Source organism: Colletes latitarsis, chromosome 12 (genome assembly GCF_051014445.1).
Source record: "Colletes latitarsis isolate SP2378_abdomen chromosome 12, iyColLati1, whole genome shotgun sequence".
In the NCBI taxonomy this organism is placed as follows: domain Eukaryota; kingdom Metazoa; phylum Arthropoda; class Insecta; order Hymenoptera; family Colletidae; genus Colletes; species Colletes latitarsis.
The window spans coordinates 21,340,887-21,443,293 of NC_135145.1; the positions used below are offsets into that span (position 1 = coordinate 21,340,887).

The following is a 102,407-nucleotide window of genomic DNA, read 5'->3' on the forward strand; positions in this document are numbered from 1 at the left end:
ACTCGAAAGCAAATACGCCAATTTATAGTCCCTGCAATAAAGGCTACCTTTGAAAAATACTTAAACCGGTTCTCCCTTGTAAACTCTTCCCTCCATATTCGTTGCTAACAACTGAATCCTCTGTACTTCGAAACTCCACGAGTTTAAGAATTTCTAGCCAAAATATCTATCCAAGATTGTGTGATTAGAATTGGTACAAAGTCTCGCGAGATCCTTTGTTAACGTCTAAATTCTCTGTACTTCGAAACTCCTCGGGTTTAACAATTTCTAGCCAAAATATCTATCACAAGACTGCGTGATTAGAATTGGTACAAAGTCTCGCGAGATCCTTTGTTAACGTCTAAATTCTCTGTACTTCGAAACTCCTCCAGTTTAAGTATTTCTAGCCAAAATATCTATCACAAGATTGTGATTAGAATTGGTACAAAGTCTCGCGAGATCCTTTGTTAATATCTAAATTCTCTGTACTTCGAAACTCCTCGAGTTTAACAATTTCTAGCCAAAATATCTATCCAAGATTGTGATTAGAATTGGTGCAAAATCTCGCGAGATCCTTCGTTAACGTCTAAATTCTCTGTACTTCGAAACTCCACGAGTTTAACAATTTCTAGCCAAAATATCTATCACAAGACTGTGATTAGAATTGGTACAAAGTCTCGCGAGATCCTTTGTTAATATCTAAATTCTCTGTACTTCGAAACTCCACGAGTTTAAGTATTTCTAGCCAAAATATCTATCACAAGACTGTGTGATTAGAATTGGTACAAAGTCTCGCGAGATCCTTCGTTAATATCTAAATTCTCTGTACCTCGAAACTCCTCGAGTTTAAGAATTTCTAGCCAAAATATCTATCACAAGATTGTGTGATTAGAATTGGTACAAAGTCTCGCGAGATCCTTCGTTAACATCGAAATTTTCTGTAGTTAAAAATTCCTCGAGTTTAACAATTTTTAGCCAAAATATCTATTCAAGATTGTGATTAGAATTGAGGCAAAATCTCGCGAGATCCTTCGTTAACGTCTAAATTCTCTGTACTTCGAAACTCCTCGAGTTTAACAATTTTTAGCCAAAATATCTATCACAAGACTGTGTGATTAGAATTGGTACAAAGTCTCGCGAGATCCTTTGTTAACGTCTAAATTCTCTGTACTTCGAAACTCCTCGAGTTTAAGAATTTCTAGCCAAAATATCTATCACAAGACTGTGTGATTAGAATTGGTGCAAAATCTCGCAAGATCCTTTGTTAATATCTAAATTCTCTGTACTTCGAAACTCCTCCAGTTTAACAATTTCTAGCCAAAATATCTATCACAAGACTGCGTGATTAGAATTGGTGCAAAGTCTCGCGAGATCCTTTGTTAATATTTAAATTCTCTGTACTTCGAAACTCCTCCAGTTTAACAATTTCTAGCCAAAATATCTATCACAAGACTGTGTGATTAGAATTGGTACAAAGTCTCGCGAGATCCTTTGTTAATATCTAAATTCTCTGTACTTCGAAACTCCTCGAGTTTAACAATTTTTAGCCAAAATATCTATCCAAGATTGTGATTAGAATTGGTACAAAGTCTCGCGAGATCCTTTGTTAATATCTAAATTCTCTGTACTTCGAAACTCCTCGAGTTTAAGTATTTCTAGCCAAAATATCTATCACAAGACTGTGTGATTAGAATTGGTACAAAGTCTCTAGAGATCCTTTGTTAACGTCTAAATTCTCTGTACTTCGAAACTCCACGAGTTTAACAATTTCTAGCCAAAATATCTATCAGAAGATTGTGATTAGAATTGGTACAAAGTCTCGCGAGATTCTTTGTTAATATCTAAATTCTCTGTACTTCGAAACTCCACGAGTTTAACAATTTCTAGCCAAAATATCTATCCAAGATTGTGATTAGAATTGGTACAAAGTCTCGCGAGATTCTTTGTTAATATCTAAATTCTCTGTACTTCGAAACTCCTCCAGTTTAACAATTTCTAGCCAAAATATCTATCACAAGACTGTGTGATTAGAATTGGTACAAAGTCTCGCGAGATCCTTCGTTAACATCGAAATTTTCTGTAGTTAAAAATTCCTCGAGTTTAACAATTTTTAGCCAAAATATCTATTCAAGATTGTGATTAGAATTGGAACAAAGTCTCGCGAGATCCTTTGTTAAAATCTAAATTCTCTGTACTTCGAAACTCCTCGAGTTTAACAATTTCTAGCCAAAATATCTATCCAAGATTGTGTGATTAGAATTGGTACAAAGTCTCGCGAGATCCTTTGTTAATATCTAAATTCTCTGTACTTCGAAACTCCTCGAGTTTAACAATTTCTAGCCAAAATATCTATCACAAGATTGTGTGATTAGAATTGGTACAAAGTCTCGCGAGATCCTTTGTTAACGTCTAAATTCTCTGTACTTCGAAACTCCTCGAGTCTAAGAATTTCTAGCCAAAATATCTATCACAAGACTGTGTGATTAGAATTGGTACAAAGTCTCGCGAGATCCTTCGTTAACATCGAAATTTTCTATACTTAAAAATTCCTCGTTTACTAATTTTTACTGTGAAAATATAATTGGTACGAAAGTCTCGGTGAAAGGCCGGTCGTTTTTCCGATTTCCTAATCCGTGTATTCGAAAACGAGCTTTATATAATAATGGACGCGCCCCGGGTTAGAGATCCTCAAAGGGTCCGCGCTGTTGAAAGGCGACGCTTAAGGGGGCCCCCCCGGTCAACAAGAAGCTTTAACCCTTATTTGAGATACGTTTATTCCGGCACGGTCGAACAATATTTCAGCCGCGTATTTGGAAGCAACTAGGTGTGCACGGTGGCACGTTAATCCGAGCGAGATTTCGTGGAATCGTTTGGCTTTGCCAATTAGGGATTCCTTCGACGGGTTCGGGAAAAGAAGACGACACCGATGGACGAACGATCCGCGGGGGTCGGAGCGGGGGGGGGCATTCGTGGAAACGAGGACGGAGAGACAACGAAACGAGGAAAGAAAGACGGCGCAGCTCTTCTTGCTGACTACGCGCGGCGGAGAACCCAGTTTAACGCGGGCTTTAACCAATTCAATTCATAGGCTCGGGTTAAGCCAGGATTTGTGGCTTAGCACTGATGGTGTTTGCTACCACCACGAGAGATTTAACTGTTTCTGCGGCAGACCGTCCTCGGACCGCCGGCCAGGTAGAGGTATGTGTGTTATACGTACGCGAACCATCGGTTTTCCACCGCGAATGCAACAAACTGCAACCTGTTTCCTTTGGTTAATCGTCGCTCGAGAGGACCGAGATTATTTTCAGCCGTCGATGTCGAGTCACCTCGGTTACGGACGGGGAAAAATTTCGAATCCAAGTTATTCCTGGGAGGAATTTTTCACGAGAGAGAGAAGGGGGGCAATAAATTGTAGCGAAACTTTTTCTCTCAATTAGAACACGACACCCGGGGATGCGGAGTTTGGGTCCCCCTGGGAGGCGTTTTAGGGGCGTGGTGCCGTACCCATTAACCCGAAAACAGCGTTTGAAAGGTTCGATCGCGGAGACGACCGGGAATACGGCACAATAAGTGCCTGTATTCTGCATAATGATAATTATAATTTTGGCTAATATATAACGAGGGGCGTTTACGATACCGCCTATTTCTCAGCCCTTTCGAACGACCTTCCCTAATCAGAACTAGACGTTTCGGGTTCTATTAGAATTCATTACCGAGGAACCGCCACCGCGAATGGCTCGTTAATTTTTTTTTGGATTATTATAAAAAAAAAAAGTCCATTTCGTTTCAATTTAAATTTACTAGCAACGAGCATTATTCATTTCGATTATATCTGTTTCGATTTCAACGCAACAATACGTTTTTTAAATTCTTTCAACCCCTGAGCACGCCATCTTGAATTTTCGATGACCATGTTAAAAATCTTTCTCGAATAATTTGTTAATAAATGTTGTTTCGTTTCTATTTTAATTTATAAGCAACAAGTATTGCAATTTTAATGCAATGATTCAGTTTGTAAATATTTATTATACCCTTTGAGTACGCCATCTTGAATTTTGGATAAACATGTTAAAAATCTTTCTCGAATAATTTGTTAATAAATGTTGTTTCGTTTCTATTTTAATTTATAAGCAACGAGAATTGCAATTCTAATGCAACGATTCAGTTTGTAAATATTTTTGATACCCTTTGAGTACGCCATCTTGAATTTTCGATAAACATGTTAAAAATCTTTCTCGAATAATTTGTTAATAAATATTGTTTCGTTTCTATTTTAATTTATAAGCAACGAGAATTGCAATTTTAATGCAACGATTCATTTTGTAAATATTTTTGATACCCTTTGAATACGCCATCTTGAATTTTCGATAAACATGTTAAAAATCTTTCTCGAATAATTTGCAAATAAATATTGTTTCGTTTCTATTTTAATTTATGAGCAACAAGTATTGCAATTTTAATGCAATAATTTATTTTGTAAATATTTTTGATACCCTTTGAGTACGTTATCTTGAATTTTCAATAACCATGTTAAAAATCGTCAATATTCGCGAATAATTATAAAAAAAACTATTGTTTCGTTTCTATTTCAATTTATAATGAACAAGTATTGCAATTTTACTGTAATAATCCATTTTGTAAATATTTTTGATACCCTTTGAGTACGTTATCTTGAATTTTCAATAACCATGTTAAAAATCGTCAATATTCGCGAATAATTATAAAAAAAACTATTGTTTCGTTTCTATTTCAATTTATAATGAACAAGTATTGCAATTTTACTGTAATAATCCATTTTGTAAATATTTTTGATACCCTTTGAGTACGTTATCTTGTATTTTCGAAAATCACGTTAAAAATCGTCAATATTCCCGAATAATTATAAAAAAAACTATTGTTTCGTTTCTATTTCAATTTATAATCAACAAATATTGCAATTTTACTGTAATAATGCATTTTGTAAATATTTTTAATATCCCCTGAGTACGCCATCTTGTGTTTTCTACAACCACGTTAAAAATCGTCAATATTCTCGAATAATTATAAAAGAAACTATTGTTTCGTTTCTAATTCAATTTATAATCAACAAGTATTGCAATTTTACTGCAATAATTCATTTTCTAAATATTTTTAATATCCCCTGAGTACGCCATCTTGTGTTTTCTACAACCACGTTAAAAATCGTCAATATTCTCGAATAATTATAAAAAAAAACTATTGTTTCGTTTCTATATCAATTTATAATGAACAAGTACTGCAATTTTACTGTAATAATTCATTTTGTAAATATTTTTGATACTTCTTGAGTACGCCATCTTGAATTTTCGATAACCACATTAAAAATCGTCAATATTCTCGAATAATTATAAAACAAATATTATTTCGTTTCTATATCAATTTATAATCAACAAGTATTGCAATTTTACTGCAACAACCCATTTTGTAAATATTTTTAATATCCCCTGAGTACGCCATCTTGTGTTTTCCACAACCACGTTAAAAATCGTCAATATTCTCAAATAATAATAAAAAAAACTATTGTTTCAGTTCCGTTTCTACAAGCAACAAGTACTACAATTTTAGTGCAATAATCCATTTTCTAAATACTTTCAAAGCTTACAATGAGTACTCCCTCTCGTATTTTCTATAACCATATTAAAAATCGTAAATCTTTTCCGAACAATTACAAAAAAATATCATTCACAAAATATTAACTACCTATTTCTTCTTCGTAAATAACAAGTGTCTCAATTTTAACTGAACAATCAATTTTCTAAACATTTCCCGTCCCTCCAGAGTCGGCCATCTTGAGTTTCGTACAACCGCGATTCTACGAATGGCGCCATTTTTTCCAGGCGACTCATTTAGTTCTAGATGACGTGAAAATTGACGGAGAAACCATACGCGCGAACACAAAGACGTTTTCGCCGATTATATAATATTTCCGTTGGCATTAAAGCGACTGCAATTAAAGTTTCGCAAAAGATTTCGCGTATCGTCCGCCTTTCACTTGGTTTTTGCGTGACCCGCCGAGCACCGTGAATGATCTATTCTCTTCTTTCACGGTGCACGGGGACCATTAATAAAGGTTGTTGCCGGCACAAAACCGGCGCGTTCGTGTTCGCGTTCGATGCATTGACTTGAAAACAGCCCTGAGACCCGACCGTGTGTATTCCGTTTCGTGCTTTCCGCGGAGGAAAGCAATTTTTTACCAGTAGCATTAAGTACCTGACCTTTGAGCTGCTTCGGGTTTCCCAAAGCCGGTCGATCCCTTTCTTCGTCCACCTAAATACTCCTAATTTCGCGCAAAAACTCTACTTTTTTATTACAGAATGCAAGATTATTTATAAATTTGAATATGTATTCGTAGCAGTCGTGAAAAAACTAAAAATATTTATCACAGTCGAATGAAAGTAATAGTAAATGTGGAATTAAAGTGTAATAAATTTATAAATTTGAATCTTCTAGCATTCATAATGAACACAGCGAACGTGAAATTAAAGTGCACGATAATTTCGAAAAATAAAATAAAATATACGATAATTAATTGATGATTTCGTATTCCAACGAAAAGATGAAAAATATTTGTCGAATAATACCAAACGTGAAGTTGAAATCGTCGAAGGAAGAAAGGCGGTATCGGGTTTTCGTAAGCGTGTATTTTTGGCGCGCGTTTGAAAAATGTCTGTTGGCGTCGGTGAAAAATATTCCCCGAGTCGGTTAGACTTCATCGACGAGGCACACGCGTTGAGAAAGATAGCCTGGACGAAGAAGCCCGGCGCAAAGGAAAGACGTAGCGTATCGGTGTGCCGTGGCCAGGTACATATGTGCCTCGACACGGCACATATGTATCCGCACATAGCAGCCCAGTTGGGCCTCTAATGATGATCTACGGTTAGCTACCGCGCACAGCTTCTATAAACCTCCTAATTTCTCCTCTATAAATTCGTCGAGGAAGGCCGGGACGGGCCCCCCTCCCCCTCCCCCTCCCCCCCTTCCACCCGTGGCTTTCTCGTGGTTTTTACTCTTCCGCAGGGCTCCCGCGAGCGACGCGACCGATCGCTCCCCATCTCTCTTTCCCGCAAGCCCGTCGTAAATACGCAACTGTATTTAACCCGTGCGTGTGTTGTCGGTTTGGCCCTGTCCGCCAGACGTCTATGCCCCGGCTTCGTACACGAGCGCGGATCATTTATTATTTACCGCCGCTTATGTGCTCGCCTCCGCGAAGACACTGACGCAAACCAGCCGAGGGTAAAAAAAGAAACACAACGAAATAGAACTCCGGGCTCCGCCGCATTACCGGACGACAAAAGCGCCCTCTCTCTTTTCCTCACCCCCCCTAGTCCACGCGAAACATTTTCCTATTACTATTTCATCTACCAAAACAGCTTCAAACTCCATCCTGTGCGAAATTATTAATAAATTCCACGATACGAATCTCTCTAAAATTCTAAATCTAACATATATAGACACTTTGTCAAAATTATTAATAAATTGCACGATACAAATCTCTCTAAAATTCTAAATCTAACATATTTAGACACTGTCAAAATTATTAATAAATTGCACGATACAAATCTCTAAAATTCTAAATCTAACATATAGAGACATTTTCTCAAAATTATTAATAAATTGCACGATACAAATCTCTCTAAAATTCTAAATCTAACATATATAGACTATTATCAAAATTATTAATAAATTGCACGATACAAATCTCTAAAATTCTAAATCTAACATATAGAGACATTTTCTCAAAATTATTAATAAATTGCACACTACAAATCTGTCTAAAATTCTAAATCCAAGTAACGATCCAATCCAATCCAACGATCGAATCCAATTCCACGATACGAATCTCTCTAAAATTCTAAATCTAACATATATAGACTATTATCAAAATTATTAATAAATTGCACGATACAAATCTCTCTAAAATTCTAAATCTAACATATATAGACTATTATCAAAATTATTAATAAATTGCACGATACAAATCTCTCTAAAATTCTAAATCTAACATATATAGACATTTTCTCAAAATTATTAATAAATTGCACGATACAAATCTCTCTAAAATTCTAAATCTAACATATTTAGACACTGTCAAAATTATTAATAAATTGCACGATACAAATCTCTAAAATTCTAAATCTAACATATAGAGACATTTTCTCAAAATTATTAATAAATTGCACACTACAAATCTGTCTAAAATTCTAAATCCAAGTAACGATCCAATCCAATCCAACGATCGAATCCAATTCCACGATACGAATCTCTCCAAAATTCTAAATCTAACATATATAGACTATTATCAAAATTATTAATAAATTGCACGATACAAATCTCTCTAAAATTCTAAACCTAACATATAGAGACATTTTCTCAAAATTATTAATAAATTGCACACTACAAATCTGTCTAAAATTCTAAATCCAAGTAACGATCCAATCCAATCCAACGATCGAATCCAATTCCACGATACGAATCTCTCTAAAATTCTAAATCTAACATATATAGACTATTATCAAAATTATTAATAAATTACACGATACAAATCTCTAAAATTCTAAATCTAACATACAGAGACATTTTCTCAAAATTATTAATAAATTGCACACTACAAATCTCTCTAAAATTCTAAATCTAACATATAGAAACATTTTCTCAAAATTATTAATAAATTGCACACTACGAATCTGTCTAAAATTCTAAATCCAAGTAACGATCCAATCCAATCCAACGATCGAATCCAATTCCACGATACGAATCTCTCTAAAATTCTAAATCTAACATATATAGACTATTATCAAAATTATTAATAAATTGCACGATACAAATCTCTCTAAAATTCTAAATCTAACATATATAGACACTTTGTCAAAATTATTAATAAATTACACGATACAAATCTCTAAAATTCTAAATCTAACATATAGAGACATTTTCTCAAAATTATTAATAAATTGCACACTACAAATCTGTCTAAAATTCTAAACCCAAGTAACTGATTCCAAACTTCTAAATCAAAATATAATTACAAATAAGTGAATCTACCAATTAATTTATTTTGGCTTTGTGATTAGATTCCAAGTAGTCCCGGGTCCCCCCGTTTCGATGCCACGCGTTCCCCAGTGGCCGTACGCGCGCGGATCGATATTTCTGGAATTCGGAATCGGACCGCGAGACACCGAAGACGTCGACGAGATCCGCTCGTGTAAACCGGTTGCGTCGAACCGCCATTGGAATTCGAGTGAAAGTAATGAAGTCGAGACGAGAGGCGTACGACACGAGGACGATCGCGAACCGTGTCCAGGGAAAGAATTACTTTCGATGCGACTATAAAACTCGATTGGACGTTAATGAATATCTCAATTCGCCCGCGGACTCCTCCGCGCTAATGGCCGACATTATCGACCGTCGATTCCGATTTCCGTCGTTCCCGTGAATCATAACCTTCGTAACGGAAACGGAATCGGGAGGAGGGTTTCGGCTGAACGGGAAGAAAAGTTGCCCCGAGGATCGACCGGGTTTTGTTTACCGTTTTCGAGGCGGTCGAATAAAAGGACTTTGAACTCCGCCGAGCGGTTAACCAGCTCGTTATTTCTGTGTACGGAGATGCGCGGGGCAGTTCCGAAAACATCGCTACGGGCTTGCAGTAGTAAAACCCACGAAATTAGTTCCCTTACCGTACTCATCGCGGCTGTAAAACCTCTGGAAACGAGGTAGAGTCGATTGCGGGGAATACTTCAGGCACCGTAATATAACTCGTTTATTACGCCCGTGAGGTCATTTTTCAAAACAGAGTCGAAGCTCTCCGTGTACGCGCAGAAAAGCAACGAGAAAAAAAAAATGATGGAACCGCATAGAAAAAGTCTACGAATACAACTCTAACCTGCAGACCTATTTATATCGGAACTGACTCGGTTTCACGACGTGACAACCGTCATCGGGGGACTAAAATTTCGATACGGACCGTCGACAAAGTGCAGTCCCTTATGGTCCAGGAGGGATCGAAGGGCGAATAGGGAAGCTGGAGGAGGGAAAACATCAGGGCGGAGCCTGAACACAGGAGGAGGAATAAAACGCGCAAACTCGATACACGCCTCTTGCTCTCTCTCTCTCTCTCTCGCCGCTTCTCTTTTTCGAGCAAACCACCCCATCCGGTTTTCCTCTTTTCACCTTTATATAGATTTTTTACCTAGTCGACCCTTCTTCTTCCTCTCGTTCGCCGAGGCTTGCGCAAACTTGTCTATGCAGCCTATCTTTCTCTCGCGAGTCGTGGCTCGTCGTTGAATTTTTTCCCCTTTTCGCGATACGCGCCATGGTACTCGAAGAGGTCAATTTCGAGTCGCGAGAACGATCAACGTTGGACATCGATACGAGTTTAACGCGCGTAGGATACTAGTTTCGAGACACCATAAACACGTTTAAATATATCAAATACGAAATCAAAGACTGTATTCGATCTACGACTGTCTTCTTCGGGTATAAATATAATTAAATGGAAAACTGTATATAATTCCACGAAAACAAACCTAAATAATAACAGGATTATTAATAGACCACTATTAACGCACACGAAATCAGTATCATATCGATAGAAACACGCTGAAGTGAACTTGGTTCTACACTAGTGAGGTTATGTTATCGTAATCTGCAAATTCTACCTGCGTCGATCTATTCACATATAATATTCCTCCTACAAGTCGTATCTCTCGTAAAATTCAATTGATTTTATTTAACTGTACTTTTATAGAATGTATATTCATACCTCAAGAAGACTGTTTCGAGATCGACTTTTCCGAGAAAAATGCTTATAAAATCACACGAAATCTTCATACACCGAACGTATATTTCATTAAAACGATTTTACATTGCACAAGTATCGCGAGAACTTTCTATATTTTGAATTAAACGATATTCGAACGAACGTTCGAAATTTCGTGTGTTTATCCACGCGACGTTTCAAGTGCAGCAACCTGGTGGCTAATTCTGTAATTAGATGCGTGGTGACATCCTGCGGATGCTGCCGTCATTATCCTTTGGGACACAATCACGCCCCGTTTACGTTCCCGCATCGTGGCGTTAGTATTTTATTTTTTTAACGATCGTTTGTGCATAGATCGCCACGACTGTCGATTGTTTGTGTGATTCTTTGTGTGGTTATTGTCTTACCTTGCACGCTGGAGCAGCAGTATAGGGGTTGTTACGGATCCACAGCCAGGAATCGATGTAGTAAGATACGTTAACCTCTAATCCACAGTGAGGTTAACGCGCGGAATCTGCAGCTAATCCAATTGCACTTCACTCGTCACACAATCGCGAAAATACAGTGGAAAACGCACGGGTTCCGACTGTTTTACGAAACGGGCACACTTTTACTCGCGCGTCGCGATATTCCGAAATATAAAAATCGCGTCGTTTCTCCAGTCCGGGTCTTTATTGACGCAGATTATATCCATGGTTAATCTACGCCAATTTACGAGGGTGTTGTTACGGATCCACAGGCCAGGAATCGATGTAGTAAGATACGTTAACCTCTAATCCACAGTGAGGTTAACGCGCGGAATCTGCAGCTAATCCAATTGCACTTCACTCGTCACACAATCGCGAAAATACAGTGGAAAATGCACGGATTCCGACTGTTTTACGAAACGGGCACACTTTTACTTGCGCGTCGCGATATCCCGAAATATAAAAATCGCGTCGTCTCTCCAGTCCGGGTCTTTATTGACGCAGATTATATCCATGGTTAATCTACGCCAATTTACGAAATTAATCATATCGTGCAATTAATTTATTTAGAAATTCGTGCTGTATGCAAACGATTAAACATTTACGAGAAAAGTGAAATGTGTACAACGGCAATCGATTTCAAATACACGGTCCGATTCGATTTATAGGAAATGGTACGTCGATGAATTACTTTACTTAAAACGCGAAGATATTAATGCAATTATAAAAATACCGCGGTTATTTTATTCTTTACGATTGAAACTTTCGTTAAATACCCAATAAAAATACAATCGGAAATAATTTGCCCGATAATTACAACCTCTACACTCAGTTTCATCTCGTAATACCTTATTAACCGTTTATTACAGATTACGAAATTATCCTATTGTGTTATATAATTGATTGTGCGTTGAAAAATTAACGGTGGAAAATTTACGAGAACGCTGAAAGATATATTACGGCAATCAATTTCGAATATGCACCTGCTCGGACGCGTCCATATTAATTTATTGGAAATAGACTCGTCCATTTTACTTCGAATAATTTCTTTTCTCTAACGCGAATATATATTAATATAATTAAAAAAATATTCTACTCACTGTATCCTATAGTGTTCACAGATTCATTATACACATATTTCAGGATCAGTATCCGAACGATCGCGACGAAAAAGAAGGATTCCCGTGATTGAAAATTCATACCGGGATCGCGGACATGACGGTCGATTCGATTAATAGAAAATGGACTCGCCCACTTTATACGTTGACTTATCTCGTTACTTTAACGCGAATATATTGACACGATCGTAAAAATATTGCACACGCCGTATTCTATACTGTTCAGATTGCCTTTCTACAACTATTTATCGATCGATTCTGAAATAAATCTGATGGAAAATAAAAGAAATGCACGATTGAAATTCGCAACCCTGACGCGAACAATGGAATGGACGAAACTGAGTGACCGTTGCTACCAACCTTAACGGATCGACACGAACGCCAAAGGATTGCATCGGCCAATCAGATTAATCAGATTAACCACGAAATTAATTTTTTCGAAATTAATGATAAATAACGCTCTCCATTTCCAATAAATGAGATCGGAACCGATTTATGGTTAAATTAAAAGATTTCTAACGATAATCAATCTGAAATACGAAATACGTAATCGCTCGGAACGGTCCATTCGAATTACAAGTGGACTCGTCCACTCTACATTGACTGATCTCTAACGCGAATATATTAATATAAATAAAAAAATATTCTACTCACTGTATCCTATGGTGTTCACAGACCCTCTATACACACATTTTAGGACCAGTATCTAACCGATTGCGATGAGAAAGAAAGATATTCGCGATTGAAAATTCATACCGCGATCGCGGACATGCACGGTCGATTCGATTAATAGAAAATGGACTCGCCCACTTGGTACGTTGACTTATTTCATTACTTTAACGCGAATATATTAACGCGATCGTAAAAATATTGCGCGCACCGTATTCTATAGGGTTCAGATTGCCGTTACACAGTTATTTATGGATCGATTCTGAAATAAATCTGATGGAAAAGGAAAGAATTGCACGATTGAAATATGCACCCCCGTCACGGACAATGGGAACGACGAAACTGAGTGACCGTTACTGCCAACCTTTCTACATTGTTACGTGTGGCAACCGAGCACATCGATGAAAAACAGATAAAACGGATAATTCTGTCGAAATTAAGAGGCCAGAATAGAAGATAAAATTCTGCATTCGAAAAAAATAAAATCGGTACCGATTTATGATCAAATTAAAAGATGTATAATGTAATATAATTAATTCGAAATATGTAATTGCTTGGACGAGTCCATTCCTCGTAATTGGAATGGACTGGTCCACTCTACTTTGACTAATCCCATTTCTTTAACGCGAATATATTAATATGATTATAAAAATATCGTACTCACTGTATCCAATAGCGTTCACATAGCCTTTATACACGTATTTATGGATCAGTGTCGAAACAATTACGGTTATGTAGAAAAGATTCTGACGATTGAAAATTCATATCGACAGTGAACTCGTTCGCGGTGACATATTTCGTTTGTTTAACGCGAATATATTAACGCAAGTGAAAAAATATTGCTCCCACTAGATTCTATTGTGTCCAAATTTTCTTTGTAGAACAATTTATGGCTTGGATGTGAAATAAATTTGGTGATACAGAAAAAAATTGCACGATTGAAAATTTCCTACTCTAACGGACAATGGGATCGACGAAACTCTGTGACGTCACGTATGCCAGATCGCATCGATGAAAAATATATTCAGATCAATTACGAAAATTAATTCTTTCGAAGGTAAGAGGTTATAATTATAAATGAAATTCTGCGTTCGAAATAACTAAGATCGGTATTGTTTGTTTATTAAATTAAAAGACTAGTGATAAATAATTCGAAATATATAATTACGTGGACGAGTCCATTTCTCATAGTCGGAATGGACTCGTCCACTCTAAATTCAATAATTTAATTTATTAAATGCAAATATATTAATATATTTGTAAAAATAATCATTCTGTCGTTTAAAATATTAGAAAAAAGGAATCTTGAAATGATTTATACGAGATTTAATAAATATTTGTTCTCATTTCATAAAAATCGATTACATGTATGTTTATATTAATTAACAAAATTATTTATTTACTTATGTCTGTGTTTAAAAATTCGTTGTGGGTGCAAACGGTATAAAATTTACGTATGGGAAAATATATAACAGTCAGAAGAGTAAATGGAATAAAATTTTATACTACATTATTATTTCTTTTTTTTTTTTTAGGAAAACTGTGGCAGCTGTTTTACAACCCAACCCTAAACGGTGAAAAATTCGCTAATTATTCTTTTTATTCGGCAATTTCTCGGTAATTATTTGATTGGCGAGGAACAATAATAGTTATTCAAGATCTTTAACGTTTGATTAGTTTGCCACGCGAACGAAACGTAATTTGTTGGCATTGTCCATTGACATTGGTCAGATGGAAAATTTTTCAACCCCTCACAGGGAGAATAAGCGAATTTCCTTGCAATTCTATTCATTTGCAATAGCGTAATAAATTATGCATGCGTTAACAATGACAAATCTTGGCCCTGAAAAGGGAACAAATTCAAAGAAGGTCCGAAACGCGTGTCAGAGATGCTGATAGATCAATGATCCTCAGGTATACAAGGTATTAACCGTGCGAATTCTTAGAGACTGGTCACCGACACCCTGTTATGTTTACCGTGGTTAGTTAATACCCAGAAGGGCGTTAACAGACAATGCTCGGTTGAATAGACCGCCGTTTAAGGGTTTTCCCAAAGCGAGGTACTTCTTGTCCGTCGTCCATGACCCCTCACAAATCGCAGCGCTGACATGCTAAGTTGAAAAGAACAATAGCCCCTGGAATGAAAGGGTCTAAGTAAAGTGTTATTAATTCCTTCATTAGGCCAACGCATGTCCTCGGGCACAGGTAGAAAATAATGTCTTCTGACACTTGCATCGACGTGCACGGACGTTTTATTGCTAGAGACACCTTACCAGCTGTTTTAGAATCCGCGACAAACCATTGTTTTAACGATCTCCCCAAGAGGGGCCACCATAAAAATACTTAAACGCTTGTGGACGTTCTGCACGTAGGCACGGAACGTTTATTTCTTTTTTTAAGTATCTAGACAAGATATGCAACCTTTTTCTTAGCTTATTTATCTGGCGTACTGTTTTTATATGGTCGTGGATGATTAAAGAGATCTAGTTAGAGATATTAATATTGTTGGGAGGTTTTTGGGTGTTATAAAGCAACGTCTTACATTTATATATTTTTTTAAATATGTAGGAAGGATTAAGCATCCTTTTTCTGATTGTAACTTGGCTTATTTATCTTCTGTACTGTTTTTATATGGTCGTAGATGTTAATATTGTTGGGAGGTATTGTAAAGCAACATCTTACATTTATATATTGTTTTAAATATCTAGGAAGGATTAAGCACCCTTTTTCTGAATGTAACTTGGCTTATTTATCTTCTGTACTGTTTTTATATGGTCGTGGATGATTAAAGAGATCTAGTTAGAGATGTTAATATTCTTGGGAGGTTTTTAGGTATTATAAAACAACATCTTACATTTATATATTTTTTTAAATATCTAAGAAGGATTATACACCCTTTTTCTGAATGTATCTTGGCTTATTTATCTCATGCACTGATTTTATATGGTCGTGGATGATTAAAGAGATCTAGTTAGAGATATTAATATTGTTGGGAGGTTTTTAAGTATTGTAACGCAATATCTTGTATTTCCAGCCAATTTATATATATTTTTAAATATGTAGGAAGGATTATACACCCTTTTTCTGAATGCATCTTAACTTATTTATCTCATGCACTGTTTTTATATGGTCGTGGATGATTAAAGAGATCTAGTTAGAGATGTTAATATTCTTGGGAGGTTTTTAGGTATTATAAAGCAACATCTTACATTTATATATATTTTTAAATATCTAGGAAGGATTAAGCACCCTTTTTCTGAATGTAACTTGGCTTATTTATCTTCTGTACTGTTTTTATATGGTCGTGGATGATTAAAGAGATCTAGTTAGAGATGTTAATATTCTTGGGAGGTTTTTAGGTATTATAAAGCAACATCTTACATTTATATATATTTTTAAATATCTAGGAAGGATTAAGCACCCTTTTTCTGAATGTATCTTGGCTTATTTATCTCATGTACTGTTTTTATATGATTGTGGATGATTGAAGAGATCTAGTTAGAGATGTTAATATTCTTGGGAGGTTTTTAGGTATTATAAAGCAACATCTTACATTTATATATATTTTTAAATATCTAGGAAGGATTAAGCATCCTTTTTTTGAATGTATCTTGGCTTATTTATCTCATGTACTGTTTTTATATGGCCGTGGATGATTAAAGAGATCTAGTTAGAGATGTTAATATTCTTGGGAGGTTTTTAGGTATTGTAAAGCAACATCTTGTATTTCTACCCCATTTATATATATTTTTAAATATGTAGAAAGGATTGTGCACCCTTTTTCTAGCGTATTGTTTTCATATGATTGTAGGTGATTGGAGAGATGTAGTTGGGCAATATTGCAGGCGGTTTTTGGGTATTGTTTCCACGAGTCCAGTCGATTGCTTAATGCGCCGTGGGTTATCAGCGGAATTATCCCGAGATGTCGTCTAGATTGCGGAGGTATTTGCGCAGAAGTACATGTGGTACGCGGATCGGGACATGTGCGATGCCCGTGCAACTCGTTGCACGAGAGTTCACTATCTCTCACTCAATTTGAGCCTCATCCGCCGTAAGCGGATCGACCAGGCTGGCCTTTTAACGTCGGATAGTCTCGCCTCTCCTGGCTCTAGAGCATAGACGCCTATAACAAACATTATCCGCCATAATGCCCCCGTGTAAACATACCTACCAACGTGCATCGTCCTCCTCTCCTATCGTCGTTCCGTCTTTTTCCTGTCGCCCTCTGTCCGTGGCCCGTCGACCGGATAAAAACTTGCAAGTTTATTTAGCCGTTTAACGTCTAGCTAAGTTAAGTTTTTCGGAGTCCTCCTTTTTAGCGTCCCCCCCACACGCTCTCTTCCGGCTCAGCACGCGCCAACGTTCTATTATTCTTCTCTCGAGGGTTTGCCGACCAATTTTATTCAATTACACGAATCGTCGAATTGGAAAAGTAAAATCATTGGATGGGACATCGATATTGGACGCTAGATGTTTCCAGGTTTGGAAACCTTGCATGAGTTTAATAAAAATCGATATTGACGGCTAGATATTCGTCGATATCTTCGTTCCAAGGCTCTACCAGGTCCCGAAAAGGGTCTCTATGGGTGGCCATTCGTACGAATATCCCCACTTCTGGCGGGCCCCTGAAATCCCCACCCCCGTTTTTGGGAAGGGACCGAGGTAGGGCCTGGAAAACTATTTAGGGATGTCGCGGTGGGGGTAGATCACAGTTTGAGCGAAACCCTCCACGAGGCACGAAGTGTCCGTGGTTGGAACAAACGGGACTCTCTAACGTGCATTAGAAGCGAAACCGCGCGACGGGACAGTGTTTAGAGTTAGGATATCCTCCGGTGCGACTCGTTCCCTCATGTCAAAGACTGTGATACTTTGGATTATGTGCTGTGATCTGTGATCATCGAACAGTTGTATTCCTTTTGGATATACGCGAGTGAATGTCTCAATATTTTGGATACTCCGAGACATCGCAGAAACTGGTGAGTTGTACTCGATGTCGAGGAAGTTTCGTAGTCGACGAGAATTGCGAGGGTTCGTGGAAATTGGAAATTCTGGTCGAAAAGGGGCAACCACGCGCTTCCGTTTCTCGGGGAAATAGTCGTTCGCAACAATAAGGGCTTCTTTCAATGTAACAGAGTTTCCCTGGGTCCGAAAAGAATGCTAATTTCTTCATTGTGCCCGAGCACGATCGCGAAAAGCGTTACCGTTCGGGTCTCACGTTTCAGAAAGTAGCGAAAAATGTATTCGACCTGGAAAAGATTTTATTGTTGAAAATCGCTATTTTAACGCACTGCCGACGGGGAACTAAAATTCTTATTTCAAGTGTATGCTTTTCTAACAATTTAACGCAAGAAAAAAGTTTCAATATTGTCCACATATAATTCTGGAAAATTTCAATAAAATATGTTAATTACAAAACTACTTATCACACTTTTAGTATACACGCGAGGAAAAATTTTAATGGGAGATTCTGGAGACCAAAATAAGACGAAAATGAGGAGCACCAATTTGTTGATTGAGGCCTCGTTAAAAAGTTATTAACGTTTAAAGTTCCGCCTGTGGAACGGCAATCTACGTGCACGGTGGTTCTCACTGACTTATCGACAGCGTTATAGTTTTCTATGTGAGAACCACTATCAGCAGCTGTTTTATGGGTTGCAGTCTCACAGGCGAATAACTTTCCAACGAAGCCTCCAGAATCTCCCCCATTTTAATGTAATTTTGTCTTCTTCGAATTGATCTCCCTCTCAAAGTTGTTCGATGTGTCTGTAATTGAGCATGGAATGTAATGTTGCAGGTGGAGGAGTACGAAGGTTACGTTTGCACGCGAAACGGCAACGTGTCGATACCGGAAGTGCCGGGGTCGAGAGTGTCAGAGGGCAGCGCGAAGCTATCGTTGCAATCGAGCGAAAACAATCATCGGGAAGAGAACAGCTGGTGGGCGGCGGAGGAGGGCGGAGGTCAGGAGATAAGAGAGCGTGATAAGGGCGCAGCGGTGGCGGGTGAGCTGGCTTGCCTCGCGGGTTACATGGCGGGGTACTTGAAGGCGGCGGGCGCCACTTGCGCCCCGACCGGAAGTCCTCAGTACCACCCCCACAGTCATCCGGCGATGGGGGTTGGTACTCATCCGCACCCACACTCTCATCCACACCCGGGTGCACCTCATCCTGGACTGCCTTCGCCGTTCGCCCTCGCCACCCACGGTCATCCGCATCCTCACCCCCTGGAGCATGGACTCGCGGCCTTCCCCCAAGGTTTGTCTTCATCGTTTTCACTACGCTGCGGATGTTTATGCATTTACGGGACATTTTCACCCTTAAAAAGGTACAGAATTCAATCAATCTGCAAAAATATAAGAAATACTTAGAGCAAGATACAAATTATTACTCTATAAAGCTAGCTTTTTATTAATTCTGTTAGTAAATGTATGAATTTGCAGAAAGATCCGCAGTATATTTATCTGTTGTTTCAGTTGCGTAGCTAGGGAACACCATAAGACATATTATTGGTTTACTGCAATTAAGAAACTGTTTTATTCGGTTTTATTCAAAGTGACATTAGGGAGAAATGGTTACATCGTGAACAGAGTGATTTGAGAAATTGTAGTCGATCTTTTTGCTTCAAAAGTATATAGGTATCATAATTTTGTTGCTTTCCTTCTATATTTTTGTTTATTGGAAGCTAGAATAGAGATACATGTTTCCATCTTGAATACATTGATTCAAAAAATTATAATTAATCTTCTTACTTCAAAAGGAAACATGGTATCACAATTCTGTCACTTTCCTCATACATCACCCTATCTATTTATTAAACATGCTTGATATAGAGTTGTATTGAAAGCCACAATAGAGATAAATGTTTCTCTCTTCAACATAGTGACCCAAGAAATTGTATTTAATCTTCTCACTTCAAAAGTAAACATGGTATCACAATTCTGTCACTTTCTTGATAGATCACTCTATCTTTTTGTTAAAAATGCTTGATGTGGAGTTTTATTAGAAGCTACAATAGAGATACATGTTCCATCTTGAACATAGTGAGTCAAGAAATTCTAGAAATTGTACTTAATCTTTTCACTTCAGAAGTAAACATTGTATCCTAATTTTGTTATTTTCTTTATACATCATCCTGTCTATTTATTAAATATGCTTGATATAGAGTTTTATTGAAAGCTACAATAGAGATAAATGTTCCATCTTGAACATAGTGAGTCTAGAATTTGTAGAAATTGTACTTAATCTTTTCACTTAAAAAGTAAACATTGTATCCTAATTTTGTTATGATCTTCATACATCACTCTATCTATTTATTAAAAATGCTTGATATGGAGTTGTATTGAAAGCCACAATAGAGATAAATGTTTCTCTCTTGAACATAGTGACCCAAGAAATTGTATTTAATCTTCTCACTTCAAAAGTAAACATGGTATCACAATTCTGTCACTTTCTTGATAGATCACTCTATCTATTTATTAAAAATGCTTGATATAGAGTTTTATTGGAAGCTACAATAGAGATACATGTTCCATCTTGAACATAGTGAGTCAAGAAATTGTAGAAACTGTTGTTAATCTTTTCTCTTCAAAAGTAAACATGATATCCTAATTTCATCGGTTTCTTTTTATTAAAAAATGCTTGATACATATTATGGAGGAACTCTAGCTACGCAAATGACCATATACCACAAATTCCTTCAAACAACAAACTATTTTACTACCCAAACGTTTGGAAATCGCGCTCTTGCAACTTCTGGGGTTGCACAGGGTAACATGTCCAACGAATATTGACATTCTCACCTTAAAAGTGTGGGGGTGGAATCGTGAGGTGGCGGTAGTAGCTGTACACTTGAGAATCTTTCACAAAAAGTCGCAAATACTTTTCTCTATACTTTGTACTATCACAGTTCGTGTAATAATTCCTGTTATTTCTCTGACAATCAAAGCAGTCAGATTGCGATTACTCTTGTCATTCGATGAAAAGAAAAAAAATCTACCAGACTAGAATTTGATTATCTCTGACGCGCGTTACACGGAGTTTTAAAAACGAATTTAAATGATCCGTTATAAACTGGCTTTTTATTTATGCTCCCGTGAAAAATATAAAAAGAATCGTTCGATCAATTACGGGAACGAGAGCTTAACGGGATTAAAATGACGTTCGATTGATTTATTTAGTAGTCGCGAACATATCGTGCAGTTTACTCCTGCGTTTAAGCTTCCGATCTCATCGTTCCCGGAGAGGGGGATGATGCATGTTTCTTGCGTTTCGCGTATCGCCGTCGCGCGTTATCTCGTAATAAAAGTATTCCCTCTGTCCGCCATACTGGCCATTATTGATTGTCATGCAAATCGATGCATCGACTGAAGCCGTACGCGGGCGAAGTAAACTCCCGGGGCTTCTTAACTATAGTCAGCTTGTATCATTTTGTGGCAGGCGCTTGAATGCATTTCTCTTCGACGTTCCCTTTAAAAGCGTCGGCAGAATTTTTCCGTCGAAAATTCCGCATGAATTTCGACCGATCCGCACCAAATACGTTCTTCGTAAACTCCGACCGTCCAGACACATGTCGGAACATGTGACATTGAGGCCTCGGATTCCTATAGAATCGAAATTTATTTGCGCTTCTTTTATTACTATGCGTCACGATCGTTTTCGTTTCAATCTAATTTATTGAATATTACATCGATAACAAGTAGAAGCAGTCCATCGTTTTAACATCTTTATCAATACATGGTCGGATTACTCAGCGACTTTGTACAGAAATCTAGATAAGACAGTGACACGTTCTAAAAACAGGTTCGCTGCAAACATAATTAGCACCCACCGTGGAGGGGATGAAATTCTCGTAAATTCTCGAGACTCAGCGCAAATTGCTGATATTTGAGTTCTGTAAACGCGATGTTAAGTTGTATGGGATCTGGAGATTCATCGAAATTAATTGACAATAGCTCGGGGGAAGTTGGCGTTTTTTTTCCCTCGAGTCGGAACGACGGCAGAGGCGACCTAGGTTCGCTCGTTAAAACCGGAAGCACCCTGTATACGCGTACGTAGCCGGGTCTCTGTCGTCTTTTTCGCGGCGGTTTGAAAGGGGCCCGGAGAGGCGGCACAGAAAGAGGGAGAGAAAGAGCAGAGGGAGTCGGAATCGCGGCAAGAGGGTAGGAGGAGGGGGCTGGAATGCCCCAGCGAAGAAGAGCAGAGAGAACCATGAGAGTAAGCCGCTTATCAGGGTGGCAGCAGGCACTATAGGTCCAACCAACGCAGATAGGTGGGTTTCCATGGAAACACGGATCTGTCCGTTAGGTCCCTACGTACCCACGTCCAGCCGCCTATCCGTTGTAGGCGTATCCGCTACACGAAAAGCCGTGGAACGAGAGAGAAACGAATCGAGAGTATCTTTCGCCTCGACGTGCGCGTTCGAAACGGAAGAGATCGCTCCAGGATCGCGAGGACGAAGGCACGCCGGTTTTATTGTTCGTTTATCAAGCAAACGTCACTCGCGACCGAGTTTGGATTATTTCGTCGTCCACCGCGGGATACGGGGCCTCGTAGATTGTACTTCTCCACCCGGTAGATCAAGTTTTTAATAGATAATGCAGGAACAACAAAATTAAAATGGACGTTGTTGGGTGAGAAATTTCATTCAATAATCGTTATGAAAAAATTGGTCCTGGTTTGGGGGGTCAATTGCAATCATTTTTGGTGAATAGACGTACCTTCGAATTTTTACTCAGTTTCGAGAAAAAAATTCGAATAGGTGAGCAAATTTCTCGACGAAATTAAAAAATTTCAAATCATCCTAGAAAAATTATTTTTAGTTAAGGGAGTCAATTACAATCATTTTTGATCATTAGACATACCCCTGAATTTTTACTCAGTTTCGAGAAAAAAAATCGAATGGGTGAGCAAATTTCTCGACGAAATTAAAAAATTTCAAATCATCCTAGAAAAATTATTTTTAGTTAAGGGAGTTAATTACAATCATTTTTGATCATTAGACATACCCCTGAATTTTTACTCAGTTTCGAGAAAAAAATTCGGGAAGGTGGATAAATTTCTCGACGAAATTAAAAAATTTCAAATCATCCTAGAAAAATTACTTTTAGTTAAGGGAGTTAATTGCAATCATTTTTGGTGAATAGACGTACCCCTGAATTTTTACTCAGTTTCGAGAAAAAAATTCGAGAAGGTGGATAAATTTTTCGGCGAAAATAAAAAATTTCAAATCGTTCTAAAAAAATTATTTCTAGGTTCTGGGGTCAATTGCAATCATTTTTGGTGAATAGACATACCCCTGAATTTTTACTCAGTTTCGAGAAAAAAATTCGAGAAGGTGGATAAATTTTTCGGCGAAATTAAAAAATTTCAAATCGTTCTAAAAAAATTATTTTTTGCTGAGGGAGTTAATTACGATCATTTTTCATGTATATCACAATAGACGTACCCTCGAAATCCTGCGCATTTTCGAGAAAAAAATTCTTTAGGGAAAACATTATGTTTGGCTAGAAATGTTTGCATGTGTATTTTAAAAATATCATAACTTCTTAACGGATTGGGGGATTTTAATGTTTAAAAAAGCAAACGACGCGTATTTTGGTGGAGAATATTTAGAAATTCTAACAATATTGAAAAAGTTGTTCTATGACCCCATAAAGTGAGAAAAACCCCGTAAAAATGGTCCAATTTTCAAACAGCCATAACTCCTACAATAGTGAATATATTTCAATGAAATTTTGAGGAGAAGTAGAGCTCATAGGTACTTACAGAAAAGTATTAAACAACATTTTCGTAGAACATCAAACAAATTTATTAAAAATGAAAAACGAATTTTAAAGGAAAATCGACAGGGGGTAGGTGCCTAAACTTTTCGACAAAATTAAAAAATTTCAAATCTTTGTAAAAAAATTATTTTTGGTTGCGGGGGTCGATTACAATCATTTTTGGTTAATAGACATATCCTCGAAATCCTAACCATTTTCGAGAAAAAAATTCTTTACCGAACAATATCATTGCAGGTCGGAAATGTTACTCCAAAATTTCATGTGTATCTTTAAAACGTTATAACTTCTTAACGGATTGAAGGATTTTAATGTTTAAAAAAGTAAACTACGCGTATTTTGTTGGAGAATATGTAGAAATCGCAAAAATATTCGAAAAGTGGTTCCTTTACCCCGTAAAGTAAGAAAAACCCTATAAAAGTGGTCAATTTTTCAAACGGCCATAACTCCTACGATAGTAAACATATTTCAATGAAACTTTTTTCTGAACTAGAGCTCATGGGTACCTACAAAAAAGTATTAAACAATATTTCCGTAGAACGTCAAACAAATTTATTAAAAATGAAAAACGAATTTTAAAGAAAAATCCACAGGGGGTAGGTGGGAAATTTCTCGACGAAATTAAAAAATTTCAAATCATTCTAGAAAAATTATTTTTAGCTAAGAGAGTTAATTACAGTCATTTTTTATCCTTAGACATACCCCTGAATTTTTACTCAGTTTCGAGAAAAAAAATCGAATAGGTGAGCAAATTTCTCGACGAAATTAAAAAATTTCAAATCATCCTAGAAAAATTATTTTTAGTTAAGGGAGTCAATTACAATCATTTTTGATCATTAGACATACCCCTGAATTTTTACTCAGTTTCGAGAAAAAAAATCGAACAGTTGACCAAATTTCTCGACGAAATTAAAAAATTTCAAATCATCCTAAAAAAATTATTTTAGGCTGCAGGGGTCGATTACAATTACTTTTCGTGAAGACACATACCCCCGAAATCCTACGCGATTTTGAGAAAAAAAATTCTTTACCCGAATTTTAACACTTATGTTTAAAAAATTCATAACTCCCGAACAAATTGGAGGATTTCAATATTTCTAAACTCAAACAACGCGTATTTTAGTGCAGAATATTTAGAAACTTCAAGAATTTTCCAAACTTTATTCCTCATAGGAAAATGTTAATAAAAATATCGTTAATATATTAATCACATAATGTCTCTTCAGTAATCATTAAAAATATCGACGACCTTCAGCAGTGCCATCAATCTGAAATATCAAAATGCCCTGGAACTTTAAATTCAACGCAAAGTTTCGTCCCATATTAATATTTAGAAGTCGCGTGCGAGGAAAGAGGCAGTTCGTGTCGTTCCGGGGGTGGCTTCGTATGTCACTATTTATTTTATTATGCAATCGTACGCGCGGGGTGTTTGGGGGGGATGTGGTGGCACCCGGGGCGGAACGGAGGGTGCGAAAAAGCCCGGAGGGGCGTCGAAACGTTGTCGTTAACGCGTCGGAGCCGAGGTTTCTGCCGACACCGGGGTACGTGGGAATCTCGTCACATGCCTCGCCCTTTTCTCATTCGACGACTGCTATTTGTTGTCCCAGAGAAATTGCCCGTCCACTTAACTTCCTCCAACCCCCGATCGCGTAAACAGACATCCACGCCTCTGATTTTCATATCGAATCGAGCCATAATCGCCCCAGAGCAACCCCGAAAAACACCCTTTCTCGATCCTTCCTGTCAATTTTTCTCGAATCACCGATCTTCTCGAGTCGTGAAAATTCCACTGGGGTAACAACGCGTTCATTGGAGCTGGGGATTCCTCGTTATAAATTCTCGATGTGAAGTTATCGAATCGAGCCATGATCGCCCTGTGAAACACCCTTTCTCGATTCCTCCTGTCAATTTTTCTCGAATCACCGATCTTCTCAGTGAAAATTCCACTGGGGTAACAACGCGTTCATTGGGGCTGGGGGTTCCTCGTTATAAATTCTCGATGTGAAGTTATCGAATCGAGCCATGATCGCCCCGTGAAACACCCTTTCTCGATTCTTCTTGTAAATTTTTCTCGAATCACCGGTCTTCTCGAGTTTCTTTCCGAATTGTGGGCCCGTGAATGTTTCACGAGGGTAATAATGCGTTTGTCGGAGGATTGTCGGGTTCGATAGAATTCCAATCGCTCAATTAGGCGTCAGGTTAAGGGCGGCACGTGGCCGAGCACGTGTGCTCGTCGTCGTTAACCAAGTGGCCACAAAACGTCCGGGCTAAACAAGCACGAAACCGCCCGGGGAAAAGTCTTGGAATCGCGGGACGAGCGCGTGTCGCGAGCAAATTGAGTGGGCGGACGGTTCCCGAAACGAGGGTCTCCGAATACAGGTCCGATCCTAATTGCAGGATAAACACTCGAGCTGAGTGAAATATCGCGTACGACGACATCGATACTTCCGCTTTCCTTCCAACTCGACGTAAACACAGCGCTACGTATACGAGCATGGGGGTTTTCGAAACAATACATTGCATTTCTTTCGATATTTATTTATCTATTTACTTGTTTGTGCACCCTTTGACGTGATACAGTCGCATAATATGTGTAAAAGTCTCGTGAAAAACAGAGAAGCACTAAAGAAACGCTGGTTAAACTAATATAATTATTGTATTATTTGGTTGGAATGTCTCGTGATAATTATATGAGTGTTTCGAAATATTTATTGAAAGGAGAGTACATTTTATTTTGTTGGTTAATCGTAGTACACGTCTCTTGAACGACTCGTTATCTGTAGAAATGTTTTTGTCATAAGTACGGTCACTTTTGGTGACCCCTGTGCAATTTTTTCAATGGGACACTTTTCTTTATACAGATTTTCAATTGCTCTTACTTCACTGTCGTTTAATTTTCTATATTATTGTCAATAATTTCGCGAGATTTTTAAATTAAAATTCTCACAATGTTAAATATAGAGAAACGAAAGGTGTGCTATCATTTTGACTAGGTCAGCACTAATGTCTGCGTTTCAGATAATTTTTGAGATTGTTATTGTTTAACTACATTGGCGAAAACTATTAAAATTACTCAGTGTGGTATCTTTTTGGCGTCGTGGTGTATTTATTTTGCTTGAACACTCAATTTTTGAGTCAAAGAGTGTATTTGATTCGCTTGTACTCTCAATTTTGACGCAAGAGTGTTTTTAATTTGCTCCAAACCCCTAATTTTAACTCTCGAGTGTATTTAACTAACGCGAAACTCTCATTTTTTACTATTAAGTGTATTTATTTTGCTTGAACCTTCAAGTTTTGACTCAAAAAGTGTATTTAATTGGCTTGAATCTCCAATTTTGGACTCAAAGAGTGTATTTAATTGGCTCGAATCTCTAATTTTGACTTTCGAGTGCATTTAATTAGCTCATACCCTTAATTACGACTCTCGAATGTACTTAATTAACTCAAACCCCCCATTTTTGACTCTCGAGTGTATTTAATTTGTTCCAAAACCCTAATTTTAACTCTCAAGTGTATTTAACTATCGCGAAACCCTCATTTTTTACTATTAAGTGCATTTATTTTGCTTGAATTTCCAATTTTTAACTCAAAAAGAGTATTTAATTTGCTCGAACACTCAATTTTTGACTCTCGAGTGCATTTAATTAGTTCAAACCCCCAATTTTGACTCTCGAGTGTATTTAATTTACTCGAATCCCCAATTTTTGACTCTCGAGTGTATTTAATTAGCTCGAACCCCCAATTTTTGACTTAAAGAATGTGTTTAATTAGCTCGAACCCCCAATTTTTGACTCTCGAGTACATTTAATTAGTTCAAACCCCTAATTTTGACTCTCGAGTGTATTTAATTTACTCGAACCCCCCATTTTTGACTCTCGAGTGTATTTAATTAGCCCAAACCCCCAATTTTTGACTCTCGAGTGCATTTAATTAGTTCAAACTCCTAATTTTGACTCTCGAGTGTATTTAATTTACTCGAACCCCCCATTTTTGACTCTCGAGTGTATTTAATTAGCCCAAACCCCCAATTTTTGACTCTTGAGTGTTTTTATTTTGCTTGAACCTCAAATTTTTGACTCTTGAGTGTATTTATTTTGCTTGAACCTCAAATTTTTGACTCTTGAGTGTATTTATTTTGCTTGAACCTCAAATTTTTGACTCAAAAAGTGTATTTAATTAGCTCAAATCCTTAATTTTGACTCACGAGTGTATTTAACCAACGCGAACCCCCAATTTGTGACTCTTAAGTGTATTTATTTTGCTTGAACCTCCAATTTTTGACTAAAAAAGTGTAATCAATTAGCTCGAACCCCCAATTTTGACTCTCAAGCGTATCTAATTCGTCCCAACCCCCAATTTTTCACTGTGAAACCCCGGTTTCCGCCTTTTAAAATCGTCAGGCAGCTCGCGCGACGTGGGTGGAGCACTCGAGACACTGTCGATGAGGAAACGACGGAAAAAGGCATCGGTTGGAAGACGGTAACACGAAGCTTATCCGATTATTTGCTTGTCCCGGATGTGTGTTGGTATTTCGTTACTTACTTACGGTCTCGTCTCTGCTAGATTATACTCGAAGGACGCGTATTCTTTCCGAAAACCGCGTTCACCGGCGTTCTCAAGTTCAGATCGTTTCCTCGAACGCTAGGAACCGGCGAAAGGTAAACCCTTATCTGCTTTGTGCAGCGATTTTCGGGTCACCCTGTAAACGCAAAGTCGGCCAAATGTTTTCGTAGCTGATGGCCTTTTAGAATTCCCACTCGAGGACTCTGTGGGCACGTGCTATCATCCCACGGTCCCCTTGAATAATCCCTCCAACCCCCCCCCCCCCCCTCTCTCCTCTATTCGCGTTTTAGCTTTTAATTAATTTTCGATTCCCTTCGCGTATTCACTTTCCGTCGATCTTCGCGCCCGTAGCTCGCCTTTCTCGCTTCTCCTTGGAATTCCTACCGTCGTTTCCACTCGTTTCGTATTCTATGAATACAGAAGTAACCGCGTAGCCGCGGAACGAGTTTCCCGCATCGGCAGCTTCCCGATTCCCCTTCGATCTACGCGATATTCGCGCGCCGCCGGTAATTTATGGTTCAATCTCCGCGACTTTAACCGTTTTGATGAATGGCGCGCGACCGGTAACCGGTTAATTTATCGTATAATTACGCCCCGCGATTTTGTGTACGTTTCTTTCGAACGGCGTGTAATTGATATTAATTTTCATTTTCTAATTCGCCGGGCGTTAGAAGTATCGCGCGTGTTGTATCTCGTTATTTATTATCCGGTCTGATCGTGCTATATTTCATCGCGGGGCACAGTTTTAGATCGTATCGCGGATAAGCAGGCGCCATCTCGTGTAATTCATTCCCTGCGATCGTGGAAACTCTACGCCTAACGCTGTAAGGAGGGGGGCAAAAGACGATCAATTAAATTCACGCCGTCGCGATCAATTATTCTTTCATTAGGTTGTACGACGTCTCGTTGGAAGCTAAATGGGGTTTAATGAACGGTGTGTTTTATTTCTAACGAGTAAAAGGAATTAAGTATACACGAAGAGCGTTAGATTGCATCAGAGATTGATATATAATCGATGGATGATTCAGTAAGTGGAAGTCGATACTCTGTTTTATCGATAGAGCGATATTTACGATTATAGTTTGCTCTATCACTCCCGACAATTAATATAAATTATAATACGTCATAAACTTCTATACTATACTGTGCAATAATCATCAAGCTCTTTTCCTCCATTTTTAAAAAATCCCAATTCCTATATTATTAATATTGAGATTTTTTAATTATATATATTTCATTCCCAACAAGTAACACGAATTATTTACCTACGAATCGTGTTAGATTGCAATACAGGGTGTTCGGCCACCACTGGGAAAAATTTTAATGGCGGATTCTAGAGGCCAAAATAAGACGAAAATTTAAGAAAAAAGTTAGTAACAATTTAATTCAAAAATTTCAAATCGTTCTGGAAAAATTATTTTCGTTTGCGGGGGTCAATTACAATCATTTTTGGTGAATACACATACCTTCGAAATCCTATCCACTTTCGAGAAAAAAATTCGAGTAGATACTGAAGTTTTTAGACGAAATTAAAAAATTTCAAATCACACTAAAAAAATTATATTTAGTTACAGGGGTTAATTACAATCATTTTTGGTCATTACACATACTCCCAAAATCCTACGCATTTACGAAAAAAAAATTCGAGTAGGAGGCAAATTCTACAAAATTAAAAAATTTCAAATCGATCTAAAAAAATTATTTTTAGTTACAGAGGTCAATTAGAATCATTTTTGGTTATTAGACATACCGTCGATATCCTACCTAATTTCGAGAAAAAAATTCGAGAAGGTGTGAAATTTTTCGACAAAATTCAAAAATTTCAAATCGTTCTGGAAAAATTATTTTCGTTTGCAGGGGTCAATTATAATCATTTTTGGTCATTACACATACCTTCGAAATCCTCTCCACTTTCGAGAAAAAAATTCGAGTAGATACTGAAATTTTTAGACGAAATTAAAAAATTTCAAATCATACTAAAAAAATTATATTTAGTTACAGGGGTTAATTACAATCATTTTTGGTCATTACACATACTCCCAAAATCCTACGCATTTTCGAGAAAAAAATTCGAGTAGGGGGCAAATTCTACAAAATTAAAAGATTTCAAATCGATCTAAAAAAATTATTTTTAGTTACAGAGGTCAATTAGAATCATTTTTGCTTATTAGACATACCGTCGAAATCCTACCTACTTTCGAGAAAAAAATTCGAGAAGGTGTGAAATTTTTCGACAAAATTCAAAAATTTCAAATCGTTCTGGAAAAATTATTTTCGTTTGCAGGGGTCAATTACAATCATTTTTGGTCATTACACATACCTTCGAAATCCTATCCACTTTCGAGAAAAAAATTCGAGTAGATACTGAAATTTTTAGACGAAATTAAAAAACTTTAAATCATACTAAAAAAATTATATTTAGTTACAGGGGTTAATTACAATCATTTTTGGTCATTACACATACTCCCAAAATCCTACGCATTTTCGAGAAAAAAATTCGAGTATGGGGCAAATTCTACAAAATTCAAAAATTTCAAATCGATCTAAAAAAATTATTTTTAGTTACAGAGGTCAATTAGAATCATTTTTGGTCATTAGACATACCATCGAAATCCTACCTACTTTCGAGAAAAAAATTCGAGAAGGTGTGAAATTTTTCGACAAAATTCAAAAATTTCAAATCGTTCTGGAAAAATTATTTTTAGCTAAGAGGGTTAATTACAATCATTTTTGGTGAATAGACATACCCTCGAAATCCTACCCATTTTCGAGAAAAAAATTCAAATAGATGGACAAATTGCCGTTCTACAGCCGCAACTTCGAACGTTAATAACTTTTCAACGAAGCCTCCATCAACAAATTGGTATTCTTCATTTTCGTCTTATTTTGGCCTCTAGAATCCCCCATTAAAATTTTTCCCAGGTATGGCCGAACACCCTGTATAGTGATATATAATCTGTTTTATCGACAGAGCGAGAATTCGCGATTATAACTCCCGACAGAGAGAAATTACTGTGAAATTACGTTAGCAGTCCATTGACTTCCACGGATCCCGGTTCCGCTTGGCGGCCCAGAGGGAAGGAAGAATCCAATAAACAGAAAACGAATTTGCTATTAGGGTCGCGACTGATCCCGTTGCGGGCCAACGAGCCAAGAGCAACCCTTATATCAACCCCCGGGTTTCGTTTCGCGCTGACGATAATAAATCGAATCATACTTCAGTACGCAGCGGGTGTTTGCCGTCCCATTAGGGTCGCTTTCCACGCATCCGAATCGATCTGGCGAGACACGCTCGCGTTCGATCTCCGCGAGGAACCGTTCTTGGATCTTTTTTGGGGCAGCCGAGGATTTCTGAGCCACCGAATCTCCTCCTGGCAGAATTCAAGCAAACGAAGGGCTTTTCCTCGCGCCCACTCATCGCCTGGCGGAAGCAGGCGGAAGACCATAATCGGAATTCCATTGTCTCGTTGGTGGATAAGGGCCTGGCTCTCACAGGGGCCGATGTATAGCCAGGCAAAGGCAGTCGTTAACGGTAGCGCCAACGCCCACTCGACAATCAAGCATCCTCTGGATCCGTTCCTCTCTCTTCCCCAGCCTCCTCGCTCCCCTCTGTACCCCGGTCCCCGTTGGATCCGCCATGGAACAGAGAAGATACGGATCATAGATTCAACGATCGCGGGCGTGTCGTGCCCATCGTTGCGACGGTAGCCAACCCGGCATGGAATTTTACATTGTGGCCCGCGCAATCTGTCTCGAAGATCTACCTGGGGCACCACGTTGATAGCCCACTCGACCAGTTCGTTAGCCGACGATCGCGCGTATGCATCATCGTCGTCATCCTTTGCTTCCTCGAGTTGTTATTGCTCTTAAGGCAACGGTAGATACCACCGATACCGACCCCCTCTCCTTCTTGTCGTTTGTTTTCTCCTCGCATTATACACAGGACATTGAGTTCAATAGTACGATAATAAACACCAGCCACGGGGGTCGAAACAAATTATAAATAGGAGCAAATGTGAAGGGGCAATAGGTACAAGTTGTAGTACATATCTAGCATCAAAGAAGCCTAAAAGGTTTTGTCAAAATGGGCCTTCGTTTTCAAGATATTTTGATTTAATATTTTGTACGCACTGTCATTCACAAGACAATCAATTAACGTAAACAGTGCAATAATAAAGAAACAGCAAAATGTTCTCTCGCCCGTACAGCGCGAGTGTTATCTCGATAATTATTATTTCCAACCTCGACGGTCCGGGATTTAAAAGCCAGGAGGCCGGGAATATATGCGACAATGTCTTCTCCGGTTGCTTTCTCTTCCCGCCATAAACCACTCCTCCGACTTACGCTCCCGGGTTGGGAAGCTGCCGCTTTTAATTCCGCTCTTTTCTTCGTCTTCCTCGCCCTTTCTCGTGCTTTCTCTTTTTGCATCGACTCGCCGCGGCGGAACAAGCGCGAACAAAGGCTCTCCGCGGGTTCACCCGTGAACGAAGAAATCTCCCTGGAGTTCGAGACCACCGGCGAGGTCGCGAAAAAACGATATCTAGCTCGAACTCTGAGGACGAGTGGAGGGGGGTGGGCAGACACACAAAGAAGTTTTCATCTTTACTTATCGCATTACGATTCCTAGAAGCAAGAGGAGGGAGGGGGGTCTTTAAAATGCTCGGTTCGGTCGAACGCGACGCTCTCGGTGGACTGGTATCCACCATTCCTTTCTCGACTTTACGATCCAGCTTCCAACCGGGAGACACTGGCGAGGCGAAGTTTTCCAGGCTCTTCTTTTTATTGGTCCGTTGTACGTTGGCGTGTCGGATACCGTCGTTTCCAGAGGCAGCTGGGAACGAACCGCGACTTTGGTCCTCTCGGATGGTCGTGTATTCCGGGGTGTACCCCTCCCCTCCCGCGCTGCGTCCCCCCGTGCCGCCGTTCTGGCTTGTCCCCCGGCCTCCGGCGCGCCCCGCCGCCCCTCTGACCCCCTCATAAGCGGATTACGTGGGTCCCGAAACGAGCCAAGCGAGGCTCGATGGCACGAGGAAGGCAGAGGAGGGTGGGTCGCGGCGGGGGGGAGCTGTTCAAAATTACGCTATCGCGACCTCGCAACGCTTACACCCCTCCGCGCCACCCCCTTTTCGCTCCTACGGTCTGCGGTGGTGACGCCTCACCCTTCTCGACCTCCTCGACTGCTCTCTCGTCTTCTACGAACCGCGTTCTCGATGCTCCTTTGCCCGGCTTTCGCGACTCGTCGACGATGTCAAATATTCCGGGGCCCTCGTGTTGTTGTTTGTTCCGAACGACAGACTTCGTGAACGGTCCTTTAATTCACCGTCTCCGTTCTCTTTCGTTTCAGGAATGAATCAGCGCAAACAACGCAGAGAGAGGACAACCTTCACCAGGGCGCAATTGGACGTGCTGGAGGGACTTTTCACGAAGACGAGGTACCCTGACATCTTCATGAGAGAGGAGGTGGCGCTTAAGATCAACCTGCCCGAGTCCAGAGTTCAGGTAATTCGAGTTAGACTTGTAGGTGTAGTATCTGTTTAGATAAATGGGAAGAGTTCAGTGGCCCCTCCAAACAGAGCCAAACAAACGCAAACAATTTCGACAGAGTCCAGTATATCGTCGAAACTGCAGTTTTAAGATACGAAAGATTGAGTTGATCTCATAGTAGACTTGTCTGAGACCTATGCTCAAACAGTGTCAAACCTACCATCGTACGGTGTTTGAGACGACTTCACCTACAATTTCTATACACTTTCGTATGTGTATTGTCAAGATTGATGGTTTGAGGCACAAAAGATTAAGTCAATTTCATGATTATGTAACGTAGAGACCTATAGAACCTCAAACAGAGTCAAACCAATCGTTGTACGTTGTTTGAGACGACTTCACCTACAATTTCTACACACTTTCGTATGTGTATTGTCAAGATTGATGGTTTGAGGCACAAAAGATTAAGTCAATTTCATGGTTATGTAACGTAGAGACCTGTAGAACCTCAAACAGAGTCAAACCAATCGTTGTACGTTGTTGGAGGCGATTTCACTTACAATTTCTACACACTTCCGTACACATATCGTTGAATTTCAAGTTTTCAGGCACAAAAGATTACAGTAATGCAACGTTAGAGAAAATGCCCCTTCAAACAAGGTCAAACCAACTACCATTCGTTGCATTTACGATTCCACCCACAATTTCGACAGACTCCCATATACATATCCAGCTTTCAAGATACTAATGCAACGTTGGAGACCAATGCCCCTTCAAACAGAGTCAAACCAACCACCATTCGTTGCATTTGCGACTTCACCCACAATTTCAACAGACTCCCATATACATATCGAGCTTTCAAGATACTAATGCAATGTTAGAGACCAATGCCCCTTCAAACAGAGTCAAACCAATCGTTGTACGTTGTTGGAGGCGATTTCACTTACAATTTCTACACACTTCTGCATACATATCGTCGAATTTCAAGTTTTCAGGCACAAAAGATTACAGTAATGCAACGTTAGAGAAAATGCCCCTTCAAACAAGGTCAAACCAACTACCATTCGTTACATTTGCGACTTCACCCACAATTTCGACAGACTCCCATACACATATCGACCTTTAAGATACTAATGCAATGTTAGAGACCAATGCCCCTTCAAACAGAGTCAAACCAACCACCATTCGTTGCATTTGCGACTTCACCCACAATTTCAACAGACTCCCATACACATATCGACCTTTAAGATACTAATGCAACGTTGGAGACCAATGCCCCTTCAAACAGAGTCAAACCAATCGTTGTACGTTGTTTGAGGCGATTTCACTTACAATTTCTACACACTTCTGCATACATATCGTCGAATTTCAAGTTTTCAGGCACAAAAGATTACAGTAATGCAACGTTGGAGACCAATGCCCCTTCAAACAAGGTCAAACCAACTACCATTCGTTACATTTGCGACTTCACCCACCATTTCGACAGACTCCCATACACATATCGACTTTTAAGATACTAATGCAATGTTAGAGACCAATGCCCCTTCAAACAGAGTCAAACCAACCACCATTCGTTGCATTTGCGACTTCACCCACAATTTCAACAGACTCCCATACACATATCGACCTTTAAGATACTAATGCAACGTTGGAGACCAATGCCCCTTCAAACAGAGTCAAACCAACTATCATACGTTGCATTTGCGACTTTACCCACAATTTCGACAGACTCCCATATACATATCGAGCTTTTAAGATACTAATGCAACGTTGGAGACCAATGCCCCTTCAAACAGAGTCAAACCAACCACCATTCGTTGCATTTGCGACTTCACCCACAATTTCAACAGACTCCCATACACATATCGAGCTTTTATGCAACGTTAGAGACCAATGCCCCCTCAAACAGAGTCAAACCAGTTATCCAACCGGTGTTTTCGTCAACTTCGCCTAAAATTCCGGAACACACTCCCGTACACGTACGTACGAAATCAATTGCACGTAGCTGGGGGGAGTGAGGGGGGTGGCTTTGTTCGTCGCGAACAGTAACAAGTCACCGAGAACGAGATTGTTCCGGACGTTAACGATAGAGAGAGAAAAAGGGAAGGAGAGTGGTTCGTGCTCCGGCAAGCGCAGACGAGATTTAAGGTATTTACACAACTCGGTGTCGCGTCCCGCGTCCCTTCGGTATCGCCATTGTCCCCGGTCGTGGCTGTACATTGATAGATGCGCCGACGAGCTCGTTGACGCTTTTATTGCGGTCCTCGTGACATCTTTATTTCGTCGCGGGGCGTCTGGAAGTCACGATCCACGGTGCTCCCGTGGATTCCCATCACGATCGCGCCATTAGGCGCGTTTTTAGCGGGGTGTCGCGACCCTCGATTTTTCGGGGATCCCGGTAGCCGATTCGGGGTCACCGAGCCCGGACCTAACTCGGTACGACGCCGCCATCGCGAGATATAGGACACAAAGCGAGGAAATTCCGCCCAAGCGGAGTTTCCACGCAAAGTTAAGCCCCCCCCTCACGGTGAATGGAGGCGCAACTGCAAAAGGGTGTAACACACGTGTGCTCGATGTACATTGTAGAGGCGTACCCACGTGAACGAATAATATCCAAGGGGGCGAAGGGGAAGGGGGGGGGGGGGACGGATCTAAAAGTTTCCCTGGTAGAGGGGCGCGTAGGTAGAGGAACACAGAAGCGCGATGTATGGAGCACAACATATAGTTGATTTGTTCCTGGATTATAGCCCTTCGTTTCATCTCGCTCGCGAGACTCTCTGCGAGAGAACGACACAGCTGCGCGCTGTGTTTGCCACGTTTGAATGCGCCCGGGTCGTCCAGGAACGCGTCGAAAGTTTATCCACGCTTTAACGATCGAAATTATGTGTCTTACGACGTTCTCGAAGACTCTTTGTTCCTTCGTATCGATGTTAAAGGAAATTCCACCCTTTCTCGGATCGAATTGGCAGCGCAAATAGGAAAGTGTGTTTGTCGTAAGCGTCAACGCAGCTGCTGCGGCCGGTGACGGGTTGCACGGCAACCAGATGGTGATGCAATTTACACCTAGCCATCGATACACGCTGGTGGAGGCAGCCTGTGGTCGCGGGGCCCGGAGGGCTCGTTGGTTTTTGGGGTAGCTGCGAACTGTGTCCCGCGAGGGGGTGTCGTTGTGCAAACACGGAGCGGTAATGGGCGTTTTCCTCCCTCTGGATCGTTTCTCTTGCGGTTGATACGCAATATCCGCGTTTCACGTCGGATCTTCGCACCCCATTCTCGCCGTGTTTGCGAGCACATCGCGTCCAGGGATAAGGAACCCGGGGGCCAAACGTCCCTTTGAATTTCTAATTTCTTTCGACACCTCGTTAGCTTTAACTTTTCAACGGTTCCCCCCTCCCCCTCTCCTCTCCCCTCGTCTGGGATCATTGTGCTTGTGTTCGAAAGGGTTTTCCTTCGTTCTGAACTCGACCAGCTAACGCGGAATCCGTACTGGAAATCCCGTGTCCGCTTGGACGGTTCGCGCTCCTCGCAACAACTGTTACAATGCCGCCGATAATAACAACAATGACGACGGGTCCCGGTTTTCGAAGGCATAGATTCATAGGATCGCACCCCTGGCCGCATTGTGCGCACGGATTACAGGGGGTGCGTGAGGGGGAGTCGAAAGGGGGCTTCGCGAGCTTTTGCGGCCTATCGAGGGATGCTTTCTTTTTTCTTCGTTCGTCCCCTTTTTCGATTCCACTTACGCGTTTACGTCGCACGAACACAGACACGTACCCGCGGAATCATTCGATCTCCACTAGCAGGGTGAAAACAACCCCTAGGATGCGCTTTGATCCGCGCATGCGTGGCTGAAACCACCGTAGACGCGAGTCCCGAGGGATATTCTGCCGTCGGTTGCTTGTTATTGTTGCGATTTAATGAAATGTTACGGCCGTCCGCCCGCGATTACTTTCCTATTGCGCCGATTAACTCCCCATTGGTACGGTTCCGTCGCGAGGGACGGGACACCTTTTCTTCTCGAGGCTCCCTCGGGCCATGGTTTCGTAGGAACCCGTAGAGATATTCCCTCTTCAGCTCCTCGTTCTTCGTGAAACGCAATTTGATAGCTATTATTAACGCTGGAACTATTTAACAAAGTTAGAACTTAAAGTTTCCTTTTTCATTTCTTTCGTACGGGATTGAAAATATTATCAATATATTGAGGAGACTCTGACGAGTAAAACGAATACAAACACGGCACCATTCGGACGATTTTTATTACGCATGATTCAGAATTTTTTAAAAACAGTATGCCAAAATTAAAAGTAGTCCGAATGGTGTCGTGTTTGTACTCATTTTAATCGGGAGAATCTCACTAACAATTACCCATGATTCACAATTCTTCAAAAACAGTTCAACTATATCAAAATTAAAAATACTCGGAACCATACCGTGTTGGTACTCATTTTACTCGGGACGATCTCGCCACTACACTGACGCTACTCTCGTCCCATTTCAATCTACCCAGAGTCCCCCACCAAAAAGGTCGCCCTTCACGTTCCGTTCTTGTCTGCGTAGGTGTGGTTCAAGAACCGTCGCGCGAAATGCAGGCAGCAGCTCCAGCAGCAACAGCAACAGCAGCAACAGCAGCAGCAAACCTCCCCGTCGAAGGGGTCGCCTAGATCAAATCAAACTCAGAGCAACAGCAACAACGGTAACAAGATGTCGACGAGCTCGACGGCGACGCCCAGCAGACGCTCGTCTCCAGTTTCCCCGCCGCGTGGCAAGGAGGCACCAGGCCCCAACTCACCGCTGCTCTCGACGACGTCTACTTACCCTCGTCTCGGTGTGACGCCGACCGGAGGAAGCGGCGCGAACAGCGCTCTCACGACCCCGTCGCCCCCGTTGACCCCCGGTTCCAGCCAGCTACCACCGTCGTCTTATCCACCTCCCATGAACCAGATTCATCACGGCGAGTATGGTTTCACTTGGAGTTCAGCGTCGCCCGGCTCGGTGAACCCGAGCCAATGTTACGCCGGGCAGACCTACAACGCTTACCAGAACCCGTACACCAGCGGCGATTACTATCAGACCCAGATCTCCCACATGCACCACAGCCCCCAAGGAAACTACCATCATCCCCAGTACCATCACAACATGACTCTCACGTCGTCCATGTCCCACTTGACCAGCCACCACTTGAACCCAACTGGCACGAACGACATGGCCGCCTCGCCAGCCGACTCAGACGGCTACATCCTGCCCGACCAGAAGTACCAGACGATGGTATAGCGGTCCGGTAGGTCCTCCGGGATATACCATCGCGGGCAGGAAGCTTCCTCTGCAGCTGGCTCCTCCGCCGCCTATCACTGGCGCCTCAACTCCGCGGCGAGCTGTCTCGAGATCAACGGGAACATCGATTCGGACGACAACTGAGAGGGTCTTGGAACTCACGCGTCCTCCATTTTGGTCCGCCTTCGCGTTGGTCGCGAGCGCGAGGGGAAGGACGAGGAGAATCAACGATACGTGGAAATGTTCGCGGTTCTGGTGGTCAATGCAAATGTCGATAAAGATCGAACTGGATTCTTTTATCATCGTTTGCAGCGTGTCCGCCGGAAGTCGAGTCGAGAACGCGCGCGAATAATGGCGAACGCGAGGATCGAACGGTTTGCCTATCATTCGCGTCGCGTTTGTGACTTTCGCGCGTGTGGAATCGGAAATGTTCGAGTCATTCACTGAGAAATGATTTGGCTCGTATATTTCTAGTGTCGTTGACGATCAGGGAGGGAGATCGCGTGGTTGTCGGGATGAGTTCGTCGCCCACTGTCGCTTTAACGAAAGACAATCGACGGAGCAAGATCGAGGCTCGAGTATCGCGAGTATCGTTCCTTTCCTCCATTCTCGCGTGTTTTTACGTTTACGAATCCGACGATCGACATTTATATTTTGCGAGTAACCGACGAGCAAAGACGATTTGTACATTTCTCCGACGCGTCACGAGAAAATATCCCCGCGGTCGATTAATTTTTATCCGGTATATAGTCGACGAGTACTCATCATCACTGCCGTTATTATTCTTAGTATTATCGTTCTGATCTTTATTATTACGATTAATAATTGTATCGATAATCATCCATATCAAGCACGGCCAGTAGCCGGAAGTTTGTGTAAATAGAAACCCCCCCCCCCCAAAAAAAAAGAAGAAAAAAGAAAAAAACAAGGAGAGTGCGCCCGGTGTGTGTGTGCGTTCGAAAACGATCCATGGATCGTTTGGATTGGGATCGCGTGGAGAGAGATCGCGCGGAACTGTCGCTGATTATAGTCTCACCGGAGCGTGGACGAGCTTTTTACTCGCGGAACCGGAATCCAAGCACTTTTGAGAAAAAGGAAAACGAAAAAAAAAAAAAGAAAAAAGAAGTTTCTTCGTCGCGCTGTTTCCGAGCAAATCATGAGAAAAAAAAACACGCAAAAAAATAAATAAAAGTCGCATACTTAACCGTGAGTGTATATTTCGTGTATACAACCCTAATGTATATTATCGTGGCTTAGAGGATTTAAAGATATCATTAATATTAATAGCAAGATGATAATGTAAACCGTAATGATTATTGTGCGCACATAGACACGTAAGTTACTTTGTAATAATACCACGCGAATGTACATAACTCTATCTAAATTGTAAGGTTAACATGATTGTTCTATCATGTGAGAAGAGAATCTTCCTACGTCAAAATAAAACATCGCATATTATTAATAAATATCGTTTGATTTATTTACCGCGTCGCTGGCCAATTAATTCGTTGATTTTCTAATTAACGTAAAATCCGAGCGCGTCTTGCGCTATAGATCACGACTCGTCCTTCTATTAATCACATTGACGCTGGCAAGATCTCGCCGCCGCGGGCTGTAATTTTGCTAATGCACCTGAAATTAATTAACATTAAAACGGTACCCGCGTCGCATTACTCGAGCGAGCCGTATCGATCGCGAACCATTAAAGGCCGTATTAATTACAGACTCGCGGTCACCATAATCGTGAATGCAATTTGCGTGCGCGCGAGAATCCCCTCCCCCCCAATGTTATCCTGTTTTCCGCGAAATTGAAAAAATCGCCACCGAAACGAATCGAATATTCGCGCCTCCTGGGGAGAGCTTGAAAATTAAAACATATTTTAAAATTGAATTTCATATAACGTTATCACACAAATATTTACTCTTTTCGGTATGATAATTTTTAAAATGATCGAAAACTGTTTCTCTTCTGATATTGATTTACGTGCAGTGAATTATTACCAACGTATTGGCGAGATCCTCCCGTTTAAAACGAGTCCAAACACGACACCATTCGGACAATTTTTAATTATACAAAATCCAGAATTTTTCAAAAATATTTCGAGCAAGTCGAAATTAAAAATAGTCTGAATGGTGCCGTGTTTGTACTCATTTTAATCGGGAGAATCTCACCAATATATTGATAGTACTCTCACCACATTTACTCTAACCAGTAACGTTCAGTAGAAATTTAAATTTTACATATAAAATTGTAAAGCATTTTGACAGGTGAGGTAATTCCAGCGTTTGGTACATAAAGTATCCCCAATCTTTTTGTTTTTACGGTATTGTTCACTAATTTTCTCCCGCAATTTTTGTTTATAAACATGGAATTAATATTGCAAATGGGTTAAAAGAACTTATTTCGGTTTCGAAGTAATTAAAAAGCAGCTGAATGTCTTCGAAAACGGAAAAACGAAGTTTCTCTGTATCTCATGGTCTGTGATCTCATCCCGTTGAAAGAGGGACGTAATCTGTACCGTAATTACTACGTTTACGGGGAGGCTCGGTGCAGTTTGTTATCGCGATTCCCTTTGACGCGTGGGGGGTAGATGCATATCAGAATCGAGATATGGCGGAGACGGTCCATTAAAGGATCACAGGTGCGCGAGGTACGCTTATGCGTGGAGCACGAGAGCATATAGGTCGATAATAGAGAGGGGTGGAGTGTCTCTAAATGGCCTAAACTTCGAGGACAAAGAACCCTCGAGCTACCGAAGCCAGCACCGGGCCTGCAGCTAGCTAATTGGAGAGATCGGGTACCTGTCTACCTTTTGACGGCGTAATCCGGCATCCTTTCTAACTCATCAAATTAACGGGCTATAACAAATCGGGCACCTAAGTACTCTTACCCCTCCGGAGCCCTTTGATGACCCTTTCGCATAATCACAACGCAAATCCTTCGCGACGTTCTTTTTAAAAGAGGATCTCCATAGGGGAATGTTACTTTCCAGATTAAAATTTAAAGTTTTCTTTTCTGTGGTTTTCGTAGGGAATTAAAAGTATTATTAATGTATTGGGGAGATTCTTCCGGTTAAAACGAGTACAAACACGGCACCATTCGGACGATTTTTAATTACGCATGATTCAGAACTTTTACAAAATAGTATGTCAAAATTAAAAATAGTCCGAATGGTGTCGTGTTTGTACTCATTTTAATGGGGAGAATCTTACGAATACATCGACGCTACTCTCACGAGGATACAAGTCTCCTCTTAGCTAGTAAATAAACAAAGGTGAGGAAGACTATTATCTATACAAGATGCCTATTGGCAAGATTCTCTCGATAAAAATGAGTCTAAACACGACACCATTCGGACAGCTTATAATTACACATGATTCAAAATTTTTTAAGAACAGTTCTAGTATGTCGAAATTAAAAGTAGTCGTAATGGTGCCGTGTTTGTACTCATTTTACTCGGGAGAATCTCGCCAATGCATCGACGATACTCTCACGAGGATACAAGTAAAAAAATTTCAAATTCCATTATTGACATTGCCGCGAACGTATCTTGTTAGATTATAGGTTCGTTTTTCCCCGGTTTAACGAAGACGTGTTTCTGTCTACTTTGGGGATGAGAAATTGCTGGTGCAAATAACGAATTATGGATGCTTTGGAGGCGTCCTGGGGACATTTTGGACGCGTCTGCGAGTGTCGACCGTTCACTTTCAGCGCGTCGAAGACAATGGCCTTGAACTTGGCCGAGTGCTGCGGCGAAGAGTTAAAATCGGCTTGCGTTTAGCCGGATCCCATTATAACAACTCGGAGCCGGCCGTAAGCTTCATGGCTTGGTTCCCGCTCACTGTGTCACCGGGCTAAGCCCCGACTTACCTACCTATCCTTGCGAACCGCTCTCTTACCCCTTTTCCTACAGCCTCCTCTGTCTGTCTATGCCCGGTTTAATGCTCGCATTATGTCCCCGTTTGCCACACCTACCCGAAACTCGACGATCGAGACTCTACGCGGAAGCCCGCCGGGGCCATCGTTCGTCGAACCTCCCTTCGATCGCGGCCACTGCCTTGAAACAGATTTACACGGAACGATTATCGACCAAAGCATTGTTTTTAACCGATGGATTTATGGCGACCCTCGTCACCTCGGATCAAAGACGCGTGCGATGCTTTTGTCCGCGTTCAACAATGAGCCCCAGCCATCGTGATAATCTATCTTTTCAAACTTTGACGAAAACAAGGAAAAAGCTCAGCTCTCAACCCTTTAGCGGGACGCCTTTCGAGGGATGAAATTTGTTAACACTCGAGTGGGCTCTCTGGAAGCATTTAAAAAAGCAATTGACATGTATCGAACGATTGTTAGTTTAACCTTGAGGAGGCTTCTTGGGGAGTTAGGGGTTAAATAATGGAGTTACGCTATAAATTGGGGGAAAATTTGTGTCCTGTTTGAGGGTTTAAATTGTAAATAATCTGTCAACGATTGCACCACGTTGAAAGCACCGGTTCTCGTCCGATCACCGAAGTTAAGCAACGTTGGGCGCGGTTGGTACCAAAATGGCCGCCATTGGGTGCACTGCGTATTGTTGGCACTATTATTGCTCTGTAGAAAAAACCACCACAGTGTAGTGAGCAACATTTGGTGAAAATAAACGGAAATAATTCAAAAAAAACAAGCCTTTTCTCATTTATAGTGTAACACCATTGGGGGTAACTGTATTTAAGAGTTTGGAACAAATGCTTTCCCGATAGCGAAGGAATAAATATTTTCCAAGCGTTCTAATCACGTTCATAGTAATTTCAAACATTCTTGACCAATCAGGGAAGCTTTGTTTCACAGACAACGTCAAAATTGACGAGAAAATGGAGATTGCAGTCGACGTTTGACCCATATCGTGGGTTTCCCCTGGATTGAAGGGGTGGCAGGTGAAAACGCGTGTCGCTGGGGGAATTATAATTTTTCTCCGCTATCGAGGCGCGCGAGTAAATCATGCATTACGAATGCAACGCCCCCGCCAGAGGGGGGTAAAGTTTCGCGCCGAATTTCCGGCGACTCCATTTACAGCCAGCCATATTTCACCCGTGGACAGCGTCGCCGACAAGCGGTGAGAGTAAACCGTATAAATAATGCACCGGCGGGGATCGGTTTAATAATTTCGCGCGAATTTATTCATTAATTCGAGGACGTCGCGCGAAATCTCCGACGGCGGATTATTCCGCGGAAAACAGTCGCGATTACCCATGACTTTTCGTTCCTTCGCGGGGATCCATCGATCGTTTGCTCTGTGGAAGAATTAAATTCGTTTAAACTAACGACTTCGAGGATCCAATAATATGGATGAAATTTTGGGGAAATGTTCCTAGAAAAGAATTCTTTTCTCGAAAATACGTAGGATTTCAGGGGTGTGTCTATTCACCAAAAGTGATTGTAATTAACCCCCTTAGCTAAAAATAATTTTTTTGGAATGATTGGAAATTTTTTAATTTTGTCGAAAAATTTGTCCGCATTGCTGAATTTTTTTCTCGAAAGTGCGTAGGATTTCGGAAGTATGTGTAATGACCAAAAATGATTGTAATTGACCCCCTTAGCTAAAAATAATTTTTTCAGAATGATTTGAAATTTTTTAATTTTGTCGAAAAATTGGTCCGCATTGCTGAATTTTTTTCTCGAAAGTGGGTAGGATTTTGGGGGTATGTCTATTCACCAAAAATGATTGTGATTAACCCCTTTAGCTAAAAATAATTTTTTTGGAATGATTGGAAATTTTTTAATTTTGTCGAAAAATTGGTCCGCATTGCTGAATTTTTTTCTCGAAAGTGGGTAGGATTTTGGGGGTATGTCTATTCACCAAAAATGATTGTGATTAACCTCCTTAGCTAAAAATAATTTTTTCAGAATGATTTGAAATTTTTTAATTTTGTCGAAAAATTTGTCCATCTATTCGAATTTTTTTCTTGAAACTGAGTAGGAATTCGGAGGTACGTCTATTCACCACTAGTGATTGTAATTAACTCCTCTAGCTGAAAATAATTTTTTTAGAATGATTTGAAATTTTTCAGTTTTGTCGAGAAATTTCTCCACCTACCCCTTTTCGATTTTTCTTGAAATTTCGTTTTCCATTTTTAATAAATTTGTTCGACGCTCTACAGAAAAGTTGTCTAATACTTTTTTGTAGGTACTCATCAGCTCTACTTCAGAAAGAAGTTTCATTGAAATATATTCACTATTGTAGGAGTTATGGCTGTTTGAAAATTGGACCATTTTTATGGGGTTTTTCTCATTTTGCGAGATCGGGGACCAACTTTTCGACTATTTTTGCGATTTGTACATATTCTCCACCAAAATACGCATTGTTTGCTTTTTTAAACATTAAAATCGTCCAATCCGTTCAGAAGTTATGAAATTTTAAAGATTCGCATCGAACATTCCTTGCTATAAATTACATTTTCGTTTGGGAATTTTTTTCTCGAAAGTGCGTAGGATTTTGGAGGTATATGTAATGACCAAAAATGATTGTAATTGACCCCCACAGCTAACAATATTTTTTTCAGAACGATTTGAAATATTTTAATTTCGTCGAAAAATTTCACACCTTCTAGAATTTTTTTCTCGAGAGTGAGTAGGATTTCGGGGGTATGTGTAATGACCAAAAATGATTGTAATTGACCCCCACAGCTAACAATATTTTTTTCAGAACGATTTGAAATATTTTAATTTCGTCGAAAAATTTCACACCTTCTAGAATTTTTTTCTCGAGAGTGAGTAGGATTTCGGGGGTATATGTAATGACCAAAAATGATTGTAATTGACCATTGCAATCAAAAATAATTTTTCCATAATAATTTAAAATTGTTTAATTTCATCGAAATAATTCCGCACCTACATGAATTTTTTTCTCAAAAATGAGTAGAAATTCGAGGGTATCTATACTCTCCAAAAACGATTGTAATCGTCCATTGCAATAAAAAATAATTTTTGCAGAACGATTCGAAACTTTTTAATTCTCTTTCTAAACGGTTGCCTCTAAACACAATAATCTCCATCTTCAAATATCTCTCACACTTCTCCTAGGTGCATTCTCTACTGTCTCAAGAATAAAACTTCCCCATACCCATCCATTCATAAATTATACCTTAAAAATCCAAGTAAAAATCTCCGCGAACTATCGTACTTTATTAAACTTGTACAATCATTCCCCCCTGTACACCCTCGTATTACAACAGTTCGCAACTCCCAATTACCAGCCCAAGTGCACGCGCCGACACAGAACCCCGTCCGTGGAAATCCCTCCAGCCGATTTTGTTTCATCGTCCCTTCGATCGTCCGCAAACAGACGCGAGAGGACCGCGTGGCGCTCGTTAGTATCGATCACGGGCATCGATCATCGCGCGAACGACCAGCCCGCGAGACTTCGAAGCCAGATTCCATTCCCTTCGATCCGGTTTAACCCGTAGCGGCGACTTCGTAGACGTCGTCGTCCCCCGGCGAAGGGTTGCCGGTCGAAGGGCGAACGAGGGCCGGTAATATTCCCGGTTTGCGGAGAGAAACTGAGAGAGCGACGGATCGGGAACGAGGAGGAGGGTGGCGGTGGCCGCGAGGGGCAGCAATCGGGTGGTGGATGCTGCAAGGGGCCAGGGGAGGGCCAGGGGAGGCGGTGGGGTGGACGGGGGTTGTAAGCGGCTTACGCCCGCCGAGCGGAGAGCGACTCCTCGCTAATTATTTATAGGACCCTCTCTCGACTCTCCTCGTGCACGGGAGATCCTTTGCCGAGAGGAGTTCTCTTCCATCTTCCTCCATCTTTGATCTTTCCCTCTCCGTTACTTCCTTCTTTTTTTCCTCTTCTCTCCGCGCCACCCCCGGGGGCTCTCTCTGTGCTACGAGTTATACGGGGGTTCCTTAAAACGGGAAAGTATCTCTCGCGAAACATCGATGAACGTAACGATTTCCATTTAGCGGCGATGGCGGCGTTTCCATGACGCGCGCCGTGGCTGGCGACGCGAGCGGCCATTTTTGCCCCGCGAGTCGCGAAGAGGAAACGCGATTAACGCGTCCATCGTTCGGTCGTCCGGTCGAGGGCCCCGCGGAATTCACGACGCGTAGATCCCTCCGTGGGGGTGAAAGAGCCACCGACCTCCCCCCCCCCCCCCCCCACAGCCCGGAAACCGACGGTCCATTTTTTAGGATTACCTGCGGACGCTTCTCGGCGCTGGAGGGTGGATAGGTGTGTTGGTTACTCGTGAGCAGGCCGAATGTTTGGACAGAGGGGGCTTAACAATGCACTCGCGCCCCTTGACTTCCTGTTGCGAGCCTCCGGGATCCCTACGCCTGGACGTCGATCGTAATTGGGTCGAGCAAAAAACTTTCGACGCTCGACTTTATGCGCCGATTCGACTTCCCGAGGAGGCTCGATCGACCGTGTAGCGTTCGAATCGTGGCGGAATCTTTAAAAGAACTCCTGGCTTGGCGGATTCGACGATGGACGCGACTTGTAACTTGGAAGCTTTGGTGGTGGGCAATGAAATTCGGGGGAGGAACCGTTTCAAGGTGGTTGGAGACTGGAAGTAGAGATGAATTATTGTATATGTATTTGTATCAAGGAAATTAAGACTTCCTTATATTGAATTTGATACGTTTTTATGAAGAAACTGTGTAGCTTCTTGCTTTGATGTTTATTTTTATAATTTGTCACTCTTTCAATGATATTTACTAATTTTTATGACGAGAAATAGTCTAAATTAGTGATGGATAGAAATTGAGTCTTCTACTGTATATTGAATTTGACATTTTTTTATGAAGAAACTGTGTAGCTTCTTGCTTTGACGTTTTTAAAATAATTTGTTACTATTTCAATGATATTTACTAATTTTTACGACGAGAAATAGTCAAAATTAGTGATGGATAGAAATTGAGTCTTCTACTGTATATTGAATTTGATATTTTATTGTGGAGAAATTGTGCAACTTCTTGTTTTGATGTTTTTTTTATAATTTCTTGTAATTTATCACTTTTTTAATGATATTTACTAATTTTTAGAACGAGAAATAAACACAATTAATGGTGGATAGAAATTGAGTCTTTTAGTGTATGTTGAATTTGATACTTTTTTATGAAGAAACTGTATAGCTTCTTGTTTCGATGTTTTTTTATAATTTTTTATAATTTATCACTTTTTTAATGATATTTACTAATTTTTAGAACGAGAAATAGTGAAAATTAGTGATGGTTAGAAATTGAGTCTTTTAGTGTATATTGAATTTCATATTTTTTTATAGAAAAACTGTGTAACTGCTTGTTTCGATGTTTCTTTTATAATTTGTCACTCTTTCAATGATATTTACAAATTTTTACGACGAGAAATAGTGAAAATTAATTGTGATTAGGAATTGAGTCTTCTACTGTACATTGAATTTGATATTTTTTTATAAATAAACTGTGCAGCTTCTTGTTTCGATGTATTTTTTTAATTTTCTGTAATTTGTCACTCTTTCAATGATATTTACTAATTTTTACGATGAGAAATAGTGAAAATTAGTGGTAGATAAAAATTAAATCTTCTACTGTATATTAAGTCTTCTATTGAATTTGATATTTTTTTATGAAAAAACTGTGCAACTTCTTGTTTTGATGTTTTTTTATAATTTTTTGTAATTTATCACTTTTTTAATGATATTTACTAATTTTTAGAACGAGAAATAGTGAAAATTAATGGTGATTAGGAATTGAGTCTTCTACTGTATATTGAATTTGATATTTTTTTATGAAAAAACTGTGTAGCTACTTTCTTCGATGTTTTTTTTATAATTTGTCACTCTTTCAATGATATTTACTAATTTTTACGACAAAAAATAGTCAAAATTAGTGATAGTTAGAAATTGAGTCTTCTACTGTATATTAAATTTCATATTTTTTTATTAAGAAACTATGTAGCTTCCTGTTTCTATATTTTTTTATAATTCTGTCACTCTTTCAATGATATTAACAAATTTTTAGAACGAAAAATAGTGAAAATTAATGCTGAACAGGCATTATTATATTGGGGGGTTGAGACGACCCTCTGAGAAGCTCCCATTTCATTAATTCCATTAATAAAAATATTAATTTACGTAAAGATTCACACTCTAGTAATAATATAATGCAAAGTTCACTTTTTTTCTGAGTATCAATATATGATAAGACACAAAAATATTTGTGAAGCTATTTAGTCCACAATTGAACGCATTTATGTACACACTTAGAATAACAACTAGATCTTTATGTAAATTAATACTCTTATTATTAAAATTAATGACAACTTGATAATAATAACGCAATTAATAAAATAAGTAGCTTTATAATAACACAAATAAGTACACAATTATAATAATAACTAGATCTTCGTGCAAATTAACACTCTTATCAATAGAATTAATGGAATCTTTATAATAATAACACAATTAATAAAATAAGTACCTTTGCAATAATAACACAAATAAACACAACTATATAATAACTAGATCTCCATGCAAATTAATACTTTTATCAATACAATTAATGTCAGTTTCGTAGAGGGGTTGTTTCACCCCCCCAAAATACAATAATTCGTATGTACCTTAGTTTAAGTATTTTTCTGCTTTCTTCCCACTATAAAACGCAACTTTTCTTTCGTTTTCTTTAGAATCTTGTTATAAATTAAATATTCAAAAATTCAGTCACATAAATTTTTTACAAATTTTATTAGAAATGAGTCAATTTGAGTGCTTTGGTTGTTCCAGTCTTATTAGATCAAGACGTTACTAATTTTAAAAGTGCAAGTGTTCGATCTTGCAGAACTAAATTAACAATTTTCCAGTGTCTCCGTATTATTACACAGGTATTCGAGGAATTAGCGTTTTAACGAACCGTGTTTGCACAAACGCGCTATAATGGAACGCCGTTAAACGAGGTAACGTTAACCCAGAGGGGGGGTTTTCGATGTAATTAGTCGCATCAATTTGTGAGAATATTAGAGACACGGGAACGAAATAATGTCGAATAACGTATTAATGGCGATTAATGCCTCCCATTCTTTGCGAAGATCTACGATCGTCCAACCTGGGTGTGTACCAAACAGTCAGAAATATTCGTACAAATACGTGGCTCGGTTTTCCGCTCACAGTGGTTATTTTTGTACGGATAATCCGCAGCTGCTTCGTGGTAAACGCTCGAAATCGCCATCTTGGGGCCCAAATGGCCCTCAGGTACTTCTTCATCGACGACCCTTGGTAAAATACGTATCACTGTCGACAAATGAGCAATAAAATATTTTTCAAATAAGTGACTCTGATTTCGATAATTCGACAAATTAAAAAATATAATTCACCGTCGAAAATTATGAATAATAAAATATTTTTAAAATGCATGCTTCTGATTTCGATGATTCGATAAATTAAAAAATATAATTCACTGTTGAAGATTCTAGAGGCCACAATAAGACGAAAATCAAGAATACCAATTTGTCGATGGAGGCTTCGCTAAATAGTTATTAACAATTAAATTCAAAAATTTCAAATCGTTTTGGAAAAATTATATTTAATTACAGGGGTCAATTACAAGCATTTTTGGTCATCAGACATACTTTCGAAATCCTATCCACTTTCGTAAAAAAAATTCAAGAAGGTGTGAAATTTTTCGACGAAAAAAAAAATTTTCAAATCAGCCTAAAAAAATTATATTTAATTACAGGGGTCAATTACAAGCATTTTTGGTCATTACATATACACCCGAAATCCTACCCACTTTCTAGAAAAAAATTCGAAAAGATGGACAAATTGCCGTTCTACAGCCACAACTTCGAACGTTAATAACTTTTTAACGAAGCCTCCATCGACAAATAGCTATTCTTGATTTTCGTCTTATTTTGGCCTCTAGAATCCCCCAAGGGTGGCCGAACACCCTGATTAATTAAAAATTTCTTTTTTTTCAACTGAATATATTAACATATCAAAATTCGAAATATTCTTTACAGTAGCCTGATATACTAGAACATTCTACTTTACGGAGCTCCAAATATTACTGTGATACGATTGAAAATATTTTTAAATCGCGTGCTTCTGATTTCGACGACTCGACAAATGAAATTAACGAAACTTCGTAATATTCTTAACAGCATCTCGATATAGTGGACCGTATGCATTCTACGTAGAATTATCCACGGCGTGGAGATTTGAATATTAATGGAACATTCCTTCATCGCGAATATTCGATCCCAGCTGCAGGTGAACCGTCGATCGTGGGTCTCCCGTTGGGGCGACGAGCGTGTCGCGTCTGGCGTCAGCATCGTCGCTAATTAAGAATGCCAGCTGTATCGATTCCAAAGCATGACGCACGCCGCGAGTCTTTCGTCGCTTGGAAAAAGATCAAAGCGAAGAAAGTCGACGTTTCGATGCGCAACGACCGTCGGGGCCACCGTCAATTGAATTTGCAGCGCGGCGCGATCTCGATTCGTTGGCTGATTCGATTCCATCGAGTTTAAAACGGCCGCTTATAGAGCATTAAGCAATCCTCAAAGTGGGAACGGGGGAATCTAGTTACGGGAGCGCGAGCTGGCCTCTTTGATCCCGCCGATCCCTCCCCGCCCGCGTCCATTCTTCCTCCCCCGCGTTCCTCTCGTTAGAGATATTGCCAATCGGGGAAGAATTCCCTTCCGGACCCTCTGCCTGGCCCCGAGATTGCGTGAACGTCTCATTCGAACGTCTTATTCCCTCTCTATGTCCCTTATTTCGCGTGCAATTATCTGCATTCTCCATTTTTTTGAGAATTGATACGTTAAGGGTGGATAAAAGAGCTTTTTGAGGCGGTGAAATTTACTTGTGAGGGGCGTTTACTGAATTTTTCTTGAAGAAAACTGTCTCCGTTGTTGTGTTGAGGTATTTTTTTACTCAAAATGACGAAATTAGTAGGCAGACCTAACCTAGACCTCTCTATGCTTCGATTTTTGCGTGTAATTATGTGTATTTTCTAATTTTTTGAGAATTGATACGTTAAGGGTGGATAAAAGAGCTTTTTGAGGCGGTGAAATTTACTTGTGAGAGGCGTTTAGTGACTTTTTCTTGAAGAAAATTGTCTCCGTTGTTGTGTTGAGGTATTTTTTTACTCAAAATGGCGAAATTAGTAGGCAGACCTAACCTAGACCTCTCTATGCTTCGATTTTTGCGTGTAATTATGTGTATTTTCTAATTTTTAGAGAATTGATACGTCAAGGGTGGTTGAAAGAGCTTTTTGAGGCGGTGAAATTTACTTGTGAAGGGTGTTTATTGAATTTTTCTTGAAGAAAATTATCTCCTTTGTGTGTTGGGATATTTTTTAACTCAAAATTTCGAAATTAGTAGGCAGACCTAACCCTGACCTCTCCATGTCCCTTATTTCGCGTGTAATTATGGTAATTTTCTAATTTTTAGAGAATTAAAACGTTAAGGGTAGTTAAAAGAGTCTTTTGAGGCTGTAAAATTTACTTGTGAGAGGCGTTTAGTGACTTTTTCTTGAAGAAAATTGTCTCCGTTGTTGTGTTGGGGTATTTTTTAACTCAAAATGGCGAAATTAGTAGGCAGACCTAACCTAGACCTTTCTATGCTTCGATTTTTGCATGTAATTATGTGTATTTTCTAATTTTTTGAGAATTGATACGTTAAGGGTGGTTGAAAGAGCTTTTTGAGGCGGTGAAATTTACTTGTGAGGGGTGTTTACTGAATTTTTCTTGAAGAAAATTGCCCCTTTTGTATCTTGGGGTATTTTTTAACTCAAAATGGCGAAATTAGTAGGCAGACCTAACCTAGACCTCTCTATGTCCCTTATTTCGCGTGTAATTATGGTAATTTTCTAATTTTTAGAGAATTAAAACGTTAAGGGTAGTTAAAAGAATCTTTTGAAACTGTAAAATTCTCTTATGAGAGGCGTTTACTGAATTTTTCTTGAAAAAATTGCCCCCTTTTGTTTAGGTTCGTCTGTTGGGATATTTTTCAACTAAAAATCTAAAAATTAGTAAGCTTGATAATTAAAATGAACGTTCGTTTCTACTTTCGTATATTAAAACAATATTCCATGTATTTTCGGTGTTCTTTTCCGAGTATAATAAGTATTTCCAATAATTTTGCATATTAGATGCATTCTGTAGCCTTTCAAAAGTTAAAATGTCCCCAACGAATGTATAAACAAGTCTAATAATAAGACACGTGAACATATTACCTGCAACTCTACATAATTTGTTTTTAAGACCTCACGTGGCCATCTTGGATCACAACATGGTTGACGTCACCTGACAATTTATCAGCATCCATCTTGGACCACAATATCCCCTTTCAATTTCAACACAGGGGAAAAAAAATAAACATAAATCACTTAAAAATACTTCAATAAATATCAGAAACTTTCCACAGCTCCATTTCCTATAGTTTCCCCGTTATAATAACATAGAAGACCTAAAAAGAAATAGTTTAGATTATACAAAAACTAAATCAATCTTCTCGTTCACGGAGCAAAAAATTCGATTACCAAAATTCGCTATTATTAGAGCGAAGTTCGACGGTGGAAGTTTTCCTCCCCCCCTGCAGCTTCTGGAAAGTTTAAATTCCGCTTAATTACATGCCTGAGGACGATCGCGGAAACCCTTTTAGCGCGGAATCGGAAGTTAAGAAATCCACTCTGCCAGGCAAACGAGCTTACCATCCCCTGACCATTGTCAAAATTTCGATGTCCTCGCTGGTCGAGTTGATTTTTTTCGAATTAAGTGGAGGTTTTGGACGCCTCGAAATCGAGGCAGTGCACCCCCGTCGTGGCGAGCCGGGGTTTGACGTGTGCGCGATTCGCAGGAAAGGGAGACGTCAGGGATGGGTTGGTCGGTCGGTGGTACAACGGATCGGCTTAACATCGGAGGCGCCGATGTTGACTAACTGGGCTAACAACGTCGCGGCGCTTGCCGCCGGTACGTTTGCCAGTCGGCACGTGGCGGGCCTCTCCGTGGCTGCCTAGTCGATTAGCCGAGCTTACGTTTATTCCCGCCTCGTTTGTTGCTCCTTTCGGACGTATCCTTCCTATTTGCTTTAAATTAACTTCACTCGGGACTTTTCGGGCTCGTGGACCAACTGGAGCTAAGAGAGTCAAAGAAACTGCAGCTCAGGATTTTGTAGAGTCTATGGGAGGGGGAAAGAGATAGCGATAGTGGACATAGACACACGTGTGTGTATAAGTCAAAGCAGGAATTGTTACGTTGTGGTTGTTTAAGTATCGAATCTATGTGTCTTTATTTTATTTGAAAATAAGAGATTGCTTAGGTGACACTCATTTTTGTTTCGAAAGAAGTAAATAAGATGAGGATCCAGCTTTGAAGGTATTAAATATTCTCACAATGTTTGAGGACTTCGATAAAGTAGAAAATCGTGTGAGTAGATAAATAAGTTTTGTTGGAGAGAGAATAGTTCGAGGCTATTGAATTTTCTGTTTTATAAAAGATAAACAACCCGCTATGCCATCTTTGAAGCACCTGATGACCCATGAGATGCTCCACCATGTTTGAGGGAAAATTGAGTGGGTAAATAAATAAATAAATAAAATTGACGAAGAAGGAATATTTCAAGGCTATTGAATTTTCTGTTTCAAAAAAAATAAACAACCCCCTATAACACCTCATGATCCATAAGATACTACACCATAAGGACAATTGACATCAATGAGATACTCCACCATGTTTGAGGGAAAATTGAGTGGGTAAATAAATAAATAAATAAAATTGACGAAGAAAGAATATCTCAAGGCTATTGAATTTTCTGTTTTACAAAAAATAAATAACCCTCTATGCCACCTTTGAAGCACCTCATGAACCATAAGATACTCCACCATAAGGACAATTGACATCATTGAAATACTCCACCATTAAGGAAAAATTGAGTAAGTAAATAAATAAATAAAATTGACAAATAGAGGATATCCCAAAACACTTAAGTTCTCAGTTCCACAAAAAATAAATAACCCTCTATGCCACCTTTGAAGCACCTCATAATCCATAAGATGCTCCACCATTAAGGAAAAATTGAGTAAATAAATAAATAAATAAAATTGACAAGTAGAGGATGTCCCAAAACACTCAAATTCTCAGTTCCACAAAAAATAAACATCCCTCTATGCCTCCTTTGGAGCACCTCATAATCCATAAGATACTCCACCATAAGGACAATTGATATCATTGAAATACTCCATCATTAAGGAAAAATTGAGTAAATAATTAAATAAATAAAATTGAAAAGTAGAGGATATCCCAAAAACACTTAAATTATCAATTCCACAGAAAATAAACAACCCTCTATGCCACCTTTGAAGCACCTCATAATCCATAAGATACACCACCATAAGGACAATTGACATCAATGAAATACTCAACCATTACGGAGAAATTGAGTAAATAAATAAATAAATAAAATTGACAAGTAGAGGATATCCCAAAACACTTAAATTATCAGTTCCACAAAAAATAAACAACCCTCTATGCCATCTTTGGAGCACCTCATAATCCATAAGATACTCCACCATAAGGACAATTGATATCATTGAAATACTCCATCATTAAGGAAAAATTGAGTAAATAATTAAATAAATAAAATTGAAAAGTAGAGGATATCCCAAAAACACTTAAATTATCAATTCCACAGAAAATAAACAACCCTCTATGCCACCTTTGAAGCACCTCATAATCCATAAGATACACCACCATAAGGACAATTGACATCAATGAAATACTCCACCATTACGGAGAAATTGAGTAAATAAATAAATAAATAAAATTGACAAGTAGAGGATATCCCAAAACACTTAAATTATCAGTTCCACAAAAAATAAACAACCCTCTATGCCATCTTTGAAGCATCTCATAATCCATAAGATACTCCACCATTAAGGAAAAATTGCGTAAATAAATAAATAAATAAAATTGAAAAGTAGAGGATATCCCAAAAACACTTAAATTATCATATCCACAAAAAATAAACAACCCTCTATGCCACCTTTGGAGCACCTCATGATCCCTAAGATACTCCACCATAAGGACGATTGACATCAATGAAATACTCCACCATTAAGGAAAAATTGAGTAAATAAATAAAATTGACAAATAGAGGATACCCTAAAAACACTTAAATTATCATATCCACAAAAAATAAACAACCCTCTATGCCATCTTGGAGGCACCTGATAACCCAGGAGATGCTCCCGCAATGTTTGAGGGCAGATCGAGCGAGTAAATAAATAAATAAAATTGACGTAGAGGGAATATCTGAAGTCGGTCGTGCGGGGCGTCGCGACGCGTGCATACGGGCGCACGCACTCGGCTTACGCGAGCACGCGGAACCTTACGCACAAAGTGAATCTCGGATTACCGGTCTCTGGGGCTCGTGGAAACCCTACACCGGCAGTCGGTGGTAAAAACAGAGAAGTACCGACGTGCCCGGGGAGAGTAGCCAGAAACTGGAGGGACGAGGAGAGAGTGCAACGAGGGAGAGAAGATCGCGGAGCTTGATGGAAGTCTGGCGTCCGCGATTCGTGTTTCGGTCGACGCGCGTCTCGTGGCTCCGCTGTATTAATGGGCCCGTAATAGCCTATTTGCGAACGCTAATAGCCGAAGCCCGCTCCCTTCCAAGCGAGCTTTTCCCGCGGGAAATCTGGACGCCACCCTTCCTCGTCGTTCTACGTCCAACATTTTTCTTGGGGGGCCTCTTTAAACAGAACACGCTGGTTCGAAACTCTATTTTCAGTCGCTGGGAGAACTAATTTCATTTCGACAGGTGTCAGATTCTGGTCATCGATGTGTATTTCAAAGCATCATGTTATTGTACATCAAATATTTTTTAATAAACTTGCAACTGAAGGAGTCTGAGGGAGACAGGTGTCTGGTAGCATCAAACACTATTATTTTTGATATAGATTACCAGAAATAGACCTTGGAGTCTCAAAGAAGCTCCAGAATAATTTTAAAAGCCCCCAATGATGGAATGTTTCAAAGCATCAAACACTGTTATTGTACATCAAATACTTTTCAATACACTTGCAACTGAGTCTGAGGGAGACAGGTGTTTGGTAGCATCAAACACTATTATTTTTTATATAGATTACCAGAAATAGACCTTGGAGTCTCAAAGAAGCTCCAGAATAATTTTAAAAGCCCCCAATGATGGAATGTTTCAAAGCATCAAACACTGTTATTGTACATCAAATACTTTTCAATACACTTGCAACTGAGTCTGAGGGAGACAGGTGTTTGGTAGCATCAAACACTATTATTTTTTATATAGATTACGAGAAATAGACCTTGGAGTCTCAAAGAAGCTCCAGAATAATTTTAAAAGCCCCCAATGATGGAATGTTTCAAAGCATCAAACACTGTTATTGTACATCAAATACTTTTCAATACACTTGCAACTGAGTCTGAGGGGGGCAGGTGTTTGGTAGCATCAAACACTATTATTTTTGATATCGATTACCAGAAATAGACCTTGGAGTTTACATTTATTTTCTCAGAGAAGCTGCAGAATAATTTTAAAAGCCCCCAATGATGGAATGTTTCAAAGCATCAAACACTGTTATTGTACATCAAATACTTTTCAATACACTTGCAACTGAGTCTGAGGGAGACAGGTGTCTGGTAGCATCAAACACTATTATTTTTTATATAGATTACCAGAAATAGACCTTGGAGTCTCAAAGAAGCTCCAGAATAATTTTAAAAGCCCCCAATGATGGAATGTTTCAAAGCATCAAACACTGTTATTGTACATCAAATACTTTTCAATACACTTGCAGCTGAGTCTGAGGGAGACTGGTAGCATCAAACACTATTATTTTTGATATATATTACCAGAAATAGACCTTGGAGTCTCAAAGAAGCTCCAGAATAATTTTAAAAGCCCCCAATGATGGAATGTTTCAAAGCATCAAACACTGTTATTGTACATCAAATACTTTCCAATACACTTGCAACTGAGTCTGAGGGAGACAGGTGTTTGGTAGCATCAAACACTATTATTTTTTATATAGATTACCAGAAATAGACCTTGGAGTCTCAAAGAAGCTCCAGAATAATTTTAAAAGCCCCCAATGATGGAATGTTTCAAAGCATCAAACACTGTTATTGTACATCAAATACTTTTCAATACACTTGCAACTGAGTCTGAGGGAGACAGGTGTCTGGTAGCATCAAACACTATTATTTTTTATATAGATTACCAGAAATAGACCTTGGAGTCTCAAAGAAGCTCCAGAATAATTTTAAAGGCCTCCCAATGATGGAATGTTTCAAAGCATCAAACACTGTTATTGTACATCAAATACTTTTCAATACACTTGCAACTGAGTCTGAGGGAGACAGGTGTCTGGTAGCATCAAACACTATTATTTTTGATATAGATGTAAGGAAAGCATCCTTAGTTATATTGAATTTAGCGCGTAAATAGGTCAATAAGTTAGATAGTTAATTTAATGTATAGACAGGTGGCGTTAGTACAACAAAGTAAGCCAAAGTGAAAAGACATAGCAACTACAAGAGAATCATAACGAATTACAAATAAGAAAATTAATCAAGAAACAACGGGGTGAATAAGAGCATTGAATGTTGTTTCTTTGTTATTACAGGTAGGATAAATAATTAGTCTAAGTTATAATATTAATATTTTGTTCAAAACAATAAAAGCTTTGTTATTACAGAGAAACAATTCTACTTATTATTCACCAATAACCTACACATTAAATAAAGCATTATATAGATTACCAGAAATAGACCTTGGAGTCTCAGAGAAGCTCCAGAATAATTTTAAAAGCCCCCAATGATGGAATGTTTCAAAGCATCAAACACTGTTATTGTACATCAAATACTTTTCAATACACTTGCAACTGAGTCTGAAGAAGACAGGTGTTTGGTAGCATCAAACACTATTATTTTTGATATCGATTACCAGAAATAGACCTTGGAGTTTACATTTATTTTCCCAGAGAAGCTGCAGAATAATTTTAAATGCCCCCAATGATGGAATGTTTCAAAGCATCAAACACTGTTATTGTACAGCAAATACTTTTCAATACACTGAGTCTGAGGGAGACAGGTGTCTGGTAGCATCAAACACTATTATTTTTTATATAGATTACCAGAAATAGACCTTGGAGTCTACATTTATTTTCCCAGAGAAGCTGCAGAATAATTTTAAAAGCCCCCAATGATGGAATGCCAAGGAGAAAACAGAGCCATTATTTTCCAGTGAAACTCGGTCGCTGACGATCACTCTTGGCGATTCGTTTCCCATTGTGCCGCCGCTTCCGGCAGGCAGAGGCGACGTACGTGCGCTCGGTTAAATTTTCCTCTCGAGAGGGTGATTGCCAGTTCGTGGGCGTCGTCTGAAAAGTCGCCGTCGCAGAATGGAGCAGGAAGAAAGGGGCCGTGCGAGTCGTGCGGCGCTTTGTTCGGGGGAAAATCTTTCGCGTCCGGCGGAATGCCCTTGGACAATGCAGAAGACGCGGGCGAGAAGTCGTGGAGGAGCAGGTAGCCCCGATGGACGGAGGAAGGAACGTGGGTGCGATCGCCTCTATGGGCCGAGACACCGACAGAAGCGATCAAAAACTCGTTAGTCCCGGTTCGGCGCGACGGATAATAAATGTGGGAACGCGGATTGCGTACCGGGGAACACCCACACGACCATTATTCCCCGAGTCCGGCGCTTCCTGGCTCCGGTGTTACGCGATTTACGGACCGGAACAAGATGAATCGAGAATAATCGGATCTTCTTCTCCTCCAGAAGGGTCAGTGAGGCGTCCTGGCTGCCTCGGACGCGCTTGGGGAGGGGGTCGCTCGAGCGCTTGCGAGAGAGTCGAGCGCGTGGCCCTCTGGCGGCCGTCGCCGGGAGGCTCCGCGTCGGAGGACAGTGACTGTCGGGAATCGATCTCTTATTGGTCGATCGGTATCTCGATTCCCGCGAGTATTACGCGGCAGAACGACCTGAATGGTCGCGGGATTGGTGGCCCCCCCGCAGCGAGATCAGCCATTGTTTGGATGGAATCGAATTATAAGCCGACGTACGATTTTTGCTCTCGCGTTTACGCGCTCTATCGCACGATCTGAGTAACTTTCACGGAGGATGATTTTCCCGAGGCACCTGCACCGGGGACAAAGCGTCGCTCGCTGTCGATGGTTCCCGCGGGGGCGATCGGGATGACCCAGCGAAAACCGCGGCGAAGAATGGGACGCAGAAATCCACTCGAAAAAGCGACTACGCGCGTCCACCTGAACGTGACTTTTCCCTCTACGGCGATTCTATCTGCGCTTGCGCGATCAATCATTATCAATGGCGTTTGCTCGCGGAGATTCGAAGATCCTCCGGGGCGCATAATGCGCGTAATAGAGTCCCCCGTGTCGGTGGAGTCGATCGAATTTACATTACCACCGGATGATTCGGTGAATCGAACCGGTAGCCAAAGCAGGATCATCGATAAAAGATCTCTCACACGCGGGATTAACGGGATCTAGCGGAGGAATCCAATTAATATCGAACAAGTGTCCCCCTGGAGAAACGTCCAATAACAAACGGAAGATAAACAACACTGGAAATATAAAAGTTTCCATTACGGAATTAAACATCTCGCAAATTTCGCTGCTGGGATCGAATAAACGTCACGAATAAATACGTATTGGGTTTACCGGTTATCTATTGGTCGAGTTTAATTTTACTGGCGCAATGGAGGAATTCCGACGATCAGTTTTTCGAGGGTTTCCTGTTGGATGTTTTGTTTTGGAATATTTTTTTGGAGAACGTTAATAAAGTATATGTACGAGCGACAGGTGTATAATGATTCAAGAAATATTCGTTTCTAGTTTGTTAGATTTTGTATCGATTTGGGGAATCGTGAGATAAGGGATGCAACCCCTCAGGAAACATTGTTTTATACAGGGTGGTCGGCCAACCCTGGGAAAAATTTTAATGGAGGATTCTAGAGGCCAAAATAAGACGAAAATCAAGAATATCAATTTATTGATGGAGGCTTCGTTAAAAAGTTATTAACGTTCGAAGTTGTGGCTGTAGAACGGCAATTTGTGCATCTTTTCGAATTTTTTTCTCGAAAGTGGGTAAGATTTCGGGGGTATGTGTAATGACCAAACATGATTGTAATTGACCCCCACAGCTAACAATATTTTTTTCAGAACAATTTGAAATTTTTTAATTTCCTCGAAAAATTTCACATATTCTGGAATTTTTTTTTCGAAAGTGGGTAGGATTTCGGGGGTATGTGTAATGACCAAAAATTATTGTAATTGACCCCCACATCTAACAGTATTTTTTTCAAAACGATTTGAAATTTTTTAATTTTGTCGAAAAATTTAGGCACCCCTTGTCGATTTTTTTTAAGAATTCGTTTTTGATTTTTAATAGTTTTGTTTGGAGATGTATGGAAATTTTGTTTAATACTTATTTGTAGGTATACATGAGCTCTACTTCCCCCCAAAATTTCATTGAAATATATTCACTATTGATGGAGTTATGGTCGTTTGAAAAATAGACCATTTGTAGGGGGTTTTTTTAATTTTGCGGTGTCAAGTATCAACTTTTCGGATATTTTTGCGATTCGTACATATTCTCCATCAAAATACGCGTAGTTTGCTTTTTTAAACATTAAAATCGTCCGATCCGTTCAGAAGTTATGACAAATTTAAAGATTTGCATCGAACATTTCTGGCTATAAATTACATTTTCGTTTAGGAATTTTTTTCTCGAAAGTGGATAGAATTTCGGGGGTATGTCTATTCACCAAAAATGATTGTAATTGACCCCCACAGCTAACAATATTTTTTTCAGAACGATTTGAAATTTTTTAATTTTGTCAAATTTCACACCTTCTCGATTTTTTTTCTCGAAAGTGGATAGAATTTCAAAGGTATGTGTAATGACCAAAAATGATTCTAATTGACTCCCACAGCTAACAATATTTTTTTCAGAACGATTTGAAATTTTTTAATTTCGTCAAATTTCACACCTTCTAGAATTTTTTTCTCGAAAGTGGGTAGAATTTCGGAGATATGCATAATGACCAAAAATGATTGTAATTGATCCCCACAGCTAACAATATTTTTTTCAGAACGATTTGAAATTTTTTAATTTCGTCGAATTTCATACCTTCTCGATTTTTTTTCTCGAAAGTGGGTAGAATTTCGGGGGTATGTGTAATGACCAAAAATGATTGTAATTGACCCCCACATCTAACAATATTTTTTTCAAAAAGATTTGAAATTTTTTAATTTTGTCGAATTTCACACCTTCTAGAATTTTTTTCTCGAAAATGGATAGAATTTCTGAGATATGCATAATGACCAAAAATGATTGTAATTGACCCCCACAGCTAACAATATTTTTTTCAGAACGATTTGAAATTTTTTAATTTCGTCGAATTTCACACCTTCTAGAATTTTTTTCTCGAAAGTGGATAGAATTTCTGAGGTATGCATAATGACCAAAAATGATTGTAATTGACCCTCGCAACCAAAAATAATTTTTCCAGAACGATTTGAAATTTTTGAATTTAATTGTTAATAACTTTTTAACGAAGCCTCCATCAACAAATCGGTACTCTTGCTTTTCATCTTATTTTGGCCTCCAGAATCTCCCATTAAAATGTTTCCCATGTGTGGTCGAACACCCTGTATAAGTATCTAATGACCACCTCAACTTTTAATTGTTACACCTATGTACACCACAAGTACATTAACAAATAAGCTTAATTCAAACAAAAAAACTTTCCAAACACCTCCCAAGGCTCTCTAACAAAATTTCTCTGATATTTACCCGTCCTGTGAATGAAATTACCTAAAAAAATTACACGAATTTGTCAGTTTTGGTTGGCCAGCGACCCCAGCCTGGCGTTCGAAGGCGATCGGTGGTCTCCGAGGGCGGGTTTGGGCAATAATACCCGGTAACCCCGAGACGTGTGTGACCTCGGGCGTAGTTGGCCGGCTCGCCGGGTAATTCATTGACTTAGTAACTCGGTGACTTTCACCGGTGATTTACACGAAAGCTTCATAAGCGGCTTGCCTCAGTTTCAAATTCCGTTTTCCCTCTCTCTCGTCGTCAATGAGCTCTGCCCTAGGAGGTCGCGTGAGGGAGGGAACCGGCGAGAAGAAAGCGAAAAGGAGACGGACAGAGGACCCCACCGAGGGGGGGGTGGAGACCGTGGAACAGGGAAATCGAAAGGGAGGAAAGAGCGACGAGAGGCGGGGAGAGCGTAGCAAAGGTTATTTGCACCGGAGTTGTCTTTTTTCAGTGCTTTTTGTTCGAACGGTTTGTCGAACGGCTCAGCCGGCTGATCTTCGGGATGATGAGCATGAACTACATTCTATATAAAACCCGGGAGAGTATTTTAAGCCCTGTTCGAATGCGCTTTCGCGGTGTGCCACGGGACGACGAGCATCGATCGCTTAACGAGTCGCCCTTAAGCGATTGTGTGTCCAAAGATTTCGGGGAGCCCCGAGCGCGTGATTCTCTGGTCGAACTAGTCCGATGTACTGTTCAGTGATGACTTGATGGCCAGCCACGCTGATTGGTAGCGCGATAGCCACGCCTGCTGTCACACGCATCGTCACTATTGGCTGAGGCGCTCACAACTGCAATTCCAGCGCGTGACGAAGGACTTGGCGTAACCAACGCTCAAAATACTAGCCAAATTGTGTCTCTCGTGGTTATGGAGACCCTACTACTATGCAACGTCAGAGCTAGCCTCTTCAGTTGGAATAGGACCTCCTTTCATTGCTCCGTTTAGTTTGTAGGTGCCTAGCCAACAAGTCATCTCTGTATACTATCCAGTGATGACTTGATGGCTAGGCACGCTGATTGGCTGTAGTGGCCATGGTTATGGGTCTCTCGTGGTTATGGAGACCCTACTTACCATGCAACGTCAGAGCTAGCCTCTTTGGTTGGCATAGGGTGGCGTGAAGACCTCCTTTCATTGCTCCGTTTAGTTTGTAGGTGCCTAGCCAACAAATCATCTGTGTATACTATCCAGTGATGACTTGTTGGCTAGGGCAAGGAGAGATCTTCGCCTTATTCCCGCTACAGAGGCCCGCTATGACGTCATAGTAGTACTATCCAGTGATGAGTTGATGGCTAGGCACGCTGATTGGCCGTAGTGGCCATGGTTATGGGTCTCTAGCGTCAGAGCTAGCCTCTTCAGTTGGAATAGGACTTCCTCTCCTTGCCCCGTTTAGTTTGTAGGTGCCTAGCCAACAAGTCATCTCTGTATACTATCTAGCGATGACTTGATGGCTAGGCACGCTGATTGGCCGTAGTGGCCATGGTTATGGGTCTCTAGCGTCAGAGCTAGCCTCTTCAGTTGGAATAGGACCTCCTCTCCTTGCCCTGTTTAGTTTGTAGGTGCCTAGCCAACAAACTAAACGGGTCAAGGGCAAGGAGAGGAGATCTTCGCCTTATTCCCGCTCTGACGTCACGCTACATAGTAGTAGAGCCTCCATAACCTCGAGAGACACATTTTGGCTAGTATTTTGAGCGTACGGTTACGCCAATGCCTCTCAAGTCTTGTTCGCGTCCAGTGTCACGAGATGGAATTGTAGTTGCGAGTGACTCAGCCAATGAGAGGCGTCGCTATTACGCCACGGCCAATCGGCGTGCCTGGCCAACAAGTCAACTTTGCGTAGTACGTGGCTAAATAATTCTCGCTTGGGGAACCTTTGATTCGCGAGACGACGAGGCGCTCGCCTTCGAACACCTGCGTTTTTAAGGGGGAACCGGACCAGATACGGGTAATCCCCGGTTGTTGCCGTTTGTTTCGCCCGATGACGCGTGTAATAATCTTTGAGTGACGCGTTGCGTTAATTAGGAGCGGCGTGCTGAGTGGCGGGAACGATTCAGACATTAAAATGGCGGCTTCGTTATTGGTTTTTCGTTGTTATAATTGGCCAGCATCGGGATCGAGGAGTTGAGAATTATTTATCGTCGAATTATTCCATAGAGAATTTTTATACTTTGTAAATACGCTTATTTGCAGATTTCTCATTACGTTTACGTATACTCTGGTACAATTTATTACCTTGAATTGGCTAAGAATGAAATTATTATAAAATTATTATAGAAAAATATTGTGAAGTTATTGTAATTGTTATTTTTTATTATTCTAATTGCTGTCAATTTAAAAATTATTTATCGGCAAATTATTCAGGTAAACAATTAATACGTTTATTTACAAATATTTCATTATTTTTACACATGTCTTGGGACAATTTTTAACCTTCCAAGATACAGAAATGCACTCTATTATGCATTATTATAAAATTATTATAAAAAAAATACTACGAAATTATTGTAATTGTTATTTTTCGTTATTCCAATTGTTTGCTCGTCATTGCTTGCTTCTCTTTCAAACGTCAATTTAAAAATTATTTATCGCCAAGTTATTCAGGTAAACAATTTTTATGCTTTACGAATACGTTTATTTACAAATATTTCATTATGTTTACAGATGTTCTGAAACAATTTTTAACCGTCCAAGATACAGAAATGCACGTTTAAGCGTCCGCAGTTATCTCCACTCGATCTTGGAAGCGAGCGTCGAGCGCGTCGAGCGTAACTTGACGCCGCTCGTTATCGGTCGTTGTAATACAATCCCACTGCATTGTATCTCACTCGCGCTCATCCTCTTTCCTCGTCTCGGTTGAATTCGTAGAAATAACCATACCATACCCGCTTAAGCGTTCAGAGCCAGCTCCGAGCGCCGTACAGTTAAGCGGGTATTCCTTCAAAGAGCTCTAAAACAGAGAAAACGGTGAATATTCTTGTCTCACTCTACGTGTACTCGTCAATTGCTACAACCCAGAGGCCAGCTACATGACTTTTGCGAAATTCTGTGTCGATGAAAACAGTTTTGAATTAGGTTAGAGCTCAGGGGCACATTCCTCGCTGTTCTTCCCGAAATACCTCCGCTTAAGCTGCTTTCTCGTTTCCCCGCAAGATTCTGAGCGACGTCGGTTAGCTTGCGGTGCTCGTTTATCGTCCCTGTCATCGACTATCGATTCTCAATCCCATTTCGTCAAGAAACAAAACCCTTAAGAAATAGCAAACGATTCACATCGTTAAAATTTTAGCGTCTTCCCTTTCGATTCCAATTAAATTCCACTTCCACGGACGGTATCTTCTTCCGTAACGATGCATGCAAATCCACTCGACTCGGGGGATCGTTCTGTTTAGTCGCGACGAAACGAAATTATTTCCAGCCGCGAAAACCCTGGCAATGGCGCGAGAATTTTTTCCTGCCCACCGACGCGGGTGCTGTTTATACCGGTTCCACCCTTAAAAAAAGAAAAACGTCGAAACTTTGGTGGTCCAGGAGCGCGTGTCGCTCGCCCGGCGACGAGTCAATTGGTCAATGAGGAAAATTGGCTAAGAGTTCATGAATGGGCCGGCGTGAATAAAGTGGCTGCATGTTAGTATAGGTTTATGGAAGCAAGCCGGTTTTAGCTACGCTAATAGCATAGTAATGCTGGCTGATCTTTTCGAAATCCCGTAAGAGCATTAACCGCTCGCACGTGAGCAAGTTAAATTGCTATGTTGTGGGTATACGACCGGCTATGTAGCTATCACCTGGCTACAGAGCGTAACGAAAGGAGGAGAGTATCGCGGTCGGGGATCAACCGTTTCGGGGGAAGAAAAAAAAACAGATAACCGGGTGACGAAGTGATCCGAAATTGTCGCGTCAAACGCGCGCTAGATGGACGATTAGATATTCCGCGAACCAACCCCCGTCTTTCGTAACAGTTCGACGAATCGAGCGGCCATCTCGGTGCGTCCATTTACTCCTAATCTATTCGCGTGTCTTCGCCAAACGGTTAGTTCGAAGAACCGGGGAGAAAGCGACAAAGGGGGAAGAGGGGGGGGGGATGAAGAGAGGACTGAAATATATTTTTAGAGACAGACTGTACGTAACGTCGTGGCGAGCAAGCCATCGCTGGTTAGGTTGGTTCGTATAGGGCACGGTGATTGGCTCCCCTCCACGCGGCGGCCGTCCCCCACGGCACGGCCCCGACCACGCCAGTTTCCCGCGAACAGTCGTGGTTCGACGTCATCCGCGCCTGCCTTTCTCCTCCTTCGCAAGGCCACGCTCTCCCCTCCCCGGACGCTGGCTCTCCGCGCGTGCGCGAGTCGCGCGCCGTCTCCCTCGCGCCGCGAGCCCGCCACGCTCGCGCTCTGTCCTCGCAGACGCGAGTGGACCGCCGTCTCGCTCGCACCGGCTGCGCGGCCCGTTCGCGCTCTCTCCTCTCGCGCGCTCCCCACTCTCGGGACCGTCACCACCCCTCGCCCCTCCCCTCGAGCGGCTGGCGGTCCGGTCTCCCGCGGCGAGCGCCCCCCTCGCGCATAACCCCTCGGCCAAGAGAGCGATCCGTAACAACTAAAGTTCTCGTGAAAAGTTGAGCTGGGCTCTCCTACGCCCTCCTGCTATAATAGCCAAGCCGCGCTCGCTGCTCTCTCTACCTACCAACCTACCGTCTATCCCTGTCCATCTGTCCCCGGGTCTGTCCCACATCCCGACGCGAAGGGAGCGAGAGAGAGACGCGACTACGTGCCGCGTACCGAAGATACTCCGGCGGAGAAAGAGCGAGAGAGCGGACGCGAAACGGATTAGGGAATAGAATAGTCATTATCGGTCTACATATCCGTGATATACTCTATCGGGATCGTCCTCGGTAGTGCGAAACGTCGCGGCAGTTGCAGCGAGCGTGTGTGCCACCGTGCGACTCAACCTAACCGGATACCTAACCTTTGCTTTCGACCCTGTCGAACGCCACAGACCCAACCGTCCACCGGTTACGCGGCGAGGATTTACCCGATCCGAGACGAGGAACTACGCTGACGAACCTTTCCACGAACCACGGGTGAGTAAAGTGCGTTTACAAGCGTCCAACGATGCGGTTACAGGAATTTGTTTACGTTTGGTGGCGTTTGTTTTGCAATTTTTCGCGTGGAAAAGGCGAAGAATCGCCCAGCTACGCGCCTATCGATCGGATGTTTACTCGTTTCGTAACCGTGACCGGGCTTCCCTCGAAATATCGCGCGAGTTTACGATTTCGCGATTCGGTTTGCCGGACGGTCCAATTTTCGCGGTGCCCGGCGCGATTACCTTTCGCGGTAAACGAAAAAAAGGATTGCTGGGGGTGGTGGAGAGGGGAGGGGGCAAAACCCCAGCGAATTCGAACGCTGTGGTGCGCGAAAACCTCGGAAAATTCCGGCATTTAATCGACGAGGCGTACGGCGTAGGCTTTCATCCGACCAAAGAGGGAATGTATAAATTTGTGCGCCGCGGGGGAATTTCCCCCACCTTTGGAATCGCGAAAAAGCCTCCCTCCCCCCGGACGAATTACAATCGTTTCGTCGTTTTTTTTCCCCCTCCCCCGCCCCATCGGTTTTCGTTGGAATCGTTTTTCCGTCTGTCTAATCTCGTCCAAAGCGCGGTTCGCCGAGTTTTCCACGGTATTTCTCGTCGTTCGCGAAATCTGGATTTTTTTTTTTGTTCGTCAGAGAGGGTGGGGACAATCGTGATTTTTTGTTTTCGGGGAGGGGGCAAAAACGAGAACGCTATTACTTTTCATGGAGTCGCGGAATAATATAAAGGTCGACGGAGGAAAAAAATTTTAATCCGCGGCGCTGTTTCGCGCCCGAGCGTTTTTATTAATCGCGATCGGCGTTTGGGGCACGGAGGGAGGGGGTGGAGGGGGGAAGCTTTTCAAACGGGACGTCCGTTGTCGCGGCTAAATAACCGCGCGACGCTGCGCCCGGGACAAATTTTAATCCCCTCGTATTTCTTTCCGCATCGCAGTTTCATCGAGCCGGAATCATAAACTGCGTCTAAGCGGGGAAACTAGCTACGAAACGTTCCGACGATTCGAACGTTGAAAACGTTCCCTATCGCTGGTGCTACGATCGCAACAGCGTCGCTGCGTTTTAGTCTTCGTGGCGATCATTGGAAAATCGACCTCTGAATCGATGGGTTGCAATTTGGTTGATAAATAATTACCTTTTTGGAGACTTCTAGAAAGTTTGCAACGGTGATAATTTTATTTCATAGTTTCTATAGCGTACACAGTTTTGTATAGTGCTATATAAAAAACAGTATAGTAGAGCAGTGATCTTGTAATAGTTTCTATAATGTGCACACTTTTCTATAGCACTATATGAAAAAGAATATAGTAGAGCAGTGATCTTGTAATAGTTTCTATAATGTGCACACTTTTCTATAGCATTACATGAAAAAGAATATAGTAGAGCAGTGATCTTGTAATAGTTTCTATAATGTGCACACTTTTCTATAGCACTATATGAAAAAGAATATAGTAGAGCAGTGATCTTGTAATAGTTTCTATAAATGCACACTTTTCTATAGCACTATATAAAAAGACAAATAGTAAAATGAAATAGTGGGGCAATGATGCTCTAATTTAATAATTCCTATAATGTGCACACTTTTCTATAGCACTATATACAAAAAAATATAGTAGAGCAGTGATCTTTTAATAGTTTCTATAATGTGCATTCTTTTCTATAGCATTATATTTAAAAAAAAATATAGTAGAGCAGCGATCTTTTAGTAGTTTCTATAATGTGCACACTTTTCTATAGAACTATATAAAAAAAAATATAATAGGGCAGTGAACTTCTAATAGTTTCTATAATCTGCACACTTTTATATAGCACTATATAACAAAAAATATAATAGAGCAGTGAACTTCTAATAGTTTCTATAATGTGTACACTTTTCTATAGCACTATATTAAAAAAAAATATAGCAGAACAGTGCTATATTTCTTTTAATAGTTTCTATAATATGCACACTTGCATATAGCACTATATAAAAAAAAAATAAAATAGTAAGGCAATGATACTCTAATATAATAATTTTTATAATGTGCACAGTCTTCTATAGGACTATATAAAAAGAAATATAGTAGAACAGTGATTTTTTAATAGTTTCTATAATGTGCACACTTTCATAAAGCACTATATAAAAAATAAAATAAAATAGTAAGGCAATGATACTCTAATATAATAATTTTTATAATGTGCACAGTCTTCTATAGGACTATATAAAAAAAAAATATAGTAGAACAGTGATTTTTTAATAGTTTCTATAATGTGCCCACTTTCATATAGCACTATATGAAAAGAAAAATGAAATAGTGGGGCAATGATACTCTAATTTAATAGTTTCTATAATGTGCACACTTTCCTATAGCACTATATTAAAAAAAAATATAGCAGAACGGTGCTATATTTCTTTTAATAGTTTCTATAATATGCACACTTTGATATAGCACTATATAAAAAAAAAAATAAAATAGTAAGGCAATGATACTCTAATATAATAATTTTTATAATGTGCACAGTCTTCCATAGGACTATATAAAAAGAAAATTACTAAAATAAAATACTAGAACAGTGTTGTTTCTGGTACAAATTAAAATGGGGTAGTTTTATAGTAGACTTCCTGGTGCTCTCCATCGCGAATATTTTTATCGACCTCTTCATCGATATATTGCAATTTGTGTTTTTTAATAAATATTTACTTTTGGGGACTTGCTCTATCTGCAAAAGTTTGTTGTTTCTGGTACGAAATAAAATTAAACGGGGTAGTTTTATAGTAGACTTCCTGGTGCTCTCCATCGTGAATATTTTTATCGACCTCTTCATCGATATATTGCAATTTGTGGTTTTTAATAAATATTTACTTTTGGAGACTTGCTCTATCTGCAAAAGTTTGTTGCTTCTGATACAAAATAAAATAAAAGGGGGTAGTTTTATAGTAGACTTCCTGGTGCTCTCCATCGTGAATATTTTTATCGACCTCTTCATTGATACATTGCAATTTATTTTTTAATAAATGTTTACTTTTAGAGACTTGCTCTATCTGCAAAAGTTTCTTGTGTTTCTGGTCCAAAATAAAATAAAATGGGGTAGTTTTCCTGGGGTTCTTCATCACGAATCTTTATCTACTTCTTCATTGATACGTTGCAATTTGTTTATCAATATTTTTGAAGATTTGAAAAAACTCTGCAAAAGTTTCTTGTGCTTCTGGTATAAAATAAAATAAAAAGGGGTAGTTTTCCTGGAGTTCTTCATCACGAATCTTTATCTACTTCTTCATTGATACGTTGCAATTTGTTTATCAATATTGTTGAAGACTTGAAAAAACTCTGCAAAAGTTTCTTATGCTTCTAGTATAAAATAAAATAAAAAGGGGTAGTTTTCCTGGGGTTCTTCATCACGAATCTTCGTCGACCTCTTCATTGATACATTGCAATTTGTTTTTTAATATTTCTGGAGACTCAGGGAAAGTTTCTTGCTTCCAAATGAAATAAAATGGAGTGTTATTATGGTTCATTAACGTTTTATTATCGAATCGAAGGAATTATATGCCATGTACAAAAGCAGTCAGGTTATCCTCGAAATGTACAATGATGGCACGTCGAATAAACAAGGATGGCCGTTTGAAAAGATTAAATAGAGTTGCACAAAATGTCCATTGGGACACAGCACAAATGGGGGCTTCGATCTACGCTAAAACAAGCTCTCTATGTTCGATAGGAGTGCAGGGACATTGAAAAACATCAATTGTCACGATCTAACATCGGGGTTGTGCAATGACCCTGATCACGATCATAGTGATTCGCGACTCTTTTGCGTCGAGAAATTGCAGTGGACTCTACAGGTAGTCAATCTTAATTAATAATCCATAAACAGAAAATTTTGTAATAATAATGAAAAATATTTAGTATTGTTGTGGTATTTAAAACTATATGGCAGGCTTTAGAGGGTTGCATCCCTCTTCAGAATTGAATAAAAATCTCATTCAGTTTTAAACGATCTCAAAGGAAAAAAAAATTAAATCAGCTAATTTTTACTTTAATTGGACCAGGTTTTTCGTCCATCATTATTATTTAATATCTCAACTTATATTATTCATGTTATTGTTTTAGTCAACATATTTACTAAAAATTTCTCGATAAAATTGATAATAAATTCAGTGGTGTGCATATTTACTAAAAATTTCTCGATAAAATTGATAATAAATTCAGTGGTGTAATAATAAAAAAATGTTAGATCAAAATGACAATATTTTTACGAAAAAAAACGTACTTGATTTACTTTTAAAAATAATTAAACTCACTTTTAAGTCGTCTTAAAGAACATCGAAATAATCAAGATTATTTACAAACTGTGCAATACAAAAAAGAAAATCGTAAAACTAAGTAGTAGAACAATGATACTCTAATTTAGTAGTTTCTATAATGTGCACACTTTTCGATAGCACTATATTAAAAAAAAAAAATAGTGAAATGAAATAGTAGGACAATGATGCTCTAATTTAATAGTTTCTATAATGTACACACTTTTCTATAGCACTATATTAAAAAGAAAAGTAGTAAAATGATATAGTAGGACAATGATGCTCTAATTTAATAGTTTCTCTAATGTGCACACCTTTTTATAGCACTATATAAAAAAGAATATTGTAGAACAGTGATCTTTTAATAGTTTCTATAATATGCACACTCTTCTATAGCACTATATTAAAAAGAAAAGTAGTAAAATGAAATAGTAGGACAATGATGCTCTAATTTAATAGTTTCTATAATGTGCACACTCTTCTATAGCACTATATTAAACAAAAAAATAGTAAAATGAAATAGTAGGACAATGATGCTCTAATTTAATAGTTTCTATAATGTACACACTTTTCTATAGCACTATATTACAAAAAAAAATAGTGAAATGAAATAGTAGGACAATGATGCTCTAAGTTAATAGTTTCTATAATGTCCACACCTTTTTATAGCACTATAAAAAAAAAATATAGTAGAACAGTGATCTTTTAATAGTTTCTATAATGTGCACACTTTTCGATAGCACTATATAAAAAAAAATATAGCAGAACAGTGATCTTGGAATAGTTTCTATAATAAGCACACTCTTCCATAGCAGTATATTAAAAAAAAAAATAGTAAAATGAAATAGTAGGACAATGATGCTCTATTTTAACAGTTTGTATAATGTGCACACTCTTCTATAGCACTATATAAAAACTAAAAGAGTAAAATAAAATAGTAGAACAATGGTGCTCTAATTTAATAGCTTCTATAATGCCCACACTTTTCTATAGCACTATATTAAAAAAAAAATAGTAAAATGAAATAGTAGGACAATTATGCTCTAATTTAATAGCTGCTATAATGCCCACACTTTTCTATAGGACTATAAAAGAACTAAAATAGTAAAATAAAATAGTAGAACAATGGTGCTCTAATTTAATAGCTGCTATAATGCCCACACTTTTCTATATCACTATAAAAGAACTAAAATAGTAAAATAAAATAGTAGAACAATGGTGCTCTAATTTGAGAGCTGCTATAATGTCCACACTTTTCTATAGCACTCTATAAAAACTAAAATAGTAAAACAGTGATCCTCTAATTGACCAATTTCCCATACCATACACTCTTCTACGCAACCATACGAAACAGAAAAGCAGTAAAACAAATTAATTTAACAATTCCTAAATTGTGGTACACTTTTCCCCAGCACATTCCTATCGCCAATCCACGTCACAGATCGACTCCCACGCGAATCCTGACGTCGTCCAAGGTGTAATATTTACGTCCATCGGCGATGAGACCAGCCACGTCGACGTCCGACGTCCGCGGAGGGTTGAAACGCGAGCGTCGCGAGCGTCGAGGGAATTCCCCGCGCGGTTCCGCGGCGCGATTCGGCCCCGAAACGCTCGAGCGTGGCGAGAGAGAGTTGGCCAGCAGGATTTCCACGGAAATAATCTGCTTACGGTAATCTTCTTGGCTTGCCTCCCTCCCGGTTAAGGTCCGCCTTCCACGAGGAGGACCTTCGTCTCCTCGTCGTGTACACTGGAGCGTCCTTCGCGGAGCCAGAGAACGCTTCCAATCCTAGTCGGTGCCGGGTTTTCGCTTCTATCGCGGAAAACGTGCTCTCCTACTCGATTCCGAACCAAAAATGTCTGGTGAAACAGTGTCCTCCGCAGTGTCGACAAGAAGTACCCTGGATCCTTCGAGTCTACTCGATTCGATAGCGTCTCGAGTGGCCTGGTGGAAGGCTTCGAGAAAAAAATCCAACAATTGGCTAGAGCCTCTGTGGTGTAAGTCACATTTTCACTATTTTGTTGAAAGGAACTACGATTCGAAATTCTACGAGCTCAGAAACGTGTTATAAAATGTATATTAAAATTGGGGGATGTTCGTAATTTCTGGAGTGATGTAATCGTTTAGATTTATTTCACTGTTTTGAAAATGGAGGATTGAGGGACATAGTGGTGTAAGTTGCATTTTTATGTTTTTTTAGAAATATCTAGACACGTATTGGAAGTTATTGAAACACTTCTAGGAGGTCAGAAACGTGTTATAAATTGATATTTGTAAAAATTGAGGGATCAATTGGAGGGTTTAGAGCCTCAGTGGTGTAAGTCACATTTTCACTATTTTGTTGAAAGGAACTACGATTCGAAATTCTACGAGCTCAGAAACGTGTTATAAAATGTATATTAAAATTGGGGGATGTTCGTAATTTCTGGAGTGATGTAATCGTTTAGATTTATTTCACTGTTTTGAAAATGGAGGATTGAGGGACATAGTGGTGTAAGTTGCATTTTTATGTTTTTTTAGAAATATCTAGACACGTATTGGAAGTTATTGAAACACTTCTAGGAGGTCAGAAACGTGTTATAAATTGATGTTTGTAAAAATTGAGGGATCAATTGGAGGGTTTAGGGCCTCAGTGGTGTAAGTCGCATTTTAGCTATTTTTTAAACAAAATTCAGACACATATAGGAATTATCGGAACCTTCTAGGAGCTTAAAAACGTGTTATGAAATGTCTGTATATAAAAATTGAAGGATGTTCTAAATCTCTGAAGTGAAGTAAGCATCGAGATCGATTTATTCCAGTATTTCGAAAATGGAGGATTGAGAGACATGGTGTAAGTCACATTTTAGCTATTTCGTGTAAAATAATATTTTGAAGAATTACTGATAAATATTAACCTTGCAAACACACATCTGAAAGTGTAGAAAAGTGTTAAAAAGTATCTGTGCATGGAAATAATCGAAGAATGTTTAAATTTTGGAGTGAAACGAGTAATAATTTTTAACTTACAATATAATATGTTCTTCATTTTTTGGATAGAATAATTAATAAATTAAGAAATTTAACTTTGCTAATTTCGAAATCATAAAATGTTAGAAGCACCGAAGGTTTCAAATCCTGTGTTGACTCGAATTCAAAGAATTCATCATCAATCTCAACCAATTCACTTGGAATAATTTTCAACGTAGAATTTAATATATTCTTCAATTTTTATGGAGAATTATTAACAAATTAACAAATTTAACTTTGCTAATTTCGATAACATAAAATGTTAAATAGGAGCTCGAAGGTTTCCAATCCTGTGTTGACTCGAATTCTAAGAATTCTCACCAATCTCAACCAATTCACTTGGAATAATTTTCAACGTAGAATTTAATATGTTCTTCAATTTTTACATAGAACTATTAACAAATTTAACTTTGCTAATTTCGAAATCATTCAATGTTAAATAGAAGCTTGAATGTTTCCAATTCTGTGTTGACTCGAATTCAAAGAATTCTCACCAATCTCAACCAATTCACTTGGAATAATTTTCAACGTACAATATAATATATTCTTCAATTTTTACGTAGAACTATTAACAAATTAAATAAAAAGTTAAATAGAAGCTCGAAGGTTTGAAATCTTGTGTTGACTCGAATTCAAAGAATTCTAACCAATCTCAACCAATCTCAACCAATTGACTTGGATTAATTGTCAACGTACAATATAATATATTGTTTAATTTTTATGGAGAACTATTAATAAATTAACAAATTTAACCTTGCTAATTGCGAATATATAAAATGTTAAATAGAAGCTCGAAGGTTTCCAATTCTGTGTTGACTCGAATTCAAAGAATTCTCATCAATCTCAACTAATTCACTTGGAATAATTTTCAACGTAAAATTTAATATATTCTTCAATTTGTATATAGAGCAATTAACAAATTAAATAAAAAGTTAAATAGAAGCTCGAAGGTTTGAAATCTTGTGTTGACTCGAATTCAAAGAATTCATCACCAATCTCAACCAATTCACTTGCAATAATTGTCAACATACAATGTAATATGTTCTTCAATTTTTATAGAGACATATTAACAAATTAACAAATTTATCTTTGCCAATTTTGAAAGCATGAAATGTTAAACAGAAGCTCGAAGATTTAAAATCCTGTGTTGACTCGAATTCTAAGAATTCTCACCAATCTCAACCAATCCACTTGTAATCAAAATAATTAAATTCTGCTTGAATTCTCTAGAGAAACGAATCCTAATTTTTAACATAGAATGCAGTAAGTTCTTTAATATTCATACAAAATTATTTTTATGCTTTGGTAACTTTGAAAACAATAAATAGAAGACATCTCGAAGGTTTAAAATCCTTTGTTGACTGGAATTCAAAGAATTCTCACCAATCTCAACCAATTCACTTCGAATAATTTTCAACGTGCAATATAATATATTCTTCAATTTTTACATAGAACTATTAACAAATTAACAAATTTAACTTTGCTAATTTCGAAATCATAAAATGTTAGAAACTCGAAGCTTTAAAATCCTGTGTTGACTCGAATTCTAAGAATTCTCACCAATCTTAACCAATTCACTTGGAATAATTTTCAACATACAATGTAATATGTTCTTCAGTTTTTATAGAGACATATTAACAAATTAACAAATTTATCTTTGCTAATTTTGAAAGCATGAAATGTTAAACAGAACCTCAAAGATTTAAAATCCTGTGTTGACTCGAATTCTAAGAATTCTCACCAATCTCAACCAATTCACTTGGAATCTAAATAATTAAATTATGCTTGAATTCTCTAGACAAACGAATCCAAATTTTTAACAAACAACGCAACATCTTCTTTAATATCCACACAAAATTATCTTTATGCTCCCATAACTTCAAAAACAACAAATAGAAAAATGACAAATATACATCTCGAATGTCTCAAATCCCAGCGTCACCTCCCATTTAACCAATCTCCCTCCCACCCAATTCTCCTGGAACCTTCGAACAATATCAAAGACTCCAAGATGCTTTTCCCGCAAGAAGTTCGTTCGATTTTAAACTAAAAATGAAAAGAACCTGGAAGAAAGAAGGCTCATCCCCATGGCGAGGAATCTTTTTTTTCTTTTCTCAAGGGGGGGGGGGGCGGGTGGAATAAAAACTAACCAGAAGATGTGCCCCGTGTATACGTACGTACATAGCTCGGGGCATTTCCACGGGAATTAAGTTTTACGCTCAATGAGCGCGCAACAACGGCGTCCTCGGGGCTAAATTGCATTGAATGCGACTCGGAGGAAACGTTTTCCTCGTGGCTACGCGGATGCCACCTCTTAGAGGAGGCTTTCAGGGGCGATCCGGGGTCGTACGAGACGCGGACAGGTTTTGTTCCGTCGGGGAAAGCCCGCCCTCGACTTCCCAGCGAGCGGCGACGACGCGGACGACATTGTCGCGAAGGGTTGCTCGACGTTTCGGGCGAATCCGTGGAAAAAGACGCGATTTCCCCTGAAGCAGGGAGGGGGGGGCCGTTTGGGGGAGAATAATGGTTCGAGGGGAGGGGATGCATATTTGGTGAAATCGGTTAATGCCCGAGGAGTGTATTCCCACCCCCTGTTTCACGCACAGTGCGCGGTACAGGTCTATTGTGGACGTCGTGGAGCGAGAGAGTCCTTCTACGGGAACAATGCGGTCGCGTGCAAACACTCGTGGAAACAATGCGGCCAGGGAACTTAACTTTCCGCGATGGAGCCGTTCCTGGCGCAACCACGCGAATTCTGAACGCAGACTCGCGGAAAGTCGCCCGGGTATTCCTTCCGGAGGCCGCGCCCCTGGGTGAAATTGTAATATCAGGAACGATTTCGCTACGGCTCGCCTGGATCGATCCTTCGCGGGGACACTTTGTTCATTCGGCGACGGGGGATCTACGTACGTGGATTTGGGGTGGTTTGGATTTGTTTATTTGAAAGGGTACCTTAGGTTGAAAACGTTCTAGAGGCAAGAATAAGAATAAAATTAAGAATATATATTTTTTGATGGAGGCTTCGTTTAAATGTTAAAAAATTGGATTTAAAAATTTTATATCGTTCTGAAAAATTAGTTTTGGTTGCGGGGGTTGATTACGATCATTTTTGGTGCATAGGTATACACTCGAATTTCTATCTAGTTTCGAGAAAAAAATTCGAATATGTTGACAAATTTTTCGGTGAAATTAAAAAATTTCAAATTGATCTGAAAAAATTATTTTTGGTTGCGGGGGTTGATTGCGATCATTTTTGGTGAATAGGCATATACTCGAAATCTTAACCAGTTTCGAGAAAAAAATTCCAGTAGATAGACAAATGTTTTGGTGAAATTAAAAAATTTCGAATCGTTCTGAAAAAATTATTTTTGGTTGCAGGGGTTGATTATGATCATTTTTGGTGAATAGGCATATACTCGAATTTCTATCTAGTTTTGAGAAAAAAATTCGAATATGTTGACATAATTTTTCGGAGAAATTAAAAATTTCAAATCGTTTTGAAAAAATTATTTTTGGTTGTGGGGGTTGATTACGATCATTTTTGGTGAATAGGCATATACTCGAAATCTTAACCAGTTTCGAGAAAAAAATTCGAATATATTGACAAATTTTTTGGTGAAATTAAAAAATTTCAAATTGATCTGAAAAAATTATTTTTGGTTGCGGGGGTTGATTATGATCATATTTGGTGAATAGACATATACTCGAAATCTTAACCAGTTTCAAGAAAAAAATTCCAGTAGATAGACAAATTTTTTGGTGAAATTAAAAAATTTCGAATCGTTTTGAAAAAATTATTTTTGGTTGTGGGGGTTGATTACGATCATTTTTAGTGAGCAGACATACACTCGAAATCCTACTCAGTTTCGAGAAAAAAATTCCTCAGCGAAAATACAATGTTTGACTCCTTTGAAATTTTATTCTTTTCTTTAAAAAATCATAACTTTTGAACGGATTGGAGGAATTTAATGTTTAAAAAAGCAAACTACGCGTATTTTGCTAGAGAATATGTAGAAATTCTAAAAATATTCGAAAAGTTGATTCTTGACACCGCAAAATAAGAAAAACCCCAAAATAATGGTTCAATTTTCAAACGACCATAACTCCAACAATAGTGAATATATTTCAATGAAATTTTGGGGGGAAGTAGAGTTCATGGGTATCTACAAAAAAGTATTAAACAAAATTTCCATACAGCGCCAAACAAAACTATTAAAAATGAAAAACGAATTCTTAAGAAAAATCGACAAGGGGTAGGTGGCTAATTTTCTCGACGAAAAAAAAAATTTCAAATTGTTCTGAAAAAATTATTTTTGGTTGCGGGGGTCAATAACCATCATATTTGGTGAATAAACATACACTCGAAATCCTACTCAGTTTCGAGAAAAAAATTCCTCAGCGAAAATACAATATTTGACTCCTTTGAAATTTTATCCTTTTCTTTAAAAAATCATAACTCCTGAACGGATTGGAGGATTTTAATGTTTAAAAAAGCAAACTACGCGTATTTTGCTACAGAATATATAGAAATTCTAAAAATATTCGAAAAGTTGATTCTTGACACCGAAAAATAAGAAAAACCCCAAAATAATGGTTCAATTTTCAAACGACCATAACTCCAACAATAGTGAATATATTTCAATGAAATTTTGGGGGGAAATAGAGCCCATGGGTATCTACAAAAAAGTATTAAACAAGATTTCCATACAGCGCCAAACAAAATTATTAAAAATGAAAAACGAATTCTTAAGAAAAATCGACAAGGGGTAGGTGGCTAATTTTCTTGACGAAAAAAAAAATTTCAAATTGTTCTGAAAAAATTATTTTTGGTTGCGATGGTCGATTACGATCATATTTGGTCAATAGACACACCTTCGAAATCCTACCCAGTTTCGAGAAAAAAATTCGTGTAGATAGACAAATTTTTCGGTGAAATTAAAAAATTTCAAATTGATCTGAAAAAATTATTTTTGGTTGTGGGGATTGATCACGATCATTTTTGGTGAACAGGCATACACTCGAAATCCTACCCAGTAACGAGAAAAAAATTCGAATATGTTGACAAATTTTTCGGTGAAATTAAATAATTAAATTGAGGAAGCCTCCCCCTTTTTATTTTATGTTAAAACTTCTGTTTTCGAATTTGCTCATTCGATATTCTACTTTATTTCAATTTTAAAGAATTTTAAAACAATTTCAAGCATTCATTATCTCCTATGAAGCTTAATAATTAAATTAAGGAAGCCTCCCCCTTTTTATTTTCTATTTAAACAGATATACCTCCCCTTTAGAATTTAGTTATTCTATATTTTAATTTCTCCCAAACAAATTTTAAAGAAAATTCAAGCAGCAAGGACCTCCTAAGAACATCAATAATTAAATCGAGGAAGCTTTTTATTTTATATCGTCACAGATATACTGTTTTCCAATTTATTTATCCTACATTTTACCACTTTCAAACATATTTTCGACGCCGTTCAAGCATCGAGGACCTCCTAAGAACGTCAATAATTAAATCGAATTACCCCTCGACTTTCTCAACGCCCCCCCAATTTATTAAACAAACCATCCTCAATTCCCAAACTATATTCTAAAACTTTCCACACACTCAACCATCCCTGTTCAAACTCAGATCCCCAAATAATTAACCACCACGTCAAAAAATAAATCGCTAATCCACTCCGGCCGATTTCCAGCGCCCCGTGCGTGCAACGCCCCGCGGGCGTCGAGCATACGTGCTCCATAAACGCGAGATCGAGTCTCCCGCACACGGCGCGTGCCACGGCCCCGACTTTCGACTTCCAGCCGCGGAATGCACTTGGAAGAACGTCAGAGTCGACAGCAAGACGCGCACGTGGCCCGTCGATCCTCAGATCCGTCGTAGCATCCCCAAGCGACCCCCACCCCCAGCCACCGAATACGGATGCAATAATGGGGATTTAACCAGTCATTAGGGACAACGTTCCGGGCATATACGCCGGTAACACAAAGTGTTTGCGATACGAAGGGACGAAGGGTTGCGAAGCGGGGGTTGCAGATCGATTCGTGGGGGGGTGGAAGGGGCCAGAGCGTCCAGTGTCTTTCTCAGACTCGAAACCGCTCGATTGGCCCTCCAGGGCACTCGACTTGGGCATTCTGTCCACACTCGGGCCCCCCCTGTGACAAGTGCAACCCCCCCTGTTCGTCTGCACAAGGATAAAAGGAATTCTGGCCGCTGGATTGCCAAAGGTTTCTCCGTTTCTCGATTCCTCGACGTGCTTTTAATGCCACCGCGGTGTAAATAAGTGTTGCAACCACCCTTTCGCCCGCGTTTACCGGGGCGGAAACCGCCGTTCCGCGGGAACCGCGGGGACAGCGAAGTAGGGGGGGTGGAATCGAAACAGCGATTATTGCCGTCCGGTGATTGTTTGCACGTTTCTCAGCCGCGCCGGATGGCTTGTAACGAGTGCTTTGTGGCTAGTGTAAAGCGCACGGGGCGCACAAAGGTAGAGGTTCGCGCCTGACTTGGTCCACGAGGGCCCTCCAGAGGCTGGCGGATAGAGAGAGACGGCCTTTCTTCGGGCTGGCCTTCTTTTCATAGCGGGCCAAATTTTAATATAGCCGGCCGGGGACGAGGCGTCGCGGGGAAGCTTTATGGATTCTCTTTCATCGGGCTGAAACTTCATTTCGGCGGAAGGATCTCTCCTACCGAAGAACCCGCACGTAATTAAACGGCCATATTGTCTCGGGGCACCGCGGCTGTCCATGTTTTCCTTGAGAAATCTTTTCTCCTTCGATGAGAGATGTCTTCTTTTGGGAGACAGTGTGATATTGTCCATGTTTTACTCCACTTGGGAATTTATTTTTCAATGAAATTTGCAATGATTTGCAGGGGGGAGGGGTGAAGTCTATATTGAGGTTGTCCATGTTTTCCTTGAGAAATCTTTTCTCCTTCGATGAGAGATGTCTTCTTTTGGGAGACAGCGTGATATTGTCCATGTTTTTCTCCACTTGGGAATTTATTTTTCAATGAAATTTGCAATGATTTGCAGGGGGGAGGGGGTAAAGTCTATATTGAGGTTGTCCATGTTTTCTTTGAGAAATCTTTTCTCCTTCGATGAACTTTGCTGTGATTTTGGGAGACAGCGTGATATTGTCCATGTTTTACTCCACTTGGGAATTTATTTTTCAATGAAATTTGCAATGATTTGCAGGGGGGAGGGGTAAAGTCTATATTGAGGTTGTCCATGTTTTCTTTGAGGAATCTTTTCTCTTCGATGAACTTTGCTGTGATTTTGGGAGACAGCGTGAGATTGTCCATGTTTTTCTCCACTTGGGAATTTATTTTTCAATGAAATTTGCAATGGTTTGCAGGGGGGAGGGGTAAAGTCTATATTGAGGTTGTCCATGTTTTCCTTGAGGAATCTTTTCTCCTTCGATGAACTTTGCTGTGATTTTGGGAGACAGCGTGAGATTGTCCATGTTTTTCTCGACTTGGGAATTTATTTTTCAATGAAATTTGCATTGATTTTGGAGGGGGGAGGGGTGAAGTCTATATTGAGGTTGTCCATGTTTTCCTTGAGAAATCTTTTCTCCTTCGATGAACTTTGCTGTGATTTTGGGAGACAGCGTGATATTGTCCATGTTTTACTCCACTTGGGAATTTATTTTTCAATGAAATTTGCAATGATTTGTAGGGGGGAGGGGGGCAATGTCTATATTGAGATCGTCCTTGTTTTCTTTGCTTTAAAAATTTTTTTCCTGAGCATCAATTTTAAGGAAGAGTGTCTATATTGAGGTGGCCCATGTTTTTCTTAGCTAAGAAATTTTTTTTCACAATGAAATTTCCATCAATTTTGAGGGAGAATGTCTATGTTGAGATTGTATATGTTTTTTTTAGAATTGGGAATTTTTTTTTCATTGAAATTTGCATTGGTTTTGAGGTACAATGTCTATTTTGAGGTGAACTATGTTTTTCTAGAATTAGGAATTTTTTTTTCATTGAAATTTGCACTGATTTTGAGGTACAATGTCTATTTTGAGCTGAGCTATGTTTTTCTAGAATTAGGAATTTTTTTTTCATTGAAATTTTCATCAATTTTGAGGGAGAATGTCTATTTTGAGGTGAACTATGTTTTTCTAGAATTAGGAATTTTTTTTTCATTGAAATTTGCACTGATTTTGAGGTACAATGTCTATTTTGAGCTGAGCTGTGTTTTTCTAGAATTAGGAATTTTTTTTTCATTGAAATTTTCATCAATTTTGAGGGAGAATGTCTATGTTGAGCTTGTACAAGTTTTTCTAGAATTAGGAATTTTTTTTGCATTGATATTTGCATTGATTCTGGGGTACAATGTCTATTTTGAGCTGAGCTATGCTTTTCCCGATTTAGGAATTGTTTTTTCATTAAAATTTGCATTGATTTTGGGGTACAATGTCTATTTTGAGACTGTCCATGCTTTCTATGCCTCAGAAATATTTTTTCCCCAATGAAATTTCCATCAATTTTGAGGTACAATGTCTATTTTGAGCTGAACTATGTTTTTCTAAAATTAGGAATTTTTTTTTCATTGAAATTTCCATCAATTTTGAGGGACAATGTCTATGTTGAGCTTCTACATGTTTTTCTAGAATTGGGAATTTTTTTTTCATTGAAATTTGCATTAGTTTTGATGTACTATGTCTATTTTGAGCTAGACTATGCTTTTCTTGATTTAGGAATTTTTTTTCTTAACGAAATTTGCATCGACTGTGAAAGATAATGTCTATGCTGAGTTTGTCCATGTTTTCCTTGTATTAAGAATTTTTTTTCATTGAAATTTGCATCGATTTTGGGGTACATTGTCTATTATGAGCTGGTCTATGTTTTTCTTAACTTAGGAATTTTTATTTTATTATAATTTGCATCGATTTTGAAGTATAATATCTATGTCCAGTTTGTCCATGTCTACCTCGTCTCAAGAATTTTTTTTTATTGAAATTTGCATCGATTTTGGGGTACAATATCTATTTTGAGCTTCACCACGTTTTTCTTCTCTCAGAATTCTTTTTTCTCGACGAAATTTTCATCAATTTTAAAGAATAATATCCACGTTGTAAATAATTCGTTTTCAATATCTATTTTGAGCTCGACCATGTTTTTATTCCCCCAGAAATTTTTTTTCTTAACGAAATTTCCATCGATTTTGAAAGATAATATCTATGTTGAGTTCATCCATATTTCCCTCGCCTTAAGAATTTTTTATCACTGAAATTTCCATGAATTTTTAAGTACAATGTCTATTTTGAGCCCGTCCATGTTTCCCCTGTCTCAGAAATTTTTTCCCTCATTCGCATCGATTTTGAATGTGATTGTCTATGTTGAGCCCACCCACCTTTCCCTCGCCCCAGGAATCTTTTTCCCCCCACATTGTACTTGCAGTGATTTCGTGTAACAATGTCTCCACGCTTCAACCATCCACATATTCCTTGACTCGTAAATCTTTTTTCCGCCTCGATTTTGTAGGAGAATCGACTCGAAACTGTTGTAGAACGACGAACGCAGCGGGGTGCACGATACACTCCGCAAAGTCGAGTGGCTGTCGAGTGCCTGTGTGGGTGTTTCATCCATATTTGCGCGAAAGAACTTTCGCTCGAGTAATCGCACGAGCACGCTGAAGAGGCGCCCTTCGAGTCGTTCCTTTCATTCGAAACTCCCGGGTTCCGACGCCCGGAGACCACCGAAACGGGAACAATGCTCCATTAAAGCGGGTTTATCGATGCGAAATTTCATTCCGAGCAACCGTACCGTTTAAACGCGATCCGGTACCGCGAAATTGCTCCCCCCCCCCCCCACCCCCTCTCGCGATACTAGAAATTTCGTTGGCTTCCAAAATGCTCCTCCGGGCTCCGAACCACCTCACGGATTGAAAATATTCGTGAAAAACAAGTTCAAATCACTTCTAAACTTAGTATCTAATAATTTCATGCAGTGTATTTGGTCAGACCTGGGAAAAATTTTAACAGAAGATTCTAGACACCAAAATAAGACGAAAATCAAGAATAGCAATTTCTTGATTAGGGCTTCGTTAAAGAGTTATTAGCAGTTGCGTCTACGCAGTACGCAGCGGTGCCCCAAGTCGCGCTTTTGCAGACGCAACTGCTAATAACTTTTTAACGAAGCCTTAATTAACAAATTGCTATTCTTGATTTTCGTCTTGTTTTGGTCTCTAGAATCTCTCATTAAAATTTTTCCCAGGTATGACACATAAAAGTTTAACTTGTATTGTAAAAAAATTGTAAAACATCGCCCCTCGTTTTACCTATTCACAAGTCTCTCTACGACGATTTTATTAGCGAAGCCACGACTCGAACCGGAAGTGGCGGCTGACGTAAAGTTACGAATATCGAACCCGATCGCGGAAGATGGAAATAAGAGCGCCGGTTGGCAGCTGGCCTGGATAATCCCGTGGAAGATGCAACACGACTCCGTGGACGGTTTTTCGAAGACCGCGTTACGGGCAGGCCTAATTCCGAAAACGCGTCTCGCTGTCGAAAACCGAGAAGGACGAAAAGGGAGGGGGAGGGGACGACTCCAACTAGCGGACTTTCCGACGCTTAAGCCGCGTTTTATCCTCTCCGATTACAAAGTCAAGAACGTCGCTCCGCTTTCGATCTCGCGCCTCCCGCTGGCCCCTTATTAATTTATTTGCCCTCGAGCTTATTACGTCCGCGGACCAGTCGCCTAGCACATGTTACGGATTAGAAACGGATAATCGGGTCTTGGTAATTAACATGTGACGAAAACAATGGAAATGTGGCGGACTGTTTCTTCGAACGACTCGTCGAAACAGACACTGAGGATGAGACGCCATTTTGTATTAAGAAAATTAGAGATCGTAGGCTCTGCATTTGGGGTCATTGATTTGGGTATAGAAAGTAGAATAATAGTGAAAACATTGATAAAAATATAGACACTGACGATGAAACGCCATTTTGTATTTATTTAGAAAATTAGAGATCTTAGACTGTTTATTTGGGGTCATTGATTTGGGTATAGAAAGTAGAATAATAGTGAAAACATTGATAAAAATATAGACACTGAGGATGAAACGCCATATTGTATTTATTAAGAAAATTAGAGATCGTAGGCTCTGCATTTGGGGTCATTGATTTGGGTATAGAAAGTAGAATAATAGTGAAAACATTGATAAAAATATAGACACTGACGATGAAACGCCATTTTGTATTTATTTAGAAAATTAGAGATCTTAGACTGTTTATTTGGGGTCATTGATTTGGGTATAGAAAGTAGAATAATAGTGAAAACATTGATAAAAATATAGACACTGAGGATGAAACGCCATATTGTATTTATTAAGAAAATTAGAGATCATAAGCTCTGCATTTGGAATCATTGATTTAGGTATAGAAGATGAAATAGTAATGAAAATATTGATAAAAATATAGACACTGAGAATGAGACGCCATTTTGTGTTTATTAAGAAAATTAGAGATCTTAGACTGTTTATTTGGGGTCATTGATTTGGATATAGAATATGGAATAGTAATGGAAATATTGATAAAAATATGGACACTGAGGATGAGACGCCATTTTGTGTTTATTAAGAAAATTAGAGATCTTAGACTGTTTATTTGGGGTCATTGATTTGGGTATAGAATATGGAATAGTAATGGAAATCTTGATAAAAATATGGACACTGAGGATGAGACGCCATTTTGTGTTTATTAAGAAAATTAGAGATCTTAGGCTCTGCATTTGGGGTCATTGATTTGGGTTTAGAATATGGAATAGTAATGGAAATATTGATAAAAATATGGACACTGAGGATGAGACGCCATTTTGTATTTATTAAGAAAATTAGAGATCGTAAATTCTGCATTTGAGCTCATAAATTTAGGTATAGAAAGTGGAATAATAGTGAAAACATTAATAAAAATCTAGATACTAGATTATGTGTGATTTTATAATATTTTAATATTATAGTAAATTAAATAGAATTATTTAATTAATTATAGTAAATTAAATAGAAAAATATAGATATTGAGAATGAGTCGCCATTTTGTATTCATTAAGAAAATTAGAGATCTTAGACTGTTTATTTGGGTTCATAGATTTAGGTATAGAAAGTGGAATAATAGTGAAAATATTGATAAAAATATGGACACTGAGGATGAGACGCCATATTGTATTTATTAAGAAAATTAGAGATCGTAGGCTCTCCATTTGAGCTCATAAATTTAGGTATAGAAAGTGGAATAATAGTGAAAACATTGATAAAAATCTAGATACTAGATTAGGGTGTGATTTTATAATATTTTAATAATATAGAAAATTAAATAAAATGGGGGAAATAATTTACAAAAATTGTTACACTTGTTTTTTAATGAATTTTTCCCCCATTTAGGCTCTGCATTTGAGCTCATAAATTTAGGTATAGAAAGTGGAATAATAGTGAAATCATTGATAAAAATCTAGATACTAGATTATGTGTGATTTTATAATATTTTAATAATATAGAAAATTAAATAAAATGGGGGAAATAATTTACAAAAATTGTTACACTTGTTTTTTAATGAATTTTTCCCCCTATTTATCATCGTCGCATATTTACATAGAAAGAATTGAAAAAACACTTACAAAACAAGTGCATTTTGTTTACAAAAGAGGGAGTCTTCAAATAAATTTTTGAAAAATTGTTTCAGACGATGGTACTCGTCCAAAATAAAACGATAAATAATTTAGATACGATGGGGTAGAAACAGGGTCACACACAAGTGCATTCGAATTTTTTATGAGCCACTTGGTTCTTCCAATGTCTACTCTAACATATATTTACTTCAGTAATTTATTGTTTTCACTTGGAATAAGAGGGGGGCTTCAAATAAATTTTTAAAAATTGCTACAGACAATACTCCTTCGAAATAAGAGGGAAGCTTCGAATAAATTTTTAGTATCAGTACTTAAATAATTCAAGTACTATCTTCTGAAACAATTCTTAAAAATCTATCTAAAGCCACCCTCTTAATAAATTTTTAAAAATTGCTCCAAACGACAATATTCCTTCAAAATAAGGAGGCTTCGAATAAATTTTTAGTATCAGTATTTAAATAATTCAAGTATTATCTTCTGAAACAATTTTTAAAAATCTATCTAAAGCCACCCTCTCAATAAATTTTTAAAAATTGCTCCAAACGACAATATTCCTTCAAAATAAGGAGGCTTTCAATAAATTTTTAGCATCAGTATTTAACGAGCAATTAACACCTAAATATAATTTTTATTGTCATTAACCTACGTTTACATATGTTGAAATAAATCTTGTAAGAAGGGGGTGGCTTCTAAGAATCGTGTAACTAAAAGAAAGTAGAGAAATTTACATATACTTTAAAAAAATTTAATACAGTGATTCTCGAGCCCTCTATAGTGCTATATCTGAATTGTTTATTGATTTATTTGAAGTCTAGGAGTATTATTGAGACTGTTGTCGATGGGTGATTTCGTCAGGGTCGTAACAGTCATCGATACGCTGTAACATCGTTCGTCTCGGATCAATAGAAACCGAGTGAACTTCGTGCCTTCGAAATAACAAATATACGAGCTGTTTGCTGAACATAGACATCAACGTGCGTACGATTTACGTCAATTGTTACGTATGCCCACGCGCCTTGCAAGGCCGCGCCAATCAAAGTCGCGCAGAAGTCGACCTAATCCCCTACGCCATTGCAATTGTTTCCCGGAATTAAAATAGTCTCGTGCAAATTAATCCAAAAATGGAAAAATTCCATTTCGAAGCTACATATTAAATTGCTTTAACATTTGACTCTGCTGTCACGGAATTTATCACAACCCCCTTTTCACCCCAACGTCCTACGTCACTGTACATACAAAAACAAAATAATTCATCTATGGAATCTATTTTTGATTCTTGTAGAAATTTTTTAAAATATAGTATTTTTCTGGAGGATTGTGATGAGAGCTATTGGGGGTTGATTCCTGGGGGGTTGCAAGGGTTTACATTTTGGGGATTTCAGAATTAAAATAGCCTTGTGCAAATTTAAATAAGATTCCAATTCGACACTGAATATTAAATTACTTAAAATCTGCTATTACAAAAGTTATTACAAGCACCATCAACCCCCTTTTCACCCCAACGTCCAACGTCACTGTACATACCAAAACAAAATAAGTTATCTATGGAATCTATTTTTGATTCTTGTAGAAATTTTTTAAAATGTATTTTTCTAGAGGGTTGTGATGAGAGCTCTCAGGGGTTGATTTCTGGAGATTTGCAAGGGTTAATTCTTGGGGTTCGAATTTCAGAAGCAGTAATTTCGAGGAACAGAGACCAATCGACTTAATCCTGCCCCCTTGCAATTGTTTTTCAGAATTAAAATAGTCTCGTGCAAATTAATTTAGTAAAAGACTCCAATTCAACGCTAATTACTCTGCTATTACAAAATTTATTACAAACACTTCCAACTACCAAAATAAAATAATATTATTTACCATGGAATCTACTTTTGTTTGTCATAGAAACTTATAAGAATAATACAGTATTTTTTAACCCTTAAGTGGATCATTGGAACCTCTGCAAGTTTAAACTAATAATTGTTTAACATATATCAATGTAATTATTTGAAAATTTATGTAATCCTCCATTAGTTCATTATTTTTTAAATACTTCAAGGCAAAATTGTTTTTCATTTACTAAATATTACTATAAAATAATTCAGTTGAGATTGAGAGTCCACTTAGGGGTTGAAATTATATCATTAGCTCATTATTTTCTAAATTCTTCTATGAAAGTTGATATCTATTTACCAATTTGTTAAAATAATTGAGACTGAGTGTCCACTTAATAATCATAAACAAATACACGATTTTTCACCAATTTTTATACGAAACAAAATGGAGAAAACCTGAGTATCAATATATGTCAATATAATTACTCAAAAATTTATGTAATCCTCCATTAGCTCATTATTTTTTAAATACCTCAATAAAAACTGATATCCATTAAACAATTGGTTAAAATAATTCAGTTAACATTGACAGTCCACTTAAGGGTTGAAATTATAACATCAGCTCATTATTTTTTAAATAACTCAATGAAAGCTGATATCCATTAACCAATTAGTTAAAATAATTGAGACTGAGAGTCCATTTAATAATGACAAACAAATACACGATTTTTAAAAATTGGTGTAAAGATGGAGGATATGATATATATATATATCAATGTAATTATTCGACAAATTTGATCCTCCATTAGCTCATTATTCTTTAAATACTTCAAAGAAAGTTGATATCCATTAACCAATCAGTTAAAATAATTCACTCGACATTGACAGTCCACTTAAGGGTTGAAATTATAATATTAACTCATTATTTTTTAAATGTTTCAATAAAAGCTGATATCCATTAACCAATTAGTTAAAATAATTGAGACTGAGAGTCCATTTAATAATGACAAACAAATACACGATTTTTCGTCTTATTTTCAAAAATTCATACAAAGATGGAGTATCAATATATATATCAATGTAATTATTCGAAAAATCCGATCCTCCATTAGATCATTATTCTTTAAATACTTCAAAGAAAGTTGATATCCATTAACTAATCAGTTAAAATAATTCACTCGACATTGACAGTCCACTTAAGGGTTGAAATTATAATATTAACTCATTATTTTTTAAATGCTTCAATAAAAGCTGATATCCATTAACCAATCAGTTAAAATAATTCAATTAACATTGAGAGTCCACTTAAGGGTTGAAATTATAACATCAGCTCATTATTTTTCAAATACCTCAATGAAAGCTGACATCCATTAACCAATTAGTTGAAATAATTCAGTAAACATTGACAGTCCACTTAAGGGTTGAAATTATAACATCAGCTCATTATTTTTCAAATACCTCAATGAAAGCTGATATCCATTAACCAATTAGTTAAAATAATTAAAACTGAGAGTCCATTTAATAATGACAAACAAATACACGATTTTTAAAAATTGGTACAAAGATGGAGTATCAATATATACATCAATGTAATTATTCGAAAAATCCGATCCTCCATTAGCTCATTATTTCTCAATTATCATTCACTTGACATTGACAGTCCACTTAAGGGTTAGAATAACTACCCTCTTACACAAGTATCGTGATGAAATGTTGAGATGACGAGGGGTCGATTTAGAGTTTTTTTGAGGGTTTTCGATTATTTATTTCTGTTTCAGAATCAGCGAGTAATTCCGAGGAGCAGAGGAGGTGGGTGTAGAGAGGCCGCGGGGCGGGGGGGTGGTCGTGGTGGGGGCCGAGGGGGTGGTGATGTGGCCGAACAGCCTCGGCGGTACTTCCGGTTGCAGCGGGGGCGCCGGCGCCGCCGATCTCGGGGGCCTCGCCGCCTCCACCACCTCGGCCTCCGAGCTTTTCGGGCCCGCCGCGTTTGGCGCTTCCGCGGCTGGGCCCTACGGGGCCCTCAAGACCAACCCCTACGTCAGCGCCCTGGGCATGCCGCCGATCGAGGCCCTCCACTCCACCATCGGCTACCCCGGTTGTACTCCCGCCGGTGAGTCCTACTACTGTGAGTGCACCCTTGACTTTATACTACTTCTACGTATCGATTTCTATATCGCTATCGATCCTCCACACCCCCGTAGTACACGTGGACTTCGAGGGGTGAGACTCGCGCAAAATGGTAAAACGAGAACCGATGTTTGACAATTTTTTTTACAGCGTCAGGGTTCGCTGAAACTTTCCACGAATATTCTTTAACGTTTCGAGATGCAAATATATTTTTTAGCGATTTTTGACGTGAAATAATAAATGGTATGTGCAGGCTAGCATTATTTTTATTGCATAATTGAATTAGAAATTTATTAGAAATGTTGAATATTTGTGGAAAGTGTCGGAAAGTTTCATCGAACCCTTATAATCGTAAAAGAATCGTCAAATAGCGTTTTTCGTTTTACTATTTTATGTGAGTCTCCCCTCTTAATAGACATATCAGTTATCCGGGGTACTCTAGTATATTTGTGACATGGTTTTGACTTATATTTAAAGAATACACTATTTTTTTCGTAATCATAGCCTCCATACAGATTTTAATAGACATATCAGTTATCCGTGAGGGGTCACTTATCACTTAAAAGGGTATTCTAGTCTAGAGGTCAATTTTAAAGTGCATTTGGGGATTTTTTTTTGAAGAACCATGAAATATTATCGTATCTGGATTTGTGACATGGTTTTGACTTATGTTTAAGGAGAACACACTATTTTTTTCGTAGCCATAGCCTCCATACAGATTTTAATAGACATTTTGGGTACCATTTGGGGACTTTTTTCGAAAAACCATAAGATGTTATCGTATCTAGATCTGTGACATGGTTTTGACTTATATTTAAAGAATACACACTATTTTTTTCGTAGCCATAGCCTCTATGCAGATTTTAATAAACATATCAGTTATCCGTGAGGGGTCACTTATCACTTAAAAGGGTATTCTAGTCTAGAGGTCAATTTTAAGGTGCATTTGGGGATTTTTTTTTGAAGAACCATGAAATATTATCGTATCCAGATTTATGACATGATTTTGACTTATGTTTAAGGAGTACACAGTATTTTTTTCATGAAAATATATTCAAAATTATCAACGAAGCAGCTGTTTTAGTAGACACACAGTGTGACGAACTTTTTAGTATGCAGTGCCACCAATTTTAACTTTCTTTCGTCCAAAAAATTAAAAAATGTCACTAACACACACATAAACAAACCTCTAAAATTTTACTGCGAAAGGTATTACAGTTTATTTGAAAAAAATTCCTCAAGAAAATTGTACAAAAATTTCACACTGGAGCACCCCCTTAATCGTTCATTTTGACAAAAGTGTGAGAACTCTTCTACTAATAATTCTCTATTTAACAAATTGATTCCCCTTTACATAGAAAAAAAGAAAATTCAAAGATTAATTGCTTCGAAAATTCGACACATCGCCGGGGGGGAGAGGGGGTTGGTTAAAATTGCGTGCTTTAAATCCCGAATTCGGTAAGCTGCTTTCAGAAAAATCCGTCTGTGCGAATTTATGTAAATTACAAATTTGATCATTTTTATTGGGACCAACATTTCAAATATCTGTATTTACTATTACTGTTTTGGTCTTCGCGGTGCGCTTGAAAATTTTAATACATTATTTACACAGACTTTTCGAACATTCTAATTACTTTCATCCCTTTTGGAACAAACATTTCCAATATTTGGGTGCAAATTAACGCCCAGTAAAATCAGTTTTCCAACTCGCCAGGTGAACTAGCGCCATAGTCGTTGCATATTTCAATAAATTATTTACACAGACTCTTTCAAATTTCTAAATACTTTCATCCCCTTGGAACAGATATTTTGCAATGTTTGGGTGCAAATTAACACCTAATAAAATCAGTTTTCTAACTCGCCAGGTGAACTAGTGTCACAGTCGTTGCATATTTCAATAAATTATTTACACAGACTCTTTCTAATTTCTAAATACTTTCATCCCCTTGGAACAGATATTTTGCAATGTTTGGGTGCAAATTAACACCTAATAAAATCAGTTTTCCAGCTCGCCAGGTGAACTAGTGTCACAGTCGTTGCATATTTCAATAAATTATTTACACAGACTCTTTCTAATTTCTAAATACTTTCATCCCCTTGGAACAGATATTTTGTAATGTTTGGGTGCAAATTAACACCTAATAAAATCAGTTTTCTAACTCGCCAGGTGAACTAGTGTCACAGTCGTTGCATATTTCAATAAATTATTTACACAGACTCTTTCTAATTTCTAAATACTTTCATCCCTTTAGAACAGATATTTTGCAATATTTGGGTGCAAATTAACACCTAGTAAAATCAGTTTTCCAGTTCACCAGGTGAACTAGTGCCATACTCGTCGCATATTTGCTTGCAAATTTCGATAAATTATTTACACAGTGTCTCTTTCAAATTTCTAATTCTTTTCATCCCTTTAGAACAAATATTTCCAATATTTTGGGTGGAAATTAACACCTAATAAAATCAGTTTTCCAGTTCACCAGGTCAACTAGTGCCATACTCGTCGCATATTTGCTTGCAAATTTCGATAAATTATTTACACAGTGTCTCTTTCAAATTTCTAATTCCTTTCATCCCTTTAGAACGAACATTTCCAATATTTTGGATGGAAATTAACACCTAATAAAATCAGTTTTCCAGCTCGCCAGGTGAACTAGTGCCATACTCGTTGCATATTTGCTTGCAAATTTCGATAAATTATTTACACAGTGTCTCTTTCAAATTTCTAATTACTTTCATCCCTTTAGAACGAACATTTCCAATATTTTGGGTGGAAATTAACACCTAATAAAATCAGTTTTCCAGCTCACCAGGTGAACTAGTGCCATACTCGTCGTATATTTGCTTGCAAATTTCGATAAATTATTTACACAGTGTCTCTTTCAAATTTCTAATTCCTTTCATCCCTTTAGAACAAACATTTCCAATATTTTGGGTGGAAATTAACACCTAATAAAATCAGTTTTCCAGCTCGCCAGGTGAACTAGTGCCATACTCGTCGCATATTTGCTTGCAAATTTCGATAAATTATTTACACAGTGTCTCTTTCAAATTTCTAATTACTTTCATCCCTTTAGAACGAACATTTCCAATATTTTGGGTGGAAATTAACACCTAGTAAAATCAGTTTTCCAGCTCGCCAGGTGAACTAGTGTCATAGTCGTTGCGTATTCTGTCGAAGGTAACCCCAGGAAGCAACGGAGGGAGCGAACGACGTTCACCAGGGCGCAGTTGGACGTTCTGGAGGGGCTGTTCTTGAAGACGAAGTACCCGGACATTTTCATGCGCGAGGAAGTGGCGATGAAGATCAGCCTTCCGGAATCGAGAGTGCAGGTATGTCTCGACGTTGCCTTCGAAAGAGGCAAGGACGCCGGGTCTCTCGCGTGTCGATGGGGGTGCAATGGTCGGTGTCTCGTTACCTAGGGGTGGCACTGTCGGCATGCAGTCACAGCCAGTAGACAGCATCGATTTACCGAACGCTCGTGTTTCCTGGATAGCGGGTGTTAACCGAGTTAGTAGTTCACCCCGTGTCGGTATTGTTTCCTCGTTGAAAAGCATTCCTGCGCTTCGAGTCATTCGAAAAGAAAACTTCCATCCCCTATCCGTGACAAAAGGATCGCGTTCGTCGTCCAGAATCGACTTTCGAGGCCGAGAACGTGTCCGTGCATATTCCACCCTCATCAGGGGCCCGAGGGACGCGTAGCATCCGCAATTCCGGGCCCCTGCACCTGGCCCCCGGCCCTGCGAATCGATTCAATGGGTCCAACCGTGCCCATAGTCTTCCGCACGTTCGTCGACGACTGCAAAACCTGGGGTGGTCAGCCTCGAGTCGAGAGAAAACAGCGGGGGTGGTTCCTGTGCTCGCCGCTAGAGGGCCACGCGGTCTCGTGTCTCTCGCAAGCGTTTCACTTAACCTTCGTTCCTATATATGGGGTGATCCATACGAGTCTATCAGGTCGTAACTCCGTTGTTAATGTGTTTATGGGACGTTAGAATTTGAAAATTTATTTTTTTATTACATAGATACATTCCCCTGCCAATTCCACGTAAAAAATTATTAAGGTATCGTAGCAAAAAAGTAATCAGTTCCCGAGATATTTGCAAAAAACTGTCTTGAAGTATTCTATGGTTCCTGTGCTCGCCGCTAGAGGGCCACGCTCTCGTGTCTCTCGCAAGCGTTTCACCTATCCTTCGTTCCTATATATGGAGTGATCCATACGAGTGTATCAGGTCGTAACTCCGTTATTAATGTGTTTATAGGACGTTAGAATTTGAAAATTCATTTTTTATATTACATAGATACATTCCCCTGCCAATTCCACGTAAAAAATTATTAAGGTATCCTAGCAAAAAAGTAATCAGTTCTCGAGATATTTGCAAAAAACTGTCTTGAAGTATTCTATGGTTCCCGTACTCGCCGCCAGAGGGCCACGCGCTCTCGTGTCTCTCGCAAGCGTTTCACCTATTCTTCGTTCCTATATATGAGGTGATCCATACAAGTGTATCAGGTCGTAACTCCGTTGTTAATGTGTTTATAGGACTTCAGAATTTGAAAATTCATTTTTTCTATTACATAGATCCATTCCCCTGTCAATTCCACGTAAAAAATTATCAAGGTATCCTAGCAAAAAAGTAATTAGTTCCCGAGATATTTGCAAAAAACTGTGTTGAAGTATTCTATGGTTCCCGTACTCGCCGCCAGAGGGCCACGCGCTCTCGTGTCTCTCGCAAGCGTTTCACCTATCCTCAGTTCCTATATATGGAGTGATCCATACGAGTGTATCAGGTCGTAACTTCGTTATTAATGTGTTTATAGGACGTTAGAATTTGAAAATTTATTTTTTTTATTTCATAGATACATTCCCCTGCCAATTCCACGTAAAAACTTATTAAGGTATCGTAGCAAAAAAGTAATCAGTTCCCGAGATATTTGCAAAAAACTGTCTTGAAGTATTCTATGGTTCCCGTACTCGCCGCTAGAGGGCCACGCGGTCTCGTGTCTCTCGCAAGCGTTTCATTGAGGCCCCATTCCTATATATTCACGTTCGTCATGGGATCTTGCTAGGATCGCTCTACACAGTGAGCCCCAGCACCCAAATTAAAGTTTGCAAGAGGTTTAAAACCTGGGAGAATTCTCGTGGAGGAAAAATACTGTTCCCCCGGTGGAAGAACGCTGCTCCAACGTGTGTGTCGTTCCCCAGAAAATCCGTTAGAAACCCAAGCTCACCTCTCCCGCCTCTAACATTGATCGCGCGGGGCTTCTCTAGGTTCCTCTCGTCTCCCTCACCCTTCTCCCTCTCTTTCGCCTCTTTAGCCCCTCTGTCTTCGTTCTTCCAGTTTCGTTCGCTCCGCGTCCTTCTCTCTCGAGGTCGTTTCTCGCGTTCTGGAAATCTAGGAGGGCGAGAGAACCCGGGTGGTGGATCGAAGGGGGTAGGGAAGAAGAGTCCAGGTTCCTGCGAAAATTTTCATGTCCCCGTTGAATAATTCCAAAGCATCCCCCCGTTGGGGGCTCTGGTCTACATGCATTCGTAATTAAGGTTCCTCCTTCGAATCGGGGCTTCGTTCGGACCTCTGTCTCTCCCCCCGTGTGTGTCCGTCGTTCTCGTCGATATTCCATTTACGGGGAACCCCCGGGATCTAGACGAGAGAAACCGGTTAGTTCGATTTTCGCAATTTCGTTCCATCGAACGAGGCTCGTACACGCGTGCAGGTTTCCGCTCGCGTTACCGAAGCCGGCTTCATTGGTAATTGATAGTTGCGCGAGTGCTGGCATTCCCTTATAATTGGCTATTACGCCAGCTTTACGGAAAGCTCTGCCACACCATTCCCCAAGCTCGTTTCCCATAGGAGCCTCCGTCGCGTTTGAACCGGGGGGGAAATATAGATTGAAAGCAGCTTTCGCGAAAACAAACGGATCCTGCAATTTTTCCATCCGTAGAAAATGAAATTGCAAGATATTCGACCCTATTTTTATTTACTTTGGAAAATGCTCGATTTACGACGTGTGCTCCGTAGGTGTGGTTCAAGAATCGCAGGGCCAAATGCAGGCAGCAGCAGAAGCAGCAGCAGCAACAACAGGACAAAGCACCGAGGTCGAAGAAACCCTCGGGGAATCCCACCAACAATCCGCCCTCGGGAAAAAGTCCTTCGATTGCTACCACGCCCACGCCTGCCGCGGCGGTGCCCGCCACAACACCCCTGTAAATATCTATTACATCGTGATATCTACCTTTGTGCCCCTTCAGAAAGCTTCCCTGGAACTTTTCGAAATATCAACGATTTCATTTCGTCGCGATGGGATCGAATGCAATCGCCAAACGTGTCGATTGATACGGTGTGAGATACTATGTTGTATAGTTTTGACTCGTGTGCGTAGGAGCGGAGGTACAGGTGGTTCGGCGGCCAGTTCCCCGGCGCTCTTGAGGGACTCCCCGCAGTACAAACCACCAGGAAGCGCGACCAGTCTGCTCCTGGCGGCCAGCACGACTCCCCCGAGCGTAAGTTACCGACCGACGGTACGTTTTACCGACCGTGGTTAAGTCCCCAGTGAACGGTTACCGACTGTTCGCAGTTAGGGGGCACGGTGTACAGCAGCGGGGGCAGCAGCAGTAGTATCTGGAGTCCGGCGGTCACGGAGAGCGGTGGTGGGTTCCCCGGTGACCATCAGAGGCTAGCTTGGACGACGACCACCTCGCAGCAGCAGTGCTACCAAAATTATTCTTCTTACTACACCAACATGGACTACCTCTCGCCAGCCACCCATCAACTGAACGTCGTGGTAATTTCAGTAAATTATTATTAACCCTTTGCACTGCAATGGCGACGCTACTATACGGTTTTCTGTAATATCGTATTACAAAATTGCATTCGAGTAGCCAATTGCTTCCATTGAAATGAATGCTTGTAGTGGGGTGTCTAGGAAAGAATGCCGCCTCACAGATTTGTTTTGCTCGCAGGACGGTGGGGGTAGCGGTTTGGACAATACATGGAGCAAAACAAGGGACGAGAGCGCCTCGTCTTGGTTTTACAATAGCGCCGGTTGGGGCGACAGAAAGTGAACGATGCGATGAGGCAATCGGTACATATCATCGATAGCTGAACGGACTTGGAAAGTCGATGGCGGACGCGGCCAAAGACAGTCTTTCGCGTTAGACATATCGGTAAATTTCGCGTGACTCGCCCAGTGCCATAACCGTTTTATTGCGTTCGATAGAAGCCCTCCCATCCCCACAGTAGGCGAATATTTGTCGGTGTACTTTGTTTCGGGAGCAAGGGCGAGTCACGGATCGGTGAATAGGTTCGTAAGCGCCGGTATCTTGAAGCTACAAGTTCCGATTTTTAGATAACGTATTGTACGATAAGCGACCATCATTCCCCGATGTCTTTGTCTTTGAAAAATTCGTTGCTTTACACCGTTCTATCCAGCGTTCGCTCTGCCCCACGACCGAGACACTTTTCCAGAAAGAAATAGTGGCCTCCCGTAATGGCCGCCAGAGGGCCACGCTCTCGACTCTCTCGCTTCCGCCACCAAATGGGGATATTAAAAAACTTTGACATGCGTTCACTGTCCGGTAGCTCTAGCGGCGTATCTAATGGCACGGGTGACGTGCCCCACATACGGGCCACGGACAGTGAACGGGCGTGCGTTTCCAATAACCTTTTTACACACGAATTCAACGATTTTCTAATTATCACAGAACGCTAGCCCCCCCCCCCCTCCCAAATAAGCGAATGCTGGTTAGTATGAATTTTTCTATCCTTCGTCGAAAAGTGCAATTTGATAACGATTTCGTAATCGTCTCGAACCGTGACTAGTCATCGTCGATCACGATCGAGGGAATTTAAGAAATACAGTATCTTTCCAGGGAAGAAAGTAGTATAATTAATCGGTACACTTCGCGTCGTTTTTACCCGCGACTCTCCTTCCCGCGCGAAGTCAGTGTTTTACATATGTGATACCATTCGAGGGTGTGGCGGGATCGGTGGGGCTCCGATGTAAATAATTATAAATAAATAGACTATGCGCCGTTCGGGAGGAGATCGACGTAGTTAGACGAAAATTCCCCGGTAAACGACGAGAGAATAAATAGGATTCGCTGTCTTCGTTTTAAGGATTTCTCATTAACCCGTACATGCGAACGAGAACGCGGCATATATGTACATAAATTATGTGTGTATATATATATATACAAAGGCAACCCACCCGCGATCGTCTGTGTAAATATGTACCATTTTTGATGATTCTGAATCGCCAGGACGTTCGAAGGAAGCTGTCGCTTGGAAGCTATTTTCACTCCAGCGTTTATTTGTCGTATCGATAATCGATTGGATACCTTCGCGCCAGAGAGACGGGATCGCGGTCTGGACAATGTGGAACCCCGCGATGTACAATTTCAATTCGTCAAAAATGCCTCTCGTGTCCTCTGGAACTGTCAAATCGAGCGTTTCGCGATTTACGATCCACGTTGGGGGAGTTTTATCCATTTCTGGTGCAGATCTGATCGGTATCGATACGTCCACGATCAGATGGAACATTTGATTGTTTAAAGAGAACCCTTTGCCCTTTTCGATCGGTTTCCCTGTTGCAATCGCGCCAATTACTCCCTTTTAATGGTTCCAGGAATAGCGTGTCTCTCGTCAAGGACTGTACATTTCTGTAAATACAGAAGTAGAGACGAAGCACCGACTTTTCGATCCAACGAATCCTCGATCTTTCGTGAAAATCATTGCAACGAGGTCGCTTCACTCCCCATTTTTTTTCTTTTTTTTTTTGCGTAGCTCGTCAACACCTCCACAGACGTCGATGAAGCATAGATAATAGAAGTGACAGAGAGAAATAAACACGAATATGTAAAGCGAAAGAAGTATATAGTAAATGTAGGGATGTAAGTAACATGACTGTTTAGATTGTTATTATAAATACTATCGATTACGATGCCTACGGCTACCGAGGGTGAGAACAACGACGTACGTGTCATAAGATGTATGAAATAATATATCGAATTTGAATTGTACTGTCTTTCGTTTTAAATTATTCCAGACTACTCAAAAATCATTAAAATTCACATTCCTACTTGGCTATTCAAACATTAACCGAACATCGTCTTGGTTTGACAAATTTTATTTATTCATTGACAAAAGCAACTCATTTAACGTTTTTTTTTTATTTATAAAGGCACTTTTTTATACGTGGTATTTATATTTAAATCGTTTGTTTAGATGCACATTTATTATTAGACTGAGGATGTTTATTTAATTTGTGATTGAAAGTCCATTTGAGATATCACAAAGTCCCAAAAATTAACTGTTCGATATTTCTAAAATTATTTCTCGAGATATGTTGAAACACTCATTCACTAATTTAATAGAAAACAACATTAAGTAAAACATTTAATTTGTGATTGAAAGTCCATTCGAGATATTACAAAGTCCCAAGAATTAACTGCTCGATATTTCTTTAATCATTTCTCGAGATACGGTGAAACATCCATTTACCAATTTAGTAGAAAACAACATTAAGTAAAACATTTAATTTGTGATTGAAAGTCCATTCGAGATATTACAAAGTCCCAAAAATTAACTGCTCGATATTTATTTAATTATTTCTCGAGATATGTTGAAACATCCATTTACCAATTTAGTAAAAAACAACATTAACTAAAACATTTAATTTGTGACTGAAAGTCCATTCGAGATATCACAAAGTCCCAAGAATCAACTGTTCGATATTTCTTTAATCATTTCTCGAGATACGATGAAACATCCATTTACCAATTTAGTAGAAAACAACATTAACTAAAACATTTAATTTGTGATTGAAAGTCCATTCGAGATATCACAAAGTCCCAAGAATTAACTGCTCGATATTTCTAAAATTATTTCTCGAGATACGATGAAACATCCATTCACCAATTTAATAGAAAACAATATTAAGTAAAACATTTAATTTGTAATTGAAAGTCCATTTGAGACATTAGAAAGTCCCAAGAATGAACTGCTCGATATTTCTTTAATCATTTCTCGAGCTACGGTGAAACATTCATTCACCAATTTAGTAGAAAACAATATTAACTAAAACATTTAATTTGTGATTAAAAGTCCATTGGAGATATCACAAAGTCCCAAGAATGAACTGCTCGATATTTCTATAATTATTCCTCGAGCTACGGTGAAACATCCATTTACCAATTTAGTAGAAAACAACATTAACTAAAAAATTTAATTTGTGATTGAAAGAACTGCTCGATATTTCTATAATTATTTCTCGAGATATGTTGAAACATTCATTCACTAATTTAATAGAAAACAACATTAAGTAAAACATTTAATTTGTGATTGAAAGTCCATTTGAGATATCACAAAGTCCCACAAATTAACTGCTCGATATTTTTATAATTATTTCTCGAAATACAGTGAAACATCCATTTACCAATTTAATAGAAAACAACATTAAGTAAAAAATTTAATTTGTGATTGAAAGTCCATTCGAGATATTACAAAGTCCCAAAAATTAACTGCTCGATATTTCTTTAATTATTTCTCCAAAAC

The 102,407-nt window shown here is 39.2% G+C and overlaps 2 protein-coding genes and 1 pseudogene across 3 annotated transcripts; all 3 read left to right on the forward strand.

The window, feature by feature from the left end:
- The first annotated feature begins 18,805 nt into the window (after window positions 1-18,805).
- Window positions 18,806-39,988, forward strand: LOC143348794 (uncharacterized). Its single transcript, XM_076779405.1, has 3 exons — window positions 18,806-19,258; window positions 33,689-33,843; window positions 38,386-39,988. Exons 1-3 carry the CDS (start codon window positions 19,033-19,035, stop codon window positions 39,097-39,099), a joined length of 1,095 nt encoding a protein of 364 aa, XP_076635520.1. The 5' UTR covers window positions 18,806-19,032; the 3' UTR covers window positions 39,100-39,988.
- Window positions 39,989-43,562: 3,574 nt separating this feature from the next.
- LOC143349220 (5S ribosomal RNA) lies at window positions 43,563-43,679 on the forward strand (annotated as a pseudogene).
- Window positions 43,680-67,335: 23,656 nt separating this feature from the next.
- Otd2 (homeotic protein ocelliless) lies at window positions 67,336-100,873 on the forward strand. 2 transcript variants are annotated; one of them, XM_076779628.1, is made up of 7 exons: window positions 67,336-67,994; window positions 91,511-91,857; window positions 95,041-95,192; window positions 97,875-98,059; window positions 98,236-98,356; window positions 98,431-98,637; window positions 98,816-100,873. In XM_076779628.1, the coding sequence occupies exons 2-7, from the start codon at window positions 91,602-91,604 to the stop codon at window positions 98,915-98,917; spliced, it is 1,023 nt and encodes a 340-aa protein (XP_076635743.1). In that variant the 5' UTR covers window positions 67,336-67,994; window positions 91,511-91,601; the 3' UTR covers window positions 98,918-100,873. The 2 variants fall into 2 exon arrangements, with proteins under 2 accessions (XP_076635743.1, XP_076635744.1); XM_076779629.1 differs by having other exon boundaries at window positions 91,511-91,842.
- The last annotated feature ends 1,534 nt before the right edge of the window (window positions 100,874-102,407 follow it).

Excerpts from the sequence above, each read along its gene's own strand:
- LOC143348794 (XM_076779405.1), top strand. The coding sequence starts at position 19,033 with ATGGCGGGGTACTTGAAGGCGGCGGGCGCCACTTGCGCCCCGACCGGA. Across the intron at positions 19,259-33,688 it reads ACTCGCGGCCTTCCCCCAAG|GAATGAATCAGCGCAAACAA; the intron begins GTTTGTCTTCAT and ends CTTTCGTTTCAG. Across the intron at positions 33,844-38,385 it reads TGCCCGAGTCCAGAGTTCAG|GTGTGGTTCAAGAACCGTCG; the intron begins GTAATTCGAGTT and ends TTGTCTGCGTAG.
- Otd2 (XM_076779628.1), top strand. The coding sequence starts at position 91,602 with ATGTGGCCGAACAGCCTCGGCGGTACTTCCGGTTGCAGCGGGGGCGCC. Across the intron at positions 98,357-98,430 it reads CCAGCACGACTCCCCCGAGC|TTAGGGGGCACGGTGTACAG; the intron begins GTAAGTTACCGA and ends GACTGTTCGCAG. Across the intron at positions 98,638-98,815 it reads CCCATCAACTGAACGTCGTG|GACGGTGGGGGTAGCGGTTT; the intron begins GTAATTTCAGTA and ends TTTTGCTCGCAG.